Here is a 121,896-nt window from a genome sequence, read left to right on the forward strand (position 1 = left end):
AAGATTCATTTTCAGTAGTTTCATCACCATACTAGGTAACATCTTTGGTGAGACTCCAGACGAAACACTGCTGATGATTCCTGCTTTCCATTTATATGTTTGGTATTCTTTGGGTTGGTGATGTCATTTTTGTGGTGATGTAATTTCCTATGATGATGTCATTTCCTGTTCTTTTTATCAAGGGGTGGTAAATCAGGTCCAAGTCATCGTGTTTGTTGATAGAGTTCTGGTTGGAATGCAATGCTTCTAGGAATTTTCATGCATGTTTCTGTTTTGTCCTAGGATGGATGTCTTGTCCCACTCAAGTGGTGTCCTTCCTCATCTGTATGTAAGGATACTAGTGAGAGTACTACACTAGTACTGGGACAACACATCCCCCCTAGGACAAGCCAAACAGACATGCATAATACTTCCGAGAAGCACGGCATTCCAACCAGAACTCTACCAAGAAACACACTGACTTGGACCCAATTGACCAGCCCCTGAGAAAAAGAACAGGAAATGACATCACCATAGGAAATAACATCACTACAGGAAATGATATCACCAACCCAAAGAAGCCCAAACATATAAATACAAAGCAAGAATCCTCAGCAATGCTTCATCTGGAGGCTTACTGAAGATGTTACCTAGTCTGGTGTCTCATAGTGTCCAGGGATATACAAGGTAGTGGGGCTAGGGTAGGGGTAGGGCTGAAGGTCTGGATGGGATATCCTTTGGAGTGTCAGTGCAGACTCACTTGGGCTGAATGGCGTCTTTCTGAAATGTAGGGATTCTATGAGAAGGGTAAGGGTGGAACTAACAAGAGTAGCTTTCCTAGTTGCTTCATTTCTCAAAATGTTTCATTTCATGCAATGCCCATCAAAATGATGAGTTTAATATGATTTTCTGCCAACCTGAGGAGGAAAGCAATGGAAGTAAATCTCTGTGTTCCAGCTTTTAAATCAGGTGGTCCACAGCAGCTATTCTACCTTGTATTAAATCGTATCAGTGACAGGGAAACCTTAAAGTATTGGGAAACTGAAGCAAAAAATAAAGCTGTATTGTGTAGCAGGTTTGTCAGCATGTAATAAAGGGACCACACCTGAAGTGATATCTTGACTTTTCTCTTTGAACTTTCTGATGAGCCTTTACATCTGTAAAAAGCAATTCATTTCATCCTCAATACCTTATGTTGTTTTATTGTATATTGTGGAGAGAGATATACTGTACATGTAAAGGCAGCAAATGCTGAATTATAAAGGTGATCTTTCATTTTCCGCTTTATTTACATTGTGTTATTTACATCAGGAAGTCCAGAGATTAGAGTTTTTTTTAAAATAGGACTTCTCTCCTAAACAAAGGATGCATACATTTAGTTATAAGCAATGTACATGGCAATCATTTTACCAGTGTTGTCACAATCAAAACTATTTTGATGAGATTTCTAGGCTTGAGAAGAAATCCCTGTATTATCGAATCAAATAAGATATTTAATTGATTATTAACTGTCATTTCTTGCTATTAAGTAAGGAAATTGAGCAAAAAACTATGCATCAATAGTTTTCTTAAAATAGTGGGATTTTGCATATTTTTGTGAAGACTAAAAGGACAACAAAAAATCACCTGGACTCAAAACTTCAGTGCAACTGGCAAAACCAATCCAAGTAATAAACCAAATTAAAGTGTGTAATACCTACAATAGCTTTCTGCTACTAACAAATGCATGATGTGGGAGCTATCTGTCTATGAAAATGGTACCACGGCAAAATATCACACATCATCAGAGCCTGAGAGTTTGCTGGGGAAACTCATCAGATCTCGCAGCACCTGTGCAGAGAAAACAGAGATAACATTTTGGGTCAGTGATCCTTCCTTAGCTGGGAAGAGAAGCCCAGTAATTTATATTGCTGTTTCAGATTTTCGGCATCCATAGTCCTTTGGGTTTTGTGATCAGAGTCTGAGATTTATATTCTGAGTTGAGTGAGTTGTGACATATCCATTTATTTTTCACTAAGATGCAGGAAGATTGTTAAAAGTGACTTATAACTAAAAGGCATTCCAATGAATAGTAGGACTGAAATTGGATGATGGCACAGACATGTAACAGGTGGCATTGCATAGATCCACCCATATGTCAGTGTGTTGTAAAACAGGCAGCAATTGCAATTCCACCTGTTTGAAATGTCACCCCACCTCCAATTCCAATTCTACCCTTTTTATTTGTATATATTTCTTGTTCCCATCTTCTCATTGCTTTGCTTATAGTAAGGCAGCGTAGAGCAAAACGTCCAATGCCACCAATATACTGGAGTACTCAGATCTCAGCTAAATAGATGCAATATACCGTGACAGACTTCAAAGAAATTGTATGCACCAGAGACTATGTCAGACTAAATCCTTGACCCCAATTTCTCAATGAAAAATAAGATCAATTTGCATTTATATAGCACCTTTAACATCATAAAGCATTCCATTGCACTTCACAAGAGGCAAAAAAATGACACCAAACTACATAAGCAGATCTTAGAATAGATGACCAAATGCTTTATAAAGATTTATGTTTTAAGTCTTATGTCATTAAGGCCACGAAGGTACAGAGAGGCAAAAAGGTTTATAGAGGGATTGGCTGAAGGTCTAGGCACTGGAGGTTGCTATTTCTAGATGCAATAAAAATCCTAGATGTGTAAAATGCCAGATCTGCAGGAAGTAGATTACTCAAAATATTGTTGGATTGAAGGAAATTATAGTGTTAAGTTAAACAGTTATATTTTATATTAGACTTGCCTTCAAAATTGTTTCTCCACCCTGGTACTGAAATATTATATTACAAAACGTGTGTGGTTCTTACTTATAATCCAAAGAAAATTCACTTAAATTAATTGAAGTGACACTTTGTGAGTTCCAACATGCTTGTTGAATAATGGGCTGCTTGGTATATCACAGAGAGGACCCTGAGGCCATCCCAGGCAACAGAATCTGCTTCCCGTGTCACTACACCCTAGGTGTAACATAACAATTCTCAGTTTGCAGTGTGATAAGCATTTCCAAAAAGACAGCCAGCATCTCTTTTCTGATATTTTGTCCCTCTGCCATTTATTCACTTCATATTCCCTCACAGGCATGTCAGAATACTGAGTTAAGAAGACCAATGTACTTTGGAAATCAGATCATTGTTTCTGACCACAATTAAGTTACATGGAATGCTTGATTAAATACATTTTTTGTTGTTGTTTTGTGCTGTTTAGACACAAAAGCATACATACAGACATACAGATCAAGAGGAGGAGTAGGCCATTAAGATCTTCAGACTCTGCTCTTTCATTCATTAAGATTAAATGTCAAATCCACATTCTCAGTTAGCCTGGTAACCTTACAAGGTCTTGCTTAATAGGAACCCATTCACCTCTACCCTAAAAATATTCAAAGGCTCTACTTCCACAATCTTTTTCAAAAAGAAAGTTCAAAAGACTCTCAATTCCAGGAAAGAAAAATTGCCTAATCTTTCTTTTAAACAGCAATCCTGGATTTTTAAACAATGACCCCTAGTTGTAGATTCGAAAAGTATGGTGCTGAAAAAGCACAGTAGGTCAGGCAGCATCTGAGGAGTAGGAGAGTTGATGCTTCGGGCATAAGTCCTGACCTGCTGCACTTTTCCAGCACCACACTTTTCGACTCTGATCTCCAGCATCTGCAGTCCTCACTTTCACTTAGTTGTAGATTTTCAAATAAGAGGAACATCTTTTCCATATCTACCTTTCCATAACCATATGACTCCTCACAATCATACAAGTCAAATCAACTCTTACTCTTGTAAATTCCAGCAGAGCTTATCATGTTCAATCTTTCCTTCATATTAATTTAGTAAACCTTCTCTGAATTCCTTCCAAAGTGTTTACATCCTTCCTTGAGTGAGGTGACTAGTATTGTAGACAGTACTCCAGTGCAATTTCATCAGTGCCCTGTATAACTGAAGCATAACTTCCTTTTGAATTCAACTCCCCTGGCAATAAATGATAACATTCTATTAGCTTTCTGAATAACTTCTGAATAACCATTTGTGCTTCGTGAACAAAGACATGCAGATCCATCTGTATCTCAAGTTCTGCAATCTCACACCATTTCAGTACTATGCTTTTTTATTCCTTCTGGGCAATTGCACATTTATGCTCCTCTTGATAGATATTTGTCTACTCACTTAAAAATTCTATTTTTTTTGTGACCACTTTGTGTCCTCTTCACTACTCTCTTTCCTACCAATCTTTCTGTTGGAGGCAATTGTGGCAACCCTTCATTGAAGTCACTTAAATAAATTGTAAAGAGTTCAGGTCTAACACCACTCCATGTGGTACAGTATTCATCTCTCCAACCTGAGAAATAATCATTTACCCTTATTTTTTACTTCCTACTAGCCAGCCAGTCTTCTATCCATGCTAGTATGCTACTCTCGACACCATGGGCTCCTATTTTCTACAATAGTCTTCGATGTGGCACCTTATTGAATATCTTCTGTAAATCTAAATACGGTATCTCCACTCATTCCCCTTCATCCACAGATCATGTTACCTCCTTGACGGACTCCAATATTTTTGACAACAGCTCGTATACACGATTGAAAACATTACTTATATATGTGTTACTCTTGCACTCATCAGGACAAATGCAAAATGCCAATTTCAAATGATCACAACAATTTGTGCTACAGGTGAAAAGGGGCAATTTGGTTGGCAACTTGACTTCTGACTTAGAAGCGGGCGTGCTAATCACTGCATTATAAGACCTTGAGAAAAACTCGTACATTTTATCAAATTTGTGCATCTAAAATTGGGCAATTCATGCAAAGCTTACCAGTGAACACCAAATTTCAAGAAAGAATGACATGATATACAAGGTTCGTAATGATGAATGCCTCTGTGATGTTTTAAACCAGTGAGGAACATTTCATTTCATTTCTGTAATTATGTCCCCTGACTACTGTGTACATTTATCAGTTTGACTCCCTGGAGATTACAGGTACTTTTAGTTTCTATATCTAAGGTTAACAAGTGAATTTTGCAAGAGAATAGTACAGATTTATAGCTGTATATATAGCTTCTTACGTGACCTCTGTGTCCTGGAGTTTTGAAGACTGTCTTGGTAAACAATATCTATTTTCTAAAGTGCCACTTGGGTCATTACTACTTTCTCTTTGAAGATTTTCTGTCATACTCGCTATATAAAAAGAATACAACCTAGAGACTTATATATCTCAAGTTGAATGAGTTTGAATTTGTGAAATTGACAAGAATGTACTTTTTAGAAAGGGATACTGCTGTTTAAATCAAAGACAGCAGAACATGGTTAAAGACTTACTTAAGGTCATGGTCTTTTCCAGTTAAACACTTCTTCTGTTCAAACCCTCTTTGGGGAGTTAAGCAAGCTAAGTTGATTGAATTCTTTCTTTTATTAGCAGTGACAATCTAATCTCTTACAGATGTTCCCACAAGGTGGTCACCAAATGGTCCTATTGCCCCATTTACTAAGCATGAGCTTTGCTCAAAAAATGGAAAGCTCACTTTACCTGTAGCAGAAATGTAATACCCCAAAGGATCTTGTTTATGTCTCATTTATTTCTCGACCCTTAAATGAGTATAATGAAAAATCAAACTCATTCCACCTTAAGCATCTACTCCCAAGAGCACATTGCTGCAATTGATGTCTGCATTACATATAGCAGACTCAGTGTGAAATTTTATTCTTCAATGAAGAAATAGGTATCTAACCCAGAAAAGGACTTCATGGGAAAGGACTTTTCCAAGTATGTTATGAACGCATCTTTACTGATTTTTCCCTTCACTTTCTGAACCAAACAACTTTGCATAGACGTCATAATCATGCACCACAGATTTGGTCCAACCAATCCATGCTGACCATATTCCCAAACTCAAGTACTCTTACCTGCCTGCTTCTGGCCCATGTCCCTACAAACCTTTCCTATTCATGTACTTATCTAAATGTCTTTTAATTGTTGTAATTGTACCCACATCCACCGCTTCCTCAGGGAGTTTATTCCACATGCGAACCACCCACTGTGTAAAAAAATTGCCCCTCATGTCTTATAAATCTCTCTCCTCCCACCTTAAAAATGCCCTCTAATCCTGAAATCCTCCATCCTAGGGAAAAGACTACTACTATTACTTCTACCTATATCCCTCATTATTTTATAAACTTCTAAAAGGGCATCTCTGAACCTCCAATGCCCCAGTGAAAAAGAAAGTCCTAGCCTATCCAGCTTTTCTTTATAACTCAAATCTTGCATTCTTTAGTGTTTTCAAGCTCCGTAACCTTCCTCTCCTTTGAGTTCACTGCTCTCTTATCCTCTTTAAATCTCTCCCTCTTTGAAAACTCCCCAACCAACATACATGGCCACCTACTTGACTCTACCATCTCATTTTTCTCACAATTGAGAGTCGCCTTACTTGGTGCCATTCTTTGATCTATTCTGTGTTTCACTCTCTATCCATAGCCTCCTTCAATGTTTCAACCCTATCTACTTCAATAACTGTCACTGGACAAAATTATCCCCAAATTCATTTACAACTTGGAGTTCCTCTCCAAGCCACTCACCATCCCGACTTGGAAATATATCACTATTCCTTTACTGTTGTGATGCCAAAATCCTGGAATTCCCTCTCTAACACCATTATGAGTCAATTTACGACAGGTGGATTGCAGTAGTTCAAGAAGCCAGCTCACCACCACCTTCTCAAGGGCAACTAGGAACAGGCAATAAATGCTGACCAGTCAATGATACCACATCTCACAAATCAATAAAGAAAATACTGTCAAAATCCCAACTTTCAAGTCTTTAGCTCACTGTTTGCCATAACATTTTTTAGCTACTGACTTGCTCAGCATTGATCGCATTGGCATCTTTGATACTACAGTTCATAATAAAAACCTTTACTCTAACTCTCATTCGGCTGTTCTCCTGGTGAAACTCTGTTTGGTTGGATTTGATGTATTATTGTCACATGTACCAAGATACAGTGAAAAGTGTTACATTGCATGTTAACCAGACAAATCAGACCTTATGTAAGAACATCTGGGTAATGGAACAGAATGCAGAATATAGTGCTACAGCTACAAAGAAGGTACAGGGAAAGTCAACGGATATATGAGGTGTCTGACCATAAGTCTGATAACAGTGGGGAAGAAGTTGTTCTTAAATCTGTTAGTGCATGTTTTCCAATTTTTGTATCATGTGGGTGGCATGGTGGCTCAGTGGTTAGCACTGTTGCCTCACAGCGCCAGGGACCCAGATTCAATTCCACCTTGGGCGACTGTGTGGAGTGTGCACATTCTCCCTGTATTTGTGTGGGTTTCCTCCCACAGTCGAAAGGTGTGCAGGCCAGGCGAATTGGCCATTCTAAATTGCCCAGAGTGTTGGATGCATTAGTCAGAGGGAAATGGGTCTGGGTGGGTTACTGTTCAGAGGGTCAGTGTGGACTTGTTGGGCCGAAGGGCCTGTTTCCACACTGTAGGGAATCTAATCTTCTGCCCAATGAAAGAGGGTAGAAGAAGGTATAACCAGGGTGGGAGGGGTCTTTGATTATGTTGGCTGCTTTCCTGAGACATCAGGAAGTATAGACAGAGTGATTGGAAGGAAGGCGGGTTTTCATGATAGACTGGGCTGCGTTCACGACTCTCTGTAATTTCTTGCGGCCTTGGGCAGAGCAGTTGCCATACCAAGCTGTGATGTATCTGGATAAAATGCTTGCTATGATGCATCTATAAAAATCAGTTCCACTCCCTTATTTCCAAAGAACACAGACATAAAAGGGTATGACAGATAGTTGGTTTAGCCATCAGTCACTGGATCTGACCTGATCACATTGGTTATGTGATAAAACTATTCACCATTCTGGGATCATCCTGGAATTGAAGACAACACAGGCTTCTTTTTTTCACTGCAAGTAATCTTCTTAAACTTATCTCTCATTTCCTCCACCCTCAGTTATTGAAATAATCCAATAGTTCTTATACCTTCCAGTCTACCTGTGACCAACAGGTAGAACCCTCCCTATGCTGCCTCACCTGAGAACTTGAAACTTTCTTTATGTCCCACTTGTATCTTTTATGTCCTTTTTAAGTTCCTCTTGAAATGAGATCAATCTCCTGTTCTCTGAAGCTGTTCCCACTAAACTGCTGACCACCCAATTTCCCCTGCTGGCCATTATATGAGTGATATTGTTAGCGGTTCTCACTCTTTAGGTGTTGCCCCACTCTTCTTTGAATCTGAATTTATCACCCCTTTCCTCAAAAAAATCCTTCAACCCACTGTCCTTACAAACTATGCTCCATTTCCAACCTTGTTTCCAAATCCTTATGCAAATTTCCGCTGATCTTTCTTGGACCTTCTTGTTTGAATCCCTCCAATCAGGTTTCCACATTTGTTACATCATCAAAACAATTCTTATCAAAATCACAAATGACATCTCATATGATGGTGACAAAGGTAATCTTTTTGTTCTTCTTATCCGTCTTCATCCTTTGACACAGTTAACCTCATCATTCCCTTCATTACATCTCCATCACCATTTCTCTGGTTAGGAGTACACTAACCTATTTTCATCTATTTAATCATTGTCAGAAAATCATTAGCATGGTCTGTCCTCCTGCTCCCATAGCATTACCTCTGGAGCTTCCCAAGGATCTGAATTTGGTCTTTCTTATTTCTGATCTACAAGTTGGACCTCTCTAACATCATTCTGAAAGCACAGCATTAATTCCTACATGCATTATAACACACAACTCTACCTCACCATCACCTCTCTTTATTCCTTCCTTTGTTAAATGATCAAATTGCGTACCTGATGCTCAGTACTGGCTGAGCAATCTTGTCCAATTAAATATTGGGGTGACTGATGCTATTGTTTATGATACCCGCTCCAAACTCTATTCCTTTCTAATGACTTTAGCCCTCTCATAAACAATGGCCTAAGATTAAATCAAATTATTTGCAACATTTGGTGCCACATTACAATGTAAGATGAGTATTGGACTATATATTTGTGGGTGGCACAGTGGCACAGTGGTTAGCACTGCTGTCTCACAGCGCCAAAGACCTGGGTTCATTTCCCGCCTCAGGCAACTGACTGTGTGGAGTTTGCACGTTCTCCCCGTGTCTGCGTGGGTTTCCTCCGGGTGCTCCAGTTTCCTCCCACAGTCCAAAGAGGTGCGAGTCAGGTGAATTGGTCATGCTAAATTGCCCGTAGTGTTAGGTAAGGGGTAAATGTAAGGGTATGGGTGGGTTGCGCTTCGGCGGGGCGGTGTGGACTTTTTGGGCTGAAGGGCCTGTTTCCACACTGTAAGTAATCTAATCTAATCTAATCTAATTTGTGTTTTCACTAAACTGCCTCATACCACTGCAATAAAAAATCTGACTTTCCCAAGGTGGGTGAGTTCAAAACTAGGGGGCACATATTTTGAGTTGAGAGGAGAAAGATTTAAAAAGGACATGAGAGGCAAATTTTTAATGCAGTGAGTGGCTCGTGTGTGGAATGAACTGCCAGAGAAAGGGGTGGATGTAGGTGTGGTTGCAACATTAAAAAAATCCTTTCAATAAGTTCATGTATAGGAAAGGGTTGGACAGATATGGGCCAAGTGCAGGCAGGTGGGGCTAGTTTAACTTGGAAACATTATCAGTATGGACTGGTTGAACCAATGGTTGACTCTATAAATCAACTCATCTCCCGCTGAAGCAATTACTCATGCCTTTGTTACTCCTGGACTCCACTATACCAAAACAGTCTCCTTATTCTACATTTTGCAAAAGACATCCAGAACTCAGGTGCCTATGTCCTTAGCTCAAGTCCCATTCACCCATCACCCATCTGCTCATGATCTAGCTGCACCTTAATTTTAAGACGAAGTGTTTTCAAATCCCTCTATGGCATTATCCCTTTTTGATTTCCTCCAGTCTTACAATTCTCCAAGATATCTGCAATCATCTAATTCTGGTTCCTTGTGCGTTCCCAACTTTAATTGCTCCTACATTGTGGGCCTGGCCTTCAGCCATGGGCCATAATCTCTGGAGGTCCCTTTATGCCCTCTACCTGTCTAGCTTGCATTCTTCATTTAAAGTGCTCCTATGAACCTACCTCAGTGACCACTTTAGGGTCTTAGATCTAATATTTCACTATACAACGTTATCAGATCTTGTTCTATTATGTTGTTGTGATGTCTTTGGAATGTTTTATTGCATTAAAGCAGTGCTACAAATAAACATTGTTGATGATAACTTTGCATATTTTTCCAAGTAAATTTTTGAAATGAAAATCTAATAATCAGTTTCTTTTAAAGCAAATGACCATAAGAAAATGCTTATTTAAAAATTTCCATTTGACAAATTTGGAAAGTATACACTTACAGTTAAAAATGCTGTATGTTCAAATTGTGATGTTAACTATTCCAGTTATAGAGACATGGTCCTCAACATATTTCTAGATGACTATTGTAATCAATATCGACAAACAGGCCCTCCCACAAAAAGGTAATGAGAGAATTGGAGGTTATTCTGATTAAAATGTTATTTTATGTTTCAATCTTTGTGTTTCTGTGAAAATTGGAGGAAGTAAAATACTAGACTGGAAGACAAAAGCAAAATACTGCAGATATGTGAAATACTGAATAACAGATCAAGCAGTATTTATGAAAAGAAACAGAATTAATGTTCCAGTCAATGATACCCACACCAATGCAGTAGGTCTTGTGAAATAAGCTGATAAGTTGGATGCAGTAGAATGCAGCCTTCATCCACTATATCCAAATTCCTTACATAGATTTAACTGTAAGTGTCTTCTTTAAACTGATTACAGCTTGAACATAAACAAAATATTTATCACTAGGTATAAATAATGTAGGATAAATCATTGTTTTTCAAATTGCTAACCTCACTAAAAAGGCTGCTTTATTAACTGATTGTTTTCCCAGTACACCCATATTAGAACTGGCAACATTGTCATCTTGTTGCCTGTGATCCTGTAGATATTTTTGAAGACTGTTGTACTAAAAGCCAGTGACGCCTAGCTTGACAGAAGTAACACTTCATCTAGCTTGCCCAGTGCAAAGCTTGCCTGTGATTGAGTCACAGAGGAGCACTGCTGTGTCTTGGAACAGGAAGGCAGAACTGGACACCTATGGAGAAGGGGAAAAGAATAAAGACTGCGGAAAGAAAGACCTCAACAACAATTATCCTTTAAGATATTTTATGAGGTCTGGAAATATGCTTAACAAGAGCTGAAGTGGAAATCATGCTTTTGCTAACACGACTAAGATGTAGTGTATATAATATAGGGTATTACATTTAAGGGAAATCATGCATCAGAATAACAATGTGCAGATTATAAACATGCTTTGGCATGTATACACTCATTGTGGGATCTTACTCAAAGTGAAGGAGGGTGGAGTACTGTAAGCAGTTACAGTAAGTTAGAATAAAGCTCACTTTGATTATGTGTTATGACTACTGTTAGTTCCAGTTGCTTTTTGGTGGCAATTCAATTGAAAGTTGACAGGTTTCGGGGGAAGGATTTTTCATGCTTTATGTGTGGTCTGGGAAGTCAATGTAAAGTAATAAGCCTCCCTTGGCCAGTCTTTAAATCTAAGCACCAGTAATTGGACAGCAGTGCCTTCCTGATATCTTTCTCCAGAATGTAGTTTTGTCGCCAATGCTGTGGGCAGGATATTATTCCTTATCTGAAAGTGGGAAGTGTCTGGGATTTGCTGAAGTCTGTCCAAATTACCAACTGAAAAGCAGAACACTGTGCATGCTGGAAAACTGACTTAATAGCATGTCAAATAACACAAAAAAGATTAAACTCTATTATATAATTTTACTATACTTAGAAACAAAACATGTATAACTTTCACACAAAAGGAATCTACTAAGTGTTAATTGTTTCCAAAAAGCAGCATGATTAATTCAATGATCAGCTTTAACTCTTGAGTAACTCTAATCCCTTTTATATTCTTAGTGCAAATGTATTATATCCATGCGGAGATTTCTCTCTAACAAATGCATGCCTCTAATTGGAGTCATATTAGGAGTGATTTAAAGCCGAAGTCAGGCATGTGAAAAGAATGGTGCCCATTGCAGGTGAGTGCATGTGGAATAAGATTAGTGTGAAAAGTAGTAGCTAAACACTTTTTAAAACTTCTGGGTGAAGGACTCATTTTTCAAATAACCCATTTTTCAAATAAATTGGTAATCATATGTTCCATGTTGTGTGTCATTTCACAGTTAGTATGTCAGTACATCTTGCAAAAGCATGTTTGTGATATCATCACTCTGTGATAACATGTGACCTGAGGGTATAAAGGTCCGAAACTCCAATTTAGTTCAGGCCACTTGAAGCATGGCATGCTGACAGAGGTGTTGCTGTTTGTAAACAAATAGTCTAATACTTGCCCAGACACTGAAGTGCCTGTGAATTAAGGTCTATATGTAACAGTGAACAGGAATAAATGTTTCCTTAGATTTTTCAATACCACATCTATTTCTTAAATTACAGGAGATAACATAACCATTGCCACATTGAGTACACATACCATGCTAGATTCAAAGCACACATCACTCTGCATCTGTATTATGGAATGATATAAATCGGTTGTATGTAAAGTATTTTAATATTGTCCTTAAGAAAACAGGGTTTTAGTTAAAGATATTCATGAAATGGATCTGCCTTCTTAATCCAAAGTGCATGCTTGGTATAATGTTTGAAACTGATGCTCATAAATGATTGAAGGATATTTTATCCAATCCATGATTAATCTCTGAACAACCAAAAAAGGATGGGATAATTTCATAGACTTTTAAAAGATGTAAACTAATGATTTGTAATAAATATACATATGGATAGGAGCATATATTTCAAAATAAATAAACATCATTGATATGGCCCCTTCAGAGGTAATTACATTAATTAAAATTTAAGTCCAGTTTTTTAAAAGCATTATTCTTTCCAATCATCTCCAGAAACCAAATGCTTGTGCTATATGATTAACATATTGAAGAATCAATAACTAGAAAATCTTTGTATCTATCACACATTTTCCAACAATCCAGAGGAACGATGCTTATTGAAGTTAACTGGGCTGAGGGGGAAGTTTATCATCAGCAATAATGAAGGAAAATCTTGTGAATCCTATAAGGCTATGCATGTGCATTACTTATTAGTTGTAAGCACCGGAGATTTACTGTTGGTGGATAACAAGTAAAAAGTTACACATATGCTTTGGTGATGGGAAAAAAAAATTCAGTGGTGCGTGAAAGCACTTCTGGATATAAAAAAAGGGAAAATCTTGCATAAATGTCATGCTTTCATGATGATCTATCTGACATCCCAAACCACTTAAGAGCAGGTGAATTACTATTTGCAATGTTGGTACTGTCATAATGTAGAAAATTAACATGTAATTTATTGTTATTGAAGTGGGCTAAAATTAGAAATATTTTATTTCTCTTTGTTTCACAAACTTGTTATTGAGGCAATTTAGTTCTTAAAAATGCTTGGAAGTTTCTACAGACTCCCAGGCACCCCTAGAGCTGAGTATGAAAATGACTAGTTTTTGAAGACTTTACAGCCAAATCAAGGGCCTTAGTTTTGAAACTGACTGCCCGACATCCGACATCTGCACTCACACTCCACATGATCTTCCTACACTAAAATTAGTGAATGAATTATTGTGGGGGGTGTTCCTGCAAATATTCCAATCTGTGATCCCAGTGGAGTTCTACAGAAGCATACGTTCAGAAAATCAACCCTTTAGTTTCAGAGAGATTCCTGATCACATATTTCTTCAGAATGATACCAATATAGAATTTACATGAAAGGGGGAATCAGTTGTTATGTTGTAAAAGAGTGAAAATGCATTGCTTATTGTATACTGTATTTTGACATCTAATAAAACCACCTATCATTCTCCAGCCAGGAATGTAGATAATTTCTTCTGTAGCTTTTGTCACTGCTGATTGAAAATCTACTACTGAGACATATGGAGGATGATTCACTGTTTAATTTTCCATCTCAGTGGAATTCACAGTCCTCTGCTGTTTGTTCCTGCAAAGATAGGATGGAGAGGCAATTGCCTGGATGATTAGTTGTTGCCCATTGATTCAGTATCATGCTTTGTTAGAGAACAATTCTGTTGTTATAATAGCAGGAAGTACTTAATCTGACCTCTGAATCAAACAGAAAGGTGACAAATCATTTACAGTTCTGAAAGCACACAATTCTATAGTTCAATTGATAGGTGTTTGACTTCAACAACTGACAATTTAATGTCCCAAGACTGCCAGTCACTTAAAATCATTTACCTGACTTGGGTAAGCTGAATGAGTTCTCAGTTTGGATTCTGTATGGAAGCAGATATTCACTCTTGGGGTTTCTCTCTGTTGTTGACTATTAATGGAACAGGATTAATCATATTAATTGATTTTTTTTAATGAAGGATATACTGTCCTCCAGTTAGGAGACGTAATTGCTAGCAGAATTCAAAAATTAAAACTCGATGGAGGAACTGCATGTAAAAGGTGAAGAATATATTGACAAAACAAAACATGATCACTAAGATAAGTAATTTTGGAACATTATTTTTTAATTGCATGGCATTAGCATTAATGATTATTTGACTGTTACTTAATTCCACAAATGACTAATATGAAATTCTGAAAATCAGGGTCAAGTCACCCAAGATATATTTGAGCTTTGCTAGCTATAGGATGTATTAACCAAATAATTAGTTATTATTTTAATTATTTAATATTATTGTTTAATTATTAATAATATGCATTTTTTATTGTCATATCCTTCTCATTCCTAGACTCTTCCACAACAATAAACAACATTTCTGCATCTCCCATCTCAAGTCTGCCAAAAACCTTCTATGTTGCAAAAATTTTGCCACTTAGTTTTCATATTCCAATGAGTACAGGCCCAATCTACTCAGCATCTGTCTTACAGGGAAGATTGTTTGAATGATTAATAATGAGGAAGAAGTCTGTAGACTGCAGGAAGTTATGAATAGGCTGATTAGGGGAGCAGAAAAGCAGCAAGTGACATTCAGTGTGACGAAATGTAAGGTAATGCATATCGAGAGGGCATACAAAGTAAGGGTTACACAATAAATGATAGCGCACCAAAAGTTAGGGGAACATAAGTACCTTGAAGTGCAAGTTCATAGATATTGGAAATTGGCAGCACAGGTGGATAAAATAGTTAAGAGGAATAAGATGATTAAGAAGCATTGCAGATACATTCCCTTACTAGCCAAGGCACAGAACATAAGCGTAGGGAAGTTAGACTGGAACTGTATAAAACATTAGTTAGCTGGTGTACAGTGTACATTTCTGGTCTCTGTGTTACAGGAAGGATGTGATCACTCTAGAGAGTGTACGGAGGAGATTTACAGGGGCATTGCCAGAAATTGAAAATTTAAGCTTTGTAGAAGGACTGAATAAGCTCAGTTTGTTTTCTTTGGAACAGAGGAGGCTGTATAGAATTATGAGGAGCCTAGATAGGATGGACCTATTTCCGTCAACAAAGAGGTTAATTACAATGGCGTGTAAATTTAAAATAATTGGCAGAAAGATTCAAGGGAAGTTGATTTCACTCAGAACAGAGGGATGATTTTAATGCAGTGCATTCAAATGTGACACAGGCAGAAAGTTTCATTGCCTTTTTTAAAAATGTCATGGAAATCCACTTTAGATACAATAGTCTGCGGGACTACAGACAAATAGCTGAAAAATAAGAATAGGCTGCATAGGACTGAATAGGATTAGGACTGGCACAGACATCATGGGATCGATGGTCACCTTGTGCAATAATTATGTTATGTTTCTACATTTCTAAAACACTGCAAAATGCATGTAACACAAAGAGTTAACTATAGCAAACAATTTGTCGAGAGTATGAGTACATTTTTAAGGCAGTGTGCCCTTGCTTTAGAAAAGGTTATTTCCTTTTGTGGGTCATGCTTCTCCAAATTTGCACTGATGCCAAATTTATGAGCCTTTCATTCAGTTTGAATTTCCAAACACAGAGCTAAATTGTAAACAACAGCAGTGAGATGGTTTGCAGCTGATACACAATTCAGATGTGAATCCAAAGGGATATTTTACCATATTTGATTCGATAGAATCATACTTAAGATCAAATTTTGACTTAAATTCTAACTGATGCCTAAAATTAATCTTTCTCTGCAAAATTTATTTAAAAAATTTACAAAGGTGGTTAACAATGATAGTTAAAAATGAGGTCTGCAGATGCTGGAGATCACAGCTGAAAATGTGTTGCTGGTTAAAGCACAGCAGGTTAGGCAGCATCTCAGGAATAGGGAATTCGACGTTTCGAGCATAAGCCCTTCATCAAATCCTCATATAAGGGTGAATAATTTCCAGGACCTGATCAGATGTATCCTAGAATTCTGAAGGAAGCTAGAAAGTGATTGCTGGGCCCTTACTGAGATATTTGTATCGTCGATAGTCACAGACGAGGTGCTGGAAGACTGGACGTTGACTAATGTGGTGCCACTATTTTAGAAGGGTGGTAAGGAAAAGCCAGGGAAGTACAGACTGGTGAGCCTGACATCAGGGTGGGCAAGTTGTTGGAGGGAATCCTGAAGGATAGGATTTACATGTTGTTGGAAAGGCAAGGACTGATTAGAGATAGTTAACATGGCTTTGTCAATGGGAAATTGTGTCTCACGAACTTGATTGAGTTTTTTGAAGAAATAACAAAGAATATTGATGAAGACAGAGCAGTGGACCTGATCTATATGGACTTCAGTAAGGCATTTGGCAAGCGTCCTCAAGATATATTGGTTAGTAAGGTTAGATCACATGGAATACAGGAAGAAATAGCCATATGTACACAAAACTGTCTCAAAGTTGGAAGATAGAGGGTGGTGGTGGACGGTTGCTTTTTAGACTGGAGGCCAGTGGCCAAAGGTGTGCCACAAGGATTGGTGCTGGGTCCTTTTTGTAATTTGTATAAAATGCTTTGGATGTGAACATAGGAGGTATGATTAGAAAGTTTGCGGATGACATCAAAATTGTAGGTGTAGTGGACAGTGAAGAAAGTTACCTCAGAGTACAATGGGATCTTGATCAGATGGGCCAATGGGCTGAAGAGTGGCAGATGGAGCTTAATTTAGGTAAATGTGAAGTGCTGCAGTTTGGAAAGACAAATCAGGGCCTTGTACACTTAATGGTAAGGTTCTGGTGAGTGTTGCTGAACAAAGAGACCTTGAAATGCATGTTCATAGTTCCTTGAAAGTGGACTCACAGTTAGACAGGATAGTGAAGAAGGCATTTGGTATGCTTGCCTTTATTCGTCAGTGCATTGAGTAGAAGAGTTGTGAGGTCATGTTGCAACTGTACAGGACATTCTTGGAATACTGCTATCAATTCTCATCTCCATCCTATAGGAAAGATGTTGTGAAACTTGAAAGTGTTCGGAAAAAATATATAATAATGTTGCCAGGGTTGGAGGATTTGAGCTATAAGGAAAAGTTGAATAGACTGGGGCTGTTTTCCCTGGGGCATCAAGGGTGACCTTGTAGAGGTTTATAAATCATGAGGGGCATGGATTGGGTGGATAGCCAAGGTCTTTTCCCTGGGGCGGGGTAATCCAAAACTTGATGGTATTGGTTGAAGGTGAGAGGGGAAAGATTTAAAAGGGACCTAAGGGGCAAACACAGAGGGTGATGCATGTATGGAATTAGCTGACAGAGGAAGTGGTGGAGGCTGGTACAATCACAACATTTAAAACGCATCATGGTGGAAATATGACTAGGAAGAGTTTAGAGGAATACAGGCCAAATACATGCAAATGGGACTGGATTAATTTAAGATAATTTGTCAGCATGGACGCATTAGACTGGAAGGTCCGTTTTTTGTGCTGTACATCTCTATAACTCTATGACTAATTTACCTTTACACAGTGAAGAAAACATCTTTTAGGTTTAGTAAATAAATTAACATGATGACTTCATAAAAATATTTTATCTCATATACAGGCAATTTTTAGCAGGTAGACATTTTCAAGACACAAATGTTCTAATGAAGTGGTAAATAAATCAATATTTTCTGGAGTTTCTCTTCCTCTCTTCTTCAGTATAAATGCACAAGTGTCAGCAACACTGGTATTATATTCAATGCTTGTACTCAAAAGTAAATAGTGTCAACTGTGGGGCATCACAACTAAGATGTCATTCAACATCCACAGATGCGCGATTGCAGGAGGCACTGGATAGATTTATCCATTGGAAATATGGCTGCGTAAACTTAAGTACCCAAAACCCACCCTGTTTGAGGTCAGCTGGCTCAGCACAACCTCAGTATCTGCATTTGCTAAGCTGCATTACTTGATTGAACTATTGGGAGAATTCTTTAGAATGTTATAGGAAATTTGTATAAATTCTACAAGATTTAACTGAGCAATGGTGCCATCTGTGAAAATCCAATTGTGATCTAAATTTGTAATTAAAACATCATTGGTCAAAAAAAGACAAAGAGCAATGTGAATTATCCTAGTTAGATTATAGTCCGTTCATGAAATAAAATATATTTTTAAAATTAAGTTTTGACGATGAAGAGAATGCAAGAGGATGAAATGTGTTCAAGGTTGGCTTATCTGCACTCATAACCAAGATTAGTGCTGTACAGGAGGATTTGGAGTTCCATGAGGATTATCATTGCACAAACTGATCCTATATGCATAATCCCCTTCTTCTAAATCCCTGTGTATAAGTTTTTTAAAATAAAAGAAATGCAAAAAACACCTTGTGTGAAGAGTTGATTGTTGCTCCACAGAAGCTCCAAAAGATCCCTGAATCTTAGATTTTATATGGTATTTAGTTTAGACAGAAAGTAATAGTTATGAATTACTAAGTATGTCGGCTTAAAATAATGTTGAGAGTTACAAGTATATCAATGCTTAATACATTTGTTTTAAATTTCGCTGGCCACAATCTGAGTAAAGATTTTAATTCATTTTAAATAAATGAGTTTAACCCTCTATTAAGAACATTGTGGGAGAGATTCCAAACTATCAAATTGTATCCAACCAGATTTTCATGCAGTGAATGTGCTGTCAGCAGTAGCGTCCTAGCTAGGCATGACTTCAGCTGTTCAGTTTCACAGTTGGAAGATTTTCCAGCTTGTCAGTTTCACTGAAGAAGGATACCCAGTTCACTCTCACTCTCATCCCAGCTCAGGTAACATGGGACTGGATGGGATCATTCAAGGTTCCACTCTCCAAAACCTAACTCCCTTTGATAGTTTAAATTTTGACTTGTCAGATTGCATGTAATGAATTCCTGAGAATAATATTAAGGCCACAATATTAGAATACAATAAGGAATATTGATGGGAGAAATCTATCAAGATTGACAATATTAAACAGGTACTGCTAGAATTTCAGACACAATTTTGCTGTTGTTCAGAACTTGTGAAGTGCCGGACATAGTTCAGAAAATACATACAATTATCAAAGGAAAGATGATTTGCAAGTGGTCGTATATTTATGGGGCATATATAATTGTACTTTTAAATTATATGCTTGAATTTAAATTACATACGAAGTTGGAAACTGCAATTCCTTCCTTCCTGTGGCTTTTTAAAATCAGTATCTGATGACATTGAAATTCGATGACGGAGATTGTATAAAATTAAAAATTAAAAAGCATTGGACAAAGATAGCGAATAATAGAATCACAGATTTGTTACTATGCAGAATTCCTAGGTGCCAAGAGATCCAGCTGTTTTAGTGCATGAGTCATGAAAGGTTAGTGTGCAGATACAGCAAGTGATTAAGAAGGCTATTGGAATGTTACCCTTTATTATGAGAGGAATTGATCATAAAAGTAGGAATGTTATTCTTCACTTAAAAAAAGCATTGGCCAGACCACATTTCAAATACCTCGAGCAGTACTATCGGAATCATTTTTAAGGAAGAATGCACTGGAGTCTGTTCAAAGGAGGTTTTCTAGATTGATACCTGAAATGCATGAATTGGCTTTTCTAAAGATTGGGAAGGTTGAGCTTATTTTTAAAAGAGTTTAGAAGAATGAGGGATGACTTATTGAAGTTCATAAAATCCTGACTGATCTTGACAAAGTGATTGTGGAAATGTTGTTCACCCTTTGGGTGAATCCAGAACTAGGAGACACTGTTTTAAAATTAGAGGTTGCCTTTTTAGGATAGAGATGAGGAGATTTTTTTCCTCTGAGGATTGTGTGACTGTGGGGCTCCATCTCCCAGAAGATGGTGGAGGGAGGGTCATCGAATATTTATAAAGTAAGGAGATGGATCCTCATTAGGCAAGAGAATCAAAGGTTATCAGGGATAGATGGGAATGTGGAATTCAGAACACAAACAGATCAGTCATGAGCTTATTGAATGATGGAGAAGATTTGTAGGTCAAATAGCCTATCACTGCTCCTATATTTTTCCATGCACCCTTTAGTTTCTACTATCTCTCCTATTCTTTCCACCAAAACATATCCACACACTTCTCTACATGGAATGTTATCTGTAAACTACCTGACCACGCAATGTCCTTTTGAAATTCTACACTGTCCTCCTCAACATACTTTCAGAATGTTCCCTGCACTCCAAGGACACAGCTGCTGGATTAGGTCTATAGCAAGTGATAAAGGAACCAACAAAAGGGAAAACCATACTTGACCTTGTCCTTACCAGTCTGTCGCTGTAGATGTATCTATGAGGGTATTAATAAGGGTGACCACTGCACAGTCCTTTTCGAGATGATGACCTGCCTTCACATTGGGTTGTGTGGCACTCTCATCGTGCTAAATGGACAGACTTCGAACAGGTATAGCAACTTGAGTTTGGGTATTCATGAGGCACTGTGAGCCATCAGCTGCAGCAAAATTGTACTCTAGCCCAATCTGCAACCTCAAAATCTGGTATATTCCCCACTCCACCCTTACCATCAAGCCAGGGTTTCAACTCAAGTGTAATGAAGAAGTGAACTGAGACATATCTGGAACCGCACTGGACTTACCTAAAAATGGTAAGTCAACCTGGTGACAAATTGTATGTGAACATCATAAGCAGCAAGTATTACACAGAATTAATAATTCCACAACCAATTGAGCAGCTCTAAACACTGCAGTCCTTCCAAATCCTTGTGACTGTTGGTGGACAATTAAACAATTCACTGAAGGAATGCATCAGTGCAAAAGATAAGGCTGAAGCATTTGCTTGCCATCATCTTCTCAAGGGCAACTAGGGAAAAGCAATATAATCACCGATCAAGTCTGTGATGCCCACATTTCATAAGCAGATAAGAAAACTTCATTTGGACATGCCAAGTAGAAAGCCCATCATGATCTTCCTTTGTAAGTCCTCAGCATTACAGATGCCAATCTTCAGCCAATTCAATTCACCCATATGCCATTATGACTGGTAGCCCTAAGTATTGCAAAGACTGTGAGCCCTGATAATATTCTGACAATAGTACTGACACCATCTTACCATATGCGGTTTGTGGGACGAGCCACCATGCAACTGATATCCCAGAATTCACCAGCTTGCCTTGAACTTATGCCATCTTTAAAAGGCCACCGTTTACCAACTGTCAATCCAGAGCTGGCTATGCAGTTCTTGATGTTTGCCTTGGACAAGGTGTACAGGAGGAAATGTTTTGTGGTTAGGAACATATAGGTCCTGCTGGATGAGGTGGTGCAGAGAGGGGGCATCCTCCTACCCCAGGATCAGAAGTGGAGGCAAAGACACCAGACCATGCCAGCCAGGTCTCAGGTTGGCACTTGGGTTAAAGCACTTAAAAGGGACCTGAGGGACAACTTTTTCAAACAGAGGGTGGTGCTTGTGTGGAATGAGCTGCCAAAAGAAGTGGTGAAGGTTGGTACAATTACAACATTTAAAAGGTATCAGGATGGGTATATGAATAAGAAGGGTTTAGAGGGATATGGGTCAAGTGCTGACAAATGGAACAAGATTAGTTTAGGATATTTGGCAGCATGGACAAGTTGGACCGAAGGGTCTGTTTCTATGTGGTACATTTCTATGACTCTATGACTTCCAGCTGACTGGAAGAATGCTGAGCAATGAAGGAAGAAGATCAATGCCCTTCTCCATTCCACCCCTGTAAGATTTCTGCAACATCAGACTCACTCTGTTTCTGTTATTTTACCAACCTCTCACTGAGGGTTTTTCGCAACCTGCAACACCCTCCCTACTCACCTTCACCTCGCTCAACCCCAACACCACTAACTCTATAGGCCCTCTACTCACTCACTTGGGACACCTGTCACCTGCACCATTAGTAATAGTTTGCCACAGTGTTTCATATTTCATAATACTTACCTCTTTCTCATTCCAGGAAGAAAACAGCCCATATTAGTGTTGAAAGAGGTGGTTTGCTGCCTTTCATTTGGTTCCTCACCTTGTATCAGATTAGGATCCTGATGTAAATATAGTGCCATCTGATTGAAACATTTTCAATTCTCTTTCACTCCAACTTCACCAATTTCTTACAATATTCGATTCCAGTATGAGATATCTCTCCCTGTATTTTGTGCACCCCTGGTGTTGTTCGCATTCTCTACTGGTTAACATACCTCTGCAAGGTTAGTTTAAAACTTTCTGACATCAATTGTAAAATGCTCGCAAGGAATTCCTGCCCCTGTATGACTTTTCCTGACATGCATAATCCACCTTATCTTTCTTTTCTGCACTCATTTGTATGTGAAATCCAGAGACTGCTAGAGCAACCGTTTGTTGATTTTCTACCTAGTTCCCCAAATTCAGATTGCAGGACCACAATCCCCTTGCTTCCTATATTGTTGGTAATAACCTGGACTATGACATTTTGCTGATCATATTACAATGCATTTTATAATGTTAGTAATGATTTATGACAGAATCTGTGCAGAATTTACTCAGCACAAAAACTCCAGAGTGTAAAATTTTAAATGAGAAAATTGATAGATTGAATGTTTACTGTTTTTATTATTACTATATATTTAGTTATGTTTTACTTGACATCTTTGATGTAAATTGCAAGTCTGTTGTCATTTAAATTATTCAGTGACAGGAGATATTAGCCTGTTAGAGGTCATAATATTTTTCTTTCAATTTACATTTTATTTAGTCTTTCGATAACAGAGTCTTTTCAAAAATATATCTCCATAAAGTGTTTATTGCTGATTAAAATCAACTTCAAACATTGCTGATATGAACATCTCCCTGATCAAAGCAAGGCATTCGAATGTAATAAATAATTTTCATTGCAGAAACATTCCTGATCTAACCAAAACATGTGGGAAGCTTGAAATGTTTGCAGTTGCTCACATTGAATCATTTTCCCAAAACTAATATTATGTGGCAACAATGGTGCATCCACCAATTATTTACAGAATATATCAACCTGTTAATATCGTTAGTATCATTGATATTTCACAAGGCTAAAATCAATTTGCACTGTCAGCTTCTGAGAAATCATTAAAATCATTAGTAGTTTTTGAGAAAGACAAATTTGTGTTGGTTAGGATAATGCTAACTTGATTAGTAAATAGCAATGTCATGTCTGAATATCCTGAATTAAATCTTAACTTTTTGAAAACCAATTATATTCATAAATTGTCAAGCAATTCTGAATTAAAATGAAAGACGTACAAAACAATGTCAAAGCTGTATTATATATAGCAGTATAGTGGTCCTTATTTTATTTCTTGCTGGAGAATCACTACCATTGACAAATTTAGTTCTTTCTTTAATTGAGAGAGGCTCAACATCAACGCCTTTTCTAAAATTCAAATATTCCTTTATTAGTCTCTGACTAGTTCTATTGGTTTTTAAAAATGTTTCTGTTTAAAAAGGACTCCCGTTGACATTATCAAGGATATTGAACCTGGCATATGAAACTGTTCAATGATCATCAGCAGAAATGAATTTGTCAACTAAGGCTTTTCCCATCATACCAATTCAGCTGGATATGTTATTTCAGCTTTCTTGCATTGCCATGCTTTATAACTCCTCATATAACTCCTTTTAGCATGGACACAAGCCATTTGGCCCACTGACCTTCCGAAGAGTAACCGACCCAGACCCCTAACTAATGCATCTAACCTACACATCCCTGAACACTATGGCCAATTTACCTTAGCTGCACATCGTTGGATTGTGGGAAGAAACCAGAGCACCCGCTGGAAACCCACACAGACATGAGGAGAATGTGCAAACTCCACACAGACAGAAATTGAACCCAGGTCCCTTGCGCTGTGAGGCAGCAGTGCTAACTACTGAGCCACTGTGCCATTTTCTGCTAATATTATCAGATTTCCCTGCTCAGACATAAATATTTTCCATGATTCAACAGAAAAAGGGAAAGAAAAATCAGAAAAACAAATGTTGGATAAGATGGTAAATTCAAACATTCACTCAAAGGACATGGGGGGAGGATATGAAGAAAACACCGAAGAATATGAAAATGCCTCACTATTATGGAAAAATAAATCAAATAGAATTTTGATTGAATAAATCATTTACTGATCCTGTACTTCCAATAGCACATGATGCTGCAACACAGTAGCATGTTTTGTCACCTGCATCCACTTTGAGACTATATCCAGGTTGAGGGCATTGATGATTGTTGGATGAGCAATTAATTAACTGTTCAATCCAAAAAACTGGATATCGAGAGACACCAGTCGTCTGGAGTTCTCTTGAATAGGTCAAGCAACCCGCAGACACAGTACTGGGGGCATTGCAACACCTTGTGAAATTGTACATATAATGACCTTTATGGCAACAAAAGTGGTTTTGCTTCTACTGAAGATAACATGAATAGCTTTTTACAGTTTCAGTGGTTAGACTGAACCAGAGAAAGAGCCACACACCAGATAAAGGATTGAGGAAGAAAATATGGCTAATGACATATGAATTAATCTTTAAAAATCAAAGCCTTTCACACCGGTAGTAAGTTGTCTACAACCTTTGCTTTGTTTGTATGTCTTTTAATTGTGAGGGAATATCAATTTTTCTATCCTGAACAATTTGTAAATAATAAGTAATGTCCCCAGTCTGGATTTGTTAGTACGGTTAATTTTGGTTCACCTGCAATTAACTGTGTCATCAACATCAACAGTGTTTTGGAATATTGGGAATTACAGCACTTGGATGAATGCAACTATTTCTGCTCATGCTTTCTAGTGGACCACTGTTTAGTCTCAGGTATTTATTTATAACTGGTTCACATATTTGTGGTTAGGCATTCTAACATTATTCGATAATCAAGAAAATTCTGAAATCTTGAAATGCTTTGGTCTCAACCATCCCAGACAGGAATGGTTACAGTATATTAAATTCTTACTGTGACAGCAAATAAGATCAGCCTACTTCAGAACATACTATGGCCATTGCTGTTTACACTGCTAAACATTCATAGTTAATGAGGCATGTAGTTTAGACCTCACAAGGATGTGAAACAGTGAATATATCACTTGACTCAGACTTTTAACCAAGCATTTTCCCAAACAAGCATTTTAACATGCAGTGTTAAAATTTCCTTTAGTTTCAAAGTATAGTAAGGATTTGCAAGCAGGAACAGTGAGCACATTGTAAAATCAAATGATTCCAATAAATAATAATTAAGTTGAATGACTATATGATTTTCATTTTTTAAAATCTTTCTATTGCCATTAGGTTTTATTGCTTTAAAATATTTTTGTGCTGTTCAAGTTGTTTGCTTAGATGGATTTGATTAGACTTACAAATCTCTGAAGTAACTCAATTACAGTAGAAAAAAATCTGTTCAGTTATTTTGTTAGTTCAACTCTTGAGTTAGTTCAGATTATTTTGTAATGTAAGGGATGATAATTACATCAAAGTCAGTTTTTTTGTTAACAGCATCAATACCAACCAGTTCTACAAATGTGTTTAATTTCAACCACAAATGCCAGAAACTCCAGGCTAGTCCAGTAATTTAAGGTGGGTAATTTATTGTATATACTTGGCAGCTTATGCACCACCATACCAAAATAAAGTTTGATATTTAGAGTAATATAAGTTTTTGTACATCCAAACATATGTTCTTAGTGCAGCATTAATCCCAAAAGCTAAAATGAGTAGTTTTAAAAATTGCTTACCTGTTTTTTTTCTGAAACTGGGTTACTTTTGTATATTCTGCAAATGAAAAGGACACAAATGAAAACTGGCCTCAGACTCGCTGCAGACTTGCTCCAAAGGCTAGTTTTCTAACTAATGAAAGTTGAAAATTATGAAAATCCATGTGGTTTAGTCCTGTGTACATCGAAATATAAGAATACTTCTTAAGAGTTCTTGAATTCTCATTGGAAAGAAAGATAGTGCATCCAAAATTGGAGCTCTTTGGATGACTATCAGAGATTAAAATGAAGCAGGTAGTGGAGTCTTATGATAAATACCAGGCTCTTAAAGCTGAATAACAAAAGATAACTGAAAAGTGAAGCAAGAGGGGAAAATAGATTAGCTGAGTTATAAAATGCATGGTGGGAAAATATACTGCGAGTAACCTTGATGGTTTTTCAGTAATCCTTTTTAATTCAGGCGCGTTACACTGTGAGATAGACAAAGGAGACAAGAATCGGGGGAACGTCCATCTCATTGTTGAATACTTTATTAAGGAAAAATAATATTTATCAGACTCTATTATTATACTTTAGTTAAACACCATCAAACTCTATCAGTAAGGCTGGGACAGGCTGTTCCTCCGTCTTTGATGGTTGGCTAATGTTTCAGGATCTGTAGTCATTGATGTCGTCTTCCCCTCTTGTCGAGAGTTGGTTCTGTTTTTCACTGAGCTGGTCTCTCTAGGTCTGCTCACCACAAGGTACAAGGAGCTGGAGAGTGCTGTGCAGCTCAGCTGCCATTCAAAGGTGCTCTCTGGGGATGCTGTTACAGAAGAAACAAAGGCAGTGCCAGATGGAACTCCAGGTTGCCCCATTTGTTCCCTTTTCACTTCCTTCTTGAGGATTCTGTGCTCTGTGTCCAAAATTAGTGTTGGACAGTGCCAGGAAGATCCAATGAGGTGACCAGTCTATATTTGGAGGTTGGAGAAGATGGTTTGGAATCTTCAGCTATCAAGTGCTAACCTTGTCACACAATGGCCTCTGGTCTCCTACTAAGCAGGGTGTCATCACGTCTGCATAGCATTCTCACAAAGCATGTTCAACACATACTTTACCCAGAACAATTCACCGCTCAGCAAATAACTGCAGCTAGACCAGTATTTCTTGTGCCATTTTTAAAAGACCACTTTGTACTCAGACAAATGTTGGCAAGTTAGTATTGCCCTTCATGGGCAATGTAATGGCAAAGCAGCTACATCACTATGGTACATATCCTGCATGGGTGGCACTTCTTCTTACATAGAATCCCATTCTCTCAAACTAAGCATTGTTTGGCCACCGCCCACCCAGTTAACTTGTTCTTAGTTACATCCCATCCAAACACAGTCTTCAAATCACTACTACTCTATTCATAAAGCCAGAAAAAGTGAATACAAATAAAACCTAAAAAAGCTGAAATTAATCCCCAGAATGCCAAACAAATAGTGGCATCATAACCAAAGACTATTCTACTTTTCATGATGGTCTGCTGTACCCAACTCTCATTTACTGGAACTGGAGTCAGTAGGGTTCTGTTGATCTTGTAGCATCCAATGCAGTTGAGCTCTGGCATGCACGAGGAGATTTTCTTCCTCCCTAATGAGCTCATTGTCCCCCTCAGGAGCTTATTCCCATTCCCCTTGCTCCTCAACATCACCTCATTGCCTGCTCCAATTGATCAGAACTCAGTACACCAGGAAGATGGACTCACAATGTTTAAAATATATTGTACCCCCCCCCCCCCCACAATCAAACAGCGCTAAGCTGCGGAATTGCATCTTCAGAAGCCCTATCTCTGCCATGGCCCTGCTTGCATCAAATTGGTGACAGTACTGCACCAGTTGAAAAACCAAAATGGATTGCCTGCTGAGCTCTGATCCCATTGCCATCCCAAACCCACATCTACTTTGAGACCTATTATTGAATCCAGTACAGTCCATAAACATATTTACATCACATATGATGCAGCAATATTCCCTTTTCCCACAGCACCCTTGGAACTATGACAAGTGATAGGATATTTCTGGCCTCCTTTCATCCACTTTAAGTTATTGCCACTAATGTCTGCATCATTGAGTTGACAATGTTAGATTTGCAAGCACCAATGGTATGTTGCAATTTGCCTTTGAAGTCTAAGAAGTTTGACTCCACATGCATTGCAAATGGATGAAGGAATGATAGATAGTAAATTAAATGTAACTGGAGTTTGTAAGATGAGGGAAATTGATACCAAGGAGATATTTGATAACCTGTTGATATTGACAGTTGAAAAGATATCCAGACTGGATGAAATGGATCCAAGGAAAGTGAAACTGGAAATTGCAGAGACACAGGCTCTAGATTCAGGGGTGATGCTGGAAGACTGGAGAATTACAAATATTGGGCACTTATACAAAAAACAATATAAACATCATCCCAACAATTACAGACCTTTCAGTGTAACTTCTATGGTGGAAAACTTTGAGAAACAGATATGCTGGATAACATTAGTAATGACATGAAAAAAACTTGGAAGAGTCAGCATTGATTTGTTGAGGAAAAATCGCATCTAACTAACTTGCTGGAGTTTATTAAAGAGGTAACAGAGACGGTTGATGGAGGGGGGGGAAGCTCTGGATATTATTTACATGGACTTCTAAAAGGATGTTTGATACAGTATCACACAACAACTAGTGAAAAAAGTTATAGATCGAGAGCTGGCTCAGAGGGAGCTGGATCAGTGTCAAGGACTATACATGTGTAAATAAAAGGTGATGGTGATGCGACACCAGCCTCTGTGGAGTTATTTCAAATGTTGCTGGGACTGAGTTACAGGGAGAAGCTAAATAGGCTGGAGGTTTTTGCCCTGCAGTGAGGGAGGCTGAGGGGCAATCTTATAGAGGTTTACAAAATCATGAGGAGCATGGATAGGGCAAATAGCCAAGGTCTTTTTCTCAGGTGGTGGATTCCAAAACTAGAGGGCATAGGTTTAAGGTGAGAGGGGAAATCTTTGTAAAGGACCTAATGGGTGGCTTTTTCATGCAGATATGTATATAGAACCTGCTGCCAGATGATGTAGTGGAGATATGTATAACTGCAATATTTAAGAGATATCTGGATGGGTATATGAATAGAGTTTAGATGGATATAGGCCAAATGCTGGCAAATTGGATTTGGTCAAATTGAGGTACGTGGTTGGCAGGGACAAGTTGGACTGCATGACTCTATGACTGTCCTATCCTAAAGGTATTCAGGAGCAGAGAGACCTATGCATATATGTACATAAGTCATTAAACATGGCAGGGTAGATAGGAAAAGCTGTTAATAAAATATACAGTATCTAAGCTTCAAAAAAAAGGGCATGGAGTATAACAGCAGGAAGATTATGAAGAATCTATTTAAGTATCCAAATGAACCTTACCTACTTTGTACAGTTCTGGGTGTCACATTATGGAAAGGATGGGAATACATTGGAGAGAGTGCTGCAGAAGTTTAAGATAATCATTCCAGCTATGAAATACTTCTGTTATGAGAAAAAATAGAAAGGTTGTGACTATTTTCCTTGAAAAGAAGACTAAGTGAAAATCTGATAGAAGATTTCAAAATCATGAAGGATCTGGACAAAGTGGGGTGAGAGAAATTGTTCCAATTCACAAATAGATTGAGAACTAATCGGAACAGTTTTAAAATGTTTGTCAATGAAGCAAATGTGAGGTGAGGATTCTTTTTTCACACAGCAAACAAATAGGATTTGGAATAGATTGTCTGGACATGCAGTGGAGGCAGGTTCAGTTGTGGCATTCAAGGTAAAAGGTGACTACTTAAATAGAAACTATGCGCAGGATTATTGGGGAAAGACAACAGATTGGCACTAAGCTAAAAAAAAATTCAGGGCTAATGCAAATAAAATGTGCCAATTGGCTTGCCTCTGCATCATAACAATTCTATGATACTGTGAATATAGTATGGATGCATTGACTGAAATATTGGTGGAGGCTGATACAATAATAATTTTTGAAATGATTGAATATTCGAAATGACAAAATTTGCAAGCTGACTGAAATGGAGCTAATAAATGTGGACTAATTGGATAATGCATGTGCTTTCAAGGTGTTAAAAAGACACGATGGGCCAAATGGCCTTCTTTGACACTACGTTATTCAATGATTCTATCATAATATCTGTCTTTTAAGAGTAATTTATCTCTGTATAATTTGAATTTAGTGTCCTATTCCATAATGTAATGTATTAAATCCAATATGAGATCATTTGTTTCAATTTACATGATGTAATTTACATGATTTAACCACCATTCCCTCCGTGACTCTCTTGTCAAGTCCATGCCCCCACCACCAACCGATCCTCCCCTCCCAGCACCTTCCCCTCCCACTGCAAGAATTGCAAAACCTGTGACCACACCACACCCATTACCTCCATCAAAGGCACCAAAGAAGCCTGCCACATCTGTCAGAGTTTACCTGCACTTCCACACACATTTCATTTACTGTATCCGTTGCTCCCAATGTGGTCTCCTCTACACGGGGGAGATAGGATCCTCCAACTACAGGGGATTAATATGGATTTCACCAGTGTCCTCATTCCCCCTCCCACCACACTATCCCAGATTCAACCTTCCAACTCAGCACCGCCCTCTTGACCTGTCCTACCTGTCCATCTTCCTCCCCACCTATCTGCTCCAATCTCCTCTCTGACCTCTCATCTTCTCTCCACCTTCATCAACCTATTGCATTCTCAGCTACCTCCCCCCCAGCCCCACCCTCCTCTCATTTATCTCTCAGCCCCCTCAGTCTATAAGCCTCATTCCTAATGAAGAGCTTATACTCGAAACGTTGATTCTCCTGTTCCTCAGATGCTGCCTGACCTGCTGTGCTTTTCCAGCACTACACTCTCAACTCTGATCTTCAGCATCTGCAGTCCCCACTTTCTTCCAGTGTTTTCATTGTTGACTCCTCTCAGAAAAATCAATAGGATTTGGCAATAGGGTAACATCTCACATAATCCATTATTTGCAAAATTATACGCTGAATTGGGCTTATCAGAACGGTAGGACCAATGCAAGAGATCATAGGCAATGGGATGTGGTTTCACAACTTAATTGAATCGCCAATTTCAGTTAAACTGTTGTCAGCAAATCAATTAGCATCTTTGTAGGAACGTAGGAAGAATAGAGGGGAGACAATGAATGTACCTCTTAGTATTGGTAATGCCATTGCAGTTCCTCAATGACCTACTTCTTTACTACATACCAAACTAAATGTCATCCAGTACGTGCCAAATATTAATAGTGAGAATATGAATTTCCACATGGATTAATTTAGTTTAGTTGTAATTGTTTCCCAATCCAATTTTCCCAGCTTTACTTGAAAGTGTTGATAGTTTTCAAATGTGGACCAGTAGTCCTCAGTGTCAATTACAATGAACTGGTACTCCTGTGACTCTTCACAATGATCTGAACTATGCTTCAATCTTAATGTTTCCAGTCCAGTGGCACTTCTTCACTGGACCCAAAACATTAACTCTGTTTTCCCTCCACAGATACTGCCAGACCTGCTGAGTTTTCCCAGCAATTTCTGATTTTATTTCGGATTTCCAGCATCCACAGTTCTTTGGGCTCCTTGCATGCTTCATTCATACTCCTCCTAGCATTAAGTGTGCACTTTCAACATGAATCACAAGATAACAATCAGAAGTGAGAACAATAGTTATTTACTTCTCACTTTAGCCTAAAGATATTTGACCTAAATGTTGCCCTGACTGGGGTAAGCTGACTCAAAGCTGGAATCTGGAATCATCTGATATCTATGTTGCAATACAGTATTGGATGAAGCTTTTATATATTAAACTGGTGGAGGAGATTTAAATGTGATATTTTGCATTAAAGCAAATCTTGCTTAAAATAGAGAAAACTTTGATGATCATTCATGTAATATCTACTACATTATATATCAACAGACAGCATTTTGAAGTCAGCATCTGCTAGTCCAAATAATTAAGATCAATGCCACAGCCAGATAATAGGATAGAAAACAATTGAGTTGCTTAAGGGAACAAGCAGCCTCAGCAGATGAAATGCCCACAATTCAATGCGTGAGAGAGTTGATTTTATCAAATTGCAGAGAAAAGCAGCACGCACATTTAATTTGAAATACTATATTATAGGTCTGTGTTGTGCTGGTGAAATAAAAATTCAGATAGCCATGAACATTACTTTGCAGTTTTTATTCTTTTGACGATTGTAGTTCTAAGAATAAGAGACAAAATGAGGGGAAGTTGGGCAAAGGAATGAAAAAAAGGCAATTATACAGCAGGGGAATGAATAAGTGAAAATAATCTACAGTCTAAGGCTGTGACTGTGAAGGAAATTAATGAATGGCCTGGATGTGCATATGACTGTGTGCATTTTTGGTGAAAATTAGCACTGTTGTCAGTTCCAAACCTTAATGCTTTTTTTAAACTTCAATCTGTGGCTTCAAGCATGAAACCATACTGTGGGCAGGAATTCCTGTAATTACTGTGTGAGAGCAGAAATTCTGCCCACAGCAGAGTGACACCCACCAGAGCAACAGCAAAATCAGCATCACAAAAATGTTGGAAATGATACTGAGGGAGTAGGGAAGAAGGGAAGCATTTGTTGAAAGGATAGTGGGAAAAATGTTAGTATTAACGAGCAGGTAAGAGAAAGGAATGACAGCACTAATTGGGGAAGAATTGTGAAAGAAGACAGTCTCTTTGAACTGGACTATGGGGGAAGAAATGTTTATCATCTTGCAGGAGGAAATTGTCTTCACATTGTGAAAATTAGTAATAATTTATTGCATTTTGGTAACAGGGCACCATTGCATATCACCTGTATCCTGTAGTTCCATTGTAAGAAATATAAATTGTTAAATGTAGAAAGAAAATTGACATTCTATATTCCCTGAATAGTGAAATAATTAAAGACAAAGTTAAAGAGACCTATTGAGCTGAGTAAATTCCATGCAAAACATGGCCAACTAAAGCAGAGTAACAATTATCAAAGAAAGTCGGATGTTGAACTGTAGCATTATAATGATTGAATATTAATCAGAGGAGGTAATGATAAAATTCTGAGTGCCCTAGTCAAACTTCGAATACTGCATCCATTTCTGGTCACCAAGAATCATTGGAAGAAATATAGAGAACATAGATATTCACTGTCATGGATCTCAGCAATGAGAGAAATCTAGTGAGATATTAAGTTAATAACTTGTTAATTGATTTTCAGTTAATTATATTAATGTGTACTTGGAACATAATTTTCAAATGTTTAGACAATAATCTTGTTTTTCATTTGTAGCAAATGATGCAAGCCATCATATTAGGTTAGAGTTAGTATGATATCTATTTACATTATTAATCAAAAACAGAAATAGCAATATAACTATCATAATTCTCAAAAAATATCCAACAGTAATACCTGGAAACTATGCTTATATATTCCTTTATCCGAGTTTTATTATTCCCCTGCACACCAGACACAGAGGCAAAATAATATTTCATCATAGAGAAGGGAAGTGAACTGGCTCAAGCCTCTCCAATTCAGTGTCATGCTGGCTTCAATATATAATGAGATACATAATCATACTGGGATTGCCTGCCCTCTGATTTCACTGAACCCAAACTTCTCTGAGCTGCTGGGAAAGTAGGGCTGTCTTGCAGACATTACCTCTTTCAAATGAAAAGTTAAAACATTGACTGTATTCTTGTTGTCCCAGATGAATATTGAATATTTCTCTGCATTTTTTCAGTAACAAAAGAGGAGTTCTTCCAATATTTTAGCTAATATTAATCTTTGAAGATAAATTATTATCTGAACTCACATCCTCGGCTTCATCTACCCTCAATCGCTCCCAACCATAAACCCGTAGCCCTCAGTGTCACATACCCTCCAATTACCCTCAGCCTTACTGGCAATTGTGACTGTAAGCATTACTTCTTATTTGAGGTATTTTAGGTGTTGGAGGTGATTTCCTTGAATTCCAGGAGCAGAAAATACTGTTTTATAAGCTACTGCATTGTTTTGGAAATTTGGGAAAAAATGTTTTGCAGTGGCAACTTTAAAAGGAGGAAGGCAGCAAAAGATAGCAACCACCTGGTCAGTGAGGGAGAGAGAAAAAAACCTACGCTGCTAACTGACACAGCAGTGAATCTACACAGTCACTGCCTTTGCTGTTTGAGTTCATGTATCTCTGAACATCAGAGTGCATCTAGGAACAATTAACAACCAGCGAAATTCTCGGCTGACCTTAGAAGGACCATTGTGGGTGAGCTCACTGCACAGGAACAGATAAGTGCATTGTTTTTTAATGTGTAACCTTGCTGTAAGTCTACAATAGTAAGTAGAGTGGGTTCATTCTTGATTATATGTTTTATTGAGATCTGACTGTTGATTAAATTTTAAAAATATGAACCATAAGTACGAAATTCGCCTGGAGCATTGTTTTTCAGAGTAAGAAGATGGGGTCTGTAGATTGTGAGAAAGCAAAGATGGCCTTTAGTAGAGTGATATGCTCTGCCTGTTGGATGTGGGAGTTTAGGGAGAATTTCCATGCTACTGATGATAATGTCTGCAGGATGTGTCATTGATTGTACATCATATCAGATTGTGTATATCACTTGCAGTGACAGTTCGAGGCAATATGGCATTTACAAGAGCTAGGTGGTATGATGGATGGCACTTATAGGAAGAGAGAAAAGCCACAGATACAGTCACATAGATGGGTTAACTCCAGGAAGGGTAGGAGGGATAGGCAGGTCGTGCAGAAGGCTCCTGTGGCTATCCCCATTTCAAACAAGTTTGCTGTTTTGGAAAATATAGGGAGTGATGGACTCTCAGGAGAATGTAGCATGAAAAATCATGTTTCTGGTTTTGAGACTGGCTCAACTGTAATGAGGAGTATGCCGGGTTCCAAGTGATCGATCATGTTAGGGGACTGTCTAGTCAGAGGCACAGACAGATGTATCTGCAGCCAGCAGCAAGAAATCAGAATGGTGTGTTGCCTCCCTGATGCCAGGATCAAGGATATCTCAGAAAGGGTGAGAATGTTCTCAAAGGGGAGAGGGATTAGAAGGAGGACATTGTATACATTGGAACTAATGACATAGGAAGGGAAAAGGATGAGTTTCTGAAGGGAGAAAATAGAAAGTTAGGTAGGAATTTAAAAGGAAGTCCTAGAGGATAGTAATACCTGGATTGCTCCCAGTGCTACAAGCTAGTGAGGGTAGGAATAGAAGGATGGAGCAAATGAATGTGTGGCTGAGGAGCTGGTGAGGGGAGAAGGGTTCACATTTTTGAATCATTGGAATCTCCCCGGGATAGAAGTAACCTTTACAAGACAGATACTTTGCACCTAAATTGGAAGGGGGCCAATATACTGGCAGGGAAATTTGCTAGAGATGCTCAGGAGGATTTAAACTTGTGAGGCGGGGGTGGGGATGCGGGAGGGGTGGCAGGGAGACCAAGGGAAATAGTGAAGAAAGAGATCAGTCTGAGATTGGTACAGTTGGGAAAGGGAGCAAGTCAAATAGTCAGAGCAGGCAGGAACAAAACAGAACAAGGTCAGACTGATAAATTAAACTGTATTTACTTCAATGAAGGAGGCCTAACAAGGAAGGCAAATGAACTCAGGGCATAGTTAGGAACATGGGACTGGCATATCATAGCAATTACAGGATCGTGGCTCAGGGTGATGAATTGTCAGCTTAATGGTCTGGAATACAAATGCTACAGGAAGGAGAGATAGGGGGGGCAAGAGAGGAGAGGGGAGTGGCATTTTTGATAAAGGATAGCATTACAGCTGTGCTGAGGGAGGATATCCCTGGAAATGCATCCAGGGAAGTTATTTGGATGGAAATGAGAAATAAGAAAGGAATGATCACCTTATTGGGATTGCATTGTAGACCCCCTAACAGTCAGCGGGAAATTGAGAAACAAATTTGTAAGGTGGTCTCAATTATCTGCCAGTTATGTTAGGAGATTTTAACTTCCAAACATAGACTGGGACTGCCATAGTGTTAAGGGTTTAGATGGAGAGAAATTTGTTAAGTGTGTACAAGAAAATTTTCTGATTCAGTATATGATGTACCTACTAGAGAAGATGCAAAACTTGACCTACTCTTGGGAAATAAGGCAGAGCAGGTGACTGGGGTGTCAGAAGGGGAGCACTTTGGCACCAGTAACCACAATTCTATCAGTTTTAGTGATGGAAAAGGATAGACCGGATCTAAAAGTTAAGTTCTAATTTGAAGGAAGGTTAATTTTGACGGTATTAAGGAAGAATATTGCGTGCAATTCTGGTCTCCATCCTATCAGAAAGATGTTGTGAAACTTGAAAGGGTTCAGAAAAGATTTACAAGGATGTTGCCAGAGTTGGAGGATCTGAGCTACAGGGAGAGGCTGAACAGGCTGGGGCTGTTTTCCCCAGGGTGTCGGGGGCTGAGGGGTGACCTTATAGAGGTTTACAAAATTATGAGGGGCATGGATAGGATAAATAGACAAAGTCTTTTCCCTGGGATTGGGGAGTCCAGAACTAGAGGGCATAGGTTTAGGGTGAGAGGGGAAAGATATAAAAAAGACCCAAGGGGCAACGTTTTCACGCGGAGGGTGCACGTGTATGGAATGACCCTCCAGAGGATGTGGTGGAGGCTGGTACAGTTGCAACATTTAAGAGGCAACCTTAAATGGATATATGAATAGGAAGGGTTTGGAGGGATATAGCCAGGTGCTGGCAGGTGGGACTAGATTGGGTTGAGATATCTGGTCGGCATGGATGGGTTGGACCGAAAGGTCTGTTTCCATTCTGTACATCTCAATGACTCTATGACTCCATAACTTTCAAAAGCTGATTAGGGGCAGATGTTTGCAAGTAAAGGGACAACTGGAAAATGGGAATCATTCAGAAATGAGATAACAAGAGTTCAGAGACAGTGTTTTCCTGTTAGGGTGACAGGAAAGGCTGGTAGGTCTAGGGAATGCTGAATGATGAGAGAAATTGAGGGATTGGTTAAGAAAAAGAAGGAAGCATTTGTCAGGTATAGACAGGATAGATCGAGTGAATCCTTCGAAGACTATAAAGGTAATAGGAGTATACTTAAGAGGGAAATCAGGAGGGCAAAAAGGGACATAAAATAGCTTTGGCAAATAGGATTAAGGAGAATCCAAAGGGATTCTATAAATACATTAAGAATAAATGGGTAACTACAACGATCCTCAAGGCAGCCAATGTGTGGAGATGGACGAGATACTAAACGAGAATTTTCATCAGTGTTTACTGTGGAGAAGGGCATGGAAGATATAGGATGTAGGGAACTAGATAGGGTTGACCTTATAGAGGTTTATTAAATCATGAGGGGCATGGATATGGTAAATAGACAAGGTCTTTTTTCGTGGGGTGGGGTGTCCAGAACTAAAGGGCATGGGTTTCAGGTGAGAGGGGAAAGATATACAAGAGACCTAAGGGGCAACTTTTCATGCAGATGGTGGTGCGTATATGGAATGGGCTGCCAGATGAAGTGGTGGAGTACAATTGCAACATTTAAAAGGTATCTGGATGAGTATATGAGTAGGAAGGGTTTGGAGGAATATGGGCCAAGTGCTGGCAGGTGGGACGAAATTGGGTTGGGATGTCTGGTCAGCATGGATGAGTTGGACTGAAAGGTCTGTTTCTGTGCTATACATCTATATGACTGTATGACATTTTGAAAAATCTCCATATTACAGAGGAGGAGGTGCTGGCTGTCTTGAAACACATAAAAGTGAATAAATCCCCAGGACCTGATCAGGTGTACCCCAGAACTCTGTATGAAGCTAGGGAGGTGATTGCTGGGCCCTTTGCTGGTAAAGGTAGTAAGGAAAATTGAGGGAACTGTAAACCATTGAGCCTGACATTGGTGATGGGCAAGTTGTTGGAGGAAATCCTGAGGAACAGGATGTTCATGTATTTGGAAAAGCAAGGACTGATTAGGGATAGTCAGCATGGCTTTGTGCATTGAAAATCATGTCTCACAAATTTGATTTGTTTCTTGAAAAAGTAACAAAGAAGGTTGATGAGGGCAGAGTGGTAGATGTGATCTATACGGACTTTAGTAAGGCATTCAACAAGGTTCCTCATGGGAGATTGGTTAGCAAGGTTACATCTCATGGAATATAGGGTGAACTAGCCATTTGAAGACTGCTTTTTACTCTGGAGGCCTGTGGTGTGCCACAAGGATTGGAACTGGATCTTCTGCTTTTCATCATTTATACAAGTGTTTTGGATGTAAACATAAGAGGTAAACTTAATACATTTGGAGATGACATCAAAATTGGAGGTGTAGTGGCCAGTGAAGATTACCTCAAAGGACAAGGAGATCTTGATCAGATGGGCCAATGGGGGACGGTGAATGGCAGATGGAGTTTAATTTACATAAATGTGAAGTGCTGCATTTTGGAAAAGCAAATCAGAGCAGGACTTTTACACTTAATGGCAAGGTCCTGGTGAGTGTTGCTGAACAAAGAGACCTTGAAATGCAGGTTCATAGTTCCTTGAAAGTAGAGTTGCAGGTAGATAGGATAGTGAAGAAGGCATTTGGAATGCGTACCTTTATTGGCCAGAGCATTGAGTATAGGAACTGGAAGGAGTTGCGACTGTACAGGTCATTGGTTCAGCCATTTTTGGAATATTGCATGCAGTTCTGGTCTCCTTCCTATTGGAAGGATGTTGTGACGCTTGAAAGGGTGTGGAAAACATATACATGGAGATTGCTAGGGTTGGAGGATTTCAGCTATCGGAAGAGGCTGCATAGACTGGGGCTGCTTTCCCTAGAGCGTTGGAGGCTGAGGGGTGACCTTATAAAGGCTTATAAAATCATAAGGGGCATGGATAGAATAAATAGACAAGGTCTTTTCCACAGGGTAGGAGAGTCCAGAATAAGAGGGCATAGATTTAGGAGGTGAAGGGAAGATATAAAAGGGACCTAAGAGGCAACTTTTTCACACAGAGGGTGGTACATGTATGGAATGAGCTGCCAGAAGTGATAGAGGCTGGTACAATTACAACATTTAAAAGGCATCTGGATAGGTGTATGAGTAGGAAGGATTTAAACGGATATGGACCAAGTGCTGGCAGATGGGGCTAGATTCAGTTAGGATATCTGGTCAGCAAGGACAGGTTGGACTGAAGGGTCTATTTCTGTGCTGTACATCTATATGATTCTATGTGCAGATTAGGTGGATTGGCTTTAAAAAAAGTGCTCCGTGTCCAGAGATGTGTACGTTAAGTGGGTTAGACAAGATAAATATGGGGTTATGGGGATAGAATGGGAGGCTATATCTGGGTGTGATGAGCTTCGGAGAGCCGGTGCAGTATCAATGGGCCAAAGAGCTTCTTCCCACAGTGTGGAGATTCTATGATGAATCTCATGTGTGTCGATGGTAAATTGGCTGTGTATCTCCCTATATAATATCCATGATTACACAATTGGCTGTGAATTACCTTGGGATGTCTTAAGCTCACAAAAGAAATATATATAAAAGTAAGGCTTTCCTTTCTTTCTTTGCAGGGTTTTGATGCTTATTACATTGTTGTGACAGAGAGTTTTCAGATTTTTACCAAGATATTACGGCAGCAGTGTTTCTTTCATATGGTTTAGGTTTAAATACAACTTCTCTTTTATATTTAACTTTTCCAATCTAATTCTTGTATCTGTAGCTTTTAAGTAGAATAAAAACATTCATTTTTTAGGATGAGTTTTTTCTTCGTATTGCCAACATTCCAGTAATACATACAAACATATTCTGAGCTAATATCGCACCAGAATTTACAGCTGTAAAGGTAGCAGTGCCATCAGTGATGGTCACCATTACTTCTTCAAAGGGACATTAGTTTCTGGCACCTGCACATGTGCAGTTAAGTCCAGAAGTTGTCAGCAATATCCTGCACACCCATAGGGTGCAGTTTGACATGTTTGTGGACACAATCACAGAGGATCAGTTAACTGCAACTTTTTTGCACATTATTCTTGCTCTAGAAAAGAAACCAAAGTAGTAAATTTTGCTTAGTCAGCCATAACTTGAGTTTTGAATAGCAAACAGAGAGAATACTGCAGAAACAAAGCAGTGAGGGCAGCGTCAGTGGAGAGAATTTTAATTGATGTTTTGAGCCTGGTATGACTCTCGTCTCTTTTATTAAGTTGCTAATGGTGTATTAAGTCATAATCTCTGGTGACTACCACTTGAGTGTAAATAAACTAATTTCACAAGTGTAGAGTGTCATTCCATCAAGACATTCAAAATTGCATGGTTTTAAAAGAAAAAATTATCTTTTTAAATCAAAATTTCTTTGTATTTCAAATTCTTCCCTGAGCGTGTGTACCAACCTTTAATGCACATTGAGTAGAAAGTGAACTTTGTTTAGTTCTCTTTGCTATTTATGATAATTCTTCAGTGTGTTTAGTTGATAAATGCCTTCTCCATTGATAAATGCCACAGATCTCTAATTATAGTGCCAATTTCAAAGTGACATTTTCATCTTAAAATTGCTAAATCAAAGTCAGCATGGGTTCCACCCTTGACAAAAGAATTGAGTTTTAAAGAGTCAAAGTGAGAGAGTAAGATGGAAAGAAGGGGATTTAATAATGGAGTTCGAAAGAATTCAAAAGGATGATGAACCACAAGAGTGCAGGGTTTGAGGAAATGAGAGTTTGTGGAGCAGAAAATACAGAGATGGGGAGGTGGAGGAACCTGGAAAGGCATGGATAGATGGAAGAACTTTAAATTTGACACATTGAGCCCCCAGGAGCTGGGATAGGTCAGTGAGCACAGCAGGCAGGAAGAGTATATCAAATCTGATATTCTGAGTCATAATATGACCATACATACTTACTTGAATTCTTAACTCTCCTCCAGGCAAAGCAATCAAGATTGATCATCATCAGATTCCTAAGAATCTACTGATGGCTTCCAGCTTCACGGTTGTTTGCACAGTAAATTAGTTTCACTAATTATGTATTCAGTTCAGGTTCACAGTCACATAAAACTTAACAATGCATTGGTAGCTAAGTGCTGTAAATGTGTGTTTTTATTGAACAGGAGGCTTGATGGTGATATAACGAGTACAAAACTTACTGTTGATATTCCAAATTCAGAATGCAAATTTTCAATTCTTCACTAGATATAGATTAAGGAGAATTGGTTCAAGTCTAGTGTATAGAGTCAAAACTAACTTGTTTTACCTGAGAAATTGGAAAATAAATGGCAGATATGCATATTATTTGAACATGGTTTAATTTCTATTTATGAAAGTTTCACTTAGCAAATGTGTTTTTATATCTACTGTTAATCTATGTAAAGGAGAAACTGAAACTTCTATTGAACTTTAGAAATTACAGCTCAACATACAGGTGACATCTTACCCTTCTGTACCATTTAACGAAATTGTCAAACATATTGTATGGTTCAACTATATTGTGTACTTTGATGTATTTTGGAACATTAGGTTGAGGTTATTTTAGTAATCAATAAAGTAGCAAATAGATAATTGCTGTGTTCACTGATGTTTCTTATGTAACCACCATGAAATACTTCACATTTTGTTAAAGGTAAAAATTTTATTACATATTCTTTACATAATGTACCTGTTAAAAGTCTCAGCAATACAAAACTGTCACGTAGAAAATTACAGTATACAAAGTAATACCAGTGTACCCTTGTAATGTAAACAAATATATATTGTGACAATTCTGTACAAACACTGTATAGAAAAAAGATGCATTCACCAGGCACCTGTCAATAGCCATAAAAATCTTTTGGCACACACCTGTCAATAGTCAGGCATTTATCTGAGCCCTGCATTGTAACATGTGACAACTGCTTGCCATTAGTTATACATCCACTGAAAAGCAGTTGTTAAGGTTGATATAAACAGGTGCTTCAGCTTGCCTGTAAACAGGAATCTTATTTCAGATTGCAAGAGATGTCTGCTAAACCCATTGCACAAATCTTTAGACACTGCAGGGTTTCATTGTTCCACTGAGAACATTTTATGCCAGCAACCCTCAGAAAAAGACATTATATTGCATAGTTACACAGTAAGAGACAAACTCTTTTTCTGGTGGTTATACCGAATAAAATACTGAATGTTTTTGATATCCCTTAAAGAATCTCTAAGAGAGCCAGCTTTTTCTGTTCTTACCTCCTCATCCCCTCAAAAAGATGGGAGCCTTGATATACAAAAACAAAATGTTAATATTTGTGTTCAAATAATAAATAAAATTCAGCATAGGCCAGCATAAGAGATTCACTCTATAATCAAATGAAATGGGCTGAAATGCACACAGCAGTTCTCATTTAAAAAAAATAGTTTCAACGAGTTGCGCAGCATCCTGTTTCTTCATGTTTATGAAGAAGAGACATTCTGGAGAAAGTCTTGGAGCAGTTTTTGCACTGGTATTTTTTGACATCTGAGTGAGTCTGCAGGTGGGCTCTGAGGTTGGATCGATCTGCAAATGCTCTGTTGCAATGAGGGCAGGAGAAGGGTTTCTCACCTGAAGGAATATGAAAAAAATAACAATAAGGAATGCTATGAATTCTCTGAGGATAATTGATTCCTCAGGTATTTTTAGTTATAGGAAATGCATTTAACTTGCTTATCTTAGTTCAATTTTACCCAGAAATAAAATACACAGTGTATAGAAATGAAAGAATATTTTATGCAGTGAGAAGGGTTGAAATTTGATACAAACTAAATTAAATAATTGGATCTCTGAAATGTTGTTTTTTTCCCCCACAATGAGTCTAAGGCAGCCAAAATAAAGCAAGAACTGAAGAGTTCTTAAGCAAACAAAAACAAAACTTGCTCAAAAAACTCGGCAGGTCTGTTGCATCTGTGGAGACAGAAACAGTGTTTTGAATCCAATGACTGTTCTTCAGAAATGTAGAGGTCATATTGGACTCAAAACATTACTTCTGGTTTCTCAACAGATGTTGTCGAACCTGTTGAATTTCTGCAGCAATTTTTGGTTTTGTTTAATGCAGCCATCTTACTTTAAAATAGCAAAGAGTTGTAATGAATTATATTAACAAATGGATACAAAATCACAAATCAGAGACTTAATAAAGGCATAGCTTATCCTAAATTGTGTAATACATTAAATGGTTTAAACATCCTAAATTGAATAGTGGTAAACTAACAACAAAGCAAGGCTGAATATTGAACTTTTAACAAAATATAAAACAAATAAATCACCTGTCTTTAAAACAGTAGAGAAGTTGGAACCTAAAGTTAAGAATGGCATTCAAACAAACTATGATTACGCGTCGATTTATGGCAAAATGAAAAAAAGAAGTTCTCTTTAACTAATTCCTTTGAGGGCATTTGCTTTTACTTAAGGTGGTGTGAAATCAACAACAAAGTGGGAATTAACCCAGCCAGAGGCTGATAAATAGATCTGGAGAGGCTGCATTGTGAAAAGTGATAATTCTTGTATTTAGAACTGATGGCCCCAATAGGTGACAGCTGGAGTCTATAGCTGTGCCTGCAGTGTACTGTAACAGGTGCACTGTACAAACTGCACTGCTACATCAATGCACCTGCCCCATGTCTGTCAACCATTCATATACACGGTCCTCCACAGGACAACACCACCACTCAAAAAGAATTAAATGCAATAGTGGTGAAACGAAGAATCACAACAGGGTCTTTTTGTTTGCCATTAAGAACATCCTCTTTTAGCTGTTGGAAACAATGTAAGGGACAAAAACGCAGCCTGGAAAGCCACGAACAATGTTTTGCCTGAAAGGTGGTTTTATTGCACCATGTGCGCCTTTTGTATTGATCCAAAGAAAAGTAAGTTATAAACCAGTGTGTGAAATACATGACGCATATTTTTTTTAAAACGGGATAAATTGTGAGGAGCGGGTTACTTTCAGATATTAGTAAAGGTGAACTGTAAATGCTGGTACAACTATATGTACCAAAAAATGCTAACTGGTCCATGGGAGTACCGCGAATTGACTATTTATCAGAAGCAGGTACAGAGACGTATCTGTCCATCTGAGCATCCTACTCACTAAGACACACAAAATCCCGGAAATGGCTCTTCAGGAATGAAGGTTCCGCGGATTTGCACAGGTCAGCACTGACATAATTGTACCATATGTTACAAAACACCCAGAATGTTGTGTAAGTCACTTTCTAATGTATCGTATCGGCAGGGATTAAAGCGTTTAAAATAATCGCGTGGTCGTCAATTCTTCAATTTAAAAAAAAACTAGAGCAACGTTTAAATCTCCCAAACCAAGAACAGATTGATGAGAGAAGTGGATTGGAAAGGAATGCAGTACTCACCAGTGTGCGTGCGGATGTGCCCTTGTAACAGCCACGGTCTGGAGAAGGCTTTGCCACAGATTTTGCAAACGCAAGGCAGCGTGTGGCTCCTGATGTGCATCTTCAGGGCTCCCAGACTCACGTATTCCTTCTCACAGTACTTACAGTTAAAGGATTTCCTGGTCTGGGGCTCGCAGTGCAGCTGCTTGTGTTTGGAGAGTCCCGCGAAAGTCGAGTAGCATTTGCTGCACTGACTGCACTGAAATTTCTCCGCTTCCGTGGCCGAAGAGTCTGGGCTGGGCGGCTCCGATGTCTTGCCGTCCTCTTCCTCGCTCGACAGGGATGCCAGGTCGTGAGGTTTGCGTCGTTTGGAGTTGTCCGCTGTGGGGGGCTCGCTTTTCTGGCTGGCCAGGTCACTCTCGATTTCGGCAGAGCAGAGGCTTGAGATCAACCCGGCGTCCCACACGATGGCGGGATAATAAGCTCCGGAGCTGAGGATTTCAGGCTGAGGGATGACTGGGATTGGATACTTCTCATAGAGAAATGGAGAGATAATCACTGCAACCAACAAACAACATGACATCAATGAATGGAGCTCCCAGTATCTGCCCGCACCCTTTAACACACCACAACAGGGCACTGCTTCCAAAAATCTAACTCAGAAGCACCAACACATCTGCAGGTTATATCAATGCTGTCTCGCAGTCACGTTAATATGTCCCCCATGGCAAAGGCTTTACTTTTTTTTTCTTAATCCTAACTTAAATAGGCAGCATTTGATACATTGACATTGCCAGTTTCACTATTCACAGTAAGTTACATCTTGATATAGGAAGGAATAAAAATCCCACCCACTGCTAACACAACCGAAGTTTACATTGTCATCAATTTGTCTACCTGTCTGGCTGTCGAGTTCACTGTAGTTTGGTTTCTTGGTGGTCGAGAAATGCTTCTTAATAAGAAATGACCGAGGCATCTTGAGATTCCGGTTTGCCTAAATTCTCCAAGTCCTGTTTAAACAGCGAGGGTGCCTGGATTAAAGACAGCCCGTTGGTTTGCTGCAGTGAGCCGGCCCACTTGTGGAAAATGTTCGCGAACTGGTGTACATATTGGCTTCAGCAGCCGGCTGGAGGAGGGGGAAGAACTTGCATTTGTCACATCGCCATCCAATCGGCTCGAAGCACCGGGGGAAGCCGAGAGACAGGGCGGGGCTTTCGCGTCGGGATGTGCTCCCAACAGGTGTTTGTACAAAGCTGCAAAGCTCAGGCGCTCAGTGCACAGACTTCCCAAGGACTGAAGGACATTAACGGACCGATCGAAGCCCATTGTCTGGGTGGAATAAGCGCTTAGCGCAACAACAGCAATTCACAGCCGTTCAGGAATATAAAGGGCTGTAAACTGCTGCATTAAATGGAGCATTTTAATAGCAGGAGGTTGCTGCAGTAATGCATTAAAATTCAGTTTCAGAAGTTAAAAATCACACAATACCAGGTTATCGTCCAACAGGTTTAATTGTAAGGTTTCAGAAGCGGTAGGCTCAACTAAGTGAATGTTTATACCAGAATCCAAATGTTTTATTGAGTGAATTGATTTTAAGTGTAAATATGATATACTTATATCCCAGAGGCATGGAAATGGTCCCCGCATGGACCTGTTCACTCCTGCACCAATTAGCTTGGCTGTGTATTCTCCTTCAGTTTGCCTGAACTGATGATTGTCACTAGTTTTGCATTGCTGTAACTGGAGACGTGTGGTGTCAATCTGGTCATTACTGCAGCCCATACCGCACAGATAACGAGGGATAACTGCACTGACACCCTCACTCCGTTTGCAGCAGTTGAGAAAAGATCATTTATTTGTATGAGACAGGTACAAAAACCGAAATCAGAAGTGCATCACTGTGCACTGTTGAGCTGTGTAAACAGTTGTTGTTTGGAGTATTAGAAATCTACAGCACAGAAAATTCTAAGATCTTAGTATTTTTCTAAATACACCTCAATCACTTGTCTGATATCGGATTTGCTTGCAAACAGAACTTTATTCTTCACCAGACATTAAATATGAAGCTGGGAAAGCTGCGCCTCCTCTTTGTTGGTCTGTTTGTTGAATGGAGTCCCGTCAGTTTGCTAAAAGCATACCAATAGATCGAATGCTGGTGCGTTTGAATGCGAGACTCACTCGGATCCTCCTTGTAAAACTTAAAAGGTGACTCTTTGAGCTGAGAATAATGCATAGCAATAGAAGCTAAAATGGACGTGGCCTAATGTTGTACCGGCCTCATAGTTATGTATAGCTAATGCTAGGGATGCCAATGCAAGTCGCGTCTTGCTTGTTTAAAGAGCAGTAACTGATTCAGCTTCGGAGTGCTTGGCACGTACAGCATTCCATGCAGGCAAACAAAACACTGGCTTGTGACTCAGATTTCCTCCCAGGCACCCCCGCCCCAGCCAGGCTAGGAGCCACGTGTCAGGACAGGATGCACCTGCCTGGCGCTCGCCTCTCTCTGCTGTTGTCATCCAGGTGTGAGGACAGATATGGTAGACATTTCTGGACAGGTGCAGGCAGTCACAGGTATTCTGCACACGAGGACTCCTCCTTGTACTGGATACAACTGCAGAGAAAGTCCATGCCTCCGGGGCAGCTTGTCAAGTGATTCCATGTTAACCCTTTGAACCAGCATCGCAAAATATCCGCCTGAACAAAGGCACCTCCAGACAATCCCAACATTATTCAAGGTGTTTTTTTTACAATGTAGATTAGACCCAGAATTGTTCTCAGGGCAGGTGGCTGCAGACTTTTCTAACTTTATGTTGCTGGATGAAGATGGGCTAACGTTTCAAAAAGAAGATTCTGAAGATAGCACCATGCTGGGGCGGGGGGTGGAGGTGGGGGGTGGATTGCCATATAATTATTAACTCTTCCGTCAAATCTGACCGTGTAGAACTCAAGTGGAGTTAATAAAGACAATTTAACAAAGTTGTCTCGTATGCATCAGTAACATGTAATGCAGTGCTCAAACAGCAATGTACAGAGACGTCCGTTGATTTTCAGAAACGAACAAGTATTTAGGTGTAAAATGGCGCATGTTGCAGTTTAATTGCAATTCTGTTTATGTTGCATTTAGCATTATTCCATTACTGAAATGCAAATGGCATTTCAAGAGACTTTATAACTGAATCCATTTTGAGGAGAAATTCAAAAAAGTTGTAGATTTAATCAAAAGTTTCAGTTAAAACAAAACTAATGCCAGCTCGTACATCGCTTATCATTGTTCAATGCCTTTATCAAGCTAGCCTTGCAAACATCATAAGTTTCAGATATTCTTGGAAGAATTCAGTTGCTGCTGGTCTCATTTGGGATTCTAGTTCACTCCATTTGTTATTTTTATCAATGGACTGACGGGGGTGTTCTCCAATAGTACCTACATTCTATAATGAGAAAAGTGAGAGACAACAAACAGACATATTCTTAATAATAAGATCCTGATACTTCCTTACCGTCTGGGGACAACACAACTCTACTAGTTTCAGTTTCTGATGCCCAACTGGCGACAATGTGTGCGTGTGTTTTGGGTAGGGTGGCTGTTGGCGGAGAGAGGGGAGACATTGGTCACTAGACTATGGAATCTAAATAGTTGACGGTAATGGAAGATTAGAACTAAATCAATGATTTTTAATGCTCTGTGACAGGCTTGGTCAACCATTACTTGAGGCCAGGCCGGTCTGTTGTACGTTATCGGGTCACTGGTGATTGACTAGTGTCCTGGCTCATTGATGGGATCCATTATAACCCAGTGCTTTAACGCAGGTCGTACGTGGACAAGCGGTCTTTGTGCTGGTAAGCTGCATGGTTCATTACCCCTGTGGTCATAGTGGGGTCTGCAAACTTTGGCTCTTAACAACTGGTATCTATATTAACCTGGCCTTAGGCATATTGAGTATGTACTTACACGGGAAATGAGCATCCGTATCAAGAAACAGAAACTCTACTATACTAATCCCTCAATGGCGGCTTTTTAAAATAGCTATTAAACATAATAATAGGCTTTGTGTATATTAGATTGATCAAAAGGTTTGAATATTGACATGATATTGAATTACTACAATCTTTTAACGACAAAATTATACACCAGAACTGTTAAAATAGTAATGAATCTAGATTTGAATTGGCGTCCATCCTAAATACGATAATTTCTATAGTCAAAGAAACAACATGAACATGTTTTTTTCTGCCAATAAATGCACACCTCTTAACCAATTGTATTTATAAAGAATCTGCATTTTATGTTAATGAGATAGAAACATAGTCAAGTTAAAACAAATAATCATGTGCTATGCTTCTTACGTATATCTTTAAATGTAACAATTTAATTTTAATAATTGCGCTTACCGCATCGGAAATTTTTATCAAATTTGTAAAAGCTGGAACATAAAGAAAATGAATAATTTAATAAATCGTTTGTACTGGTATCAAAACTGGATCTTCACAGTGATGACTTCATAAAATTTGATTATTTTGATATATAAATTTTTTTAACGACTGTTACAGGGAATAGACTTATTGGTTTTGAGATACTGTCAAGGGTGACACCTACTGCTCACTTTTAGAATAGTGCATCTCCTTTGATACAGGACTGGGAATAATGTGTATTAGGAATAATTTGCAAATCTACATTTCACAATCTCAATAATAAAATTAAAATAGAAACGGGTATGTTGAATACAAGCCCACTTAAAATATCAGCGATTTCTCAGCCTCAGTAATGCAACTATTTTAAAGTTAATACATCCTTTTAAATAGGAGTAAATACGTTCTATACAATGTTAGAACCCTGCAATTTACATTTATTCATCGAAAGATGAAGACAACAATTATCTGGTTATATTATAATTTCCCTCGCACTATTCAAATATGAACCTACATAAGACAAATGCACACAGTATTTAAAGGATTAGTTTGATCAAATTGTTTTATACTAGAAGTTCTCATCATTTGATTTAATAACATTTGATTTTCTTTTAAATTTTTAAATATTTTATATATTGCACATTTCATCCAATTACCTTATTTCAGGAGTCCCAATGGTCTAAACTAGCAGAACAAGGTATACATATGGTGAACAATATAAATCTTGCCAATTTCCTGCATCTGAAAAATATAGCAGTAGCTAAATTGCAATAAACATAAGCTCCTTGTGTTGAAAAAACACTGCATGTCATATTTCAAATTATATACGCTTTTCTCTGTCTTGTTCACCAAAAAAAATCTCAGTTCCAATTAAGTTTTCTAAACTCATCCAGTGAATGGATAACTATTTTTCGGCTTTCCATGTTCTTACCTCTCACAACTCAATGCCATTGATTCAGCCTTTTTTTTTCATTTTCCCTGACAAATTTAATTTAGCAGTAGACTTCTTCAATTCTCAAGTGTCAAAGTATGAATTTGTTTACTCTGGATTTATGTTCGTCATGATATAAACTTTCTTGGTGTATGAAATTGCAAATTTTCTTTATCAAGCTATATTCTGAGATTAAAAACGGCCTTTCATTATAAGTGCAGGGCTCCTTGTAGTGAAACCAGCTTGCATCATGCTTCTGAGGAGCTAAATTAAGATCATAAATATCTACATTTCAGTTCCAGTTCCAGTGCTCCATCTGGTGTGTTTCAGGCAAACATATAATTTTCAAAGTCAAAAAGTGTGGTGCTGGAAAAGCACAGCCGGTCAGGCAGCATCCGAGGAGCATCGACGTTTCGTGCATAAGCTCATCAGGAATGGGGGTGGGGGTGGGGGTGGGGGTGGGGGCGGTGGGAGCTGAAAGATAAATGACAGGGGGTGGGGCTGGGGGAACGTAGCTGGGCATGCGATAGGTAGGTGAAGGTCGGGGTGATGGTGATAGTTCGGGGCAGAGGGCGGAGCGGATACATGACTTTGAAATGAGTGGCATTTTACTTTGGATTTGGGGCATAATTAACATGAAATTGGAATTTGCAATAGAATTCAGTTAGGTTGATCTTTGTAAAATTTATAAGTGTGGGGTTGAAGACATCAAGTGGAAGTATGACTTGCGGAATTGTGTATCTAAAGTCCTAGCAGTCGTCATTCCCAAACTTTCCATTCCTGCACAGAAAACCTTTCCCTTAGTGATGCACCTTGAAGTATTTTCTCTATGTAAGTACAATTTGTTATTCACGTGTAAGTGAAAAAATAACAAGTAATTTCTGCATAATGCTAATTTAGAACATTAGGATTCCTGAAATAACGCGATTGGATGAAACTGCAGCCCAATACTGGCTGTCATATTCTGTTGTTTCTCATTAAAATTATTTAAGCAATTGCACAAAGATTTAATACAATTCATATTCAAAGAATTTCCCAATCTCTGAACTTGCAGTTACGAATTTACTAGAGTATTACAAATCACACTATAAGGCATATTTCTGTCAATACTGTCCTTCATATTATTTAGCTAAAAGATATGACTTTATATAAAAAAATTGTCAAACTCCATGTATAATAAAGATTCCTAATATAACATATAATATATAAAATAAACTCAATTCAACAACTAAGTACAAATAAGCAGTTCATCACCATCTTCTCAAGGGCAGCTAGGGATGGGATATAACTGCTCACCTACGTCCCATGACTGAAATAAAAAAAACGATTACGCACCACAACAAAAGAGCCATTAATTGCATACTGGCAGGTAATTAAAACTGATTAGTAACAATTGCTCAAATAACTTCGTTAACAGTGTTTGATCACCATTTTGATTTTACAGCTAGATAAAAATTACACCCTTGTAAGTAATGTTTCTAATAGAAGAGTTCCTTTAAAAGTTATTTACAAAAAAAGCTAGGAATGTAAATTATCAAGGCAAGTCTGCAAAAGATATATAGACAAGTTAATTCATTGGGCAGAAATTTGGCAAATAGAGTATAATGTAGGAAAATGTGAACCTGCCCTCTTTAGCAGGAAAATTACAGATGCAGCAGATCATTTAGATGGAGATAAATTGTAAAACCCTATGGTACAGCAAGGTCTGGATGTCCTAGTACATGAATCATAAAAGGTTATGCAGAGATAGCAAGCGATTAAGACAACAAATGGATTGTTGGTCTTCTTTGCAAGGGGAATTGAATATAAAAGGCAAGTAATGCTACAGCTGCACAGGACTTTAATAAGATTGTATCTGGAATATTATGAGAGTGTTTTGGTCTTTTACTTAAAAAAAAGGATGTAATTACATTTGAAGTAATTTCAGGGAATGTTCACTCAACTGCTTTGAGGAATGAATGGATTATCTTATAAGGAAAAGTTGTGTAGGTTGGATCCATACTCATTTCAAGAATGAGAGGTGATCTTATTGAAACAGAAGATCCTGAGGACACTCCGATTCTGTAATGATGTTTCTACCTGTGAGGGAATCTAGAACTAGAGGACATGGCTTAAAGATGAGGGATCTCCACTTTAAGATGAAATAAGACTTGTTTCCCATCTCAGAAGGTTGTTTATCTTTTAAATTCTGTTACTCAGATAAGAGTGAATGTTGGGGTAATTGAAGAGATTCAAGACTGCTAAATTGTTTTCTGATTGACAACAAAGTCAAGGATTATCACAGTTAAATGAATTTGAGGCCACGATTAGATCAGCATTGAATTGCAATGCAGACTCAAAAGGCTCAATGACTCATTCATGCACCTTATTTATGTATTTATTACTAAAAGCTCAATTGCTATACATGAATACTATGGAAAGTATGTTTTTGCATAGACCCCCCTCCACTTTGAACTTGACTTACAATAGTGAGACTCCAAGATGATATGTTGCCTCCCTGGTGCTCAGGTCAAAGATGTCTTTGAGCATGCACAGTACGTTTTGAAAGGAGATGGTGAGCAGGCAGTGTTTGTGGCCTGTATTGGTACCAATGACACAGACAGAAAGAGAAATGAGGTCCTGTGAAGTAATTGAGGGACTTCGGTAGCAAGTTGAAAAACAGAACCTGTAGGTTGTAATCACAGGATTAATCTCTGTGCCATGTGCTCATGAAGCCAGAAATAGGAAGGTAACACAGGTGAATGGTGGCTAAAGAGCTGGTGTAGGAGGGAGGGATTCACATACCTGGATCATTGGGATATTTCCCAGGGCAGGCAGAACCTGTAGAAGAAAGACCAACATCCTTATAGGGAGGTTTTCTAGTGCCACTGGGAGAGTTTAAACTTATGTGGCAGGGGATGAGAAACAGAGCAGTAGGTTAACAAATAGAGTGATTGAGGAGAAGTTGGCATTAAGAGAAGTCTAATGGGAAGGACAGGCAGGGCCAGGTTATATAAACATGGCAGGAATGGTGGTCCTACATACATTTATTTTATGCAACGAGTGTAACAGGTAAGGTTGATGAGCTTAGAGACTGGATTAGTACATGGGACTATGATGTTGTAGCCATTACAGAAACTTGTTTGAGAGAAGGGCAGGACTGGTAGCTCAACATTCCAGGGTTTAGATATTTCAGGCATGATGGAGAGGGATGTAAAAGGGATGGAGGAGTTGTTTCATAACTATAGTCACAGCTGTACTTAGAGTATACTTTGATTAACTCACCAATGAGGAAGTGCCTAAGATGAGGGTAGGGCAATGGATCTTGTCTATGTGGACTTTACTAATGCTGTGACAAGGTTCCTTATGGTAGCCTGGTCCAGAAGATTAGGTCACAAGGGATCCATAATGAGTTGGCAAGTTGGATACTAAGTTGTCTTTCATAGGAAACATAGGGTAGTTGTGGAGGAATGCTTTTATGATTGGAGATCTGTGACCAGTGATGTTCCTGGGACCTCTGTTGTCTGTAATATTGATTTGGATGAAAATGTCAATGGTCTAATTAGTAAGTTTGTAGATGACACAAAAAATGAAGTTTTGGATTGTGAGGAAGGCTATCAAAGGATACAGCAAGATATAGACCTGTTGAAAAATTGAGTGCAGAAATGACAGATGGTGTTTAATTCAATCAAGTGTGAAGTGATGCGTCTTGAGGAGCATTGATATACAGAGGGATCTTGGGGTCCAAGTTCAGAGGTCTCTTAAGGTGACAACACAGGTGCCTAAGGTGACAAAGAATGCATACAGCATGCTAGCCTTCATCAGTCAGGGCAATGAGTATGAAAGTTGACAAGTCATGTTGCAGCTGTGTGAGAAATTAGTTAGGCAACATTTAAGAATATTTATGCAGTTCTGGTCGCCATACTATAAGAAGAATGTGGAAGCTTTTGAGAGGGTGCATAAGAGACTTACCAAGATGTTGCTTGGATTGGAGTGGAGTAGTGATAAGAGGAGTTTGGACAAACTTGGATTGTTTCAACTAGAACATTGAAGGCTTTGAGGTGACCAGATAGTATATAAAATTATGAAAGGTTTGGATAGAGTGAATGGAATGTTTTCCTCAGTGTATAAAATGTCAAATACTAATTTGCATAGTTTTAAGATGAGAAGGGAAAGATTTATGCAGAGAAGGTTTTCTTAAACACAGAGTGGTAGGTGCTTGGAACATGCTGCCAGGGAAGATAGTAGAAGCAGATATAATAGCAATGTTTTAAAGGTATTTAGACAGACACATGAACAGAGAATGATAAGGACCACAGACAGGAGGATGGGATTAGTTTGGAGTGGCTTCATGGTCAGCATAGACATGATGTGCTGAAGGGCCTGATCCTGTGCTGTGCTGTACTCTTCTATGCTCCATGTTACAATTAGTCTTTTTTGCCAATTTTTCTTCTGATGCCTCAGTACATCACTATAGTAAGATGTCACTCTCTCTTCTACAGCCTGATCCAACCACTCTCCCATAGCTCTTACAGCATCATGGGCCACCATTCCCATGTGGTGTGTATGGTTTGACAAACAAGCATCTCATGCTTTTACAAGCAATCTGTCTCTGTTATCCAGGCTTCTTGTCAGACCATCACAAACCATTTTCTCTTTGTACTGACCCACTAATGTCTTCACACAGAGAAAAATGGCAATCATAATGTGACAAAAAAAGCATAGAAAGAAACAAAGAAGCGCAGGCACAGTTACAAAATGTCCTTTACTGTTGTCAGTGGTGCTCTTGGAAAAATTAACTACCAATCATTGTAACAAAGAAGTTACCACAATTTGTTACAAAATACCAGTTCCTCTGCACTTTGATAGATTCATTAAACTATGTTTGTAGCAAAATCAGAGTTTAAAAACAAAATGTGTTTTTTAAAAAAAACAAAAATAATGACATTGCTTTGTAAAGTTAACAGTGGAAATGAAACATCCAGAAAAACTATTTCCCAAGTTCAATTGGATAACTGTAGTTAGTAGATCCCCAAAAAGTCAAGGAAACCAAATTTAACTTGGTTACATAATTTTACCTGGATATATTTATTTTCATGCCATAAGCTTGAATCCTGTTACTTATTCTATCCATTGGTATATGTAATATTGTCTATTGTGCTGGTCATAGAAAATGGTCATCTGCAAATGTTACAACCTTCACAAATGAACTCATACCTCAACACCTTTTGTTATTTATCAATTTTTTTAACCTTGACTTCTGCATTAATGTTAAAAGAACTCAATACCTAGCTGAAGAAATGAAGCTGCAAAAACTACAGGCTTTTAACAAAACCGCAGCACTGAAAATCTGTGTTTCAGAAGTAGTTAAAATTTTGACAATTACCCAGCAATGTTTTTCAAGACACCCAACACCCACTCCTTAATTTTGACATGCCCCAAAATATCAACATATATCTCCCTAACCTTATCATTATTCACTTTCTTCTCCTTGGTGAGTACAAAGTGAAGTACTTGTTGAAGACCTCACCCTTTTCCTCTAGTGTTCTGCATAAATTCCCTCCTCTGTACTTCAGTGGACAGTTTCTTTCTCTTGTTACACTTTTGCTTTCGGCAAAGATGCTTAAGCAGCACCTCCAAATCCATGATCACTTCCGCCTAGAAGAACAATTATTTTGTGATAGAGTGTAGTTTGTGTATGGAATGAATTTCCAGAGGAAGTGGTAGATATGGCTTCAGTTACAATTTTTAAAAGACATTTGGATAAGTACATGATTAGGAAATGTTTGGAGGGATATGGGCCAAGTGCAGGCAGGTGGCACAAGTTTAGTTTGGGGTTATGTTCAGCATGGACTGGTTGGACTGAAGAGTCTACTTCCATGCTGTATGACTATGACAAGGGCAGCAGATTCATGGGTCCACCCCATATAAGTTCCCCTCCAAATCACTCACCATATAGCTTTGGAAATATACCATCATACCTTCACTAACATTGAATCAAAATCCTGAAACTGCCTCCCAAACATCATTGTGGGTCTAACTACTGCACATGGTCTTCAGAGGTGGCACAGTGGTTAGCACTGCTGCCTCACAATGCTAGAGACCCAGGTTCAATTCCCACCTCAGACAACTGTCTGTGTGGAGTTTGCATATTCTCCCAGTGTCTGCATGGGTTTCCTCCAGGTGCTCCAGTTTCCTCCCACAGTCCAAAAGTGTGCAGGTTCGGTGAATTGGCCATGCTAAATTGCCCATAGTGTTAGGTAAAAGGGTATATGTAGGGGAATGGGTCTGGGTGGGTTGCTCTTCGGAGGGTCGGTGTGGACTTGTTGGGCCGAAGGGCCTGTTTCCACAAGATATGTAATCTAATCTAAGGCAGCTCAACACCACCTTCAAGAGCAACTAGGGTCAGGCAATAAATGGTGGCCCAGCCAGCAACGTCCCACGAGTGAATTAAAAAAAAGATAATTCACTGCCACTGTGAGATGATGCAATCTTTCAAAATGTAACACCACAGTGAGAGAACAAGGATTTCTAATACCTTATCAAAAGGTGGTTATTCTTTCAAGTAGCTCCATTAATCAGAGCACATCAATAAGCACATCGACCTGGACCCAATATACCGGCCACTGCAGCGAACAGCTGGAACTGACAACCGGAAGCGGCAGATACAAATCACTAAATGCTGGAGGAAACATCACAGAAGTGCTTCACAGGAGGCTCCCAAGCACTGAGGATGTCACCTAGACATGGGACGAAATGTCTGCAACACAAATTCCCAGCTCGGTGAACAGAACAACATAGAAAAGGCATGTGAGAAAGGCATGATTACAATAATTACAAGGTCTTCAATATGCACGTGAACTGGAAAAACCAGGTTGGTAGTGATCACAAGGAATTCATGGAATGTCCACAACATGGGTTTTTTTTGGACCAGATTGTGCTAAAGAACAGGCAATTCAGGATTTGGCAATGTGTAATGAAGCAGGCTTGATTAGGAAGCTGGGGCTTAGTGACCATAACATGATAAAATTCACCATGCAGTTTGAAGGGGAAAAAGCTGGCGTCAAATGCAACAGTTTCACAACTGAGTAAAGGTAACTCTGGAGATACAAGGGAGGAGCTGGCCACAGGCGATTGGGAAGGGGATCCTAGCAGGGAAGACAGTGGAGCCGGAACGCAAGGAATTTCTGAGGGCAATTGAGACTGGAAAATGGTTAATGAAACACATCGGTTTAAAGGAGTGTTGAGGAAGTGCAGAAGACAGGAAACAAAAGGCTGGTTACCTGACCTCAGTCACTGGTAAGATTTTCAGGTTCATTATTGGGGATGAGATTGTGGAGTACTGTTCTTGGAAGTGTACGGTAAAATAGGGCTGAGTCAGCATGGTTTATTCAAGGACAGGTAAAGCTTGACAAATCTGTTAATTCTTTGAGGAAGTAACAAGCATATCAGACAAAAGATATGATCTACAGTACTTGGATTTCCAGAAGACCTTTGACAAGATGGCACACAGGAAATAAGAGCCCATGATCTTACAGGCAAGGTATTGGCACACATATACAGTACTGGATTAGCTGACCAACAGAAGACAGACAGTAGGGATAAAGGTTTTTTTTCCAAGATGGTAGCCAATGATTAGTGGAGCTCATGTGGGGGTCTGTGTTGGGATGGCAACTATTCATGTTAAAAATTAAAGATCTGGACAAAGGAACAGAGGGCCTTGTTACCAACCTTGAAGATGACACAAAGGTAGGTGGAGGGGCAGATGGTGTTGAGGAAGCACAGAAGGACTTGGACAGGCTAAAAGAATGGGCAAAGAAGTGGTAGATACAATACAATATAGGAAAATGGGAGGTTTTGCAGCTGGTAGGAAGAATACATGCAGAGACTATTTTCTAAATGGGGAAAGGCTTCGAAAATCTGAAGCACAAAAGGACTTGGGAATCCTAGTTCGGGATTCCCTTAATGTTAACACGTAGGTTCAGTTGGCAATTAGGAAGGCAATTACAATGTTAGCATTTATTTGAAGAAGGCTAGAATTTAGAGCATAGGTGTTTCCTGAGGTATAATGACTCTGGACAGATGGCATTTAGAATAGAGAGCAGTTTTGGGCCTGGGATCCAAGGAATGATTGGCTGGCATTGGAGAGTGTCCAGACTTATAAGATAGATGCCAGGGATGAGGCCTTGCCATAGGAGAAGTTGAGGACTCTGGGTCTGTACTCGATGGAGTTTAGAAGGATGACAGGGATCACATTGAAACTCTCAGAATACTGAGGAGCCTGGATAGAGTGGGCATAGAGAAGATATTTCCATTAGTCGGATGGAATAGAACCTGAGGGCACAGCCTTAGAGAGAAGGGATGCATCTTTAGAACTGAGATGAGGAGGTTAATCTGCAGAATTCAAAATCCTAGAGGGGTGTGGAGGGAAAGTCACTGAGTATCTTTAAGACTGAGATAGATAGGGTCATGTTTGGTAAGGGGATCAGGGTAATGGGACAAAAGCAGGAAAATGGGGTTGTGAAAGGTATCAGCCATGATCAAATGGCTGAGGAGACATGATCGGAGCAGAATCAGCCATGCGACCTGTGTCTTATGGTCATCTGCAAGTTTCCTCTAAGCCACACACCATCCAAACTTAGAAATATATCAGCATTCATTCACTATTGCTGGGCTAAAACCCTGGAAACTCCTCTCTATGGCATTGTGGGTCTACCTTCAACACAGGGACTGCAGCAGTTCACAACTGAACAATAAAGATAATCCACCCACTGTCCCTTTATGTTCAACAGCATTGCTATGAATCTTCACCATCAACATCCTGTGAGCTCCTATTGACAGTCAGATCAATCATACAAATATTGTAACTATAAAAGGGCATGACAGATCATGGGAAAAATGCGGGAAATGCATTACCGATTCCTCAAAGGCTGTCCATCATGAAAAAAACACAAGTCAAGAATCCAACTGATTAATCTCCAGTTGCCTGGATTAGTGCAGTTCCAACACAAAACTCAATCACATCGAGGAATGAGCACTTGATTAGCACTCAATCTGCTACATTAAAACATTCACCTACTTCCCACTAGTGCAGCAGTAGCAATATTTTGTATCAGCTACAAAATGCAGAGCAGCCCAGGTTCCTTTAATAGTATCTTCGAAAGCCATGACCTTTACCACCTGGAAGATCAAGGGCAGCAATAATCAGTGAATTTTGCTCCCTGGCTTGTCCATGATTGGATAAGCAATGAGCAGTAAGGAAACTCTGTGTTGGCTTTAGGGGACTGTCTGTGCCTTTTCCTCAGGGCTGGGATCCTGGAGAGACATGGAGATTCCCCCAACTCCAGAGCTGGGGCATGGAAATAGAGAAGGGGGTTGGCATAAGATTAGTATTTCATTTTGCTGGATCTGGCAGTTCCATCTGTTGGGAATGGGCACTGTTACCCAGTGGAGGCAAGAGGTTGAGACGAAGAGGCGAGAGACAGAGGGAATGATGGGGGTGAGGTGACTACAGCAGGAGTAGATGGAAATGGAAAAAGGTGAGACAAGGAATGAGGAAGATGCCAAAGGACTGGGGGCGGCGGAGGAGGAGATGGTTACAGGTATACTGAGTTGGGGAAAAGAGGGTTCAAAACGACATGGAGTGGGAAAAAAAAAGTTTTCAAGAGTTGTAGCAACAAGACAGAAGAGGCTATTGCATGAAGAGTAGGAGTGGGAAGGGAAGTTGCAAGGTGGGGCAAGAGGTAGCCTGTACAAGGCAATAACAGTTAAACAACCATTAACAAAAGGAATACTCAAATAACTAGTGTAGGAGTGACCTCAGTCTCTGAGGCAAGAAGACTCTAAGCTTTGGAAATTCAGCAGGAACAGCAGTTTAATCTAGCAGCAATTGATTACAGCAAGGAGAGGAACTCAAGACTGTCACACAGGACAATCAAGCTCACTCTGCAGGATACCTGCGCAACACTATCTTTATACTTTTTTACATCGATATTGCGCAAGTCTACAAGCTGTTACTATGCCATTGATTATATCATATCTATAAGTCAATGAACTAAGTGGTAGTTATATCAAGTCTATAAATCAATTGACGGTGTAGTTAATTACAAGTCTGTAAATTAATTATATCAAATTTATAATTCAATTAATTTGGCATTTTAAATATGTCATAATGCTGTGCATTACATATCTACTAATCGCATTCAAGCATGTGGTGCCCATTTGCTTATGTGATCACTTATTCATCCTCTTAACCTTTGCTCCTGAACAGTGTGGTCTGCTAGTGTTCTGCCCTGCTCACCCATATCAGTTGGCAAATAACCAACCATACTTCTGTTTTTTGGGTGGTGTGTCTTTAGCAATGCAGCAAGCCAATCACTCCAAACATTTCGTTCCATGGTCCTGACACCCAAAGCAACACACCAGATGCACCACTGCCTAGCCAGGAGCCCCAAAAGACCATCCCTTTCCCTGTCCTCCCTCTTCACCCCATTGTCTCCCCCATCACTGCTTCAATGAAGGACCTCGAGCCTACACCTGAGGCAATTCCCAGCAACCAAAGAGTACCCTTATTCCCCTACTACAACTAGATCCAAGAAAACTTTAAATCACTGAGGTAATTAATTCCTTGCATATTATTGTGGAATTTCTAGTTTAAGGCTTTATCAGAGCGATTCCACTTTGTTGTGGGGTGGTAAATGTCAAAAATCAGTGGATTCCTTTGGAATAAATATGCATTAGTGTGACTTCATTTATCAGTGTATAGAACTGTGCCAATTAGTTTGAACAAAACTTTTGTTAAATTACATCTATTGTCTTTCAGCAATGTAAATACTGTGATGTCTATGAAATTAATGCTCTCACTGTATGTTGTGGCTTTAAGTTGAATAGAAAATTGATAATTCAGGATATTGATGAGTTATTTTAATTCTGCTTCTGTACATGACCAAGTACCACATCCACAGAAATACAGAAGGTATTGCTATTTATTAAGAGATATTACGTAATGAGTTAAGGAATGAAAAAGCCCCCAAGTAACACTATGCAGTCCGAGAAAATTTCACACAGACCTTGAGAAAGAAAAATGTTGACCTTTGGTTAACAATGAAAAGATGAGAAAAATCACAATTTACCTGTAATCCAATTAATGTTTTATTAATCTTTCCAATAGTTTGAAATAACTAACAAGAAACAAGTTACATAACAAGGCAGTGTAGCTGGAATTTATTCAAAATGCAAATATATCTATTTTTAAACATGATTAAAGTGCTTTAACGATCCTCAGACTGAAGAGATCCTATGTTATAAAATGTATCATCCTCAATCTGACATTTAGTATATCTTAGAGTTACCCAACCCAATTGTATCCTAGAGTACCACACTGATGATAAATGGTAGACTTATGATACAAAGAGCTGAATTATTATTGCCATTACAAGTGTTTTAACTAAAGAATCAAAAAAGAGCATAGGATAGATTGGTCGACACACTAAACTGCTACATAGCAGTAACTAGAATGGAGTCCCTCATCTGATATTTGAGAGAAAAGCAGGAATAGGTACTTAATCTACAAATTCATTTTTCTGTCTTGCAGAGAAAGTTCAATGGCTTCCTGTACCATTTCATCCTCGTCAACACTGTAATCCTGAAAAATAAAGAGTAAATTTATATAGTGCTTGAAAAGCAACTTGATAATTGATATTGTAGTTACATGTAAAAAAAAATCATGCCCACTGTAGTGGAGCTGTAGCTTTAGAAATGTGCTCTAAAAAGGTTATATTCCTGTAAACCAGACCCAGCTTCCTGAGAACCAAGATGGCTTTGAAACCAACCAAAGAAATTCAAATTATGTTTTATGTAGTAGCATTAACATACTGCACAGAAACACTGACCAATATTTGATATCAAGCTACATTAGGAGATAACAGGGCAGATAACCAATCTTTGGTTAAAAGATGGAAGGCTTTAAGATGCTTCTTCAAAGTAGAGAAGAGATTTAGGGAGAATATTTTACTCCTTGGGGTCTGTAACTTCAGCTTCCACAGGTAAAGTGATTAAAACCAAGAATACTCAATTAAGATCTTAAGGTATAGACACAGAAATTTAAGGAGCGCACAAAATGTGGGGAATATTTGAGTTTGACAAAGAAGAGATCAGAAAACAAGGACAAGCCAAGCAGCATTGTTTATCCGGGAATCCATGTAAGTCAGTGAGCAAATAATGGAGATTTGGTGCATTTTGAGACACAGGCAGTAGGTTTCGGCTGATTCTCAAGTTTGCTAAGGGCAGTTTTTTTTTAAATAGAATTCCTACAGTGTGGATTTAGGCCCTTTGGCCCAACAAGTCCACACAGATCCTCCGAGGAACATCCCACCCAAAACCCATTAGTCTACATTTACCCCCGACTAATGCACCTAACCTACACATCCCTGAACGCTATGGGCAATTTAGCACGACCAATTCACCTAACCTGCACATCTTTGGATTGTGGGAAGAAACCCGAGCACCTGGAGAAAATCCATGCAGACATGGGGAGAATGTGCAAACTCCACACACACAGTTGCCCAGGGTCAAATTCGAACCCAGGCTTTTGGCGCTGTGAGGCAGCAGTTCACAATGCACTAAAATATAGAAACAGATAAAAAGTGGCAGGGGAGGAATAAGGCAAGTTTAGAGGTGTAAATGGGTAACCATAGTGATGGAGCAGATGTGGTCGGTAGCTCAAGGTCAGGTACACCAAAGCTGAAAACAGTCTGGTTTTACATCAGACAGTTATCAGACAGGAAAGGGATTAGAAATGGTTAGGGATTGTAAGAGACGAACAATAATGACTTTGATCTTTTTCATATTTAGTTGAAGAAAAGTTCAGTGCATTCAATATTGGATGTCAAACAAGTAGGCTGACAACAGAGAGAAGTCCGAATTAAGAAAATTAATAAAAGTTAATCTAGTCTTTTCCATGACCTCATGTCTTTCTCATGTGGGTCCCAGCCTGTAAATTACAGCATTAACTTTCCTACAACAGAAAGTTAACCATCAATGTCAGTGATATTAGCAGGAGTTTAAGTTTGGTCAGAAAACGAGAAAGTACCTTAACTTCATCAAATAGTGCCATGTGGTCTTTTACATCTGCCTTGGAGGTCAAACCTTGGTTTAAATGGAGCACTTCCCAAACATTCTCCCATCATGATCCCATATCAAGGCTTCACAATAGCCATAAGCTCTCAATAAGAGAGTTAAGTCAGAAGTACAAGAACAGCTGGGGCCAAGATGATCTGGAATTGGGGGTAGGATGGAAGATCAGTGTCATTATTCTTCAAGAATGTTTTAAAAATCAACCATTTCACAGGCTTTTTTGGAGCATAAATCTGGCTGAACACATGACTCCACACTCCCAGCTGGTAGCCCTAATTTAACATTTTATCTGAAGAACACTAGCTCTGTCATTGCAGCATTCATTATTTGCAGAAAAACATCAGCCTAGTTGAGGCACTCAGATTTATGGAGGCGGGAGTTAAATAAATGATCCTCCACCGACTTAATAAACCCAGTTTGGGTAAAAAAAAAGGTCTATTGTTAGGAAAACCCAGATTACTACCTCAGAGATTTGGTGAAACATTGTTGATAGACATGCGGCCCTTTTGATGGCTTGGGTTTCTAAAGAACAGCATTAGGTTTCTCAACAGCAGATACAGATGAGCAAAGACATACACAGTCATTTATTTTTCTACAAACTTTTGGTTGGAATTTATAGACTCTGCAGAATGAAAGGCTTCCTCTATGCGTTATTAGTGGTATTAGTACTGTTCAAACAGCTTTGAAAGAAACTTCTGCGAAGGGACAAGTCAGGGGGGTTACAGACTGAAAATCTTGCAGGTATGATTGTGTGTTTACACTAGAGTTTCCTGAAAATGAAAGTACGTACCACAAAAGTATCGTACGAAAACTTATGACGAATTTTCAAATGTTGTATCAAGTTTGCACTCTTGAAGTTTGGGTCACCCCATGGCATGGAGGAACAAATTGGACAAACCTGGTTTAAAAAAAACAAATGGAATGCAGAAATAATTGTAAAACACCAAAGCGTTATGAATTGCACAATACTGATTTGAACAGTATTCTAACAAAAGTAACTATTCCCATCGTCTTTTAAACTGTTTCAAAACACTCTTCAGTCTGAATAGATTGAAGATTGTTAGAATTTACAATCTACTCAAAATTGGAAAGAAAGTGAATAATGGAGATAAAATAATTTGCTAGAAAATTGGCTTAATGGACAAATGCTCTCGTTAGGAAATAGTAAAATATTCTAACTCTCACAAAGACTTTAAGAAAGAGATCTCAGTTCCAATCTCCTATCCCTTTCCTGTAGCCCTCCAACTATTTATAGCCAGACTTCTAAAAATAAAAATCATTCACGGGAATGGGTACCTCAGGCTGCAGGTAGAGTCAGTCATACAGCAAGGAAACAGATCCTTCAGTTGAACTGGTCCACATCAATCTTATTCCCAAACTAAACTGGTCCCACTTGCCGAATTTGTCCTTTATCCCTCCAAACCTTTCCTATTTACGTACTTAACCAAATGTCTTAAATGTTGGAGCTTACCTACATCTACCACTACTTCCACAATGCCACTTGATCCAGCGGCAGAGAAAGAACAGTAATACAGTCAGGCCAGTGAGTGACTTTTGGAAGGGGAATTGCAAGGGTGGTGTTCCCATATATCTGCTGCCTTTATCCAGGTACATTTTAATGGTTGTGGGTGGTTGGAATGTGCTATCTAATGAGCATGTGAATTTCTGAAGTGCGTCTTGTAGATGGTACACACTGCCACAACTGAGCAGTGGAGGGAATGGATGATAATAGATGGGACACTAATTAAGTAGGCTGCTTTATTCTGGATAGTGTCAAGCTTCTGGCGTATTTGTGGAACTGCACTCATCCAGGCAAGTGGGGAGTGTTTCATCATATTGCGCATTGCAGGTGGTAGACAGGATGGATAGAGTTTGGAAAGTTAGGTGGTAAGTTGGCTCCTACATGATTCCTAGCTTCTGACCTGTTCATGGCCACATTACTTATATCAAGTTCAGTTCAGTCCGATCTCTGGTACATCGTAACCTCCAGGATGTTGCTAGTGGAGAATTCAGAGATGGCAATGTCACTCAATGTCAAGGGATAAATAGACTCTTTCTCAATGGAGTTGGTCAATGTGTTGACTCTTAATTCTGGAAGACAATCTTAGCAGGATTTATATACTTAATGGTAAGGTCCGAGGGACTGTTGCTGAACAAAGAGACCTTGGAGTGCAGGTTCATAGCTCCTTGAAAGTGGAGACGCAGGTAGATAGGATAGTGAAAGAGGAGTTTGGTATGCTTTCCTTTATTGGTCAGAGTATTGAGTACAGGAGTGGGGAGGTCATGTTGTGGCTGTACAGGACATTGGTTAGGCCACTGTTGGAATATTGCGTGCAATTCTGGTCTCCTTCCTATCGGAAAGATGTTGTGAAACCTGAAAGGGTTCAGAAAAGATTTACAAGGATGTTACCAGGGTTGGAGGATCTGAGTTACAGGGAGAGGCTGAACAAGCTCGGGCTGTTTTTCCTGGAGCGTTGGAGGCTGAGGGGTGACCTTATAGAGGTTTACAAAATTATGAGGGGCATGGATAGAATAAATAGACAAAGTCTTTTCCCTGTGGTCGGGAAGTCCTGAACTACAGGGCATAGGTTTAGGGTGAGAGGGGAAAGATATAAAAGAGACCTAAGGGGCAACCTTTTCACACAGAGGGTGGTACGTGTATGGATGTGTACATGTATGATGCCAGCGGATGTGGTGGAGGCTGGTACAATTGCAAAATTTAAGAGGCATTTGGATGGATCTATGAATAGGAAGGGTTTGGAAGGATATGGGCTGGGTGCTTGCAGGTGGGACTAGATTGGGTTGGGATATCTAGTCGGCATGGACAGATTGGACCAAAGGGTCTGTTTCCATGCTGTACATCTCTATGACTCAAATTTCAGTTTAAAGAGAAACAAATCTTTATTTCTGGAGAGCCAGAGAGAGATTCTGGGTGACACCAAAGGAGTCTCATAGCCTTCTTGTGATGGCACCCCTCAATGAATCTCTGAACATTACATGCAAGCAGTCCACTTAATATCTTGCTATTATATTGTTAAAAACACGTATTTCTCAATCTTGCAATGACTAGTGATTGCTACCTTCCTGTGACAAATACCAAGTTGTTCATAAGGGCCTGTTACTGTATTATTCACAATCTTGTGTTAATGGGTAAGGTGGTTGATAATAGGATCCAGTATTGTTCTCATTGTTGGTCTTCGTATACCCTTGTTAATAGGGTAGTTACGTTAAAAGGAACAGGAGGCAGTTAATAAGATCTATAACTAGGGCTGACAGTCTTATCCAAGGAACAAATAGCATTGCCAACGGCTGAGGGTAAAATACACACCTATGGTTCCAGACAATTCCTACAGTTTGGAGATAAGCAGATACCTTCTGTGATTTCCAGAGAGCAGGCACACAGTCAAAATTATTGTAAGCCACAATGATAGAGATTTTTTAAACTGTTGAATTCAAATGCTCTAAAACATTATGATCAGCCATTATAATAGAATTTTTGCTGTTGAATTCCCAAAACTATGTCAAATGTCGCATGCTTATATGGTTCAATTGTTATTTACCATTTGTCAACTCAAACCTGGATGTTATCTAATTCTTACCGAGTTTGGATATGGGCTGCTTCTGGATCTAAAGAGATATATTATCAGAAGTTCTTTTGAAAGTCACCATTTTATTAAAATCATTCTTTGGAGGAATGTCACTGACAAAGTGAGCATTACTAATTACGATTGAGATGGTGGCGTCATATTCTTGAATCATTGCAGTTTCTGATGTAGGTACGACCAGTGAACTTACTTTGACAGTTTTCACTCTATTTGGGCAGTGCATTCCAGATACACTGCACACGGTAGTCAAAATGACTTTTCTGAGATAACCTTTGAGTTATTGTCTGCTATTTATCTTAAAAACAAAAATAAAAGTCTGCATTTCCTGGTTCTCCATTCTTTCTTCAATGGAGAGAGTCACTTTCTACTCTGTCCAGACAAATGATTGTGAGCACCTGTATCAAAATCTCCCTCAAACAGGGGACCCAACTTCATGCGATTGAAGTTCCTTATCCCTGGAACCATTCTGTAATAAATCCTTTCTGCAGACTTCTTAAATGCCTTCAAAATTTTTTTTCTTCCCCTCCACCCACCCCCCCCCCCCGCCCCACCTCCAAGAAATATTGTGTCCACAACTGGACTCATTGCACAGTTGAAGCAGCCACAGTATTATGCTCTGCATTAACTATGAGTCCTATTAACAATCCCATTCTCACTTGTCCAGCCAACGTCATAATTTGTATATACATATCCTCCCTACCTCTGTCCTTTATTTTACAATGCCTCTCGTCATTCCTTCTTTCAATACTATCACTTCACACATCACTGTATTCTGTTTCATCTGCTAAACGTCCACCCATTCCACTGGCCTACATGCTCTTGAAATTTATCACTATCCTCCTCAGATTTCAAAATACTTCCAAGTCTTGTTCCATTTGAAAATTTTCTAAATGCACCCTACCAAAATGCTAGATATTAAATTGATATCAGAGAACACTTCTAGTATCAAGGCTTGGGAAACTATACTGTATATCTTCCTGTTGTTTGAAAGATAATTGTTCACCATTATTTCACTTCCTTTCATTCAGTCAACATCATATCCCTGCTGCCAATGTCCCTACTCTTCCAGGGGCTTCCAGAGAGTTAAAGTGCAACATTACTGGTTTGCCTGCAAACAATATATTTATCACATTTACTATAATTTCATGGAAATCACTCAATATAAATTGTTTTAAATTCTATTGAATAATTGAGAGGATCTGAGAAATATGCACCATAATGAATCAAAAGATTTAGATTTAAACATTAATGCAAAAACTTAGTGAAGAAAAGATTGGGAAGAGGCGGTTTTAAAAGAGGCAGGTTTGTTGCCATTGTAAATATTCTGGAGTTATATAAACATCAAATTAACTGTGCAATATATAAACATCCTTTTCAATCTTAGTCTTTATTTAGATCAGATCACTTCAACATTGCAAATGGTGGCAGTATAGAAAGACAAATTCCAAGTGAAACATAAAGCCACAAACGAACACATGCAAAGTACATTGAATCAGGGATAGAAAATAGAAAATGACCATTTGGTTCATCATAACTCTGCTAACTCTTTCACATAGCTAATAGATTTGCAAAATTTTCCACTTTCCGTACTTCTCCAGTTACCTTTTGTATTCAATTGAATCTGCTTCCACCAGCCATTTAGCTACCTCATTCAAATAACAATGTTTTAAAAATATTTCCCTCATCATCTCACCTCTAGCTCTTTAACAAAGATACTAATTCTGCCTTTTACCAGAGTTTCTCAATTACACTGAAAAATTCGTGATCTGAAACACCTGTCAGATCACTCCTTTTTAAAAAAAACTTTGCTGCTCTAATGTTTATTGTTTAGTCAACTATATGGAACCCCTGGAACCATTCCAATTCTGCAGTCTAACAGCTTGACATCCTTCTTGAAATTAAACACAGCACCCAAAATTTTCCAGTACTTCAAGCTGTGTTATAAATGGTTTTCAAAAAGTTTAGCACAACTTCCTTGCTTTGTGAACTCATCAACCTAATATCCCACAGCCCTTTCAAAGGAATTCAAATTATATTCCTCAGGTTCTGTTTCTGCACCTCCTTTAAAACTGTCTCATTCAGATTAGGTTGTCTCTCACTGTATAAAACTGAAACCTTTCACATGTCCTAATTTCTGTTTGTACTGTATCTGCTCACTTTGTTAGACTGTCTTACGTACAACTCTATTTCCAAGTTCATGTAAACTTTAAATACAGACCCAAATTCAAATTGTTGATATCATAAACAGTTGCTGCAAATCAAGGATTCTTGAGTGACACTTGACACTGTCTGAAAAAATAATTGCTCATCACTACTGTTTGCTTTCTATTCTTTGGCCAATGTCCTTTCAATCCTTCAATTTGGTTAGTCTATTATGTGATACCCTGTCAAACACTTTCCAAGATAGCAACTCACTCCAATAATTGAATTCCAATGAATTCAATAATTCAACCATGTTGTGCTGGTTAAAAAAAACACTGGTTTACTATCGCACATATCTTTTCGTTAGTGATATTTCAGTTTGTCTGGGACCCCGTTTTCTGTTAAAAATTAATAGGATGCAGACATCACTGACTGACTGCGCCAGCGTTTTTGCCCATCCTCCTTTTCTTGATGAATGGTGACCTGCTGGCTTGAAACTGACACAATCCATTTGATGTGAGTGGACCCACAGTACTGTTCAAAGGGAGTCCCATCCACTGACAGTGAAGGAATCACAACATAGTTCCAAGACAAAGTAAAGCAGTGAGTGGTTTGGGAAGAGGGGAATCTTGCAAGTGGTAGAGTTTCTATGTATCTGTTGCCGTTGTCCCACATGGAAGTGGTTAAGGGTTTGGAAATTAACGTCTGAATGGAAATTTTTCAGAAGTTCTGCAGTGTATCTTGTAGATGGTATGCATTGCTGCTACCGTGCACCAGTACTGAAGGGAGTGAATGTTTGTAGATCTGGTGCCCTTGTCAGCTTCTGTTCTGGGCCCTCTTCTCATCAAGTTGAAAGTTATTTTTGGTTTTGATGAATGCCAGTTGAATGACCAATTTGCAGTACATAGTACTGCCAACAGCGTGGGCTCAATTCCCACACTGGCCAAGGTTACCTTGAAGGATTCGCTCAACCTCTTCCCTCACCTGAAGCATGGTGACCAGCAAGTTAAACCACCACCAGTCATTTCTCTCTATAGTACGGTGTTCAGTTCTGGAATCCACATTATAGGAAGGATATGATTGCACTGGAGTAGGTACAGAAGAGATTTATCAGGTTCTTGTCTGGGCTAGAGAATTTTAGATATGAAGATAGACAGGATAGAAGGCGGTTTTTCTTGGAGCAGAGGATTCTGAGGGGGTTGTGATCGAGATGTATAACATTAGGAAAGACATAGACAAAAAATAACTTTTCCCTTTGATGGAGGGATCAATGACTAGAATGCATAGATTTAAGGAAAGAAGCACAAGGTTTAGAGGGGATATCAGAATTTCTTTTTCTCCCAGAGGGCGGTTGGAATCTGGAACTCATTGTCTGAAGGCCTGGTAAGAGGCAGAAATCTTCATAACATTTAAGAAATATTTAGATGTACATGTGTGATGCCAAGACAAACAAGGCTATGGACTAAGTACTGGAAAATGAGATTAGGTTGTTTTTGGCTAGTGCAGACTCAATAGGCTGAAGGGCCTTTTCCAGTGTATAGACCTCTAAGAGTCAAATCTTGCTTTTCCCTCTAAGATGCTGACAGATCTGTTGAGTTTCTCTATTGCACTGTTCTTTATTTCAGATCTCAAGCACCTGAAATATATTATTTTCACAGGTGTTTACATACCAATAAGTGTGTGTTGATGCAATTAGCTCATTCCAGGATCTCAGAGTTGGTGACCCAGTCCTACCAATAGATTATGAAGACACTTCTGTAACAGTAAAGCTAGAAACTGTTCACACTTTCTCTTGCCTAACTGTAGGGGAGGGTGTCAAGTTCACTCTCAGTTTAGTGATCTCAAGTCAGGTTGCTGTTGTTTCACGCTCTTACCCAACTTGGGTATAATATATGTAGCTTTTGTGGTGTGACCTTTATTTTTAGCATGAAGTGAGATTGCTAGCAATTGCGAAGTTTAACTGTGTGAACTGTTATGGCTACGATGGAGAAATGGGCTCAAAATCAAGCTCAACCATTATTGTAAGTATAAAATAAAGAGCTGCAGATGATGAAAATCTGAAACAAAGTGCTGGAGAAACTCAGCAGGTCTGAAACAGAAAGCAGAGTAAATGTTTCAAGTCCTCTATGCCCTTTTCAGAACTGTATAAGTATGTTGATTCAACCATCAAAATGGTCAAATAATTCCCTTTGCAGCAGATTCCAGAATAAGGAAAACTTTCACCAGACTTCTTCAAATGACCTCAAAATAATCAGCTCATTACAAATCAATTTTTTCCTTAAAACAAGTGACAAACGCTGGTTAATATCCAATCTATAATCTGGAATTAGAACAATATTCACTTAATCTCGACCCAAGAAACACTCATAGCACAAAAAGTCAGTCTCTATAATGGGGGAATTATTCTTTTTAAAAACGAAGCAAAAGAAAAATGTGCATAAAGCAAAAGCAAAGTACTGAATGTGGTGACTTCTCATGCATCCACTGGGTTTCTGGTTGACAAAAAAAAACTACTGACAGCTGAAGACCAATGGTCGATCTTAGTTCAGACCGAATACAAGCTCAAGCAGAGTCTTTAGACAGTAGCTACCATTCTACTCCCCAAAGTTTTTAACAATATTCAGAAAAAACTAATACTAGTAAACTTTCAGATTGCTAAGCACTTACTGAAGTGGTGGTGGTTGGAGGGGGCAGTTACTTGCAAATCCCCTAGTTTCTTTCTACTCGTCACTTACTCTGTCTTAAAGACCCAAGTCCAGAAAGGATTTCTAGACAATCATAAGAATCAAGATTCCCAGAGTCACATCAAACGGTTTTCCAACAAATAAGGGCCATTAACTCAATCTTTCACCATGCTAAATGCTGACTTGCCTTTTTCTACAATCAACTAACTTTCCAAACAGCAGGTACAACTCTAGATCATATTAAAACTGCCAACTTCATTTTCAAGAAAACACACAGTAAACCATTTCTAATCCAGAAAATGTCCAAATAATTCTATTTCTTCCAATGTTTTACATAATCAATAAAAGAAAACATCCTCAAAATAAGTTATTAATAACTTCCAGTGCCACATTGTCAATGCTGATAGGTAGCGGCAGCAATATCCTGGACCATAATATTGATCTTCCTAATGCTGATGATGAAGCCAAAATTTTCACTGTCATGACAGAGTATATGCACCATTTACTGCTTCAGTACAGTATAAGTTCTTCAGTATAGAATAATAGTGCAGTGTCATCAGCACAGAACAGCTCCAACAGAGTAACTCTTACATCTTAGGTAAACAATATTTGAGCAGCTTTCTGGGATGCAAATAGTCAGTCTCTACACATGGCCTGAAGGACTATGATAGTAGCATAGAAAAGAATATGTAGAGTTCAATAGTGCCAGAACACAATTACATTTGACTGTACTGTGGATTTCAAAAGGATTCGATGTTGACCCATCATATTGTCACAGAATAGAAGACTGCACTGAACAGTTTCAGTGAGCAACTTCAATAGGGAATCAATTTTCTTTAGCAGTTTAAATAAATTGCTTTTGCTCACATGATTGAAGACCTTGATGAGATTGACAAAGTCTCCTTTGTCAACAGTCTGAGATGATGATTTTAAGAGCAGATTTGGATTAAATGCATTCTGGGGATGCAGGATAAATCATCCAGGCAAAATTTGCTATCCAACAAGGCCAATAAATAAATAAATAATCTTTCACAGGGAGATGCCTCAATAGTTGTTGCAGTTGTTGTGGTCTTCTTTGTTCTTGCTAAAGGTCACAAGCAGGAATACCTTGTCCCTATCCTTTCCTCCAGCAGAGAAAAGAGAAATTTGCATAGAACTTAATATCACGTTCTGGCATCTTGAAGGGTAGATACATTGCCAGGAATAGTACCACACACAAAATCAGGATGTTCCCACATCTGATCTTTGGCTTGTGCAGTGTAAACTGATCTGAGCTGGGCAAGTAGTAGACACATGACAGTTAGGCTTAGACGTTCTGTTGCTAAAGTGTGTGAAAGCAAATAAAGCTAGGATTACCCTATCTTTATAATTCATTTAGTGTCATCCAGTGAGACTGTAGGATTGATTAGTTGCACTACCTCCACAATAATTCTGTCAATGCTCCAATTTCAGCATTTTAACAAATGGCTGTAATGGATGGTCATATTCTGGAATAATTTGATATTTTTAGAATAAGGGATTGCTGATATTATTAAAATAATTAGATTAATCTATCTTACATTATATATAGCAGTTTTAAAAAGTCTTACCATTCTTCCATATTCTCCTGTGTGGTTTGTACTGCAATGCTCAATCAAGCTATCTTGGTCCAAATTTTTAGCATTGCAGAATGGACAGGTAAAAGTAAAGCGATTCGGGACATTGCTAAAAAATGAGAGGTACAATCCAACATTTATTTAGGTAAGTAAAAGGCACATTAAATTACTGATAAAACATTTTAGCATGTCCAGTACTGGCATGCTATATTATAATTGTTCAGTCACTATTTTAATTGGATACAAACAAACAAGCTAAGATGGCTGCTACAAATCATATGGCATTTGGACTATAGACAACATTAAGTCTGCTGTTAATATCTAAATAAATACAGACATTGGTAAGGGAAGTACATAGCCACCTTTGGAATCCACAATTCTCTTTAAGAATGGGCCACCACAGATGAACTGTGGACATTCTAGATTGCCCACCACCATGCTATCCCACAATCATGTAGTTAAAACTGGTTCAAAGGATTGCATTGTTTTAAACTACATCAGGACTCAACCAATCCATCTGAGCCAGAGTCTGAAACCAATAGCAATTCATCAAGCAGTTAATTGGTTTAATCAGTCCAATTTTAACATTCACCTAAGAATCGACCTTCTAGTTATTCAAATATCAAAGCTCAATGTGTGAGCCCTTCACTTTACAAAATACTCACTTTAATTTTGAAAAGTGAATCCATGGAAGAAAGCTGCTGGCCGCAGAAATGTTGGTCTTTGCCTTGGACTAGGAAGTCCCTGAACACAATCGATCTCTTGAAACCAGGCGTACCCCTCATTGCGTGAGAGATGGTCTTGAAACCAGAAACCCTGCTACATTTCCTTGAGAATCCATCATTCCCTATGTTTTCCAAAGCAGCATACTTGTTTGAAGTGGGGATAGCCACAGAAGACTCCTGCACTACCTGCCTACCTCTCTTACCTTTCCTAGAGTTAACGCATCTATGTGACTATATCTGCAATTTTTCTCCCTTACTAGAACTACCATCCATCACACCCCCTTGCTCTAAGTGTCACTCCAAACAATCCATTCAATCTGATAGGATTTGCAACCAATGACATTTATTGAAGATACAATCCTCAGTGACACATAAACTCTCCCTAAACCCTCACAAACGACAAGAAGTACATATCATTCTACTAAAGGCCACTTTTGCTTCCTTCCAATCTCTTGAGAGTAGTAATATCTGGATTACTCCCGGTGCTGCAAGCTGAGATTAGAAATAAGAGTGTAGAGCAGACGAATACATGGCTGAAGAGCTGGTGAATGGGAGAAGGATTCACATTTTTGTATCATTGGAATCTCTTCTGGGATAGAAGTGTACTTTGCAAGAAGGATTATTTGCACCTGAAATGGAAGGGGACTAATATAATGGCAGGGAGATTTGCAAGAGCTGCTCGGGAGGATTTAAACTAGTAAGGTGGGGCGGTTTGGGATCCAGGGAGATACTGAGGAAAGAGATCAATCTGATACTGGTACAGGTTTGAAAAGAAGTGAGTCAAACAGTAGGAACAAAACAGAGAACAAGGTAGGACTGATAATTAAACTGCATTTACTTCAATGCAAGGGGCCTAATAGCGAAGGCAGATGAACTCAGGGCATGATTAGGAACATGCACCTGGGATATCAGAGCAGTTACAGAAACTTGGCTCAGGGATGGACAGAATTGGCAGCTAAATGTTCCAGGATACAAATGCTATAGGAAGGTCAGAAAGGGAGGCAAGAGAGGAGGAGGAGTGATGTTTTTGATAACGGATAGCATTACAGCTGTGCCGGGAGAGGATATTCCCGGAAATACATCTATGGAAGTTATTTGGATGCAATTGAGAAATAAGAAAGGGCTGATTACAAGGAGATTTCAGTTATCTATAAGAATAATAGGGTGGTTATGATAGGGGGATTTTAACTTTCCAAACATAGACTGGGACTGCCATGTGTTAAGGGTTTAGATGGAGGGGAATTTGTTACGCATGTACAAGAAAAGTTTCTGATTCAGTATGTGGACATACCTACTACAGAAGGTGTAAAACTTGACTTACTCTTGGGAAGTAAGGCAGGGCAGGTGACTGAGGTGTCAGTGGGGAGCACTTTGAGGCCAGTGACCATAATTCTACAGGTTTTAAAATAGTGATGGAAAAAGATAGACCAGATCTAAAAAAGTTGAAGTTCTAAATTGGAGAAAGGCCACTTTTGATGATATTAGGCAAGAACTTTCAAATGCTGATTGGGGGCTAGATGTTTGCAGGTAAAGGGATGCCTTCGTTTGGAAAATGGGAAGCCTTCAGAAATGAGATAATAAGAGTGCAGAGACAGTATATTCCTGTTAGGGTGAAAGGAAAGGCTGGTAGGTATAGAGAATGCTGGATGACGAAATAAATTGAGGGTTTGGTTAAGAAAAAGAAGGATGCGCATGTCAGCTAACGACAGGATGGATCATGTGAATCCTTAAAAGAGTATAAAGGCAGTAGGAGTATACTTAAGAGGTAAATCAGGAGTGCAAAATGGGGACATGAGATAGCTTTGGCAAATAGAGTTAAGGAGAATCCAAAGGGTTTTTACAAATACAATTAGGACAAAAGGGTAACTAGGGAAAGAATAGGGCCCCTCAAAAGATCAGCAAGGTAGCCTTTGTGTGGAGCCACAGGAGATGGGGGAAGATACTAAACATGTAGTGTGCATCAGTGTTTACCATGGAAAAGGACATGGAAGATATAGAATGTAGGGAAATAGATGGTAACATTTTGAAACATGTCCATATTACAGAGGAGGAAGTGCTGGACGTTTTGAAATGCATAAAAGTGGATAAATCCCCAAGACCTAATCAGGTGTACCCTTGAACTCTGAGAAGCTAAGGAAGTGATTGCTGGGCCCCTTGCTCACAGTCCAAAGATGTGCGGGTCAGGTGAATTGGCCATGCTAAAATGTCCGTAGTGTCAGGTAAGGGGTAAATGTAGGGGTATGGGTGGGTTGCGCTTCGGCGGGTCAGTGTGGACTTGTTGGGCCGAAGGGCCTGTTTCCACACTGTAAGTAAGCTAATCTAATCAATAGTCACGGGTGAGGTGCCAGAAAACTAGAGGTTGGCTAACGTGGTGCCACCATTTATAAAAGATGGTAAGGAGAAGCCAGGGAACTATAGACCAGTAAGCTTTACGTTGGTGGTGGGCAAGTTGTTGGAGGGAATCCAGAGGGACAGGATGTACAAGTAGTTGAAAAGGCAAGGAAAGATTATGGATAGTCAACATGGTGTCATGTGAGGGAAATCACGTTTCTGAAACTTGATTGAGTTTTTTGAAGTAGTAACAAAGAGGATTAATGAAGGCAGAGCGGTCGATGTGATCTATATCGACCTCAGTAAGACTATCGACAAGGCAAAGCAAATCTTAGCAGGACTAATCCACTAAATGGTAAGGTCCTAGGGAGCATTGCTGATCAGTGACCTTGGAGTGCAGGTTCACAGCTCCTTGAAAGTAGAGTCACAGGTAGATAGGATAGTGAAGGTGGCATTTGTTGTGCTTTCCTTTATTGGGTACAGGAATTAGGAGGTCATGTCGTGGTTGTACAAGACATTGGTTAGGCCACTTTTGGAATATTGCGTGCAATTTGGTCTCTTTCCTATTGGAAAGATGTTGTGAAACTTGAAAGGATTAAGAAAAGATCTACAAGGATGTTGCCAGGATTGGAGAATTTGAGCTGTAGGGAGAGGTTGAATAAGCTGGAGCTGTTTTCCCTGGAGCATTGGAGGCTGAGGGGTGACCTTATAGAGGTTTACAAAGTCATGAGGGGCATGGATAGAATAAATGGACAAGGTCTATTCCCTGGCAGGGGTGAATCCAGAACTAGAGGGCATAGGATTAGGGTGAGAGGGGAAAGATATAAAAGAGACCTAAGAGGCACTTTTTCATGCAGAGGGTGGTTCATGTGTGGAATGGGCTGCCAGAGGAAGTGGAGGAGGCTAGTACAATTGCAACATTTAAAAGGCATCTGGATGGGTATATGAATAGGAAGAATTTGGAAGGATATGGGCTGGGCGCTGGCAGGTGAGACTAGATTGGGCGGGGATATCTGGTCAGCATGGATCAGTTGGACTGAAGGATCTGTTTCCGTGCTGTACATCTCTATGACTCTGACTCTAAAATGCAGGCCTGTAATTTGGGAGGCTGGTAATCATAAAGCCAGAGACTGAATTAAATATGAAAATGCACCATCTTCATTTCAGTTTAATCTGTGTGTCTGTGCACATGCATGAGACCAAGTATGTGACAAGCATCAAGTTGGCTAAGCAAGTGAGATAAATAACCTTTACTGCTTATAAAACCTGCTGAATTATTCAATTGGAATACACACTCCAAGGGAAGAAGAGATACATTCACATTTACACAAAAGATGCTGATTACAGGCATTAAAGGGAAGCCTAACATTTTTGTCTGTGATTACTTCCTAAAAAAAAAATCAGTGAAAGAAGAGTAAATGTTTAATTTAAGATCAAATAATTCTGGATAGATGATGTGCAGCAGGTATAGCACTGTCAATGTAGCGTTACACTTTAATAAATTTGTTAGAATGCCAAAATCATTCCTTATTCAGTGTTGGCACACTAATTATGGAGGCAATGTAACTATTCAACATTTACTCACAGTCTCATTATTACTCTTGGAGTTGGCTGTATTTGAGCTCTTCCAACCTTCCAAACTAGTCTTGTTGAACTTGTTTCCACTTATATCAGGGAATGAAGTATATTATAACACAAGTTATAGAGTTAAAGAGTAATATCACACCTAACACAAGTCTCTCATGGAAGCTGAAAAGGAAACATGACCATGTAGGTCTATTTCTTATCAAAGAAAGGTTATTCTGCATTCCTTTCACAATTACCAAAATCTAATAAAAATAGTCATATTCTTGAACTTTCAACAATTCATTCCCAGACAGTGTACCAATGTACTCACCTAGAATCTGGAGACACATTTGTAGAGTACGTTCCGATTCAATCTGATCACTTCCTTCTAAATGTGCCATAATTAATAGTGCTAAATCTCCATTTGCCTATTACATGTCCCATAAATTAGTATGGATATTTTTGAAAGTTAATTTGCAAAACTCTCCAGAATACTTGCTTATCTGCCTTTTGTTTCTCCTAAAACTTGAAACAAAATACCAACAAGTTCAGCCCTAGTTTGATCATACCAGTTCGCAGGCGTATGGCCTTTACACCCCTCAAGGCACAGCCAACCATTATGTGGTATTAAACATACAGAGCTGAGCCTTTACCTAAAAAGTAGGCAGTGTAAAGTGTGGGTCACCAGAATGAAAGAAGAATACCAGTGAATGAAGGAGAGATAAGTATATGAGAGTATAGAAAGTGAATGGAAGCCCAAGGAGTTTAAAACAATGTTTAGAAGAATGGAAGAATAAAGTAAAGCACTATTCATTTTGTCCTAAAGAGCTGGGCAGAAAGATATATCTAAAGTAAATGTGAAAACATGCAATTATGGTGAAGAACACAATTGGAATGAAGAGAAAAATTTTAAGGTAGCATCTGAAGTGACGAAGAGATTAAAATCTTTGCTTCACAATCTTCTCTACTTATCCCATTACCATATTGTTATCTAATCTCTCTTCCTGCTAGTGTATCTCACGCACTTCCCTTGGTTCTTTACTACCTCCTACAACACAACACAGCCCCCCCCCCCCCAATACTTTTTCTCAGCTTCTACACTTGGGAAGTTCAAATATGTTTGCTCAAAATATATTACACAACTAACATTTCCAGTCTGAAGGTCACCTTTTCAGACATTAGCTCAAATCAATAATTGGTTTACTTTGAGTCAGTCTTGAAAATTTTTCATGACTCAGTCTACATAATTGCTCTGTACCAAAAGGGACATAGCAGGAATTTCAACTAGTGAAAGAACTGATCCACATTCAAACAGCAAACACAAAATACATTTCATTCAAATACTTTAATTCTACAAAGGATATCTATAAAATGAAAACAAATAGATGCAGTTATGAGGAATGTGAAACAATTAAATATAGTCACCTAAGGCTGGGATGTTGATCCTTCATGGATGCTTTCACACCTTCAGAAATAAACTCCCGGTATTTTGGGCATGTTGCATTATGGGAACGCAACATTTTCATATAAACCTAAATTGGAATAATTTGAAAAGGCTACAGCAGTTATATAAAATAAACAAAAAAATTGCTGAATGAAATCATACTCCCAGCAGTTTCAAGATCAAGTGCAATTTGAACCTTATATCAGCTCAGTCAGTCAGACATATCATGCTGCACATGGCTTTTCTGATTTATGCCTTTGTGGTTAAAGTCAAGTTGTAGATTTATAGCAAATAGAAGCTAACTTATGATTGGTTTCATTACATTTACCTGTGATGCAATTTGGACAGGCTGAGGGTGTGAAAATGCTCGGAGTGTACTTTTCAAATTATTTTTAAAACAAAACCCTTTATTAACAGTGTCCATCCATTTGCTGTAAATGGCCTGAATGCCAGACTACTGATTAAATTCTTTTGGGATGATTGTCTGTTTAGCTGCTAACCCAAATGGTACCATAGCCTTGATGATGTTTTCGTGTTTCATATTAATATTATTCTAGTATGTCTTTATTACTGTTACAGTAAAATTCTGTATGAATGACATCTCAGTCACATCTCAGCATTTAAATTATTCAATAGTTTACAAAAGGAAACATAAAACAGAGCTGTGCATTGTAGGAGGTACTCTGATATTGCAGACATTGGAAGCTCTCTCAAGTATAGGGCAGATCAACCAGAGTACTGTATAACTAATGTGTTCTTCACCTTAAGTACACCTGTGATTTTGCACGAAGATCTTTTGTATGAGGCCAAGATTTTGACTTATCTGAAAGTAGCAACTAATAAGTTGCTGCTATTATTTTAAAAAAGACATTTCCTTTTACAAATCAAGGTTGTATTGCACGATCGTTTCAGAGATACTAGTCTGAGGAGTTTTTGGAATAAGGAATACTGCTTACACTCTTTGCAGGTACTCTTAGGGAAAATGGATGTCATTCCTTTTGTACAACCTTACTGTATCCTGGACTCCAAAAGTAGGATAGAAAAAAATCCTGTACTTAAGTGGAACATTGTATCCAACGTTTTGAAATTAAATTAAGTTAGTGACGTGAGTTAGGGATGAGCCAAAATATGTAACATTTCTCTCATCATCATTAGCAGGTACTACTGACCTGAGTTCCACAGCCACTGCAGATTGTTGCAGTTACTTCTAGTTTTCTCTCAATTTCAATAGCTTTAGTCCCTCCTTTTAGGGGAGAACGACACACTGCACAAATTGGTTTTTTTGCCTTCTGTAACGCAAGCAGGCAAACCTTGCAAAATCTAATGAAAAACAAGTTTAGAAATGATTGAACGTAAAATATTTGATGGAAGGTGGCAGAACCATTCTTTCAATACTACCATTTAAACAAAATAGAAATATAATTTTGGAAACCACAACCAGTATCCATATTTTAAAAGTTATATGGCTTAAAAGAAAACTTGTATTCAAGTATCTTCAAATCAAAATATTAACAATAAAAAAGGAGACCATGGATTGCATTAACCACACAAGAGAGAGATTGATATATTTGATATTAAATCTGGTTAGGCCCAAATCACAAATTGGTTCAAAACTATTAGCTGTAACTGCAAATTGACTTTGCCACCAGTTCTCTGTTGACTGGAATTGTGCAGGATTTCAAAACCCTGCAATGGGGATGGAGATGTACAGAGTAAAAGCACCAGAGGGCGATTAGGGTTAGAACCTTCTTGAATGAGACAGAGTACTGACAGCAAATAAATATGAAAACATGAAAGTGGGTTACACTTTACCTAATAAAACAATAAGATCAGAGTCTGCTGTATCTGTATTTACCATGTATAACAATAGCCACAAGGATTGGTGCTAGGCCCTCTACTTTTTGTCATTTACATAAATGATTTGGATGAGGGCGTAAGTGGACAGCGAAGAGGATTACCTCGGATTACAACAGGATCTGGACCAGTTGGGCCAATGGGCTGAGAAGTGGCAGATGGAGTTTAATTCAGATAAATGCGAGGTGCTGCATTTTGGGAAAGCAAATCTTAGCAGGATTTATACACTTAATGGTAAGGTCCTAGGGACTGTTGCTGAACGAAGAGACCTTGGAGTGCAGGTTCATAGCTCCTTGACAGTGGAGTCGCAGGTAAATAGGATAGTGAAGAAGGCGGTTGGTATGCTTTCCTTTCTTGGTCAGAGTATTGAATATAGGAGTTGGAAGGTCATGCTTTGGCTGTACAGGACATTGGTTAGGCCACTGTTGGAATATTATGTGCAATTCTGGTCTCCTTCCTATCGGAAAGATGTTGTGAAACTTGAAAGGGTTCAGAAAAAATTTACAAGGATGTTGCCAGGGTTGGAGGATCTGAGCTATAGGGAGAGGCTGAACAGGCTGGGGCTGTTTTCCCTGGAGCATTGGAGGCTGAGGGGTGACCTTATAGAGGTTTACAAAAATATGAAGGGAATGGATAGGATAAATAGACAAAGTCTTTTCCCTGGGGTCGGGGAGTCCAGAACTAGAGGGCATAGGTTTAGGGTGAGAGGGGAAAGATATAAAAGAGACCTAAGGGGCAACTTTTTCACACAGAGGGTGGTACGTGAATGGAATGAGCTGCCAAAGGATGTGGTGGAGGCTGATACAATTGCAACATTTCAGAGGCATTTGGATGGGTATATGAATAGGAAGGGTTTGGAGGGATATGGGCCGGGCGCTGGCAGGTGGGACTAGATTGGGTTGGGATATCTGGTCGGCATGGACGGATTGGACCGAAGGGTCTGTTTCCATGCTGTACATCTCTATGACTCTATTTAACATGAAGGTATAATAAAGTGTTTACTTTGAAATGTAAGCCTTAAGAAATTCTTGACTGATTCCTTGATCAGTCTGCATCAAACTCAATATTGCATCAAACCACATGTTAATACAGTTGTCAACAGCAAAACTAACATTTTGAAGATTTCCCTTGAAAAAGCCTCTGAACAACTGTTTTCTATAAAAGTGTGAAATAGAAAATGTTTTTCTGACACAATGGGTGCAATCGTACTATCTTCAGTCAAGTAAAGACTCAAGAGGTCTTTTGGGCATGAGTTCTTCAAATTGTTTTTAAAAATGTGCAATTAATGATGGAAAATAGGAAAAAGACGGGAAAGGCAGCAACAATACATGGAGGCAGGAATGGAGACAATGCAGCTGCAAACTGAAAAAAAAGAGGCAGGTGTTGAACGAGTGAGGTGGCAGAGAGAGGCATGAAGGTCTCAAAAAGCTATCAGGTACGCAAGGTGATGGACAGGAACAAAATGTAATGGATAAAAGAAAGAGCAAAGTTTGCATAAGGAAGCAAAGTATTGGAGTGAGTAACAGAGGAAAGGTGGAGAGTGATATCAGGAGTGAGTGAGGAGGAGGTTAAGGGGGAAGAGAACATAAAAGAGATTCTAAAGGAGGCAAGAATTTTACAAAAGAAAGAGAATATGCAGTAAGTGACCATAGTCTGTTTGTTTATGTTGTATATATGAAATATGGTGTCACAGCATTCCACCATGATGTGTGTAATGACATCACAGACAGACATTTCAATTCCAAGGCAGATCAAGTTAATACCGGTGTGATGATATGTTTGTGACACAATGGTTGAAGAACAATAAACAACATAGCATTTTTTAGTGTTAAAAATGCCTAGGTAAAGATGGAAGAGGAAAATTAAAACATCCAAGGCATGGTCAATCAAGGTTAGTGGTGCACAGCTCCTAAACAAGATGTTAAGAAGAATAAGTAGACTGGGAGGACAGCAATAAATTAAACATGACAATACAATTTTGTTTGGATTACGGGAGTTCATCCATAGCTATAGTCACCAGTTTGCAGGGTTGCAGAGGGATCGTCTATGCTAAAGCAACCAGAAGGAAGAGGCAGATCAAGTAGTCTGTTCAGATCTTTTAAGAGTCCAGTAAAACACTTTTAAAAAATCTGGACTTCAATGCACATAAATCTTTGTTGTAAATTTAACCTGAAATGCTCTATCCAGTTGTACCGCGGTTCATATTACTTTTTTTTTCCATTCCAATGATCAAAATAGAATATCTGATGTTATGATTTATAGGGTAGGAACCAAAACACTCCCAATTGCCTAAATTCTCCACAACTCAGCATATCATGAAAGCTTAACCCAGAATATTATGCACATTGCAGCTGTCAGTATTCATTTGAAAAATCTTCGCTAAAAACTTTTTATTTAAACTCTCCTCAACAACAAACTAAATTTAATTCGATGTTATTCGATAAATTTAACACTGACGATGCAAACTGATTTAATTTTTAAAAAAAACAAAATGCTTTCTTACACATGATTGCATTCGACACGCATGGGATTTTCAAAAATTTCTAAGCAAACAGAGCATGTCAAAGCTTCTTTGTCATCCTCAGCTGTATCTTTGCGACGGGATGCGTCCTCTTTATAGCTCATCGCCATTTCGAATATTTCTGTCTATTTCCGCTTATGATTAACGTCAGGTAGAGGCGGGGATCCTGGTCAGAGAAAAAGACCATATCATATTAAACGATTAGCATTAAGCAACCGAAAGGAGACAGCACCACTTCTCATTTTGAAGGAGATTACAGCTGTTCTACATCATGCTTGAGACATAAAGACTTCCGATGTAATATTTCCTCAATCGAAAGTTGTAAGACAAGAAAAACATTCAAGCTTCCTTTTCTATATTGCACTTATTGCATATGTTCACTCGGTCACAGTGCAAAAAAATTGATTTTTTTTCGTTAAACGTAATCTGGACTGGTTGATTAAACAACTGACAATGAAGAAGTTTGTTTATGGTTGAAAAACAAATGATCGTAGTGCACATTTTGCAGAAATTCACCTTTTCGTGCATACTGGGAGTTAACCTATAGATTTTTTTTCCCTTTAAATTCTATTACAGACAATTTAATATTAGAAGTTTGGCGCCCGCGCTATCAATACCAATGGCCTTGCTCTACAACTATATACTGCAGATTATTGTTTGTTTACAAGGGATCTGCCAAATGTCACATTTGGGGCAATATAGTTTACTCACAACAACGGAACACATTTCATTTAAATTAATTTGGTTGCAACTATCTATTGTGTGCTTCTGTAAGTGACAAAATGTGAAAATATTAAGAATACATCACAGGTGCACGTTAACTCAGAAACTACTGAGTATTACGATATAAGGTTTCTCCATCCAGAGAAAGATGGTGATATAGTGGAAATACATGTTACTGAACTGTCAATGAAGAGGTCCAGACTAAGACCCTAAAAAAAGGTTCAGGTTTCCCTAATGCAGCTGAGTGCATTTATATGAAACTAATAAAAAATCTAGAATTATAAAAGGTCATTTCAGTGTAACTACAACAATACCATAAGAAACACACCTGATGGTTTACTACTGACCTTTGAGAGGGAAAAAAATTTAAAAGGGACCTAAGGTGTAACCTTTTTACACAGAGGATGGTGCTTGTATGGAATGAGCTGCCAGAGGATGTGGTAGAGGCTGGTACAATTACAACATTTAAAAAGATATCTGGATGAGTGTATGAATAGGAAAGATTAGAGAGAAAAGGGTCGAAGAGTGTGGTGCTGGAAAAGCACAGCCGGTCAGGCAGCATCCGAGCAGCAGGAGAATCAACATTTCGAGCATAAGCTCTTCATCAGGAGCTGATTGGAGAGCTTATGCTCAAAGTGTTGATTCCCCTGCTCTGCAGTTGCTACCTGACTGGCTGAATTTTCCAGCATCACACTCTTCAACTCTGATCTCCAGTCCTCACCCTCTCCTTAGAGAGATATGGGCCACGTGCTGGAAAATGTGACTTGATTAGATTACGGTATCTGGTCAGGGTCTGTTTTGTGCTGTACATCTCTATGACTTTATGCTTCCCAAAATGTGACTCCAGACCCAAAACAATATAGTTGACTTTTAACTGCCTTTTCTACTTAGTTTTACAGGCAATTTATTAATGAGCAACAAATGCTGACCCTGTCAATCATGTCTACAGCCCATGAAGTATTAAACAAAGTTCTACTTTCGATTTTTCCATTCTCACTTAGAATCCATTCACTTAAGATTGAGAACACAAATTATCTCTTTTCTTTCTTTCTATTAATGGTTGAAGCCCATTTTCCTCCAGCTTCCACTTCTCCCTTTGATCAATACTCACTCACCACCTTTTTGATTCACATGAAGATCAGGCTAACTTGCTGCATACAATTCATCATTCTATCAAGAAAAATGAATGATCAACTTCTGTTTTGTGAGCCTGCAATTGCTCTCCCCTAAAGAAAATGGAAAATTACAGGCTAGTGAGCACTTAAAGATAAAATTCCAGCAATCTTGGTAAAGTAACAAATCTGAAGAACTGTTGTATTCAAGACTTGGTGCAAACTTGGTGAGGGAAGGACAAGGTTAGAAATATAGATAAGTAGACTAGATATTAAAGAAAGAAACTGTAATACACATCAGCAAAATGCTCTGCATGAACAATAAGGGATATAAAAATAATTTACCTTTTTCAAGAAGACAGACCAGAAACAGATGAAGAAGAATGCCAAAAGTATGAACACCCCAGCCCCAAGAAACGTAAGAGAATGTTTTGAATTGTACTTTTAGTGTTGTAAATACCTAATTTGTAATGGTTTTATTTACATTATTAAAAAAATCATTTAGAATGATAATTACCTAATTGATCTTTCAAATTGCAAACAGGGATCAAAATGACCTATGCCCCTGCTCCCAACTTTAGTGACAACATCAAGGACCTTTGCTTAAAAGTAAGAGACTCTATTTTTATTGCAGAAACTAACTGCACCCAAAACAAGCAAACGTTAATACCAGAAATGTTGCAGGAAACTATGTAGAGCAACATAAAAAAAACTATAGAAAGCATCAGGTATCAGACCCTGAAGCAAGCAAGCACATAGTTCTCTTTCACATACAGTAGAGTTCATTGCCTCAAGTAACCATACACGTTTTAAGTATTGCAAGAAGCATTTGAACTTCCTTTGCTCAGTAGACATGATTATCACTGTTATTGCTGTCCCTCAATTGATGTTTACTCAAGTGACTTTCTGCCATGAAGAGATACTCAATTGTGGGAAGAACCTAACAATTGAACATGCTAACATATGCTTACTGCATGTCTGAGTCATAGAGATGTACAGCATGGAAACACCCTTCGGTCCAACCTGTCCATGCCGACCAGATATCCCAACCCAATCTAGTCCCATCTGCCAGCACCCGGCCCAAATCCATCCAAACCCTTCCTATTCATATACCCATCCATATGCCTCTTAAATGTTGCAATCGTACCAGCCTCCACCACTTCCTCTGGTAGCTCATTTCATACACGTACCACCCTCTACGTGAAATAGTTGCCTCTTAGGTCTCTTTTATATCTTTCCCCCCTCACCCATGCCCTCTAGTTCTGGACATGCCGATCCCAGGGAAAAAGATTTTGTCTATTTATCCCATCCATTCCCCTCAATTTTGTAAACCTCTATAAGGTTACCCCTCAGCCTCTGACGTTCCAAAGAAAACAGCCCCAGCCTGTTAAGCCTCTCCCTATAGCTCAGATCCTCCAACCCTGGCAACATCCTTGTAAATCTTTTCTGAACCCTTTCAAGTTTCACAACATCTTTCCGATAGGAAGGAGACCAGAATTGCACGCAATATTCCAACAGTGGCCTAACCAATGTCCTGTACAGCCACAACATGACCTTCCAACTCCTATATTCAATACTCTGACCAATAAAGGAAAGCATACCAAACGCCTTCTTCACTATCCTATTTACCTGCAACTCCACTGTCAAGGAGCTATGAATCTGCACTCCAAGGTCTCTTTGTTCAGCAACACTCCCTAGGACCTTACCATTAAGTGTATAAGTCCTGCTAAGATTTGCTTTCCCAAAATGCAGCACCTCGCATTTATCTGAATTAAACTCCATCTGCCACTTCTAAGCCCATTGGTCCATCTGGTCCAGATCCTGTTGTAATCCGAGGTAACCCTCTTCGCTGTCCACTACACCTCCAATTTTGGTGTCATCTACAAACGTACTAACTGTACCTCTTATGCTCGTATCCAAATCATTTATGTAAATGACAAAAAGTAGAGGATCCAGCACCGATCCTTGTGGCACTCCACTGGTCACAGGCCTCTATTCTAAAAAACAACCCTCCACCACCACCCTCTGTCTTCTACCTTTGAGCCAGTTCTGTATCCAAATAGTTAGGTTGCCCTGTATTCCATGAGATCTAACCTTGCTAATCAGTTTCCCATGGGGAACTTTGTCGAATGCTGTATAGTCCATATAGATCACATCTACCGCTCTGCCCTCATCAATCTTCTTTGTTACTTCTTCAAAAAACTCAATCAAGTTTGTGAGACATGATTTCCCATGCACAAAACCATGCTGACTATCCTTAATCAGTCCTTGCCTTTCCAAATACATGTACATCCTGTCCCTCAGGATTCCCTCCAAAACCTTGCCCACCACCAAGGTCAGGCTCACTGGTCGATAGTTCCTTGGCTTGTCTTTACCGCTAGCCTTTGCCAACCTCCAGTCTTCCGACACCTCACCTGTTATTATCAATGAGACAAATATCTCAGCAAGAGGCCCAGCAATCACTTCTCTAGCTTCCCACATAGTTCTCAGGTACACCTGATCCGGTCCTGGGGGTTTATCCACCTTTAACCGTTTCAAGACATCTAGCATTGCCACCTATGCAATCTGGACATTTTGCAAAATGTCACATCTATTTGGTAAAAACAATGACTGCAGATGCTGGAAACCAAATTCTGGATCAGTGGTGCTGGAAGAGCACAGCAGTTCAGGCAGCATCCAAAGTGCAGCGAAATTGACGTTTCGGGCAAAAGCCCTTCATCAGGAATAAAGGCAGTGAGCCTGAAGAGTGGAGAGATAAGCTAGAGGAGGGTGGGGGTTGGGAGAAAGCAGCATTGAGCACAATGGGTGAGTGGGGGAGGGGATGAAGGTGATAGGTCAGGGAGGAGAGAGTGGAGTGGATAGGTGGAAAAGGAGATAGGCAGGAAGGGAAAGTCCAGACAAGTCATGGGGACAGTGCTGAGCTGGAAGTTAGGAACTAGGATGAGGTGGGGAAGGGGAAATGAGGAAACTGTTGAAGTCCACATTGATGCCCTGGGGTTGAAGTGTTCCAAGGCAGAAGATGAGGCGTTCTTCCTCCCAGCGTCTGGTGGTGAGGGAGCGGCGGTGAAGGAGGCCCAGGACCTCCATGGCCTCAGCAGAGCAGGAGGAGGAGTTGAAATGTTGGGCCACGGGGCGGTGTGGTTGATTGGTACGGGTGTCCCAGAGATGTTCCCTAAAGCGCTCTGCTAGGAGGTGCCCAGTCTCCCCAATGTAGAGGAGACCGCATCGGGAGCAACGGATACAATAAATGATATTGGTGGATGTGCAGGTAAAACTTTGATGGATATGGAAGGCTCCTTTAGGGCCTTGGATAGAGGTGAGGGAGGAGGTGTGGGCACAGGTTTTACAGTTCCTGCGGTGGCAGGGGAAAGTGCCAGGATGGGAGGGTGGGTTGTAGGGGGGCATGGACCTGACCAGGTAGTCATGAAGGGAACGGTCTTTGCGGAAGGCAGAAAGGGTGAGGAGGGAAATATATCCCTGGCGGTGGGGTCTTTTTGGTGGTGGCAGAAATGTCGGCGGATGATTTGGTTTATGCGGAGGTTGGTAGGGTGGAAGGTGAGCACCAGGGGCGTTCTGTCCTTGTTATGGTTGGAGGGGTGGGGTCTGAGGCGGAGGTGCGAGATGCGTTGGAGGGCATCTTCAACCACGTGGGAAGGGAAATTGCGGTCTCTAAAGAAGGAGGCCATCTGGTGTGTTCTATGGTGGAACTCACCCTCCTGGGAGCAGATCTCCCACCCACAGCTTCCAACATAGTCCAGGAACCCCGCACTGCCCAGCTCTACCTCCTTCCAAGATCCACAAGCCTGACCACCCTAGCCGACCCATTGTCTCAGCATGCTCCTGCCCCACTGAACTCATCTCTACCTACCTCGACACTGTCCTATCCCCCCCTAGTCCAGGAACTCCCCACATACGTTCAAGACACCACCCATACCCTCTAAAAGAAGATCTAAAATAAAGGAGAGGCAAGCATGGATACTGGACTGCTGGAAAATGAGCCTGGAGAAGTAGCGATGGGGAACAAAGAAATGATGATGGAATTGAATTGGTGATTTGTATCAGTTTTCATAGCAGAAGACACGAGCAACATACCAGAACTTCAAGAAACTCAGGGGGCAGAGGTGAGTGTAGTAGCTAACACTGAGGTGAAAGTACTTGGGTAGCTGAAAAGTCGAAAGATAGATAAATTACCAAATGGACTACATCCCAGAGTTCTGAAGGGGAAAGCTGAGGAAATTGTAGCGGCATTGGTGATCATCTTTCAGGAATCCCTGGAATCAGAGAGGATTCCAGAGGACTGCGAAATGGCTAATGTAACACTCCTGTTTAAGAAGAGGAGGAGGCAGAAGACAGGAAACTATAAGCTGGTCAGCCTAATGTCAGTAGTTGGTAAGATTTTAAGAGTCCATTGTTAAGGATGAGATTGCAGAGTATTTAGAAGTGCATGGCTTCATCAAGGAGAGGTCATGCCTGACAAATCTGTTAGAATTCTTTAAGGAAGTAACAACCAAGTTACAACCAAGGAGAGCCAGTGGACAGGATCTATTTGGATTTCTAGAAGATCTTTGACAAAGAGCCATACAAGAGGCTGCTGAATAAGATAAGAACCCATGATGTTAGTGGCAAGGTACTGGCATGGACAGAGGATTAGTTGACCGGCAGAAAATAGGGAAAATAGGGATAAAGGGGTCTTTTTCAGCATGGCAGCCATCGACTAGTGAAGTACTGCAGGGTTCTGTGTTGGGACTATAACTATTCACCTTATACATTAACAATTTGGACGAAGGAACTGAGGGCATTGTTGAAGATGGCCAAAGATAGGTAAGTGTTGAGGAAGCACGGAGAATGCAGAAGGACTTGAACAGGTTAGATGAGTCGGCACAGATGTGGCAAAGTGTGAGGTTGTACATTTTGGTAGGAAGAATAGCGTTGTAGATGATTTTCTAAACAGGGAAAGGCTTCAGAAATCTGAAACCCTGAAGGACTTTGGACTCCTACATCAGGATCTTCTCAAGATTAATATACAGGTTCAGTTGACAGTTAGGAAACTAAATCCAAAGCTGGCAATCATTTCAAAAAGGCTCAAAACAAGAACAGAGATATACAGAGGTTGTATAAGATACTGATCAGATTGCATTTGGAATGTTGCGAGAAGTTTTGGGCCTGTATCTAAGGAAAGATTCGGGGTGGGGTGGGGGAGGGGAGGTCCAGAGCAAGTTTACAAGTATGATCCCAGGGATGAAGGGCTCGTCATCTGAAGTGTTTGAGGACTCTGTGTCTCTATTCAATGTAGTTTAGAAGGATAAAGGCAATCTCATTGAAACATACAGGACACAGAGACACTGAGGATACAGTGAACATGGAGAAGATGGTTTCACTAGTAGGAGAGACTAGGACTTGCCGGCATAACTTCAACCTAAAGGGATGACCTTTTGGAACTGAGAAAAGAAGGAATTTCTTCTACCAGCGGGTGGAGACTCCGTGGAACTCATTGACTCAGAGGGCTGTGGAGCCCAATACATTGAGTCTCTTTAAGACAGAGAGAGATCGGTTCTTGGTTAGTAAAGAGATCAAGGGTTATGGGGAGAAGGCAGGAAAATGGGGTTAAGAAACATATCAGCTATGATTAAATGGTTAGGCAGACCTGATGGGCTGAATGCCTTAATTCTGCTCATCTATCTTATGGTTTTATGACACATAACCTTCTTTGTGCCTGCGCGAGACGAAAGAAGGGGAAATTGGTTATGTTAAGATCCTGCTGTAGACATTTTCTATTCAACATATTCAGAAATGTTATTACACACCTCTGAAGCATGTGGGACATGAGCCCAGACTTCTTGGCCCAGGAGGGCTTCACTGTATGTATGCTACTGAAAGGCAGTCTGAGCTGATTGCACCAATTAGTAATATCTGATCTTGCAGCACAGGATGGAAAGAAATTACCTTGGAAATTAGAAACACCGGAAAGTGGTCAAAGGTATTTGAGTATTGAGCAGGGCATGTCAGACTTTGTAGATCATTTTATGACACTGGGATAATAGAAGGTAGATACTCAAGTAATTCTGGGCAGAAGTCTGCAATCTAGAGCACTGAGATGGATGATTTCATGCTCAGAATAAGTGGATTATTCTGGCAATGAGCAATGCATCTGAAGCCTTTGATTCTTCAAGAAAGATACTCGATGGTGGTTGGGGAAAATATAGATAGACTATTCATTCCAATTCATCGGGTCAAACATGGATGCCAGAGACCACTGGAAATGCTGGCATCTGACAATGTTGGAGGGAAACTTTGTTTAAAAGGACACAATTTAGAATTTTAACTTTCAGATTCTGTCTAAACTTTTCCATCACTATTTTAAAATTAATAGAATTAGTCGTTAGCCCCAAAGTGCTCCCCACTGACACCTGTCAATTGTCATACCTTATTTCCCAAGAGTAGGTCAAGTTCTCCCCCTTTTCTAGTAGGTACATCCACATACTGAATCAGATAATGTTCTTGTACAAACTTGACAAACTCCTCTGTATCTAAACCCTTAACACTTTGGCAGTCCCAGTCTATGCTTGGAAAGTTAAAATCCCTGACCATTACCACCCTATTTTCATGCGAGGTGCTTAATTTTGGGAAAGCAAATCTTAGCAGGACTTATACACTTAATGGTGAGGTCCTAGCGTGTATGCTGAGCAAAGAGACCTTGGAGTGCAGGTTCACAGCTCCTTGAAAGTAGAGTCACAGGTAGATAGGATAGCGAAGGTGGCGTTTGGTATGCTTTCCTTTATTGGTCAGAGCATTGAGTCCAGGAGTTGGGATGTTATGTTGCGGCTGTACAGGATGTTGGTTAGGCCACTTTTGGAATATTGTGTGCAATTCTGGTCTCCTTCCTACAGAAGGATGTTGTGAAACTTTAAAGATTCAGAAAAGATTTACAAGGATTTTGCCTGGATTGGAGGATTTGAGCTATATGGAGAGGCTGAACAGGCTTGGGCTGTTTTCCCTGGAGTGTTGAAGGCTGAGGGATTACCTCAGAGATTTATAAAATCATGGGGGGCATGGAAAGGATAAATAGACAAGGGTTGGGATTGTTGTGATTCTGTTCACCGAGTTGGCAATTTGTGTTGCAGATGTTTCGTCCCCTGTCTAGGTGACATCCTCAGTGCTTGGGAGCCTCTTGTGAAGCGCTTCGGTGACGTTTCCTCCGGCATTTATAGTGATTTGTACCTGCTGCTTCCGGTTGTCAGTTCCAGCTGTTCGCTGCAGTGGCCGGTATTTTGGGTCCAGGTCGATGTGCTTATTGATTGAATCTGTGGATGAGTGCCACGCCTCTAGGAATTCCCTGGCTGTTCTGTGTTTGGCTTGTCCTAGAATAGTAGTGTTGTCCCAGTCGAACTCATGTTGCTTGTCATCTGAATGTGTGGCTACTAAGGATAGCTGGTCATGTCGTTTCGTGGATGCAGAACGTTAGCTGTCTTCCTGTTTGTCCTATGTAGTGTTTTGTGCAGTCCTTGCGTGGGATTTTGTAAATTACATTGGTTTTGATCATGCTGGGTATCGGGTCCTTCATCCTGGTGAGTTGTTGTCTGAGAGTGGCTGTTGGTCTGTGGGCTGTTATGAGTCCTCGTGGTCGCAGTAGTCTGGCTGTCAGTTCAGAAACGTTTTTGATGTAAGGTAGTGTGGTAGTCCTTTGGGTTGTGGCATGTCCTCATTCTGTTGTCTTTCCCCTAGACATCTGTTGATGAAATTGCAGGGGTATCCATTTTTGGCGAATACATTGTATAGGAACACTTGAGCTACAAATCTTCTCCCAAGGGTTGGGATTGTCCAGAACTAGAGGGCATAGGTTTAGGACAAGAAGGGAAAGATTTAAAAGGTACCTAAGGGACAAGTTCTTTATGCAGAGAGTGGCATGTGAATGGAATGAGCTGCCAGAGGAAGTGATGGAGGCTGGTACAATTACAGCATTTAAAAGGCATCTGTATGATTATATAAACAGGAAGGGTTCAGAGGGATATGGGACTAGATTAATTTAGGTTATCTGATCAGCGTGGATAAGTTGGACTGAAGGATCTATTTCCAGGCTGTACATTGCAATACCACTAATTTTCTTGCATATGAAGGGGACGCAGAAGAATGGCCCTGATAAAGTGCACGTAAGAGCACGTGAGAAATACACAAACAGAGAGAAAATAATTAACGTTTCTATATTGTCTTTCATGATTTCATGACATCTTAAACAAGGGTAATATCTGTGCCAATTAGTTCGCATCATAAAATGGCAAAACTTTAACACCTGAATTAAGCAGCAATATTTAGTTATTGTACACACCCCTTAACACAAGTCACTCAGATCATATAAAAGCATAAAGCACCATTGTGAACAGTGAGGTATGTAAAGCAGGCCCTAATCTTTGCATCAAATAATGAGTGAAGAGGGATTGAAAAGATTCATCATATACTAGCGAGAAACGCCGTATATTTGACTCAATATCATAACTTTATATTTCCCGTCAATACTATAAAGGACAGCGTTCCCTCACAGCCACCCACTTGTGACAAATAAACTCGTCAATAAATTAAAATTAAATACCTACTGAAGTCTTAATCAACTCTTCAAACCAAAATTAGAAACTGACCAAAAATTGAACGAAAGGCTGTGAAATTGAACGCAGGCCCACCTCCGCTTGCAGGCTAACGTCAGCGATGTGCGCAGGCGCCGAGTCCGAGCCGTATAATGCGCAGGCGCCGAGTCCGAGCCGTATAATGCGCAGGCGCCGGGTCTGAGCTTCAACGGTCTCCGGAGCTCGCTGATCCGGAAACTGGTGAGAGCCAATCAGAGGGCGAGCAGGTGCAGGGTTTTCTGGGGTGTGGGGGAGGGTGGGATCTGGTGGAAGGTGAATGTGCCTGATACATCTGTCATCCCTGTTCGCCCGTCAGCATCGCTGTAAAACACGGTCTGCGTGATGGCGGGTAAGATAGAAATCGTGACGGAGCTGAAATATTTCTGATTGAAATGTAAGTGCTGATTGATGAACCAAAGATGGCGGCGTCTCATTAGAGAGTAGCTCAAGGAGCGGTGGGCCTGTATGATATCGCCATGACGCAGTGTGGGAGCCAACAAGATATTTTTATATTAGCTAGAGATGCAGAAAGGCCATGATCAGTGCAGCCTTTGACGCAGCTCTGGTCTTAGAAAGAACATCAGCTAAACGCAGTGCTAAACCGAGCATTTGGGAAGTTGGTACGCAGCGTCTGTAAAATGATGGAGGATCAGATTTCAAATTGACACACTGTTAATCTTTGGAGCACCGAGTCCTACCTTCTGTGGCCGTATTTAACCTGTTGAATATGAATTCGCAGAATCTGGTTTTGGTGTTCCTGTTCTACCAGATAGGCGAGTGTTAATCATACTACAAGATATTGAGATGCGTGTATTTGTGTAATTTGGTAACCAACTAGAATCGCGTTGGGAAACTGCTCACAAGATGGTCTGCAATAAATTTGTACTGTTTTGTTGGTGAATATCCCTGACGTTTAAGGCTATTGCTATGGGAAGTTAGTCTAAATGCCCAATGAGGAGATAGGGTCTGAGAAACCAATAGTCAATAGCTGATTTTGTGCTGTTTCAAAAATGATTTTTTTGAAAAAAAAATCTATTTTCATTTGTTTGAAATGTCTTTCATCCTGACACGAGAGAAATATCTTACGAAGCAACTTGAATAAATTATACTTCAGGCAAAATTTTGTAATTGTATGTTGTCTGATGAGCAACATACAAAGTACATTGTCCTTGTTGGTAACAAATGGAAAGTTGAGAGATTACACCACTCTCTTCAAAGAGAATACCTACACTTTTCCCTTAACTCCTCATTAATTACTAAATGTGGTACAAAATGTAGACCAACTGTAACAAATCTTAAGTGGAGTGTGCAGACTGGTACTATTTTTGTATTCCACTTACATGTGTTGACTACATTTATACATTGTGCATCTTCCAGCTATACTAAGTGATGATTACTTCAATATATAAGCTATCATATTTATGTACTGGAGGCTTAATTGTTTTTAAATAAAATCAAATAATATTTGGCACAGAAGATAAATTCTACATGTTTGTGGTATGAATACTATGGTCCCAGTTATGCCTATCTCTTTTGTGAGGTATGTGGAACATTCCTTGTTCCAGTCCTATACTGGCCCCACCTACAATTCCTTTTCTGATATATCGATGATATCATCACTGCTGCTTCTTTCTCTTGTCTGGAAATGGAAAGGTTAATCAATTTTGCTTCCAATTTCCACCCCACCCTCACTTTCAACTGGTCTTTCTCTGACTCCTCCCTCCCCTTCCTTGGCATCTCTGTTTCCATTTCTGGAGAAAGACTGGCCAATAATATCCATGATAAACCCACCAACTCCCACAGCTGCCTGAACTATGCATTCTTGCACCCTATTTCCTTTAAAGACTCTATTCCATTCTCCCATTCTTCCCACTCCGTTGCATATGCTTTGATGAGGCCAACTTCAAGTGAGCCTCTGAAATGTCCACCACCTTCCTCAATCGAGGATTTCCCAGCACTGTTGTCAACTAGGTCCGACCCATCTCCAGCACTTCTGCCCTACCCCCTCTCTCTTCCCTTCTGCAACATTTCCCCTTGTTCTTGCCTTCCATCCCATTAGCATACACATCCAGAAGATCATCCACTGCTATTTCAGCCACCTCTAGTGAGATGCCACACCTGACCCATATTCCCCTCCCATCTCTTATCTGCCTTCCACAGGGATCGTTCCCTTGGGGACACTCTGCCACTCTTCCTTCACTCCCAACAGCCCCATGGCACCTTCTGCTGCAACCCCTAAAGTTGTAACACCTGCCTACCTCTGTGCTCCTCAATATCCAAGGGCCCAAACTTACCTTCCAGAAGAAGCACTGCTCTACCTCCACTTCTGTCAATCTAGTCTACTGCTGAAAATGTGGTCCACTGTACATTGGGGAAACGAAGCATAGACTGGGTGACTGCTTCAGAGCATGTGTATATTCTGCCTGCAGAAAAAGACCCTGAGCTTCCAGTTGCCCACCGCTTTAACACATCACCCTGTTTCCTAGCCAACATCTCTGTCTCAGGTTTGCTGCAGTGCTCTAGAGAGGGTCGGCACAAGTTGGAAGAACAACACCTCATTTTCTACTTGGTGACCCTGCAGTCCTCTGGACTCAATATTGAGTTCAATCATTTTAGGGCCTGAACTCCTCCATGTCCTATCCCCCTACCACACACAACGGGCCTAGTAATCCCATAGTCTGCCATTACGCACTACACATTTATGGCCACAAACAGTCTCCATTAACAGCTATTCACCCTCCCAACTAGATTGTTATCAACCCCTTTGTCTGTCCAGCTGTTCTTCCCTCTCTTTGGGCTCTAACCATATTTATCATTTACTCCTTACCCTCTCCCACCCACCCTATCTTGTGCAAATAAACCAACATTTTCCTAATTGCTGTCAGACTGAGAAAGGGTCACCGGATCTAAAGTGTTATCTTTGATTTCTCTTCACAGATGCTGCCACACCTGCTGAGCTTTTCCAACAATTTCTGTTTTTGTTTCGTATTTGCAGCATCCATACTTTTGGTTTTTATTTAAAAGGAAAAGTTAACATGGTTTCTGCATAACAATGCTATTTTTGGCACAATGCTTTCATCCACCAAAAATGGTCTAGCTTTAGGCTTGTCTCATTTAAGTATCAAAATACAAATCTAATTGGTAGAGACTTAAACATAACTTTAAAATCTAATTTATGAATTTACAATTTTTTTATTATCTTGTAAAAGATTCATAATCTTCTGTATTTGACCATTAATTGCTGCTTTTATTTCACTGAATTTCTTTTCTGTACTGATATGAGTAATTAATGGAGAAATTAAGACTTAGATATTTTCTCCTTATTTTGAACCATAAATATTAAATGGTCAAATTCAATGTGGGAGTAATAGCTTTGTTTTTTTTTAAATAATATCTAATATAATCTACTTGCATTCTTTTAGACCTCAAATCTGAGATGAAATCTAGGCATTTTCTGCATTTGCTTACTCCTTATGCAGCCAGCTTTCATTATGAAAGTAATGGTTGCTGTAGGAAATAGGCTTGGTTCAGGACTGAGATTTTTGCTTTAAAAATACATTGATGTATTTGTATTCCATTTAACTGATACATTTTCAGATGCATACCACATCATATTAAAACATTTTGGCACTTTTTCTTTGAGAAAAGCAAGCACCAAGAAAATATGCCACACTAAGTTTGGGGTTTCCATTTAAGTCAGATGGAAATTGCCTAGTTTTGGTATGTTTACTAGCGGAGTCTTTTTTTTTAAACCTCACTGACTATTTTTGAGAATTTGTTAAATTCTCTTCTGTTCTTACTAGAATGGAATTTCCAGAATATTATGTATTAATTACAAGAAAGTTAGTTTTAAATATTTAAATTCTAATTCACCATTCTCTTATACAGCTCCTTTTGAAATAGATTTTCACTGATTATTTAAATATGGCTTAGTCAGTTTTATGCTGCAAACCTTTAATTACATGTTCCTTTAATTTTTTTTGCTATTTCCCTTTTGAGAGGGGAATTTTATTTTGTAGCTTTGCAATGAGTAATTCATAAATTTTAAAGCATAACCTCAACTGTATGTACCATTTTCATTTCCTTATATAAACTTGGTGTTCAGTTTTGATTACTTGTTGTTTCATAAATTTTTTTCAATTTAATTTCTAATTTCTTCTGTTTCTTTTTAATTCATAGGTAAGTGTCACCTTCCCTGGCATCGTTGATTGATTGTAGTCTTAAAAACTACTTCCCAGTTGAAAACAGGAACGCTGTGGACATGTGGTGAATTGTTTCCACACAAATTCCTAATGGATACCAATAAAATCAGAGACACTTTGTTTCGGAAATACATACAGATTTGTGAATTAAAATTGAATGAAAAGGATCATGCGGTTGATGATGCAGGCATTAAGAAGACAGCTACCTCCTTACTCGATTTATATCGCCAGGACTCCAGTGAAAGATTTAAGGTGTTTAGATTTTATGATATAGTGGAGAATGCTTTGAGGATGGTCAGAACATCAAGTTTAAGTGCGCTTCTCACTGCGTTTGGAATTCTGGAAACATTCTGCACTAACCTCTTTCTATATCCCTGGAAAAAAGAATTTAAAACAATAAAGGTACAGTAGCCTACTTCACACATTGAAGCTTGAATGGAACATAGGTTATACATCAAACTAAATTCAAATAAATATATTGGTATTGTTCAGAAACAGTGAATGAATTTGAGAGAATTCATTTTTTTCCCTTAATGAAATCGCTTGTTGCTGTGTGGATTTTTTTAAATGCTTATTTCCATATTTGCTTTGTATGTGTACATTGCAGGATATTTATAATGAAAGTAGGAAATCCAGGAAGTAGTCTGGTACAATCTGTCGAGAGACAAACAGAGGTAACATTCCAGCTAATAAAGTCATCTACTGAAACATGAACTTTGTTTCCCTCACCACAGATGTTGTCAGACCTGCTGAGAATTTCCAGCATTTTTTTTTAATTTTGTCTATTTTCTAGCTTCCATTGTATTTTCCTTTCAGGATATTTATAATGTTTCCTCGAGACACGTCTTAGTGTATCATCTCGAAAGAGAAGTTTCTATCATTTGCATCAAAAATACTATCTTAAGTACTATCTTACTTTCTTACATTCACTTAAAATTCTTTAAAGATTAGAAAGTAGAATGTTTTCTGTAGTGAGGCTACACGAAACAAACATGATAATATGGTTTTTATATTTGTAGTGTTGATGCTACACCAACTGCAGTATTTTCAAAGAACTTAAACCCATCAAAAGCCACTAGTATTGCTCATGATATTTAACTTAATACAAACTGATTTTGTATTCAACAGGAATCGATTAGCCTGAGTATTAATATAATGGCAGTAGACGCAGGACTTTTTTAGGCCAGTGTAACAGTCATTAAACAGTAGAAAAGATTTAAGATTTAAATATTTGGCTTGTGCTGTTAAATGAATTAAGGGGTTCAAAGTTTGGGAGAAGATTTGTAGCTCTGGGTGCTCGTTGTGGTTCTGTTCGCCAAGCTGGGAATTTGTGTTGCAAACGTTTCGGCCCCTGTCTAGGTGACATCCTCAGTGCTTGGGCGCTTCGTGTGAAGTGTTTCTGTGATGTTTCCTCCAGCACTTATAGTGGTTTGTCTCTGCCGCTTCCGGTTGTCAGTTCCAGCTGTCCGCTGCAGTGGCCGGTATATGGATCCAGGTCGATGTGTTTGTTGATAGAATCTGTGGAAGAGTGCTGTGCCTCTATCAACAAACATCCCATTCGTAAAGTTGCTTAACTTTTTGATGCTCTAGTCCTTGTGAAAGTAGGGATTGGGGTTTGGTGGTCTGTGATCTTTTTGTTTAGCTTCATGTCAAGTCCAGTTTCTTATTATCGTTAGCTTAATTGTGAAAAAACAAACATCTAATTTCAAAGCACCTTTTAATATTATAAATGATCCCAAGTGCTTCCCAGAAGTTTTATAAAACAAAAATGACACTAGGTCACAGGAGGAGTTATTTGGAGAGAGTTCAGAAAAGATTTGCAGATGACCCCAAAGTTAGTGTTATAGTGGACAATAAGAAAGGTTATCAAAAATTAAAAAGATTTTGATTATTTGAGTCAATGGGCTGAAGAGTGCAGAGTATAATTTGGATAAAAGCGAGATTTTGCCTTTTGGTAAAACAAAGGCAAGAGTTATACAATAAAAAGTAGGGCCTTGGATAATGTTGCTCAACAGAAACTGAGGGGTTCAGATACATCGGTCTTTGAAGTTTGCATCACGTATAAGTAGGGTGGTTAAGAGTGTGTTTAGCATGCTTCCTTTCATTGCTGAGACCTTTTGAATATAGGAGTTGAAATGTTATGTTGAGGTTGTACCAGGACATTGAGGTCTCTTCTGGATTTCTGGTCTCCCTGTTATAGAAAGATATTATTAAGCTGAAGAGGGTTCAGAAGAGATTTACCAATCCTGCCAGGGTTGTAGGATTGAGTCATAAGAAGAGGCTGGATAGGTGAGGACTTTTTTTACTGGAGTGTAGGAGGTTGAGAAATCACAATTTTTTAAAACCTTTTTTAAAAGATGATCAGGGATATATAAGCTGAATCGCAGCTGTCTTTTGCTGAGTGTGGGCGATTTCAAAACTAGGGGGCCAATTTTTTTAAGATGAGAGGAGGAAAAATTTACAAAGGATATGAGGGGCAATGTTTTTAAGAGTGGTTTGCATGTGGAATCAACTGCCAGAGGAAGTAGTGAATGCAAGGTACTTACAACATTTAAAAGACATTTGGATAAGTACACGAAAATTGGAAGGTTTTAGATGGATATGGGCCAAACAGAGGCAAGTGGGCATAGTTTGATTTGGTAACATGGTCGGCATGGACTAAGACCGAAGATCTGTTTGTATGCTGTGACTCCATGAGTTGGTTTTTAAGGAGTATCTTACAAGTGAGACGTGGCTTCAAGTGGACAGGGCCTGGGAAATGAATATTCAAGGCTACACGTGCTATCGTAAGGACAGACTGACGGGCAGAGGGAGTGGGGTGGCCTTGTTGGTAAGGGAGGATATTCAGTCCCTTGCGCGGGGGGACCTAGCGTCAGGGGATGTAGAGTCAGTGTGAATAGAGCTGCGAAATACTAAGGGTAAAAAGACCTTCTTGGGAGTCATCTACAGGCCCCCAAACAGTAGTCTGGATTTCGGATGTAAGATGAACCAGGAGCTGAAACTGGCCTGTCACAAAGATGTTACTACAGTTGTTATGGGGGATTTTAACATGCAGGTAGACTGGGAGAATCAGGATGGTATTGGACCTCAAGAAAGAGACTTTGTGGAGTGCCTCAGAGATGGATTCTTAGAGCAGCTGGTGCTGGAGCCGACCAGGGAGAAGGCAATTCTGTGTCTGGTATTGTGTAACGAACCAGAATTGGTCAGAGACTTCAAAGTGAAGGAGCCATTGGGAAGTAGTGACCATAATTAAGCTTCAATCTGCAATTTGAGAGGGAGAGGATACAGTCGGAAGTGACAGTACTTCTGTTGAATAAAGGGAACTATGGAGCAATGAGGGAGGAGCTGGCCAAAGTTTAATGGTGCAGTACCTTAGCAGGGATGACCATGGAGAAACAATGGCGGATATTTCTGTGTATAATGCAGAAGTTGCAGGATCAGTTCATTCCTAAAAGGAAGAAAGATCCCAGGAGGAGGCGTGGGTGGCCATGGCTGACGAGGGAAGTTAAGAAACATTATAAAGTTAAAAGAGAAAAAGTATAACCTAGCAAAGATAAGTGGGAAAACTGAGGACTGGGAAGCTTTTAAAGAGCAACAGAGGATTACTAAAAAGGAAATACGCAGAGGAAAAATGAGGTACGAAGGTAAACTGGCCAATAATATAAAGGAGGATAGTAAAAGCTTTTTTAAGTATGTGCAAGGCAAAAAAATGGTTAGGACTAAAATTGGGCCCTTGAAGACAAAAACGGGAATATATTACGGGGAACAAAGAAATGGCAGAAGAATTAAATGGGTACTTCAGATCTGTGTTCACTGGGGAAGACACAAGCAATCTCCCTGAGGTAACAGTGGCTGAAGGACCTAAACTTAAGGGATTCTATATTTGCCAGGATTTGGTGTTGGAGAGACTGTTAGGTCTGAAGGTTGATAAGTCTCCAGGGCCTGATGGTCTACATCCCAGGGTACTGAAGGAGGTGGCTTGGGAAATCGTGGATGCGTTGGTGATTATTTTCCAGAGTCCGATAGATTCGGGGTCGGTTCCTGAGGATTAGAGGGTGGCTAATGTTATACCACCTTTTAAGAAAGGTGGGAGAGAGAAAGCAGGAAATTTATAGACCAGTTAGTCTGACCTCAGTGGTGGGAAAGATGCTGGAGTCTATTATAAAGGATGAAATTACGGCACATCTGGATAGTAGTAACAGGATAGGACAGAGTCAGCATGGATTTATGAAGGGGAAATCATACTTGACTAATCTCCTTGAGTTTTTGAGGATGTAACTCTGAAGATGGACGAGGGAGATCCAGTAGATGTAGTGTACCTGGACTTTCAGAAAGCTTTTGATAAAGTCCCACACAGGAGGTTAGTGAGTAAAATTAGCGTGCATGAAATTGGGGGCAAAGTACTAGATTGGATTGAAAATTGGTTGGCTGATAGGAAACAAAGGGTAGTGATAAACTCCTCCATTTCGGAATGGCAGGCAGTGACCAGTGGGGTACCGCAGGTATCCGTGCTGGGACCGCAGCTTTTTACAATATATGTTAATGATATAGAAGATGGTATCAGCAATAACATTAGCAAATTTGCTGATACAAAGCTGGATGGCAAGGTAAAATGTGATGAGGATGTTAGGAGATTACAGGGTGACCTGGACAAGTTAGGTGAGTGAGCAGATGCATGGCAGATGCAGTTTAATGTGGGTAAATGTATGGTTATCCACTTTGTGGCAAGAACAGGAAGGCAGATTACTACCTAAATGGAATCAATTTAGGTAAAGGGGCAGCACAGAGCGATCTGGCTGTTCGTGTACACCAGTCAATAAAGGCAAGCATGCAGGTACAGCAGATAGTGAAGAAGGCTAATAGCATGCTGGCCTTCATAACAAGAGGAATTGAATATAGAAGCAAAGAGGTGCTTCTGTAGCTGTACAGGGCCCTGGTGAGACCACACCTGGAGTACTGTGTGCAGTTCTGCTCTCCACATTTGAGGAAGGACATTCTGGCTATTGAGGGAGTGCAGTGTAGGTTCACGAGGTCAATTCCTGGAATGGCAGGATTACCTTACACTGAAAGACTGAAGCGACTGGGCTTGTATACCCTTGAGTTTAGAAGACTGAGAGGGGATCTGATTGAGACATATAAGATTGGACACTCTGGCGGCAGGAAACATGTTTCCGCTGATGGGTGAGTGCCGAACCAGAGGACACAGCTTAAAAATACGGGGTAGACCATTTAGGACAGAGATGAGGAGAAACTTCTTCACCCGGAGAGTGGTGGCTGTGTGGAATGCTCTGCTCCAGAGGGCAGTGGAGGCCCAGTCTCTAGATTCATTTAAGAAAGAGTTGGATAGAGCTCTAAGATAGTGGAATCAAGGGTTATGGAGATAAGGCAGAAAGAGGATACTAATTAGGAATGGTCAGCCATGATCATGTTGAATGGCGGTGCAGGCTCGAAGGGCAGAATGGCCTACTCCTGCACCTAATGTCTAAGTGGAAAGAAAGAAAGTGAGATGGAGAGGTGTAGAGAGGAAGTTCAGAGACCCAGAGTCAAGGCAACTTGAGTGTTTGGGAAACTAGCTGAGAGTTATAACACAAGCAGCAGAAATTCAGATGCCTTCTATATTTGTGGATATTATAAGAGACCCACCAGATGCTTTGGAATATTCAAGTATAGAGATTTCAAAGTATGAACTAGAGTTTCAGCAGGAGATGAACTAAAACAGGTGAAATTGGGTGATGTCATGGAAGTGGAAATATTTGATCTTAGTGATGGAATAATTGCATGATTGGAAATTCAGTTGCCAGGCAGATGAATGGACACCATAGCTTTGGAGTGGAGAACTGAAAACTATGGGGGGAAAAAAGGAAGAACTGTGGATACTGGAGATCAGAAATAAAAACAAAATGCTGGAAAAACCCAGCAGGTCTGGTAGCATCTGTGGGAGAGAAATCTATGCTTGGTTCTGAAATGTTAACACTGAAAACAATGGTTTTGGTCTTTCCAATATTTAATTGAAGGGCATTTCTGCTTATCCAGTACTGAACATCAGATAAGCAATCTGATCATTTTGGCATCAGCAGAGGAGTCGAGAGGTGACAGATGTTCAGCTGTTTGTCATTTACCATACAAGTCAAAACTAATGCTATGCTTTTGGATAATGTTTTCAAAGGACAACATTCAAGTTGAGCCTTGCTCCTCCATTTTATATGATAATACCCTAATCCTCCCTTTCCCATATCCCTTTGATCCCTTTAGCCACAAGAGTTATGGTCCACCTTCTTCTTGAGACCACAATGTTTTGGTCACTTCCTGTGCTAGTGAATTCCACAGACTCACCACTCTCTGGATGAAGGAATGATTCCTCATCTCAGTCCTCAAAGGTTTGGCCCTTCTCCTTAAACCATAACCCCTAGTTTTAGACTACTCCACTATTAGAAACATTCTTCCAGCATCTAATCTGCTTAGTCCTATTTGAATTTTATAGGCTTCTATTAGACCTCCCTCATTCAACTGAATTCCAGAGGATGCAATTAGTCCTTCCATCTCAGAAATCACTTTGGTAAACCTTTGCTGCACTCCCTCTATAGCAAGAGCATCCTTCTTGATAAAGTGACCAAAACTACACACAATGTTCCAGGTGGAGCCTCAACAATGCACTGTATAGTTAGAAAAATACATCCTTGCTCCTGTACTCAAATCCTTGCTCTGAAGGTCAACATACGGTTTGCCTTCTTTCGTGCTTGCTGTATCTGCACACTTACTATCAGCGACTGGTGCAGAAGAACTAGATCTTGCTAAATGTTCACCTGATTCTACAGCTAGCCAGTCAAATAATAATCTGTTTCCTATATTTGCTACAAAAGTGGATAATCTCACATTTATACTATACTGTACTTGTCATACATTTGCCCACTCACTCAACCTATCCAAATCACACTGCTATATCTCTGCATCCTTCTCACAGTTCACCCTTACACCCTGCTTTGTGTCTTCTGCAAATGTTTGAGATATTACATTTACTACCCTCATCTAAATCATTAACCAGGATGTCAAGTGAAATGGACTGAAAGACTTGGGACACTGGCAGAAGAGAGTTTTGCATGATCTTGCACATAAATAAATCTAACAACTGATATATTAATTTTACAATATAATATTTTCCCCAAATATAATAGAGGACCTTTAAAAACCTAAAGCATTTCAAGGCTTTTGTTGTAAAGCAAAAGTATACAATAGGCCACATATATGCAGGCAAACAAACAATCAAAACTCAGATTTCTTTTAATGGGCATTGCAAAGAAAGAAGGGCAGAAAAGCTTAGGGAATTCCAGAACTTAACAGCTCGCCATGTCACATCCTGCTAATCAGGAAAAGGTCCAATTATGCAAACACTCTTTTCTGCCCACCAATTTTTCATCCACGATAATACATTACCCACTACACTATGAGCTCCTACCTTTTGCAATAATGTTTTATATGGTTTATCACAAAGATTTTGTGACCAGGAGGAGATTACAGAGATGGGAATGGGCAAGGTCCTGGTCATATTTGTAGATAGGGTTGGGAATATTGAAATTGAGGGTATTGCTTATCTAGGAGTCAATTAGGTCAGCCAATAGGGGGGGAAATAGTGCAAGTGAGAATAGGTGAAATTTGGATTACAAGTTTATGGCTGGTAGAACTTGGGAGGCTATAGAAATAATAAAGGAGAAAGGGAGGACTGCAGATGCTGGATCAGAGTCGAAAAGTGTGGTCCTGAAAATGCACAGGTCAGTTAGCATCAGAGGAGATTGAGAATCGACATTTTGGGCATAAGCCCTCCTGAAAGGCTTTTTGACTATAGAAATAATAAGCCAAAGATCGATCTTTCACTTAAATTTTGAAGTAAGATGAGCTTGAACATTGGACCTCAAAAACAAACTCCAAGTCTTCATATTTCCAGCAGCAGCCCCCAAAAAGGAACAATGGACAGTATTCCAAATGCACCTTGCAGTATGCAATCAAGATATAAAAAGTGGAAGGTTGCAAATGACTCATTGGTCCGGCCTGAATCAGCAATATTCAGTCTAGTCCACATTTAGGTACTATCATGTGTGCTGGAGAAATTAACTAATGTTCCTGCTCCTCATTTTTATACTGTGCTCCCTAATGGACAAAGTACATGAGATGAGAACAAGATCAGGCTTTATGATGCCCTCCATGGACAAAACTAGAAGTATAGGAAATTACAGCCCATTTAAGTTTGGATAAAACTTTTTTTCTTATTGCCTATTCCTAACTGCTTTCAAGAAAATGGTGATGAATGTCCTTTAACTATCCTTGAATAATTTGAACCAGAAATGACAAAAGAATGACAATAAGTTTCCAACTCAGAATGATGCATAATTCCCATGCATGTGACCTTGGCCTTCAAGGTGGCAAAAGTCAAGAGAGTGTCGAGAAATGCTGATAAAGAAACTTTGAAAATTATTTCAGTGTATCTTATAGTTTGTGCAGATTTTTTTTGGCAGCAGGAGTGCATGACCATAACTCTTGTGGCTAAAGGGATATGGGAAAGGGAGGATTAGGGTATTATCATATAAAATGGAGGAGCAAGGCTCAACTTGAATGGCCTACGCTTGCTCATGTCTTCTATATTTGTGTGCTTCAACCACAAAAACGTTCTCTGCTGTACTTTTGTTTTTGGAGTCTCATTTTTTAGGTAATTATCTTTTCTTCTTCTTTCCTACCAAAGTGCATTACCTCACTTTCCTATAGTAAACTTCATTGCTAAGTTTTGTCTACTCACTCAACCTATCTGCATTATTTTGCAGATTCCTGCAGAATTCCAAATCTCTGACCTGGTCTTTGCCTATAGTATTTATGTGGCTGGTTTTGTTTTGTTTCTGGTCAATAGTAAATCTTAGGCTATTATTGGTAGGCGATTTGATGACATTGAAGTTACTGCCCTATTTCTCTCCATTATTTGCAACAGTGTATTTGAGTGTTGTAGTATTTCACTGCAGCTGCAAATGCTTACAAGCTAAGAATATGGTATTTCCTTTCATGCCCAGTATTCTACAGACATATGGAATAGGAAGAAAAATAGACCATTCATTCATTCAATCAAGTCAGCTGTGTAGTATTCGAAAAGACAGATTAGCTATCTACCCTGAACAACCTTTGATTGCTTTCACTAATAATGTACTTGTGCCTTAAAAATATTTAATCACCCTGCCTTCTGAACAAATAACTGCAAATCCTCTGAGAGGAAATGCTCCTCCCCTTTTGTGCTGCAAGAGTGACCCCAAATTTTAGTATAGGTGTCCCCTAATTATGGACTCACCCACAAGATGAAACATCCTTTCCATGTTCACCTTGTCAAGACCATCCAGTTTCTTACAATCAAGTCACTCATTACTCTTCTAAATTATGGTATTAAGCCCAGGATATCCAATTTATCCTCATAAGCCAATCCACTCACTCCAAGTATCAATCTCGTAAACCACCTTTTGAACCATTTGCAATGCACTGTATCCTTCCTTAAATAAGGAAACCAATGCTTCCCACAATATTTAAGATGTTCACCAATGCCCTATATAACTGAAGCATAATGTTCTTATGTTCAGCACCTCTCTGAATAAAAGATAGCATTCCATTAGCCTGTTGATTACATGATGCATCTGCATGCTATTACTTTGTGATATTAAGAGCAAATATTTTTAGATTAGATTAGATTACTCTGTGGAAACAGGCCCTTCAGCTCAACAAGTCCACACCAATCCGCCAAAGTGCACCCATGCAGACCCATTCCCCTACATTTTTACCGTTGCACCTAACAGTCTGGGCAATTTAGCATGGCTAATTCACCTAACCTGCACATTTTTGGACTGTGGGAGGAAACTGGAGCACCCGGAGGAAACCCACGCAGCCACTGGGAGAATGTGCAAACTCCACACAGTCAGTCGCCTGAGGCAGGAATTGAACCCGGGTCTCTGGTGTTGTGAGGCAGCAGTGCTAAGCACTGTGCCACCGTGTCGTCCATAATGTAAATTAGTACATAATATGTAAATTAATACCGAAAAAGCGAGATGTAATGCATGTTAGATATGCTAGAATGTAAATTTTTGTTAAATGATGTTTATTATGAATACAGTAGCAGAGCAATAGGATTTAACGTTGTAATTTTATTATGCCTTTTAAAAGATGATCAGGATTGAGATGAAAATCCATTAAGACAAATGGGATTTACATAAAGAGATCAAGTAACATGTGTCGAGAGAAGTGTAGTTAATGTTTCAAGTCAATTGTATTTCCGTTCTACCGAGAGGTCTTCAAACTGAAATATTAACTGTTTCTCTTCCACAAATGCTACTGTGCATTTCTAGGATTTTGTGTTTGATTCACTATTTTGTTTCTCTTTATCAAGGAATTGATTCTTTGAAAAAAAATCAGTGACTCCTACAAAATGATAGTTCTGTGTAGTCTGGAATACTGTATTCTTGTACTCTTTGTGCACAAGAGAAAGGTGCAACACTGTTTTAGCAAGGTGATATCAGGGACTGAGAACCTGAATTGTGAGAAACAAGAAGGAACTAGAACAATTTGGCCTTCACTCTCTTGTGCTGTGGTGAATTTGATGGAGATTTTCAAAAGTGAGAAAAGGCACATGATGAATTCCATTGTAACTAAATAGAAAACAGGCTTTAGTCTGAAAGTATGGACTAAATGTATAAAGGGGAAAATTTTGTCATAATAGGAAAGCTTTGCTCAAAGTGATCCTGCAGTACTTTTAGATAACAAATATATTCAATAATGATCTAAAGGAGATAATAAAATGAAAGGATTTTGTACAATTAGCTCTTGAAAGGAACATGAGATTAACATAGACAAGAAAGATCACGAGGCTTTCTGTAAAGAATAAAAGATCCAAGTTTGAAAAATAGAATTTCTTTCAGTTGAATACAAGGAAACCCAAAGCAATCATTTCTGGCTTCTGCTGTTACTAAAGATTTAATTTCCTTGGTTTCGTTGAAGCATTGTACAGCTTTAGCAATCCTGATCGCTTGTGCTTCCACTCAACTCTGAGCAGTCTGTTCCAGTCAATATTACTCGCTATGTCACTTGGTATCCTAGAACGCGCTGTCCAAAAGGAAGTAGAAGCAGAGATAAACAATAATTTTGAAAGAAAATTGAATGTGTACTTGAAGGAAATAAACTTTTTCAGCACAATGGGTATAGAGTGGAGAAATAGGACTGACTGGATTGCAGTCTGTGGAGAGCCATCATAGCGTCAGTGGGCTGAATGGCTGCCTTCTATTCCCTAAATGAATTTGAATCAATCTAGAGCTGTACATGCTATCATATTATTAAAATTCCCAACTACTGGTTTGCCACATTAGATTTGTCTTTTCTCTGGACAAGTCAGATACCAAAATAAACTTAGCTTGATAGAGTTTGTTTATTAGCTGGGTAATGTGGTGGCTAACCACTGAGACATATTCAAACAATGCTGCATATATCCAACAACAACAACCTGTTTATTACATTAAAGCTGTAAAAACTAAATATGGAAGACAAAGATCTTAAAACAGCAAATCAACATCTCAATCTGTTTTCTAGAACTATCTAATTATACTCCAATCACAAGTCTTCAAGTTTAAACTTAGCTGACTGCTTACAGCTTCTTTTCTGTGGATTGTGAAGATAATTTGAATTCTTCCCAAGTCTGCTGATGTGAACTTGTCTCAAATTTGAGAGCTTAATTTTCTCCATTTTACTAACCTGCAGATTTCTAACCAGACTCCCCTTGTTTGGAAGATTCCCAAATTAAGCCCTTCTGGTGAATTGGTTGATTTGTTGAAGGAGGGAAACTAAATTTGCTTCTAAACTCAACCCTGGTATTTTCTGAACTGACCTGAAAGACTTTTGAACTTTCCTCTTGTGTTTTCTGAAGTAAATTTAGAAAGAAAATGTTTATCTCTAGATTTTTCTGAATTGGAAACAAATGTAATGGTTACACATTTATACTACCTGTCATGAACTCAACAGCATTAGCATCTGGGGTCTGCAACCTGCCTCCGATTGTTTCAGAACCATTATCTGAATTTGTCTTTGCAAAATAAAACCCACCCTAGAAGTTACCAACAGTTTTTATTTTGAAATTCAAATTCCAAAAATGAGTAAAAATATAAATTACAGACTTTTCATCACATATAAATGCACGTTGTTGTTTATTGGCTCTTCTCTTCCAATCATGTTTTATGGTGTACATTTTACTGGCTCCTGACTTCTTTGTTCGTCAAAATGATGTTGCCTAAATTCTAAGGGACTCAACCTCAAAGCTTCTGAGCAGAAAAGCAAGGTAGAGTTGCATGGAACATTACTTATGATTTCAATACCGAAAGGCTTATATGAAATCAGTTATCTTGAATTTATTGAGTGTTGTTGAAAACATGGAAATATTTATTAAAATATTTTACTGATTGGGAATCAAAAGAAAAATAAGTGTGATATATGAAATATACTAAAATAGAGTGCACTGTTTATGTTCTACAAGTAAAGCCTTCTGCCCAAATTATTTTTTTGATTTTAACTTTTTTAAAAGCTTTTTACATTGGTCATGCTTTGTTTAAAACATATATATTAGCATGGTGAAAAGCTATTTGAAATTTTTATGGATTCCTAATTTATTTTTAAAATGCTGTTTATGTCTGCAATGAATGAATTAAAACATTTTACAATTGCTAAATGTTTAGCAGTTGCAATCCTCAAGTTGTCAGCTGAGCTCCAGTTTAAAATTCATGGCTGGCTTAATTTATTTGAGTACCCCAATTCTGTCAACTTAGTTTCCCTGCTAAGGAAGCTGTAGGAATTACACTGACAGTGTAGGGAAAGATTGCATGTGAGAAATGCTAAGAACGTGAATTATTGAAATTTTCTTTCTGTTCTAGACCTTCACAGGCCATTTTGTCTACTATATCAAATCTGCATTGTGTGAAGAAGACATTTGGAATATCCTATATCAGATAGGATACCACCTTGAAAAAGAGACATTTGAACTGAAAAACAAAGTGAACACTAACTTTGTGAAATTGATTTCTTTTGAACTCTTCCTGGCTAGAATTGAATGTGAGAATTTACTTGAAATCTGTTCGCAAATAAAAGATAAGGGCTATTCGGAGCTTAATGTAGTTGAAGAACGAAAGAACAATGCAGAGGATGTGAGAGGTTGTATTGATGTAATGAAAAGACAACGAAGACTAATGGAAGATTTGCATACATCAGTGACACAAATGGACTTTCGAAGATCAGATGGTGAACGGTTAACAAACAATAGCATGAAGCAGCTTATGTACAAGCCACCTTCATTTTTAGATAGTGATGAAAATCATTTGGGAAAGCAGTTAAGTAAAGTTCATTTGACACCTGTACATCACAAGAAAGAGACTGTTTATGGCTCTTCGTTTGAGGAAATGACTGATGAGATTTGTCGTCCTACACCTTCACTTCTTGCTATATCAAGCTCCCCTCGTTTAGGGTCAGAGGAATACTTCCAATCTGTTAATGACAATTGGAGAGTAGAAAACAGTTTTAATACATCTTTCCATGCACTTGGTGATGACTTGGATCTTTACACAGCTGAAGATTCTCGAAGCACTTTAACACCGAGATGGACAGACACAACTGGCCACAGTGCAAGATTGATCAAAAATAATGATCTAAGAGGCATGTATCATGAAACAGCACATCTTACCAAAGAAAGTGTATCTAACACGATTGCATTGAAGTGCCAAATGTGTGGAATATCTAGTGGTCTCATAATTTGCCAAAAATCTAATGAGCCTTTTTGTAACCAATGCCATCGTATCGCTGGAGAGTGTTCACTTTACTCTTGTAGACATGAATGTCCAAGAGACATAGGTATCTTATCCCGCTCATGCTCTGTCCAGAATGATCTTTCTATGAGTTCACCTCTGAAAGAGAAATGTGCATTTTCTGTCACATCCCAGTATCAAGAGCACTTACCCAGTTCCAAGGAAACCAGCACATTGCGCTGTGGATTTTGTGATAAATCTGGTGCAAAGTTTACTTGTATGAACTGTTCAAAGGTCTCCTGTGAAGTTTGCAGGACTGTTTATCATCGAGATTATTGCAACAAGAATAAGACACATAATTTCCACCCAAACAATCAGCTCAGTTACAAATCTGGCAAAATTTATACCATATACAGATGAATTATTCAACCTGGAATAACAAAGCATGATCAGCCCTGGAAAAATCTATGCTGAGAATACTTTGAAAATAGATTTTAGGATGAACATTCTGTTGAAATACAAATGCACACTGTGAATTCTTGTACTACAATATATACCTTAAAGTATTTAAGTTGCTGCTATATTTTTCAAGGGCTGATGTATGTATAATAAAGCTGCTTTGATCTAAAATTTCATACCAGTGCAAAATGGGAGAATGATTTAGAACCTGGAATAGCAAATATTTTTGTTACCAGAAGTGAATGGGAGACAACAGTCTGCAATATTTTATGCTGGAAGATTTAATGTAAAACTGTCAGATGTTTATATAATGAGCCTTGTTATTGATGTGCAATTTTCTCTTGCCTTTTTCTAATGTGATCGTGTTTCGTATTTACTTTAAACTTAGAGTAGGTGGGCAAGTGTGTGTTTTCTGATCAGAATCCTGATCTTGTTCTGGTATTTCTTGGCTTATCCATGCATTTACTTTTTGAAGACTGTTACATCATTTTTTGCTTGTATGAATAAAACTGTGCACCTGGCTATACTAAGTTGTGATTTGTTTGTTTTTTAGGTCAAGAATAACCTAGTCTTCAGACAGATTAAATGTTCTTAAGTACTGATAATACAGAGTTAACTTTCTTTTCTTTCAGTTTAACAAATGGAATACACCTGTTCTTAATTAAGTTCGGGATTGTTCAGCATTCTATGAATTTTCCCTGAGTCCACGAGTTATAATATCAGTTGGGCTCACATGAAATCATCCAACTTGTTGCAGACCAGAGATCAAACACTGTTGTCTATGGTTTGGAAAATTTGCTCTCGGTCGAAGAGGTATGTGGGTCGAAGAGTATGGTGCTGGAAAAGCTCAGCCGGTCAGGCAGCATCTGAGGAGCAGGAGAATCGACATTTCGAACAGAGGGAATGTGCTCTCGGAGGGTGATTATCCAATTGTCATGGTCTGCATGGCTATGAGCAACACACACTGCTAGGAATGAATGTTCTGCAAAGGGATTATGATAATTAGGGTTCAATTCAAAAGTTAATAATAATCTTGATTTGTTGCCTGAACCACAGAGAAATGAATACATAGCTCAAAGATTTGTGTTAGAGAAATGGTTTCAATTCATGTGGCAAAGACCAAATAAAGAATGATTGAAACAAAAAAAGAGAAGCCGAAGTAGAGTATGAGAAAAAACTGGCGAGTAATAAGGAAATAGCATTGGCCTTTTCAGTAACTAATTAACAAAGATACCCAAGCCTGTTTCCACCCTCTCTTGAGGATTCCTCTAATTTCAGTTTCTCTTACTAGACTACCTCACATCACTCCGAATTGTGTTCCATCATCCAAGTTTTTGACTACCTGCTTACCCTCTGTAAATCCCCTTTTTATCCCCATAACACAACTTTTGACCTAGTTTTCTGCAATCTGAAAATTTGGAATTGACATTTAATCCTCACAGGTAAATCATAGATATAGATTATGAATAGCTGGAACCCATGTACTGATCAATGCAGAACCCAGTAGTCACACACTAGTCAAGTTGAAAATTACCTCCTTATTCTGTTTCTGTCCTTATTCTGTTTCATGAAATCTCAATTCATGCTAATTTTATGTGTTCTAATTTTGTTTGTAAGACTTTATTGAAAGCTTTCTGAAAATCTAAATATAGCACATGCACTGGTTGCCTTTATCTAGTTACATGATGTGTAATTGTTCCATTATTTTCTAACTCTGATGTAATTGTATTCTTTTCTCCATGACTGTAAAGCAAACTGGTCTATTCAGTCACTCTCACTCTCTCACACTCTCTCACACCGTCTCTCCCTCACCTCTTTCCAATCCATCAGGACTACTCCAGGCTTTAGAGTTTTGCTAGGTAACCACTCACTCATTTATCTCTACAGTCACCTCTTTAGTATTCAGAAATGTAGACAAGCAGGTCTAAGGGATTTATTCACATTAAGTCCCTTTGATTTCTCTAATACTTTTTCACTAATTAATAATCTGTAGTTTCTCATTTACACTAGTCCCTAGATCCTCCAGTATTTCTGGGATGTTTTAAATATTTTCTTTAGTGAGAATACACCAAGTATCATATTCTGGTGATCGACAGTGTCACCAAATTTCTTATGTGAAGAATTAAGGATATCTCTATTGCAATGGTTGTTTCACACTGACAAATACATTCTGTATGTTTAGTGTAGAAGGTAGTCCTCAATTAGTGATTTCTCCATTACAGGGTTCTTTACTACACATCATTCCATTAACGTGTGTCTTATTTGATATAATATGGTTCTTAATCAGCAAACAGCATGGAGAAATAAGTGTATGAGAAAAGCTCCACATTCCTGGGTAAACTCCTGTTTGTTCAGCATATTTTGGCTGATTAAGGCTGGATAAGTTTTTAACAATGTGTCTCCACAAGAACACTCAACTCTCCATTTCCAAAGCAGCAGAAGCCAGTCTGATGATCCTCATCCTTCCAGAACCATAGATTTAATTGAGTGCAGATACACAGCCTTCCACCTTCAGCTAAGAAATCTTGTGTATGAGGGAAAAACATGAAAAGGTACTATTTTTGCGTATGTTCATATCTATTTTGCCCGTTCAAATTGTTATGAGTCATGCTCTTGTACCATTTTTTTCTCCCTTCTTTCCAACGATGCATTACATACACATGGTTGGGCATGATTGTGTCAGAAGGAAGTGTGTGTGAATCTGTTGCCTAAACATGAGTGCTGTTCATGAAGGTTTGCCCATTCAATTAACTTTGTTCATTTATTTATTACATGTTCCTATATACTAGAAACAACCTAAATATTTACATGGATTTCTTGGGAATATGTGGTTCAAAAATCATGGTTTTGCTTATTGCAATTTTCAGGAATATAACCACTGCTTTAATCAAGGACTACTTGTACCTCAACAGACTAACAAACAGGAACAGAAGTTGCCAGAGAGGTTCAGTTTGTGTGGCAGCATTTGTGGAGAGAAAATGGAGTTTCAAATCCTGTGACTCTTCTTCAACAAATTGGGTCTGATAATGATCCTTTCGGTCATTTCGGTCTGTCATACCTGCCCCCACTTAACAGAAGAAAATGTAAAATGGCAAAAAGAGGACCAGCTTTAACAATTGAACAGAGGATACTGCAGGTTAGCAGCATCTCCAGCATCCTGAATATTGGATGTGAAAATTTTAGCGATTCATCTGAACAGAGTGAAAACATTAATCTTGCAGATCACAAAAAAAGTTCTCCCTCAGAGGACTATAAAATGTTAACAACACTAATCAAGTGAATCGTGCATAGAATCAACGTTGAAACAGTATTATTACTAAATCATATTTTCTTCTTTCCTCCAGGATATCACAAGAAGACCATCAACTCCTGCCAAAGGAGCTGACAATTCTGCAGGGATCCTTTCTCAATACTGTTGATGTAATAATAAATATGCTTCTCTCTTTAGCAATCTTTCAGGATCAAGGATGACTTGCTTCTAATCTGATTAGATGAGTTCTGACTTGATTTATGAGGCTGACTGCAATCTTTGCCAAATATGGATCACTGGCTCTTAAAGAGTTAGATAGTTGGGTTGTTTTGAGTTTTGTGCACTCCACCTGAAGTCATGACTTTGTGTCTCCTGAGCATGCAGAGACAATGTGTTCAGTGCATTCCAGAATGAATCTGCTCCAGTCATAAATCAGGGTGTCTCATGAGTCAACTGGTATGTTTAATCTCTTCAAGGGTGTTTTGTGGACATCCATAAAACATTTCTGCTGACTCTATGCCATGACTGAGGTCTAAGTACAATAACCTGGTGTCAGGTTGTCCTGCCCAACAGAGCTCATTTTGAGAGATTCACATTTCAATGCTGGAAAAATTAGCTGAGGTGAGGATGCTGCTTGCATTGAATTTAGAATATCTTGCAAAAGAATCACTCTGATTTGAAGTGCCTGCAGTAGTTTGTCCATGTCTGGAAAGCATACAGTGCAGGGATGACTACTAGCCAGTGGGTGGTTAGGTGGCTCAGTGGTTAGCACTGTTGCCTCACAATAAAAGGGACCCTGGTTTGATCCTTGCCTCAGGCAACTGTCTGTGTGGAGTCTGCATATTCTCCCCATGTCTGTGTGAGTTTCTTCTCATGATCCAAAGATGTGCAGGTCAGGTGAACTAGCCATGCTAAATTGCCCATAGTGCTAGGTGCATTAGTCAGGAGTAAATGTAGGGGAATGGATCAGGGTGGGTTACTCTTTGGAGCGTTGGTGTGGACTTGTTGGGCTGAAGCGCCTGTTTCCATACTGTAGGGAATCTAATCTGAACCATGACCTTAGTCTTGGGTTTGGGATCCTGGCCCTTAAATATTCTTTACTCGGCTGAAGGCTGATCTGGCACATTTGATGTGGGCATTTTGCTATGGAAGCTGGTTGAAAGAGTACTTTAGGTTCCAGATGTAAATAAAAGGTCAACTTTTTCATAAGCTTTGAAGAATGAATCAACAAAAGATCTGGAGATGTTTCTGAGTGACAGCACACACAGTATCTGCATACTGTAGCTGTACGATTTAAGATGGACTAGTTTTCATTTTGGATGAAAGCAGCATTAGTTGAACATTTTCCTGTCTGTTCTGTAGAGTATCTTCTATAGATATTTTGCTGGAAGTGAATTGTTATTATTGCGGTAAGGGGAACGGAGAAGAGAACTCGGGTAATGAAACAGCTTTATTTAACACACATTTTCACAAAGATAAGGTATATAATGGTTCTGCTCGTAAGGATAATGTCTTCTACATATTTTTAAAACAGGCAGAGGATTATGACAAATTTCTAATGGCAGCCAAATTTGAGGAGAATAATCCTTAAACCCGTGAGGTTAACAGAATCAAAGACTTTTGTGATGTCTTCAGCATGGTTCCTTGAATTTATCTTGAATTTGCTGTGCAGTGGAAACTATGTCTTTGACGCCTCTCAATGAAAGTCACACTGTAACTCTAAGAACTTTCCTTGACCTCTCAGATGAAGTAGTTGGGAGGAACCTTGAAATGACCTCTGGTGTGGCAGAAATCAAGCAGACTCCTCTGCAGTTAATGCAATTGAACATGGCCGTGCTTATATAGTATATGCTCTTCTTCCCACATAAGGCGTATGCAGCTGAACCTGTACTATATATCTGCGAGTTAATTGCAGAAATTCAACAGTGAATCCATCTGCTAGTGAAGCTTGGTTATTTTTCAGTAATTGTTGGCGTTTTTACCTTTATGGAGAAAGTGAAGACTGCAGATGCTGGAGATTAGGGCTGAAAATGTGTTGCTGGAAATGTGTTGACCTGCTGCGCTTTTCCAGCAACACATTTTCAGCTTTTTTACCTTTGCGCCAGACCAGGGCAGCACTGAGACTGAGCTACATGGGATATTTGAGGAATGGGGTCCTGGAGGTTCAAGTTGAGATTGTGTGGTAAAATGCAAATATTCCTTAACTAAGGAATTAAGGAAAGTAAGGAAAATGGGGTAAAGTTACATGCCGTGACTTTGATAAATATTCCAATTGGGACAGATATCATTTCAGCTGTAAAAGATAGTCTCTTCACTCTGAGACTGTGCCCTAGAGTCCTAGTCGCTCCTACAACTGGAAACATCTTTTCCATTTCCACCCTAACTTACCCTCTCATTATTCTATATGTTTCAATGTAATCCTCCCTTATCCTTCTAAACTCTATTGAATACAGATTCAGATCCTCATATGATAACCTCCTTCATCCCAAAGATCATTGTTGTAAACCTCCTCCGGACTCCTCCATTGTCAGCACAACCAAATGTGGTCTGGCCAGAGCCTTATACAGCCTCAAAAGTACATCTCTGCTCCTGTATTCCAGCCCTTCAAAATGATTGCCAACATTACACTTGCCGTCCTAACTGCCAACTGTGCCTGATGTTAACCTTAAGAGAATCCTGAACCAAGACTCCGAAGTACTTTTGTGCTTTTAGGCCTGTTTCTACATATAGTGTCAGAAAAAAAGATTTTGTGCTATGCTTCATATCATAGCGATGGCATTCCACAAGAAAGACTAGTAGATGAGTGATGACAAGAGGTAGATGTTGGGCGAGAAATAGTGCAAAACAATTACAAAACTCGAGGGAGGAATAGAAGTTTCTGATCAGCACACATTGGAACAAATTAGTTCAGGAATATAAACTGACTCAACAGATGCGAATATTGGTTTCCTCTTTGTCCATTTGTTGAATGGATCACTCATTCTTTTCTTTGATCATACAGGGAATGACAGCTATGAACAAATGTGCAAGGGTCTGCTATAGTAGTCACATACTGACTTGGTTAAACAGCGCCCTATCTGTCAAAAAGATCACCAACCGTCACTATTTCTAATGTTTCTCACTTAAGCAAATGAAAATATCTGAGAATATCTTATGTTACTGCTGTACAGTCAACTATTTGCTAACCTTTTAAAGTTGGAGGACGTTGAACTCCTGCAATGCAGTTATATTAAATTGCAAAACCAATGCTGTTTGGAACAAGCATCTTAAGGTGATTCACAGTCATGAAAATAGCTTGTATGATGTGTCAAAAACAGCTTTTGTGTTGATTCATCAATAAAAAATTGTCAAAACAGCAACCAGAGCATCATTGCTGCATTACTCTAAGCAATGTCAAACTATGTTATGAGCATACTTTAGCAACAGATGGCGCAATGGATCCACATTTCTAATTTAAGTCCCACTGAAAGGGGTTCTTATGGCAGAATGGTAATCTCCCTACCTCTGGGCTGAAAGGTCTGAGTTCAAGTCCCATCTGGTCTTGTCATGTGTCATAACATCACTGAGCAGGCTGATTAGAAAGTATCTATAAAGTGAATTATTTTCATTTTGATACCTAAACAGTTCAGGAGATAATTAATTTCTATTTAAAATATTCAAATTCATTTGCAATGCTAAAATACCAATCTTTTAAGGATGTGGCTTCACATTAGGGTTAAGTTAGACTGTTAAGATGTACGATGACCAGTTGGTAGCGAGCTCAAATTATATCATGTGATTTTCATGTCCTTGTGGGTCTGCCTTAGATCAGATTTTCAAATAATGGTGGCATTTTAATTTTGTACACAGTGGACCACTTTGCGTGGATTGAAATGTAATAGTTCAGCTACAGCCCAAGGCATGAGAAATGCAGATGCAAGGATAACAGAAGCATTTTGATCATTCCAATTTCTACCACAGAACCCGTGTTTATAAATCTCTGCGCATGTATATTGAAGGAGACCCGCTTTTACCACATCTTCTCAATCATGCTGGCTGCTACAGCACTATACATGTTTTTGTGTAATGTACAACAAGAAGTATATGAATCAGAGACATTGCTCATTCCTGAGAAGCACACACTACAAACAAAATAAATGAAGCTTTATCTATAATATTTGAGCATTTATACAGTAAATTAATTTACAAATACTGAGGCTCACAAATCAGCTAGTTTCTTACTGAGTAGATAAGACAACAGTGATTAAATAAATAAAATTGCTTGGCAAAATCATTATTTAACAATTTTGCACTGTTATTGTTTTTAATCTTGTAACAGATGTGTGAACATGTGGAATTTTTTGCAACAGCTAAATCACAGCTTGGTCTAGTAAAATTCTTAAGATAGTTTAGTTCTAAAATAGAGTATTTGTTGGATTATTGTGATTAACAAAGTTGTAATATTAGGACTAGCCAATTTATTTTTGTATTTATTTATTTTGAACTGCTGCTTTTGAGTCCAAGGCATTGATGCAAGTGTCATGTCATATTTTAAATTAAAAGCAAGGTATCACAGACGCTGGAGATATGAAATAAAAACAGAAAGTACTGAAAAAGCTCAGCAAATCCAACAGAATGTGTGGTGTGGAAAGTGAAATAGAATTAACGTTTTACATTCAATATGATTTCTTCTGAAATTGAGTCCTACCTGACTCAAAGTATTAACTCTTTCCCTCTTCACAGATGCTGTGTGTGAGTTTCTCCACTACTTTATACTTTTATTGCATTTCCTACGTTGCTGTTTAGTCTGTTCTAATTTCCTTCCAAAACCTAAGTATTTAAAATCATAAGCATAAGCAGAAATAATTACAGTCCAAGTAAAATTCCATTCACTATTCACTAATTCCTTTTTTAAATTTAGTTCCAAGCAATATGACTCCAGAATTGAATTTCACGTGCGCAGTAACTAAACCTTTACATTTGCATTTTTCTTTGCCACCAATCTCTAATAGAGTAAACTAAAACTATTCACTTTTTAAATTAATATTGTCTACTATCTGCAAAATAAAAGCAATAGTTTAAGCTGCAATTTTAGAAATAATTAGATAGAATCTGAATTTAAGTAACACTTTTTGTAACCACCAGAAATCCCAAAATGCTTTATAATCAGTTAAGTATTTCTGATTTGTAGTCACTATTGTGATGTCAGAAACATGGCAGCCTAAATTGTTTTGCACAAACAGCTGTATAAAAATAACACAATAATTTTGTTTCTAATGCTGATTAAGGGATAGGTATTGGATAGGACACCGGACAAAACTCCCCCGCTTTTCAAACAGAGGCTTGGGACTGGAGATAGCACACGGTGGCTCAAGTTAATGTTTCATATGAAAGATGGCACCTCTGTACACAGTGGAGTGTCAGCTTAAATGCATGTGCTCCAAATTTTGGAGTCAAACTTGAAGCCATAACCTTCTGACTCAAGAGTGAGAGTGCTACCAGTGAAACCAGCACTGTTATACCAAATTAATTTTGCTGGAGACCTTTAGTTTTGAGTTTAGGGACAGACTCAGACTGGAGACAGGAAAAGAGAAAATTCTTTTAGACTTATTGGAGAAGCTGAGAGAAAGCCAATGGGGAAGGTGCAAAGTAAAGGGACCTAACAAAAATACTTCACTGCCACTTTTAAAGTCATCCGACCTGTACTGCATTTTGGGAAAAGAAAATTTAGATTTCCACCAACCTTTATATGAAAGAATATGTTTTCTGATTTCAATGTTAAGTGGTGAGCTCCAATTATAAAATTACATCCTCCTGTTCCAGATTTCCACACTACAGGAAATAGTTTCTCTGCATATTCATTCCTGTTATCATTATAAACATCTTCCCCTTCTCAGTCTTCTAAGCTTAAGGGAACACAAGTCAAATGTATTTTTAAAAATTGCTCACAAGATGAGTGTTGCTGTCTAGACCAACACCTGTTGCCCATCCCTAATTGCCCTTGAGAAGGCAATGGTGGGCTCGTCACACTGATGTCTAGGGGATGTAGTGCTGTTAGGCAATAAGTTACAGATGTTTGGCACGGTAACTTAAAGGAGGAGTGTTATAGTTTTCAAGTGGTGCTAATCCCTTTATCCGCTATCCTTGTCTTACTAGATATGGAGATTGGAATTTGGAAAGTACTGTCAAAGAAGTCTTTATAAATTGCAGCAGTGATTCTTGTAGGTGGTACACGCTGCTCCTATTGTATGTTGATAGTGGAGGAAGTGAACATTGAAGGTTTTGTGTGCGGTGCCTGTCAGGTGTGCTGCTTTGTACTGAATGGTATCAAACTCCTTGACTGTTGTTGGATGTAGGCAAAT

General features: G+C 39.1%; 3 protein-coding genes across 6 annotated transcripts; 1 reads left to right on the forward strand and 2 right to left on the reverse strand.

The window, feature by feature from the left end:
• Positions 1–41,746: 41,746 nt before the first annotated feature.
• On the reverse strand, positions 41,747–45,588 carry LOC132822726 (protein snail homolog Sna-like). The gene is made up of 3 exons (XM_060836007.1): positions 45,381–45,588; positions 44,505–45,041; positions 41,747–42,702 (listed from the first exon to the last, which is right to left on the reverse strand). Exons 1-3 carry the CDS (start codon positions 45,457–45,459, stop codon positions 42,521–42,523), a joined length of 798 nt encoding a protein of 265 aa, XP_060691990.1. The 5' UTR covers positions 45,460–45,588; the 3' UTR covers positions 41,747–42,520.
• Positions 45,589–60,994: 15,406 nt separating this feature from the next.
• rnf114 (ring finger protein 114) lies at positions 60,995–93,952 on the reverse strand. 3 transcript variants are annotated; one of them, XM_060836010.1, is made up of 7 exons: positions 93,867–93,952; positions 83,384–83,567; positions 80,196–80,346; positions 79,008–79,114; positions 72,955–73,069; positions 63,725–63,832; positions 60,995–61,444 (listed from the first exon to the last, which is right to left on the reverse strand). In XM_060836010.1, the coding sequence occupies exons 2-7, from the start codon at positions 83,509–83,511 to the stop codon at positions 61,367–61,369; spliced, it is 687 nt and encodes a 228-aa protein (XP_060691993.1). In that variant the 5' UTR covers positions 83,512–83,567; positions 93,867–93,952; the 3' UTR covers positions 60,995–61,366. The 3 variants fall into 3 exon arrangements, with proteins under 3 accessions (XP_060691993.1, XP_060691991.1, XP_060691992.1); XM_060836008.1 differs by having other exon boundaries at positions 93,825–93,926; XM_060836009.1 differs by having other exon boundaries at positions 93,821–93,926.
• A 149-nt stretch (positions 93,953–94,101) lies between these two features.
• On the forward strand, positions 94,102–112,821 carry spata2 (spermatogenesis associated 2). 2 transcript variants are annotated; one of them, XM_060836011.1, is made up of 3 exons: positions 94,102–94,245; positions 98,031–98,455; positions 110,983–112,821. In XM_060836011.1, the coding sequence occupies exons 2-3, from the start codon at positions 98,144–98,146 to the stop codon at positions 112,264–112,266; spliced, it is 1,596 nt and encodes a 531-aa protein (XP_060691994.1). In that variant the 5' UTR covers positions 94,102–94,245; positions 98,031–98,143; the 3' UTR covers positions 112,267–112,821. The 2 variants fall into 2 exon arrangements, with proteins under 2 accessions (XP_060691994.1, XP_060691995.1); XM_060836012.1 differs by having other exon boundaries at positions 94,102–94,200.
• The last annotated feature ends 9,075 nt before the right edge of the window (positions 112,822–121,896 follow it).

The sequence above is a fragment of the Hemiscyllium ocellatum genome, chromosome 15 (assembly GCF_020745735.1).
Source record: "Hemiscyllium ocellatum isolate sHemOce1 chromosome 15, sHemOce1.pat.X.cur, whole genome shotgun sequence".
NCBI classification, from domain to species: Eukaryota; Metazoa; Chordata; class Chondrichthyes; order Orectolobiformes; family Hemiscylliidae; genus Hemiscyllium; species Hemiscyllium ocellatum.

Excerpts from the sequence above, each read along its gene's own strand:
- LOC132822726 (XM_060836007.1), bottom strand. The coding sequence starts at position 45,459 with ATGCCTCGGTCATTTCTTATTAAGAAGCATTTCTCGACCACCAAGAAA. Across the intron at positions 45,042-45,380 it reads TGAACTCGACAGCCAGACAG|TGATTATCTCTCCATTTCTC; the intron begins GTAGACAAATTG and ends TGTTGGTTGCAG. Across the intron at positions 42,703-44,504 it reads GCACATCCGCACGCACACTG|GTGAGAAACCCTTCTCCTGC; the intron begins GTGAGTACTGCA and ends ATATTCCTTCAG.
- rnf114 (XM_060836010.1), bottom strand. The coding sequence starts at position 83,511 with ATGGCGATGAGCTATAAAGAGGACGCATCCCGTCGCAAAGATACAGCT. Across the intron at positions 80,347-83,383 it reads CGTGTCGAATGCAATCATGT|ATTTTGCAAGGTTTGCCTGC; the intron begins GTAAGAAAGCAT and ends GTTTTTCATTAG. Across the intron at positions 73,070-79,007 it reads GATCAACATCCCAGCCTTAG|CAATGTCCCGAATCGCTTTA; the intron begins GTGACTATATTT and ends CTCATTTTTTAG.
- spata2 (XM_060836011.1), top strand. The coding sequence starts at position 98,144 with ATGGATACCAATAAAATCAGAGACACTTTGTTTCGGAAATACATACAG. Across the intron at positions 98,456-110,982 it reads AAGAATTTAAAACAATAAAG|ACCTTCACAGGCCATTTTGT; the intron begins GTACAGTAGCCT and ends TTTCTGTTCTAG.